Genomic DNA, 144,179 nt, shown 5'->3' with positions numbered 1-144,179 from the left:
ACGGGTTTTTCGAAATGAAAGTCTCGATCATGAGATTCGACATCACATAGTTTTTGTAATCTAATTCAAAGAAACGCGAAAGTTATTTCATTTTGAAAACTTGCCGAAAACATCGAAAATTACGTTTTGTTCTTGAAACCAAAATTCGGATTTTGATCCTTTGAGATTTGGATCTTAAAACCATTCCCATTGTTCCGAAATGGGGGGTAAAACCTTAATTTCATTAAAGAACTTAAAGTAAATGGAAAGTAAAAATTAAAGAGGACATTTACTTTAATGTTTTTAATGAAATGAAGGGTGGGAAATAGTGTATAAGGTGTGAGGAAGTCAAGCCAAGAGTCAGAACACTGTTCTGATCAAAACTGTGTCTGTCGGTGGCTGTCGGTGGCAGAACCAATATGCTGTCGGTGGAACCGACAGTTTACTCATCGACAGATGTCGGTGGGACCGACGGTCCTGCCGACAGAACAAAATTTTCGGCGACTTCTTGGTTTGGTCGGTGGCAGAAGCTCCATTCTGTCGGTGGGACCGACAGAATGCCTTCGGTAGGTGCCGGTGGAACCGACCCTACCCGCCTACAGCCTGAACCTCACTCGCGATTTTTGGGTTTTTCAATCCCTTTTTCGATTTCCTTTTTCATTCTTCGAACCATTCTACCTACCCACGATTTTGTTATCAAAATTCGATCAAACATAAGCAAAACACCTACTTCTACCATGAATTTGAAGTCGAACAACAACTTTCTACGATTTAAATGCAAACAATAAGTTTTGTTTTAAAACCCTAAATGCACATTTCGGAAATCTAAAGCTACCAATAAGAATTGGAAGTCCCTTACCTGGTTGTGGACGTCGAACGTGATAAACTCACACAATGATCAAGGTTGGTGGCTCGAGAGTCGAGGTTGGGCTGACTTGGATGCCAAATGAGCAAGGGTTCGCAAGGTATCCGATAATGACGTTCTCCTTTGCTTCTACAATGAAGTATAGACCTAACTCCTAACTCGATGAAGCCCTCGGACGGAAGATGTGGAGGTTTACTCGAGCTACCCGACTGGTTTTTGATGGAGGATGGAGAAAACGAACAAGAATGAACAACCAAATGTGGTGAAGTTGTAGCCCTCGTCGTGGCCGACAACTTTGCCTTCTTCGTCGAGGTTCAACTCGGCTTCGTTCGCTCACAAACTTTACGGAAATGGGTCGAAATCCTAGGGTGGAGAAGTGGCTGTCGTTTGGGATTTTCTTAGAGAAGAAGAGAAAAGAATGAAATAAAAGAAATCAGATTCCTTTTTATAATAAAGCTGAGGGGCATACTTGTAATTTCCCCCTTATTTCTAGTTTCGATCGTAACTTAACTATTCGGACTCGGAAAACGACAAACGAATATACCATTTCGAATAATTTTTCACTACGGATCTAATGGTATCATCAAATCTTTTCGATTCTCGCTCTAACAAAATTCCACTGTTTTTGGTCCCACTTAACACGAAATTCGAGGATTCTATAACTTTTCTATCCGAATTCGAATTCGGACTTGCTTACAGGCTAATGTATATATTTCGATCCTTTTGAATCTAATGGCGAAGTTGATTTCCTTCGAAATTAATCATAACAAGATCCGAGTATTTTACTCTAAGTCTCTCCTTCGATATTTTCTTCCAAGTCTCACCATTTAATTTCCTCGAGATATGAGTTGAAAATCCGGGGTGTTACAAAAATAATAAATATCTCATTATCATAATTTTTCAATGTCAAATTTCATTTTCATAATATATATATATATATATATATATATATATATATATATATAATGATTTTAAAAATAATGAATATCCTTAAAATATGATTTTTGATTGATTTATATCTTAATTTGCTCATGCTTGATCTTTGTTGAGTATCATGAGTTCCACTAGAAGACTGTGGTGTTGGATTGTTAATGTGATAAGCCATGTGGGCCCAAACGACCCTTAGAAAGATTTGAAATCTTACTAAATTGGTAAATAAAGTATTTCTTTAGAGTTATAAAGGTAAGGAAATTTTATCTAATAATTCCACAACTATCAAATCCCAGAAATTAAAGACATTTTTAAATTATATAAAAAATGGGGTGATTTGCTGTTGTTCACAATAAGAGGAAAATGCCCTTACATTTACAACTTACATGTTCTTTTCTCTCTTGAGTCTTTGTTCTCTCTCAAATCTTGTATGCCGCCCCAAAATCCAAATCTACGACCCAAACCATAATTCGTGAGTCAAGATGTAGATCTGAATATTGAAGATTAGAAAATTATAAATCCTTTACAATATAAAATATGTGTGTTTTTATTTGCTAAAATTATTTCATAGTTAACACTAAAAAAAAAAAACTCTCTATAATAGTTTGTTTTAGTAGTAAACATCGACAATATAAAATGTATGATTTTATTCAATCATTGAGATATATTTAAATGGTGCATTTACTAAACTGATAGATTTTCAATTCAATATATTTTTCATTAAAAATATAATTGTCATACGTTACAGGATAAAATATGAAAGAAAAATTTAGCAAATGTGTGTTATCCTATTGTGGACAAAACAAATACATTTTAAAGAAATGATTATTGCGGATTAAACGTTCAGTATTTTTGCGAACAGTCTGTAGGGCTAGAAAACTAATATATAAACTTAAAAATTTTGTGCTTTGACTATTTTCAGGAAAAACAATATTTCTAAAAGAAAAATGGGTTGAAACAGAACCCATTTGCAAAGACAACATAAATTTAGATTCTCATGGTTTACTTTAAAAAAACATGTAAAATTTAATACTCCTCCAATTTCGATGATTTTACCCATTTTGAAAAGATTTTTGTCCCTTATTTAATCCATACAGTAGAATATTCTAAAAATAATATTAGGCGAAACATAAATAAGATCTAATCTATCAAAATATTCAAAATAAAATAGTAATCAATCATCATTTTAATTCATTATTCAAAGAATTTAATAAACCAACCCAAACATTCTTCCAGGATAATCCATCATATTGAATTTAGAAAATAAAATAAAAATAAATAAACCCTTACGTGATTTATTGTTTAACATAATTTATTTTGAGACAAATCAAGACCAAAATAAGATAAAATATAAAAGGAATTTTTTGTTTAATTCAACTAAGATATCTCCTCAAGATGAGCATATAAAAATTTTGAATAAACAATGTGAGAAAAATCTTTATATGTATTATTATACTCGTCCATGATTTAATTGAGATAATAATAATATCGAGTAAATGAAGAATATTATAAATCTCTTGTTGTGTAATTGATATACAAATTAATTAAATAAAATACGTTATAGAATGATAATTCATGCAAAGGTCTCACCCACATAACATGGGGCATACATATGCAGTAGGTCATGCACCCACATAACATGGGATCTTTCGCAGGACGTTTGGGGCTTTCACCTTAGGGTATTCTGACTCCTTGCTCAATCAAGATTTTTACCAATCTTTTATGCTAATGCAAAAATATCATTTTTCAAACATCGTTATCATGATCTATTCACTTTTAACGAATTTTTTTGCCTATAAATGATCTATAAAAAAGAAACATACATGATTTTTCTCATACCAAGAAGAAAATATGTAAAAGAAATTGTAGAAAAATAAGAAAATATTATTATAACAAAAAGATCAAGAAAAATATAAATGTGTACCTACGTAATATTTTGGTTTGTAAATGAAGTATGTTTTAGATCTTTATTAGATGAAGAATTTCCATGTTTCGTCCGACAGCAAATAACTTTAATAGATAAAAATTCTATTGACTTCTCCGATGGTGTTTTTTCTAGTAAATAATGATATTTCTCTAAGATTTTAGAATGGAGTGAGGTGAGTACAAATTTGGGGAGACTTGTAGGATTTTTAAAACTTCAAAAGTTCATTTTTTTTTCTCCCTAAATAGTAGCCTAAGTTCCTAATAAATTGGTGTAGCCTTGATCCTACAGCTTACATCCATTTAAGTTAAAATACTTCTTATCTCATCATGACCATTGATTATTAATTTTTGAGTCACATGAAAATATGTTAGGGTTAAATATGATTAAACAATAGTATTAAAATACATGTAATAGATCAAAATAAACAAAGTTTGTTGCAATAGGAAAACGATACGTGGAATGAGAGAGTTTTATAAATTTATGAGATAAACAACAATTAACCACCCCATTTCTCTCACATAATTCAACAAAAAATTAAAATTCAAAAATAATATGTTGAGGTATCCTGTGACTTTTAAAATTTTGAGAAAATCTTTCCTCGTTAGATTTCTAGTAAAAAGATCAAAATACTATTTTTTTTTTTTAATTTCTCAACAAATTATTTTTAAAATTTTATCATATAATATATCATGATAAGATATAAGATTATTATAAAGTAAATTATATTTTAAAAAAATAATAAAAAATATGTGAATAGCAAAATAATTCAAAAATCTTCTATCTTCTAAAATTTAGGAAATCTAATATGTTTTGTAAAATTATGTTTTAAGTATCTTTGATATTTTTTCAAAATGATATTTTTACATTACGTCCTAATATAAATAAATTATTAATTTTCAATTAAATTATGATTTCTTAGATTCAAAGATTCATTAAACTCACATAAAATGATAAATATTTTTTTGATAATGATATTTTTAAAATAATTAAACTATCATGAGGTGAAGTGATATTTTTATTCTTAAAGAGAAAAAAAATATTATAAGTCCACAAAATGATAGAAATAAGTTATCAATTATATTTAACCAAACATACATGTATGTATATGCTATTATATTTATACATTAATTATTTTTCAAGATATTATATTTTGTTTCTCTCACTTCTCGTTTATATCTCATTGCAAAAATGAATGGAGTTCTCCAAATCATTATTATGTAGAGGTCATTATTAGTTCAATTAATTTTCTTGTATTAAGTAATTGGTAATGTTGCCTTCAGTAACAAATAACTAACAAGTCTGATATCTCGAATCTCTATTTTTTTCCATTTGAAAAATAAAAAATTTTAAATTCTACAAAAATATATCTTTCTTTCAAGTATGTAGCATATCCTCCAAAGTGTTAATCATCTCTCTGAATAGAAAATAAAGTGTATTGATCAGTTGTCAAAATTTATTTGTAAGTGCATAACATATGGATAGATCATATGTAACTATCTAATTTGATTACAAAATATGATTTACAAATGCTTCTTGTGCCTTAGTTAACGTCTACTTTCTAAAAAAATTCTTGTTATAGTGAGTTCGGAGATAAGTATAGTCAACTTACATAAATTCACGAGTTAGTATTATTTTAATAAAATAATTTTAAATTATATATATATATATATAATAAAATAAAATAATTTATCTACCCAACTAAGCCAAATATCATTGGAATTATGTTTTTGACAATCCAAGATAATTGACTCAATCATCGGTCCCCTAAAAATGCGTTAATCACTAATCGTCATATCTATTAATAAACAACAATTATAAAAGTTACATAAAAATTTATTATATAAGTATTGTATGATTACCACTAGCACTACTTATATAATAATAATGAAATATATTATAATAATATGGGGGAATGCTAATGTCTAATACATAATGGGGACATTAACATTCTCCAAAACATTCTTTTTTTAATAATACCCTTACTTATTTAATTTTTTAGTAAAAAATACAAAATTTTATTTATTTTTTATGTAATAAATGCTTATCTTTTATGTAATTAATTCTAAAAATATTTTAAATACTTTATTTATAATAAATACTTTGATAATCAATGCTAATATAATAAATGCATTTATTAAAGGCATAATAGCCTTGTAATTTTCACTAAAAAATAAAATAAATAAATGTATTGTTGACAATAGAATGTGTTGGAGAATACTAACGTCCCTTTGAGGTTTTGGACATTAGCATTCCCCAATAAATAATAATTTGAACACATTATAACAAAAAAAATTAGATATTATATGATTTATATTATTAAATAAACAAATAATTTCATTTTATAATTACAAATAAACAAAAATTTATAAGTAATTATTAAATAAATAATTTTTTTCTAAATAATAATTTTAATAAATTTCTAACAATATTATATAATTTATTATAATTATTTAATTATTAAAAATAATAGTTTATTAATAAATTTGATCTTTAATATTAGATAAAAACAATAATTTTATTTTCTATGTACATAATTATATAAATAAAATAAGTACAAATTTGTATTATTAAATAAAAAATTTATTATTATGTTTAGGGAAAATTATTTTCATGAAGGTATTTTCGTCAACTTCAAAATCAATGACCCAATTGTCAATTTTTTTTATAACTTAAAATTTTAATATTGTTTAATAATTATTCTCTAACAATATTAAAAATAAAAAATTAAAAGTTATTTATTATACTTATAGTTACATATTTATAAATTATAATTAATACTTATAAATATATAATCCTAAAACTATATTTATTTTTAAATAATTAATATAATAGTAATATTACAATTTTTATTTCTAATTTTTTGTGGTAAATATTACAATTTTTTAATTAATATAATAGTTATAATGTTTTAGTAATTAATACTTACAAATAATAAATATTGGTCGGTTAAATCCATTTGCCTTTTGGGCCAACTGATTTAATTGGTTTACAATGAACTGCATTTTTTTATACTAATTGAGTTGAATCGATATTGCAGGTTTAATTTGAGCGGTATGAACCGATCCACCCATTTATCTTTTGGATGGATTGAATAGAGCAATTTAGGAGCACCCATGGTAAGTTCAGTTCGTAATGTATAGAAAGATTTCTAGACTCTAGGTTTATTATGTGTAGTGCAATTTATCTGGTCATCTTTGCCTAAGTGCACTTATATACCTCTTAAGCGTATTTAATTAAACGGTACGTGATGACTTAATTTAATATACTGTATAGGTACGAGGTTAGGGTTAAAATTTTAATAAATGGTTTAGCATCTCACAAGGAGACCGACCACGTACTAGTACTACGTTGGTAATCGGGATATGTGACTTTACGACTTATAATAGGACAAATGCTCAGGTTGCTCTAATGTAGGTGTATCGATATACTTTTCAGGGTCACCTGATCAAACGGTACTGATGCCCCATAAAGGTACGTGACTGGAGTTGTGGTCTTTATGAATGATGTCGCATCTCACGGGAAGATTGAGCCACACATTAATACCACATTGGCTATAAAGGACATGCAAGCGTGCAATACATTATAAAATTAAACGTACTAGTGGTATGTGCCAATAGGGTGGGATGTGACCGGGGTGTTTTTCAAACAAATGGGCCTATGTTTTACATTACATCACCAAAATATTGAATTAAATAAATATTAATCATAAAACATAAAATTATCTATAACATCAAAATTAAGATTAATGTATGTATATTAAAAATGTATATCAATTAAGATCATGACATATCAAATAGCCAATCAATCGAGATAGCACAAAAATAACCAATCATTGAGATAGGTACAAAAAAATATTTTGTATTATTTATTTATTTTATTCTTTTTAAACTAAACAAAACGAAGACTTTTTTTTCTATACCAAACCCATTTCTTTATCAAATTTATATATAATCAGTATTGTATAAAATAAAAAAAATCCAAAAATATATCTTTTTAAAAATTGGCATTAAAACTAAAAAATTTAAACTAAAACTAAAAATTGACATCTAATTCATAAACCTGAGTAACAATATCATGAAACATATCTATAGAACCTACCCACAAATATCCATTAAATTCTACCACTTCACTAATAGATTCCATCAAACCATTATTAGGCATTATCTCCAATACCCTACCTTCATTATCTAATCTAAGAGCTATAGTTTCATAAGTATAAGATGAAGTTGTTCTTCCATTATTGAAAGTGACTCAGAATTCTCCTCTAAAGCTCCTTGTGATGTTATCTGGTGTATCGAGGACTTGTGCAAATAGTTCTATGATTCTCATTTTCGGACCTTTTATCTAATATCTTACAACTCGACTTCCACTAGTCTCCGTGAATAGAACAAAAGTGTTGTATTTCCTTAATACGACTTTATTAACGTATCGAACATGTCTAAGAAATATTGTTACTTGTCCGATTATTAAACTATATCTCATCAACCTTTATGTACTATTTTCAATTTGGACAACTCTTAAATTTTCTCATTTTTGGAATCGAAAACTAATATCCATGAAATACACATCACCATTCTCTAGATTGATGTCCAAAGAATTGGCGAATCTAAAGGGTGCACCTTTTACACTCAACACAAATGGTATTACCACCCCACCATTTCTTCCTACCATTACCAATCCTTTGTGCGTGTCTGCTATATATAAATCGAAGTCCCCTTATTAAATTTTATGTTTAATGTCTTCTCACATGCTAACTCCAATGCAGGATTAACATTACCATCATACATAGCCCTATTCTTGTTTGGTGAAGTGAAAACAAACTTGATCCAACCAATATTGGGACCTTCCCATTTCATAATACGTCCCTCAAAGATGCTAGTATATGGACCATGTCCATTGCAATCGAAAGTCAAATTCTTTGATATATTTTCATATTTCAATGTGACTAGAAGAAAATTTATTTGACCAAACGTAACTGAAGAAATCGACAACAAAACAATAACACAAAATACTACCAACAATTTAAACATCATCTTTTTTTTGCTTTTGAAATTAAAGCTAACCTTCATTTTTTTTTTCACGATTTTAACTTCTTTGTACTTTGGACTTGGCGTTCTTTCTTGTTCTTTATTTTTCTTCTCTTTCACTTTGGTCGACATTCTCTCTCCACATTAATCCTGCTATCCTAATTTCATTATTTTTTTGAGAATCTCGAATTATTTTAAGTCCAAAAGTGACCCTCAATTAGACAAAAAAAAACTAATTTCATTATTTTTTTGAAAATATCAAATTTTTTTGGGCCCAAAAGAAACACTCAATTGGTTAAATTTTTTTTTAAAAAAAAAGCCTAAAAACTATAAAATCAATCAAACAATCCACAAATGTGCGAAAAATAATAATAAAAAAGAAGAAAAACTAAGTCAATTTTAAGATGTACTAATATTTGGGAATTTCACGTTTGATCATTAAATTCTCCCCAATTGAGTTGTCATTGAAAGCGCCCTCTCGATCCGTATGTATGAATCTGATTTTTCTTTTTTTGAAAGTTGCCACTTAGTTTTATGATTTAAAAATCAAATATGACTTTAAATAGATAAAAAACACTAAGTTATGAATAAATTATAGGTATGGAGATCAGGTTAAGGGATTGAAAGGTATTAGACATCAATCTCGCCCCGACGAAAGCCAATTTTTACTCCTCTCAAATATTTACATTCCAAAAAATGTCCTAAATTTAAAATAGAAATAAAACAATTACCTTTTCTTTTACCTGAGTGATTATAATGATGATTCTCTCAGAAATTGATGGTAAACATTTATCGTGTGAATCTTCTCGTTTTATCTTTATTTTTAGATATGTCTTCGGTTTTTGAGATGAGACATTCTTCTTCTAAATCTGAATATTTTTATAATTTTTGTGATATTTTTTAGGATTTCTAGATGTTTTTAGGTTGAAAATTAGGACTTGGGGGTTAGGTATTGACTTGGACTTCAGATTTAAGATTTTAGGAAGGTTTTGGAGAATTTTTTAGGATTTCTCAAGACCTGTGAGATTAAGCGATAGACTTCTCTTTTTAAAGAACTTTATTGATTAGGATTTGATTATGTCTCTTAGAGATAAGGTTTATCTTTAATTAATCTGTTAAGTGGTTTAGATAAGATTTTAATTAATTTTTAATTAAGTTTTATTTTGATTTTTAAACTTACGTATAATGAATTTTTAAATTTTAGAAAACTCCCTGATTGATGGTTTTTTATTAAATTGTTTTCAATTCTTTGAGACCCCCAGTGGAGGGTTCTTTATTAAATATTAAGTGGGACCCACTTAAATAAATGGACCATCACTTGAAATTTGACACATGAGTTTAATTAATTGAATTTATTTGTTTGACGATTTTAATTTGATTTATTAATATTTCACTTGACATTAATTAATATTTAAATATATTAACTTTTTATTTTTAAATTTTAAGATTAAAAAATTATCGTTTTGTCCATTGGGACGTTATTTTTTTACGTTTTGAAATCAATTTTCGTAAGAAATTCAATGAGAATATTGATTTGTATCACTTTTTTTTACATGAAATGATCGTGAATCCTATGAGGGGTATTTTTATAATTTTATCAAAATTTGTAAAAATTGGCAACACAGATTATTTGATTTTAGTTTGTTATTTTATGTGTTCGAAATTTTTTTTTCTAAGTATAATGTAATCTCTAGAGATATTCTGGTGTTAGGAGTATTTTGGTAATTTAATCACTTTTTTATGATTTTTCTTGTAAAACTTCTTTTTGTCTCAAAATGATGATTTCTATGTTTTGGATCATATTTTCTTAATGTAACGCGATTTCTAAAGTTTGTTCACTAAAAATATTTTATTCAAGCTTTGAAAACACATCTAGTAACAAATAAAATTTTAGAATATTCATCCATCATTGAAAATCATCGTAATCGAATCGACGAATTGATTAATCAGACTAGTATAAAAAATGTGGTGTCTACACTAACATATGCGTTTTCTTTGTTAATTATTTTTTGACTATGGGAAGAGAAAAAAAGAAATGAATGTGTTTTACTTCTTTAAATGTAGAACATCACAGGTTTCTTCGATGACTTCTAAAAAGAGGTGTTTTGCACATATAGAAGAAGAATATGAAGCACATGAATAACATGACCATGAAAAGGAAAACAAAGATGAAGAATAGGAAGAAGAAAATAAATATAAAGAAAAGGGAACACATGAAAATGATTCATTTCCTAGAGATCTAGAAGATTTGTCATTACTCAAGAGTTACAAGAATCATATGGCTTTCTCTATTTGGAATAGTGAGGTATATATTTGTTATGTTTATTATATTTAAAAATGAGTGTTTATGTTTATTATAATTTTGATTATGTTAAGAATGCTCGATTCTATATTACTCAAATCATTCCCATAAGGAGTGTAGTGGAATTAGAACCCAAGTAAAAAATTCGGCCCCACACATCTTAGTCCTTTATAGATATTAGTTGATAAACAAAATGCTCGTGTCTGTCATAGTTGAGAGGTAGCATCTTGAGATAAATACCTTTCATATTTCATTTGGTGAAATAAGTATTACTTCAGACGATATTAAGTACCTTATCGACCTTTTTATAGAGAGTAAGATTGTTATTGGGTCTAATGTAAGGTCGGCGAAAGTGATATAATTGGTTGTATCAACATTATATATGCCACAAGATAAGGTGGTTGAGGAATTGTCAAAAAATAAAGGTTACATGATTGTAGGGTAATTTAAAAAACTGTCAAAAGAATGCAACTTCACATAAAAAAATTGTACTACCCGAAATTATTTGTTATACTTGCTAGGATGCATAATTTTTTCTGATAGTATAGGTGTATATACTTTAAAATTGCACAATCGTAGATCTGGGATGATAGAGGGATAAGAAAGAAATTTGATTTGATCTATTCATATCCAAAGCCAAAATCAAATCCAACCCTTAAACCCGATTCAATTACTTAAATCCAATGGTTCAATCTTAACTACCTCGCCCACGTCACTCATCCCCCCCTTCTTTGAATCAATCAACCTCCAATTTGTATCCATCCAGTCGCTACAACGGGTACAAAGGTACATGTATCATACCTTAGATTGTTGATGGACCTTAAAAAAGTTAGTACATATACTTGGGATGTAGCTACCCTTGAACATCTCTATTGACAACTTGGATACACATCAAGATCGAAAATGCATCAAATTACTAGGTATCTCCCTCTCTTAGAGGTATAAGTTGTAAATGGGTGTTTGTTGACACCGAAATTTCAAATACCAAAAATACTATTAACAATATTAGATAGTATTAGCACTCACTTTTAGATATTACACGCCAATTCAAAAAAGAGAGTAAACGATCTATTTTGCTAGATTTCTATTTTTTGCGTTTAAGATTTTACATGAGCCTAATCATAATTGTAACAATTATTGAAATTGTCGGAATGACTGTTATAATGTTTTGTAATGTTGAGATAATAATTTGAGCCAAACTATATTGCAATGTTAGAATGACAAGTTTTAATTTTTAATTGCGGTGTGTGATAAATAATATAAGAAATTAGGGTGCAATAAATAAAATTTGGGATGCCAATAACGGTTCTCTAATATTATGAGGATAATTTTTGTCAAACGCCAATAAAATTGTAAGCCAATGACCCTAGAATCACTTAGTTTTCTAAATTTACAAAAATATCCTTTTATTATGTCATCTTCCAAATCTCATTCATTAATATTTTAAATTACAAATAAGCCCTTATGATACTTATGCCTTTGCACATGCATAAAGACTTGATTGTTTTATGTTATGATCTTGAATTCCTCCTCCATGTGTTAGATATTTTATTAAGATGCTTTTACACGTTAAGCCTTTCTAATCTTCTCAGTACCTCCTTAGCCTTGAGAAGATGAGAGTGGGCTGCCCAATTTACCTTTGCTTTAATCTCTCTCTTAAGGTTTCTTCTAAGTTTTCTTATAGTTTTGCAAGTCCTCAAAGGTTGACTCTTAGCTCTCTCAAGAATCAATTACCTTCCTAACTTTGGTTTGTAAACTTTAATTTGTTGAGACTTAAAATAAGATAATTAACGCTTGAGACATTTTTCTTTTAGATTATTCTAGGCCATACACCAAGGTTTCAATGTAGTTTGACAACTTTTAAAGGGCATGGACATCCTGTCCCATAAAAAATAATTACCTAGAACTTAAGGAGCAATTACCTTCATAACCTTAGTTTTTTGAAACTCAAAAATAAGTAATTGATTTTTGAGACCCTTCTTTGAATGGATAATTGCTTGTCATTTTTTACAAAATTTATTATTTTTCAAGGGCAAAGACAAGTTTATTCCTAAAAGAATTCTCTAAAGATCTTGAGGAGAATTACATTCTTATCTTTTAACCATCTTAATTGGTAAGACTCATAAGGGTACAAATGACTACAATTTTTTTTTTTATGTTAGACAAACCAGATCATTCTATGTGGTTTTAGTGCAATTAAGTTTAGCTTGTGGTATATGGACTATTATATCCCCAAAGGCCTATAAATAGAGGACCATCCCAAGATAAATAATCGAGTTTTCCCTTACGAAATTTCTATCTAATTCTCTCATTAAGACCATCCCAAGTCTCAAAACTCTATCCAAACACCCTCTCAAGAACCTTTGAGAGGCTTAACCTTGAAGATTTAAGAAGAAGAAACAAAGGAAGAAGATAACCAATGTAGGATTTTAGTAGTTGTGTTATTTTCTTTACTTGCACCCCCCCAATCCCACTTCTACCCCTTAACTCTTCTTTTTTTCCTTTTACATGAGTTTTAATGGTCAAATCCCCTATTCCATCAAAGTAAATTGGTAAATCTTTTTGGGAATTGAAATAAATCATGTATAAGTATCCTTAGAAAAAATTATGGAATTCCAAAGTAGTTCCAAATTCATCATTAGAGTAGTATAAGCATTTGACAATGAAATTCAGATACATCAAATCTATGACTTAAAATGGGTCGGATTTTATCTGAAATTCAAATTTAATAGATTTGATTTTTCAAGTATGGGTGAATTAAAAAATGTCCCCGATATGGGTTGATGTCCCTTGACCCGAGTTAAATCCATATCAAATATGGATCCATTCTTATATTTGCCTAGATTCAAATGATATATTACTTTGTATGTTATATTTTTATATTTTTCAATATAACATTCTTCAACTAAAAAGTAACGGGTATAGTGAGTAAAGACTCTATAAAAAAAAGAGTTTTGAGTTTAAGTCCTCTTTTGACCACACATTTTACAAATTTTTCTTGAAATAACTTTGAACGATTCAATATTATCTGACCTGATCGACCAAAATCAATTAATCTAATAGGTCGGATCTCGACACGATTTAGTGAAAGTAAAATGGTTCGGATATGATTTTAGATAGTAGTATATGGATGAAAAATTCGGATACGGATATAAATATAAATATACTCATATCTAGTCCGAACTTGACCCATTTTAAGCCCTAATTAGATCTTTGTAAACCTTGAATTTTGACCAGGACTAAGAAATGAGTTTGAGGATAACTCATTTTTTATAGTTCTCAAATTCACAATGATCACTTTCTCTAGATTCAAAATTTTTCATCATGACAAGCTAGTCCCATTGGCACACGTGAGTATGTGTTGGCACATATTGGAGAGTCGTGCAAAAGATCATCTCAAATTTTTGCCACTAAATATGTGATTGGTCATATAATTTTGACCTTATTAAATGAAGTTCATGATGATCTTTCAATATGTATTTACATTGATTTTTTAACTTGAAAATCATATGAAATTCTATGAGCGTTAATTATCATCATTTGATTTATTAAAACCTTGAGATTTTTATTTACCAATAGTCTAGACGTTTTGGGAATCTAGTTGATCTCATGAGAATATCGTGATGATTTCAATATTAAATTCCATGGGATGGCATCACCATGACTTCCCACATTTTTGATCATTTTAATATTTGGATGAACAAATAAATATGTTGACCGACAAGATTTTGATCAAATGATTTTTGAACGATTTTTTATCGGTCAACATATTTATATATATATATATATAGGGTCAGGTTCAAAGGACAACCATTTCTACACACATATAGACAACGTGTTTTGTCTTATATATATTGAAAATAAATTTAAAATATTCTTTTGTCATCTATTATATATCAAATAGTTGAGATAGTGTGAGAACTCTTGATAATCCAGATGGTCTAGATGATCTAATAGGATACTTGAGTGATGTGGAAGGATCATAGTGTGGTTACATTTGTGAATTGATTTATTTTTCCAGTATACTGTGTATCAGTAATGGAACATAATACAATGACACGATAATGTTTGCGTGATAATATTGGTATATGTACATATCTTCAGATCATGAAGATTTCATTCCAGAATTTATATTTATTAATGCATGTGTGAGTTTTCCCATAAAGAAGAATAAGAGATTAATTTATTCCATTTAGCCTTATAGTCAATTAAAATTGAAACCTACTTGTAAATAAATAAATAATTTAAAAATAAATAAAAACCTCATGCATAACACTTGCATGTCTCTAATAAAACTCTAGTTAATTATTCTATGAAAAATAAATATCATTAATGTATTTATATGAGAATGTTTTAAAAAATAAATGTAATACCATGTCATTTAGTACATGAAATTTATTAGAGACATTTATTCAGTAAAAAAAATAATTTAAATATTGTTAATCATTTTTGCGCATGTATTTATTTTTAAAGTGTCTTATTAAATTTAACAACTTCAAATATTTATTATAAATATAAAACTTCAAGTTTGCATCGCAAGCATGAAGTTGACTCTCTTTTTAATGAAATTATATTTTACATGTGTATACATATAAGGGGTTTTGTCCAAAGTATTTATAAAAAGATAATTTAATTTTCAATCCCAACGTAATATAAATAGGGGATTTTCCTATTGGAAAAACACAAGTCGAGCAACAATAACTCATTTTCTACAATCTCTTATTATTCTTTACATGTTTTAATTGTTAAGTACACTGATAAGTGCCCGGTGCATTAAAATTTGGGATATCGAGGGTAAAGATCCAGGAGTCCAGAATTACGAAAGCGATTGTGATTTTTGAACTATTCTTCATAAGATTTAGATTTGATTTTTAACAGAGATAATTACAAGGTATGATTTATTTTTGTTTTATACAAACCTATATTGTGTAGATTAAGAATCTTTGACTCGATTCACGATGCATGTTGTATCACCTACAGGCAATTCCCAAACCCAAGTAGTATTAAGGTTTAGGACAACAAAACTTTACATATCTACGCTTATAAAATGGAAACATCTCATTTGAAAAGAACGTGATTGACTCAGTTAATCACTTTTGAATTCTCGGGATTCTCTCCTGGTCTCAGTCCAGAGAAGAATAAGACCAAATCCCAGAACCTACTATGATCTACCCTACTTTGCTCCGCACTTAAGTAGAGCAGGTGCTTAGCTCTACTCATGTTGGATTGTGCTAGGTGCAACTTTAGGTACCATTGACTTGAGTTAGACTCCTTTCTACTTAGTTTTCATTCCTTCCTAGATCTAGACACATGCAAGGTTCAAATTAAATTCTAATTTTACCCTATACACTATATAAATTTATTTTGATAGAGATGTTGATATAATCCACATAAATATAGATAGGGTTGCACTTTTGATTTATTTGATAAATTCATCTAGAGTAAATAAAACTATTTATTTTCTTCTAAATTATTCAAACAACAAAATATTAGAGAAAATCAAGTTACCAATCAATCTTGCTAAGAATAAGTGAATAATCTTGTCACCAAAATCAAGATTGAAGATGAAGGATCTTTTAGTGAAAATTTGAAGGTTTTGAGCAAGAGGTTGAATATGTGGTTATTCAAGTCATTATCTATCACTCTCTTGCCCAAGCCTCAGTCAAGGGAGTATGTCAATATTTTGAAAAATTATGGATATATCAAATATTCACCTAAATGAAGGATAAGTCCAAATTACCCTCAAAATAAAGATAATTCCCAAAACATGCGCACCTTTTAGTCTAATTCCCATTCCAGTACATTATTCATGTTAATTCCCAAAACATGAATAACAGGATCACAAGGTTTTTAAATGACGATCACCCTGATAATAATTAAAACATGAGGTATTGAGATCACAAGTATTTATTCTAAAAATGACAATCTCACTGATTACAAAAGTGACGATATCGTTGATACTTATATCATAACTTTTTAAAGTGATAATCAAGCTGAAAAATAATTTCCAAAAATTGCAAAGTATGATTTCAGAATTAAAATGAAGAGTGTCTTGGAAGGGGAATTTCCCCACATTCAGCACATGAAATGGTAATTTACCACTTTTTTATACACACCTTTAATAAAAAACTTTCTCCTACATTTATGTATTTTGTCAAACTGTTGAATTACTCTTTCTTTCTTTTTCTTTATTTTTTGGGTAAATTGCCATTATTGAGGTTTTCAAAAATATCGAAAGTGTTATAGGTATTAACAGAACTATCACGTAATGTTGACAAAATGTTATCAAATTGTCAACATTACGTGATGACTTTGTTAACATTAGAAACATTTCGGATATACCGAAAACTTTTGTAATTATTTGAGAATTTACCCTTGTCTTTTTAGTATTTATGAAAATGGTCGTGCACTCTATTCCATAATTATTATTTTTATTCTATAATTATTATTTTAAGAAAATGGTTATATGACGCGTCCTACCAAGAAGAAATCGACTCTCTTAACATGACAGGTTCGAAATTGTAGATATGTATGCCTCGGGATCACTTTCCCATAAAAATGTGTATCCCAAGGTGTACAGATCTATAGTTCTCAAACTTGTCACGTCAAGAGAATCGATTGAGTGTACCACATGGGGTAGTTAGATTATCACGACTATATGGTAAATTTACCGTTATACCATTGAGTGAAATGCAGGTTCATATAAAACTACATGTCATTGTACCTCAGATAGCCGTTTTGATAAAAATATAGTAGCAAAATCAAAATATAACCATTTTGGTAAATATTAAAAGCATGGCTGATTCTGTAATTTTGGCAAATTAAACACCATTTCCATAAAAAACCCATAACTATTTCTAGTTTACTGTAGGGGTTAAAAATACAAAATCATAGTGTCCAAACTAAAATATCTTCTCATAGCTTTGATCTGGTACATATTTTACCAATTCAGTTAACTACCCTGCAGTTCTTACGTATCTCCCCATCCGATCCTGTTAGAGGACTAATGTTACCCATTTTGATCATCGAGTTCGCAAAGTCCTTGAAGAAAAGATTAGAATCATTGCCGTAGCTCTGAACAAGATTTCTAGTTGTCGAATCATTTGAGAACAAAATCTGATCAGAAAGGAGAAGACCCTTTCCATCAATCAAATTTTTGAAGTAATGGTTATCAAATAAATCCGCTGAGTTACGATCGAGAAATGTGGTTTTATTGCCGTCTCCATTCTGTGGGCAAAGATTCTGTAAATCATTTACGAAATCAGTGTTCATGGTGATGTCGGGAGCGCCCGTTCCGCTGAAGTTGAACAATCTTTGGCTGAAAGTTGCACACCTTGCTAAACCTATAGAATGAGACCCTACACATGCACTCCAAGGACCAACATATAAATTGACCTTTTATGTGAAAAGATATAATGTAATAGAACATATGAACCATGCATATAGTATTTTAAAACTCGTCTGAGTCAACTCAAATTTATTCGTTTTTTAGATGACTCAAACTAAAAATCGATGGAACCAACTCACCGAGACCACTTTACAAATCTTCAAGTCAACTCAGTTGAGTCAGCTCAAAATGCACTTAGTGGGGTTATATATTCGACTTATTTATTATATTATACAGAGGTGAATAAAGAGTTTTTCCCGAGCCAATTTGGACAAGTTGATTTGGAGAGTTGGTTTCATTGAGTTTAGGGAATGAGTCACCTCAAAATTCAATCGAGTCAATTCGACTAGATTGAGTACCAACTATCAAGTAAACTCAACAATTTTTAAAACAATGGTCAATATTTTCTAATTACTCATACGGACACCTCAAAAAATACCTGATAGGGACACAACATCTGTGATATTGAGGCCTACAGCAACAAATTTAGCAGTTATTTGATCGACAGTCTCAAATGGAGAAGGAAGTGCTGAATTGGCTCCTGTCTGGTTGGCTACCTTCCCATCTCTTCTTCCCAAGACTACTTTCCATGTAGGTCCTCCGCTCTGTAAAATGATTGCGCGATTGTTTAGTTACAATTGCTATTATTTACCATTGTAAATATTTGTCATAGAAATATAATCAACTTGTATAAATTAGACCTAGTCCTGTTCAACATGCATATATATGCGCATGAATCATGCATGTATGTTGGAACAGATTGGATGATTGGCCGGGGGTAGTTAGATATGACTTAACGGAAAGAAAAAAATTATTCGGAGAAAAGTCTAACTGGACTTTCATATAATCCCGGATCAATCAATCACACGAACCCACATGTATTAAAGGTATCCCCAATTTACAACACTACCCCTGTGTGATATCCAGGATTCTATGAGATCCCGAATTAACTTTTCTGTGAGCAAAACATCTCTCTCATGCATGGTTTAACTAACAATCAAAGAGCTTATGAGACCTATAGCTCAGTCAGTTTAACACATTGCAAACAACTTTGAGGTTATGGATTCAAGTCCAGCATACCCCAACCCCACCCCCACGAAAACAAAAAAAATTCTAACGAACTCCACAACAGCTCAACAAGGGAGGCTGAGCGGGTCAAGGGAGTAAGATATGACTCAATTAACAATAGTAATCTGATACACTTCGGTCCAACAAGAGTAGGCATCCTCAAAAGTAGGGCCAATTGGGTCAAGGGGAACAAAATATGATTTGGTTAACAATAATAATTTGACATACTTGGCTCAACAAGGCTCTCCAAAAGGGAGGGTTGATCGGGTCAAGGGCAACAAGATACACATACTTCGGCCCAGCAATAGTAGGCTCTCCACAGGGCCGACCGGGTTGAGGGCAACGAGATATGATAATCAGTTAACAATAATAATTTTATGCCCAAGAGTAGGCCCAAAGGTGGAGTCGAAACCTAGACACACGCACGCACACATGCATGCATACATATACTCAAACACAAGTACTTGACTTACTAAGAGAACAACATCTCTAGCTGCAATGGCAAGTATATCAGCACATGATACGACTCCACTGCAAGAACTCTCAACAGAATTCTTGATAGTGTCCACACTTCAAATCCTCTAGCAGAGTTCACGTTCGGAAATGCAAATTTCTCTCCATCACTGCCATCCAGTAGGATTGATGCATCGCAGCCCTGCATACGTAGAAAAATAATAATTATGAAGTAAAATAATAGACATGATGATGAAATAAATAAATTAAAAACACGCCTCATATATATGTATATATGCATGCATGGATCGCCATTACTAGGCTACATAGTTTTATCAAAATTGATCGGTTAACTCAGTCGTGTTTTTTGGGGAAAAAAATGATTTTTCAATATTTCAGAGGAAATGATCTGGTTTTGGAGAAGTCCCTAGATTAATTTCTCAAGTCATAGGTCTCAAGATTTAAAACCATATATAAATAGGTGACATTATTAACCAATCTCTCAAAGTAAAATTCTGAAAAAAAAAAAGTGTTTATGAACCATGGGATATTCTAATTAAACTAACATTTACAAAGCAATCGTGGAAGTGTAGGCGAACTAAAGAAGCAGCCATTCGCATCTCACTCTTGAGAGCTGACTTCACCTCTCTTCGTACGATTTGCAATAAACTCGGGCATGTTGTTCCATAATAATCAGAAGTTAATTGTGATCTAACTGATGTGTTTAACCACAACATCAACAAAACTATAACCATAATTGTTGTCTTCATCCTCACTTTCGACCTTGCAACAAACACAAACACAAACACACAGACGAACTGAAGGAGTCTATGATGGAGAGACTAATCTTTGTTAAGTATGATATGTGATATTCCCACGAAAGATATATTTATAACATGCTTGACTTAGCATTTTTTTTTTTTAAAGTATGTAATTAAACTAACAGCATTTTTATTAATTTTTAAGCTTAGTGGTGTGAGGTATGGCAACCAAGGCGGTTTTGGGTTGTATACAAAGAACCAGCTTAGTGGCTGAAAGATAGTGAACTTGTCGAAATATTAGATCTCTTAATTAATCATACCGCATTAAGCGTAATGTTTGAATTAGTTTAATTGTATATAAAAAATTATCTCAAGGAGTTGGGGTTGTCAATAACGCGCGAATCTTGTTCCTCCATTTGACACAAATCAAAACAAACTCTTCTATTATTGAGAGTGACTTCTCTTAGTATTCGTCGTCTTTATCTACATTCTTTTGGATCTTTCTTTCACTCTTTTAGAACCTTCAACTTGAATATTTCTTTTAATTAGAATTATAATCAACCCTCGTTGAATATGCTCAATGGAGTTATTTCTACATTTTCCTAAATGCATCTGTTTTTAATTTTGTCTTTCCTACTCTTTCTATTCCTCCATCTCAACTTCTCTTAGTTGTGTACCCTTAAGATTATATAATAGAAAATTATATCACCACACCAACTTTTGTTTGCACCACACAAATTAATGGAATTTATAGATTACACACCAAACAACGAGAAAGTTCAAAGGAAAAATGAGAAAAGAGGAAAGAAAAAGGGAGCAGCTTCATAGCCAACTTTCGATTTCTTCGTCTCTCACTCATAATTTGTCCTTTTAGAAATCAAAGAACTTATCTCCCCTAATTAGCAAGCTAAGAAGAAGAGATGAAAAAAAATGGTGTTTTCATTAAGAGAATAAAATGACTACCTGCAACCCAAATATCATATTTAAGATTTCTTTTAATATTGCCGACGTTATAAGATGATTGATTAAGAGAGTTGGTGCTCCATACATTTGATGTAGGCATGCAATTAATTAAAATAACATTAGTGCTTTGACTAAAAAACCCCTTTGTTAATGTTACCACTTCCTTGCACGATTCATCCATTAAGGGCCTTTACATGTTTTTTTACGTTATCTTCTACTTGGCATTTGCAGTGGCAATGACAACAACGTTGGCTGCATGAAATGTTTTCAAACAAATTCATTTAAATAGTGTCAGTTGATGATATTTTATGCCTGAAACGACAAATGAAAATGAAAATTATATACTATAGTGGGTGGATGAGGTCTCAAATATATATGTGAGTGTACAGGTCAGTTGTCGTTGGCATGTGTGGATACACGTCGGATGATCAGATCAACCAGTCGGGGTGAAGTGGCTAGATTTATATGACTGTTTAGAAATCGCCGTTGTATCACATGGTACAAAGGATGAGAATGATTGGTGTAAATTTAATTATGATTGTACTTACAAAGTAAGCTGAGTATAACAAGAACAAAAAACATATCCAGCACCCAAATTAAACTAAAAGAGACAAGGTTCAACTGATCATGATTATATTCTTTTAAACAGATCAACAATCAGTGGTCAATACTTATATATTTCTTGGTATTTTACTATTTAAAAAATTAGACCAGAAATGAATCACTAATCAATGATCATTTGGTAAAGTTAGTAGCTAAACAATGTTAAAAACGTTCAACTAGGTTTAAAAATGTTTGGGGTGTTTCTTACAGGGATTTATATTAAGGCAGGGATATGATGGGAATTTCAGAAAAATAAGTTGAAAATATAAAATACAAACTTACGCTCGGCTCTACAACTCATTCCTTAAGAATGATCTTTTAAAAATACTTTTTTCATAGTAGAGTGGTATGATACCTACCAAAAACTCTCTGATACTTAAATTACCAATCTTAAAAAATTAATCAAAAGTCTATTACTATGGATCAAATCATTATTGGAATCCAAATACTCCAACCCATGCCCAAAGTTATTGGTTCAGAAAGTATTGGATTTTGGATCTGATCCGATCCATTGAGAGCCCTATTACTTATCTCAAAAATCAGGTTTAATATATAAACCGATTATTCTTTTAGATGTGTTAGTTGCATGGGCTGAGTCTTTTAAAACAAGCAATCTCATTGGGTTAAAGATACGTCTACTACTGAATTCTGCTTAAAATAGATGGATGAAACCCAAACTCAAGTACAACAGTCAAAATAAGCAATTATGGAGGGATGAAAGAAATGAAACGATGCATAGCAAATGAGATGATCAGATCCAAGGTTTGGGCGATCTGTTCTTCAATTTTTACCATTACTGCAAGCTAAGATGGATTTGGTCTATCTTTCCAATTGTAGAACAATGCAAGCTTGTCCCCCCACACCATGTTTGACATGTGTGCACGCACACACATCTTCCAACTCACAATCACATGCGACAGAGAGTCAAGATAAAACAACAAAAGAACCAAGAAAATGATTTTATTTCTTCATTTCATTATAGTAAACATGGACAAAATAATGTACCACCCATACAAACATCTACAAAGAACTCATGGCCCCATCCAGATCTTTTCATCACGATGGAAACCTTTGACTGTCATTTGATGATCTAAAAATAAATCGTTGTAGCATCAGAAGCCTATTGGTTTACAGAGCTAAAAAAAGAGAGGGGATTCTTGTGCCAATCATCAGTACTGTAGCTTAAAGAATTTTCTTTTGGTGTCTTACTTTACAATGGATGGCGGAAGAAGCCACCTCCTCTTCAGGACTGCAAATGGTCATCCAAAGTGTAATCGCGAATATCAGACGGACCGGTGCCAACTCTGTCAACCACAACAGAAGAAAATGCTCAGAACCCCAATTTTTCTAGAAGTATTAGCCATTCTTGTCATCGACATGTCTACTGTTGATAGGTGAGTAGGCACGTAAGAAACATTCACAAGGACTACATGTAGCAATCTAAAAATAAAGTAAAATTGAAATGCAAGTAATTTTAAAGGTATAAATGAATTTAAGGTGATTTAGATATACCAATCCACATTTTGGCGAATATTTGAGACCCTCCTATATTTTCAAGCTGGTGACATGTCTTTCCCTCGACCTCATTCTTCTCTTATAGACTAAAGAAAAATGACCTAAATGCCCTCATCTTCAACCTAGAGACAAAAACCCTTGATTTTTCAAAACAAAAAAAATCTGTCATCTTCAACCTCTATTGCAAATTATTTTTAATTTATTCAACCTCATTTTCAATCCATCCTTTTCAAACTCACCTTAACCCCCTGAAAAATACCCTAGACTTTTCTAACCCAAATTCCATTTGTCTTCTATTTCTGCTGAGATATTCGTGCTTGTAACGCCTTCTTCTCTGTTGAGATAGAAACACCTTACCTTTTTTGCTCAACAGAATACAGCTCATTTTCGATATTTCCTTCCGGGGCATTCAAAAATCTTATTTACATGCGCCAAATCCTCAGTTTGCAAATCTATCTTATCTTCAGGATTTATGACTGGCTTCACAGGCAGGAAAGACTATTTGCTTAACTCAATATAGGAGCACTACACATAATAGACACCTCTATCAATAAAAGATACATGATGAAACTCGACTACTCTTGCCTTCTCCTGCCTACTGTTGTGGTCATCGCTCATTGATGACCGCTCTAGTCTCGTCTTTCTAGTTGGGATTAAGTTCCCTCCTTTCCTTTGTTATTGAGCTTTGAAGGTTGATGTAGATAGAATCTTAAGGTTGAAGACAGGGATAAATTTTTTTGCCAAAGAGGTTGAAGATGACTGGTTTTGGAAGAAAAATCAAGGGGTTTTGGCTACATGTTGAAGATGAGGACATTTAGGCCATTTTCATTTAGTTCATTTGAGAAGACCGAGATCATGGGGATCATCTCAAATATTAACCAAAACATGGAGGGATATGAAAAATGAATTTATCATGCATGGATACTGCAAATACCTTTTATTTATGGTACAGTAGTGAAACTTCAGTTTTCCAGCCTTCAAGTCTTCAATGTACTGAAACCACAAAAAATAAGAGACATTAAGCTTAATACCGTTTAAGGCTGCCATGACAGCACATGTGTCTGGTAGTCAAGCAAAGAGAAAATAGGTTATCATCCAAGCCAGTACATACCAGGTTCAAGGTAACCAACATTGAAGAAAATGCTAAAGAATCAAATGGTATATCATCCAATGCAAAAAGCTGACAATCTAGAGACTCGGGCCCTGGAGAAAAGTGGGGCTTCTTTAGCCTCGCGCGGAAAATTATGTAAGTCTGTTACACAGAACCATAATTAAATAAACAAAAATATTTACCATGTCTACAGGAAGTCGAAATGAGGTAAACAAAGAGAATTTTCCCTCACTTGGCCAATGAGAGGGATATCCAGCTGAGCAAATGGAGACAACACTTCCACTTCTGCACATGCCTCTTCCCAGGTTTCCCTGGTTGCCCCTTCCACTGCTGACTCCCCAATTTCCATGTAACCAGCAGGAAGAGTCCTGTGTAAACATTGAATGATATTAACTAATTAGGACTAGATTTGATGTTTCAAAAAGAAAAAAACCCACCTTGTTTTAGTTCATTTTATTGTAGTTTTGAGTATATTTATGTTCTCTCCTATTTACTATATATAATGATATTGATGCTGGGCCCCCGGCGACGCTGTTTAAATCTTCTCATGAAAAACGATGAACTTACAAGATACAACACAAGGAAGAAACTTTAGATTATGTTAACCAACCAACTACTCCAAAAGACCGATCAAGTGGAGAGGAGAACTATGAATATAAGAGGGTCACGGGGCTTAATTGGGGTATGACATACCCAAGAGTGGAAAAAAACATATACTCACACTTCCCCTCACCCATAAGGGTGGAAAGAATCGAACCCATGACCTATATGAACCTAGCACTCTAATACCATGTTAACTAGCGGGTCACGGGGAGAAGTATGGATATAAGAGGGTCACAGGGCTTAATTGGGGTATGACATACCCGAGTGTGGAGGAAAATACACACTCAACAGATTAAACCTACTTTTGAGATTTTGTTGCTTACATATATAACTCTGAAGTAGTTTAGTTGAAACAGGAATCGATTATGTTAATTTGTTCGGAATAGGTAAGCTACAAAAGATAATTCTGTACAATGTAGGTGATATTGGAAGTACAGGTTGGGTTTGATGAACTGAAGTCGAGTTTACTGCTTGTCGAGATTTCTCTCTCATGGGTTAGTAGTACTTTCAGCCCTCCTGACTGCAGATAACATAGGCAACGACCATCAGCACAAACTTCAATTGATGAGTTATTTTTTTCCACTCTATTGTAGTTTCATCATTGGATTGTGAGCTGTGAGTCGCCTCATATCTACAGCTATAAATCACAGCTGGTTTTGTTGCCATGAATCATGTTTTGTTCATAGTTGCAATCTATTTAAGTTGTGATCACCTCTGTCAAACCTCCATTTTTTGTTTATGAGTGCAACTTGCTTAGGCTCAACCCAACCTCGGGTTGAGTTTGGGTTGAATTTTCAGTGTTCTTTTTGGGCTGAAATCCGACTTGAGTTCATGTTGGGCTCAGGCTGAACCATCAGGCCATATGATATACATTTTTATAGCCAGATTCCTTGTTAGTTGCTTCGTTTACTTTTTAAGGTCCAACTTGTTAGCTTCTATTACCTTCTTTTAGTTTCATATATATATAATCTTCTGCCTTTAAATTTTCTCCAAGATGTATGCTAATTCTTTGGTGATTTACATATGAATTGGGGTGGCGTTAGCAAAAGTTCGTGACTAGAATCTCTATAAAAAAAAGTCTTCTGCCTTTTTTCTCTTTTATTGTTATTTATTTTTTAAATCTAGTTAGAAAAGAAGAAAGAAAAAGCTTGTCAACTCCCCACTCATAAATACTAAATAGACATACCAAAGACCATAAGCTGGTTGAATATTCCGCTTGCAAAGTAGGACCTTATCATCATGCTCAACCAGGCAACCAACAACCTGTAGGAATCAGCACAAAAGAAATGGATAGTAGAATAATGTCTTCAAATAGAAAATGAAATGCTTGGTTTAAAATAATAATAAATTGGAAAAATTATGGTGAAAATTTGATTGGTAAGTCGTCTTCCAATAACTAATAAAAAACAAAAAACCCACTAACAAGTACACAGCAAGAACAATCCATTTTCTGAAAATTTAATCATGTTGGACACTATGCAGTACCCATGTTTCAGACACAACATACTTGTCAAACAAGTATTCAAAGATTTTCTGACTATTATGTTTTTTTTATTGAATATAGATGACTTTTATTAAAAAGGAGACAAGGATTGAGGTCTAACACTATCCAATAGAATTTACATGACGGGTTGATACACAAAGTCAACAACCATGTCCCATTCAAATCAAAATCTTCAAAAAACAAACCCCTAAACTCTTTGTGAATCTTGGACTAGAGAACATGTGATCTTTAACCTCCAGAATGATGCCATAGGAAGAAGATCCAGGATTTGAATTGATGGTGTCACTAACTTCTGCTTCACTAATTCCTCCCAAGGATTTCATTTCAATTGGAATTTGGTTATTTACGATGTATGATGATCCCTGTGCATCCATGGCAGAGTGGTTAACGCACCTAACTCATAATTCCTGCTAGATGCACACCAATTGTTACGTTCAATGAGTCTATTGGGATTTCTTCTTCCCCTCAAAGATTCTGATTCTAATTCCAACACATGCCAAACATGAGCATTCTCCATAAAATCCTACTTCAAGTGGAAAATGTCACATTATACCAATTACCAACTAAAGAGAACCAAAAGTACCAAAAAAGGGAGAATAAAAAAACTTGAGAAATCTTAAAGGACCCTCGCGGAAGGACTTCTTTCTAAATAGTCCCTAAGTTTTCATGGTTGCTTGGCAGGACATTTACTAAACTTTTTCTTTCTAAATGGTCCTTGGACCTCATCTCCCACATTTCTCTCGATTGAATTCCCTAACCATTTGAACTCATCGTTTTTATCTAAAAATTGGATTTTTGACATCTCAATCGAGTATCAAAGACTCCATTCCGTCAGAAATGATTTAAGAAAGAAGAAGAAATCATTTTCAAATTTTCAAACATTTTGAAGATGTATGTAAAAAACAAGGGTTTTCCACCTTTTTTTCTTAGTTTTTGGATGAAAATCGATCAATAATGGTTCTTTTGGGTTGAAATCAGTTAAACAAGTCGTTATCTCAAGTTTTTAGTTGATCTTTCCATGTATTTTAGTCAAAAAAACTCAAAAATTGAAAATGGGTGGGTTTAACCAGTGCCGACTTCACCACTTTTTATTTAAAAAAATGGTGAACTCTACAGTAAATAAAAAGGCGTCAAGTTCGACTAGTAAATAAAAAGTGGTGAACTCAACAGTAAATAGTGGTGAGTTCAACCCTAAATAAAAAAAGTGTCGAGTTCAATAGTAAAACTTATGAACTCGACAGGATGAGGGACTATTAAGAAAGAAAAAGTTTACTAAATGTCCTGTCAAGCTAACGCGCAAAACTTAGGGACTATTTAAAAAGAAACCCTTCCGCGAGGGTCCTTTAAGTAATTTTCCCAAAAAACTACTGAATGAAGAAAATAAGTAGGACCAAAGTGTCAAGGTGTCTATAGGTGTTTGGTACGCCAGCTTTTGAAAATTCGAATATGGCAACAATGCCATACAAAAAATATTAAAAAATAAAAATCAGATGAATACAATCAAAAAACTATATCAGACATAATGTTTACATGAGCACCTATTAATCCCTTTTAAAATTAGGAAAAGCATAATGTATGATGACCAAAAAAAGTTATGCAAATAGTTAGATATGTTGGATATGAAGCATATATGCATTAATGAAATAAAATTACATCAAAATATAGTCCTCCGCTGAATTGAAAACTTGACAAAAAGATGAAAAGTTATACCATGTATGTCACCACCTATCTTAAATTATTTAATATTTATTCAAATAGTTGTTTAGTGCCCAAGCGTTTTTATTTTTAAGTGCAGCTTTACACAATAATTTACCCAGTTGCTCCTAAAACTAAAAAAGAACACTACATTTTGTTGAGTGTATATTTTCCTCCACTCTCCGGTATGTCATACCCTAGTTAATCCCTGTGACCCTCTCATATTTATAGTTCTCCCCCTCTCCAATAGATCGGTCTTTTGGAGTAGTTGGTTGGTTAACATGGTATCAAAGCGCTAGGTTCGTAAATGTCACGGGTTAGATATTTCTACCCTTATGGGTGAGGGGGAGTGTTGAGTGTATATTTTCCTCCACTCTCGGGTGTGTCATACCCTAGTTAAGCCCCGTGACCCTCTTATATTCATAGTTCTCCCCCTCTCCAACAGATCGGTCTTTTGGAGGAGTTGGTTGGTTAAAACATTTTACTGTATCAAAATAAGACACACAATCTGATGATATCATATCACGTGGTTTCATACATGCCAGAAGTGCCAAGATGATATAGAATAGGACTACACCTTCCAAGCAGCATTACAATGAATCAAGAGATGATTGATGCCTTCACAGTTCTCTTCACACACGAAACAAAAATCGACCATAGCTATTAGGGATTTATTGTATACATGCTTTTATTGCATATCATACCTAATATATCCGTTCTTTTCATATATATATATATATATATATATATTTTGTGCTCATTATAGATGGAGTAACTACTCATATTCGAGAAAGGATCTCTTAGGTAAGTTATTTGCACATGATGTTTAGTTGATGAGGCCAGAAAGGGGGTCGACATAAAATTCAAAAATCTGAGGGCTGTTTAGAGTCCTACTGATTTAAGTATAGCTTAGTAAGGACACACGCATGGAGGATACAACAGTAAATATTTATAGCCAGAAAATACCACAAAATGACCATTTTGTAATCGTGGTTCCATTATCTATAAGGATGAGGAGATCAAAGATGTAGCTCATTGACCCCAGACATTTGAGATAAGGCCTTGATGATGATGTATATTACATTTTTTTTGTCCCCAAATATACTACAAGGACATGTCGGTGTACTGGGTTTGAGGAGGATCGGTGTGTCTAGCAATTTGGATCAATGCCTAACAGTAACATGTATTTCTATCTAAGAGACATCGAATAGAATCAGCAGAAGCAGAATGCCTTAATTATATAACTAGTAAATTACATATATATTTCTTATTAAAAAAATATAAAAAATATTGTTAATGGTAAACTGAACAAGTGGGTAAAGCTGTGTACCATCTTGGGGTTCTGATAAGCGATTTTGCCACAATGTGTGCAAACAGATCTTACTTTATCATCTCCATCAGGAATAATTTGTTGTGTTGCTGCTCCGCACCATTGACAGAAACTGATCTTCCGTGTATGGGCCTACGATTAAACAACAAAATAATTGCAACCCATATTTAAAGTAGCAACTAAATTTCAGACCCAAAAAGAGTTGTGAGAGCTTAATCAGCATCCTTTTACATTTCATGTAACCATAAAATATTGAAACCAAAGAGTAAACAGAGAAATCACAGGAAAGTAATATTTTTGAATCGAGAAAGAATAACTCAATTCCTTAAAAGCACCAGTCCATGGGCCTTGTATTATTACACTGACAACAATGGAAGTTCACTCAAAATCAGAAAGGACAATAGACCGAGAATGGAAAAATGGAAGGAACTCGTGTTGAAGAGTAGAAAGGAGGAATGATCATTTTCCTTTCAAAAAACCCAAATTTGCTATTATCAAAATATATAAAATCCTTGTTAGCATAAAACCACATTTACTCCCAGAATGATTAAAAAAAATATTTGGAAAGTTACACTAAAAAGAAAAGATAATATATCAAGAATAAAAGAAAGAAATTACCCTTCACTAAAATGTAGGCAAACCCACAAAATAAAATAACCTAAGAAAGAAATAAAATAAACTGTAACATCTTTGTTTTCTTTAGAAACATGTTCCAACCCATCACTACAATTTACCAGAAAGTACCTAATGTAGCATAGACATGCACTATATATTTGTGCCAGGTGACTAACATAAATGGCAGATACTCAAAAATTTAGAATTAACCTAAATGATAAGACAAGTACAAAAATAAGGAGGAGAAGATATGACAAGTCTCACTTGGCCTAGGATGTTTCTTACAAAGCTTACAACTAAAGGGGATGGTAACTCTCTCCCACCCAAAAATAAAGAAAGGAAACCTTGCTAAATAAGCCAACCACATGTAATCAACTACAATATCCTCCCACCTAAATACAAACTGAAAACTACGTAAATTGCTAAATTCCTGGATAAGTGTCCAGAAGTTACCATTTCCTCCCAGGATTTTAACTTGGCACTTGAAATATATATAGTTACTCTCACTCCAGAATCAGAATGTAACAGTAAGTTGTGAAATACAGAATTTACTGCCAAGTTCTTCCCCTAGAAGAGAAAGCATTCATATGCCACCCTTATACTAGATCGAGCACACTTCTTGGAATGATCCAACTGATCCTTTAAAGTAAAGAATAAGAAAAGACCCTCCACACCTCAACAGCCAAAAAAAAAAAAAAAACATATACGTAAACGATGACCTAAATGTTACAAAATTAGTGAACAGGATATATATTGATGACATAAATTGAAATTTCCCTCAAGAAAAGAAGAAATTAAACCATGATTACGAGAAAATGCATAAATATACTCCTGAAGTGGATATAGTAGGTCATCTATATATGTCTAAATATCCTTGTAATTCCTCCATTAGAAATTAGATTAGAAGTAAAGGCAGATTCAGTCACCCATGCACATGGAACACACACATCGAGAGTCCTCATTTTTCAATATACCATTTGATCAACCATAAGAATCTGGGCTAAAGTAGTTGACTACAAAAAGAATGCCACCATAGTAGGAAATGGGATTTTCCAAACCAGAGGGAGAAAGCTTAAGAGTAGAAATAACTCATAAAAAAGATACCCCTCGAGCTCCAAATCCACAATATATTGTCTTTCAAGAACTTGACTCCAAGGCACCTAAGAAGGTTCCCTAAGCAGTCCAACTACCAATAATTAGAATTTTGCCCATAGTTTTTTTTTCAAAATCAGTAAGCTAGGGCTATAAGGGACGCCACCCTTGCATTAAACCAAATGGAGAGCTACATCCAAGAATAATTACAAGTAAGATCATCAACTAAAATAGCAGATATTCTCTTGGAATTGATGGATGGTCTATAAAAAGTACAAAGTTTTGCTCCCTAGCACCTTACTTAGCTAAGAAATCTGCAGCTCTATTTGTTTCTCTCCTGACTGATTCACAATTGCAAAAGGAAGATGTTCTCTGGATCATATGAATTTGATGAACCCTCGCAAATTTGAGGGCTTATGTAATTGCCATAAGCTCAATCACTATTCTATCCTTCATTGCACATCCATGGTTGTTCTTCTAATGAATCCAATCCCATCTCCATCCAAAGAAAGCGAACCTTCAGTATTGATTTTAACTTCTTCATCACTTGGAGGAACCCCAAAAAAAGAAGACTTAAAAGGTCCAACTGCCCCCACACACTCTCATTTTTCCAAAACAGAGGATGTAATACCAGAATCTTCAATATATTCTGATTTATCAAAACACCTATACATCTGCAACAATCATCTCCATAATAATAGAGCTGTAATTCCTTTGATCTTCAAAAATTATTCTATTTCTTTCATGCCACGCATGATATATAGTTGCTGAAAATGGCACAGCCAAATAAACTTACATATATATATATATATATATAGAGAGAGAGAGAGAGAGAGAGATGTATATTTAATACAACACAACAGTCTCTTCCCAATGTTTATCTCCCACATAAGTAGGGGTTTGGATTTAATCTCCCACAAATCTCAAGGAACAATTTCAACTTTATTCTCCTCCCTTTCCAAGAATATCCCTTCAACTTTATTGCCTTTCCAATAATACCCCTCCAACTTTATTTTCATTCCTTATCTCTCCCTTTTCCAATAATACCCCTCCAACTTTTTTGCCTTTACCCTTCTACCCATTTTTCCAATAATACCCCTACAACTTTATTGTCTTTCCTCTTTTAACTCCTTAACCCCAAAGAGAATGATCATGCCTACAACATGGGCATCCTCTTGGGATTAAAAATGTTAAAAGAGAAAAGTAAAGTTGAAGGGGTATTGTAGAAAAAGGGGGAAAAGAGGAAAGACAAAAAAGTTCAAGGGCTATTAATGAAAAAAGGGGATAAAGTTGAAGGAATTTACTTGGAAGTGGGGGAAAAGAGGAAAGTCAATAAAGTTGGGATATCCTTGGAAAAGGAAAGAAGAAAAAAGGGGGAAAAGCAATCCTTGAGATATGTTCTGTGCGGAGAATATAGATTGAGACAAAGGAGAGGGATCCTTCGTTGTGTTATTATTATTATTATTATTATATATAATTAGAGTTTGCTCGTGCTGTAGGCACGAGCATTCTCTTTGGAGTAAGGGGTTCAAAAAGAAAACTAAGACAATAAAGTTGGAAGGGCATTATTGGAAAGTGGGTAGAAGAGGAAAGGAAATAAAATTAGAAGGGTATTCATGGAAAAAAAGATAAGAGGAAAAACAACAAAGGTAAAAGTTATCATCGAGATTCGTAATGAGATTAAATCCCAACCCCTCTTTATATAGGGGGATAAAGGGAGTGGGGTCCATTGTTGTCTTTTATTATATATATATTATGAATAAACAAATTTGGAATGTTTATCTTCCTTACAAACAAAACTTCATCAAGCATCAATCCTACTCTTCTTTTTCTTATACCAAACTTACCAAGCATCGTTTTCCACAACCAACATATGAAAGAGTATCTGAAAACTATGTCGTCATTTTCCTCAGAGTTATTCAAATATAACACACATCTTGAGCTATGCATAACCCTTCCTACAAGATTTTCCACAATCAAAAGACTATTACCAATGGCCAACCACGACATAAAAGAATGCCTCGGAATTTTGTTTTTTGCACCAGACTATCTTACTCCATGAAATGGCTACAAATTTCAAGCGCTTCTAAGAGTGAATCTTCCCCTCGTATTTAAATCCCAAACCAATTTATTCTCAAGGCGGATAAGGAGGAGGATGGGTATCAATGACATCGAACATCACTTATAGCACTTGGAGACATTAACACCCATACATTCTCATTTGAAATATCAATGAGATGAGCTTTGAGATGACTCCCAAATTGATAAATAACTCGACTTCCAAATTTTGAAACCTCCAGCCAAAGTCTTTCCACAAAAAGGTCAACCTTCCATTTCCAATGAGAATTCTAATATGATTTAAAGCCATTAATCTTACTCTAATCAAGCATCTCCATGCCCAAGAAGCATCCTAAGGACTATGGCTCATCCAAATATCTCCATTGCCAACATAACTCGCTCGAACCCGAATACTCCACAAAGATTTATTTTTCACCACTTGCAATAATAATTTAATAACCCCGATTATGTGCCAATCCTTGATTTTTCTAATGCCAAGTCCACCCTCTTCATTTGACAAGAGACCTTCCTTAATGTTTTCCCTATGAACCAATCCAAACGTGTTCAACTTTGCTACCTTTCACTCCAGATAGTATCATAGCAAAAGACAAATTATAAGATATAATTATAATCTATGTGTGGTTGTATTAGAGTTTTTTTAATCTTCCTTTCTTAATCTTAAATAATTCCTATTGGAAATGTAATACATAAGTCATTAAATACATAGTTTTGAATGTGGTCTATTCCCAAAAAAACAACAATGAGGATTGTCCACAATTAATTGGAAGTTCCTTGCTAAGTTTTCTATACACTTGATAGTCCACCTTTATAAATAGTTTCTTCATTTTTCTTTCAATACCTTCTTCAATATTTCTTAATTGATTACATCAAACATATGATACCCCAAACAATATCCCAATATTTAAAAAACATGTAAACCACCCAATCATTCATTACCTTTGTATCCCCTGTTGCCCCTCAACTTGCTCAAACTCTACATGCTGCAAAAACATAGTTGTTGAAGGAGTTTCAAAAGTAGCCCCATCTTCTACTTTGATCCACTGATAACATGGAGATAGAACATATTAGTTTGACAAATATTCCACCAAAGGACCTACTAGTAGATGTGTGTTACTAAACCACACGAACTGTTAAATTACTTCAAATTTGCCGTCTATCTCTTCACTTTCCATCACGGTATTAAATACAACATGTTTCTACAAAATATACAAAAAAATATTTCCATTCCACAAAGACCAAACAGAAACATCATCGGCACATGTCCATTTTCATCAAATATATTTTATACTTTATGTTTAAATCTATATAATAAAACATAACGATGGACCCCACTCCCTTTATCCCCCACATAAACAAGGGTTGGGATTTAGTCTACCTATGAATCTCGAGGACAATTTTTGACTTTTTTGTTATTCCTCTTCTCTTCCTCTCCAAGAATACCCTTCCAACTTTATTTTATTTCCTTTACTTCCCCTTTCCAAAACACCCCTCCAACTTTATTGTCTTTTCTCTCCTTCCCCCCTTTTCCAATAATGAACCTCCAACTTTAATGTGTTTCCTCTTTTACCCCCTTAACCCCAAAGAGGATACTCGTGCCTACAGCAAGAGCAAACCCTAGTTTATGTATAACACATAGAAAATGTAATTTAGAATTTTAATTTTTTTATAAGAGAAAGATCGTTATTAAAAAGTACGGTCGAGATGACCACATAAATAGTTACAAAAGCAAAAAAAAGAAGGCACCAAAACCAGAGTTACTCTTCTAAACTACATACCCAATTCCACTTTGTTACAAAATCTTCAAAGTAGACCCCCTTAGATTCCTTAAGGACCTTACTCTAAAGGCGGATCGAGAAGATGATTCCATAAACTTTCGTCTCCTTCCAAATCTCCTAACAAATCGCAAATGGAGTAATAAACCAAAATCTCCTTTTAAAAGTCAGAGAATCCCACACCGATAGCTAGTTATCCATCTACAAACTCTCGAAACATCCTTGGAGCACACCAAGCCAGCCAAAGAGCCCCAAGAAATAAGACCCAAATCATTTAGGCCAACTTGCAATGAAGAAGGATATGATCCACTCGCCATCCTCCTTACATAAGCCGCAAAAATTAACCGAAATGATCCCTCTTGTCATAACATTATCCAAGGTCACTATTTTCCCCAATGAAGCTACCCAAATGAAGAAGGTAACTTTAGAAAGGTCCTTAGGGCTCCACACCTCCACCAAGGAGAAAGACTGAGCATGTGAACCAATCAACCAATTGTAGAACGATTTGACAGAAAATATCCCATTTTTACCTAGGTCCCAAATGTGAGAATCCTCCTCAAGGAAAGAGATCACTACCAAATCTATTGCCAAGAAGAAACTAGCCAGCGAATCCACTTCCCAATCGTTGAAATCTCGTCTAAATCCAAAATCTCACGACTCTCCTATGAATGTATTAGACAAGAACGAGGAAATGAAAGCCCCTTTCTTCACAGACAACTCAAAAAGCCTTGGAAACTGCCCCCTTAAAGCACTCGACCCACACCAACGATCCTCCCAAAACCTTACTCTCAACTCATTCTCAACTTTAAAACTAACAAAATTCAAAAATAAGAGAAGAATCTTAAGGATGCCTTTCCAATCTCTGCAACCATAGGAAAACCGAGACGCATCACTGACCCACCCAAAAGACCCCTCTCCAAAATTTGCTGCAGTTACTATCCTCCAAAGAATATTTCGTTTAGTACCAGACCTCCAAAGCCACTTGCCTATGAGAGCTTGATTCATCTTCTTTAAATTCCTCACCCCAAGACTGCCTACCTTCTTTGGAAGACAAACCCACTTCCATTTAATTTAGAATTAAATAAGACATGTTGTGTGTGTGTGTGTGTGTGAACTCCAATGGGTTAATGACTTGCATAATATAACTATCATTGAAAAGTATTTCACCCATATTTTATAGGTTCATGTGGTCATGAACTCTTTCGTTCATTATAAAGTTGTTTTTTATTTTATCTACTCAAATGAAATGATTATGAACATTTAAATGAGTAAGTTTGACTATCAAGGGTCCAAGTCTCTAACAATTGTGTCAACACGTGCCAAACACTATTGATTTTAAATTTCTTACTCCAAGTGGTTCTTGACTATATCATGAATTGGGAGTGTGCTTTAGAGCTTGTTTTATCGTTTACCAAGATTTTAAGTGTATTTTCTATCTTATGTATAAACTGAATAATAATTTCATAATTTCTGAAATTCTACAATATTTATCGATAAAAAAAATTTCTACAATATTTCTACACAAATTGAAATATTTCCATTACCGAGTTGATAAAGTTTGTATAAATCTAATCAAATTTTACAAATACTTATACTTCTCCAAATTTATCAAAACGTCCAAAACACTTTTAATTGTCTTCAAGAATTTCATCCACCTAGTAAAACATAATTACTCGAAATACTAGGCTCAAATTTACCACAGCAACAAAGCATTATCACAACAATTTAGGGTCAGCTAAGCTAAAATTTACTAAATTTAGTATTAAAAAATTACTATGGAATAAAATTCCATTCTTTCTGACACAACCCAAATTTTGGAAATCATTAAAAATAAAAAAACAGACCCATTTACCTCATTTAATTTAATTTATACAAAACCTGTCATTGAGAACCCACAAGGAAAGAAAGAAAGAAAAGGAACTCAAACCAGAGATATGATTGATGTGTATTATAGAATCAAATCTTATATTCATGTTCTTATTTTCCTCTTTGTGAGGGATCTTTTGGAGTAAGGTAAGTTTGCTTTAAATTGTATAAATGGGATAAAAATATCTGTATGGTCTACAGAAGTATTCTTCAAAGATGTTTTATTTGATTGTATAATTCAGTTATAGAATCAATTCTTTTATTCATGTCCGTATTTTCCTCTTTGTGAGGAGGGGGGTGTATATTTTGGAGTAAGGTAAGCTTGCCTTAAATCATATAAATAGGGTAAAAAAAACTTTGCATGGTCTAGTAGAAGTATGTCCAGAGAGGTTTTATTTGTTTGTGTAATAGGGTTATCTCTACAAGCTTTCTTGTTCTTTGACTACCACTTCAAAACCCCTAGAGCCCAAGGTGTTGGGGATGCCATCACGCTATCGTTTTAGTTTTGTGAGAATGACATTGATAGTGTGGTTGCAGGGGCAGAGCCAGGATTTTGCCCATGTGAGGGAAGCCAAGAGCAGAAATTTTTTTGTGGGGGCAATAGCGGCAGATTTGGTTATCCACCATTGTCATCCGTCACAATAGCTCATAAATACTTATAGTCTCTGAAAATTCTTGTGGGGGCTAGTACCCCAATGTAAATCTGCCCTTGTGTGGTTGCACGTTAGAGCAACAGTGTTGGGGTTTGGGGTCAAATGAAAGTTGGGTTACAAGAATTTGGTGGATTTCACATGGTTTGGGATGCTAAACTTCAAATTCTTTTGTGAACCTTGGTTCTTTATTTGGTGGATTTAATGTCCTGCTGAATTGCCCATGGAAGTTTCCCCATTGTAGGTGAACTATGTACATCATTTTTGTTTTTATTTTGTGGTTGGTTTTATTTTATTTCCCCTGTATTTCTTCACACTAAGCTAAGGTAGTTCATATAGGTTAAACAGCTTATTGTGAAGTGAGCTACCATAGATGAAGCCAAGTAGACAAATGGATAGGGCAAAAAAACATGCTAAAAAAAAAGGAACTTTAACAGGGATTACCAAGAAAGGAGAAACAAGAAGAAATAAAAGTAAGAACTTTTTCAAAGAAACAATTTTCTCAGTAACTACAAAGCCAAATTCCATTTCTATTTCGAAGCCAAATCTTCCCAACTCATCAAATAAAAGGAACCCAATTATAAATATTCATTAAAAAAAAAACCCCAAATTCGTCCATTATTGTTTTTCAAACAAAACACGATCCAAAATCCAGTCACTTTCAACTAAAATAGAACCCACCAACATGTCCAAAACAGAAATTAAAAAAACTAGCACCATTCCTTAATCCAAAATTCAGAATAGCCAACAGAAGAACTCACCAAACCTTGAATTGTCGATGATGGAGAAGGAGAAGAAGAAGCTGGAGCCAAAAGATCATCTGATCTCGATTCAGAACGAATTGCAGACATTCGAAACGATCTGAAACAAGCGTTCCTGGGAGTAGAAACTAGAGGAAAAACCAGAGGAGTTGCTTCGATAGATAACGATGATGATTTGGTGCAGATTGAGAAGAACGAAATGCCATTGTTACTAAAGGGTTTCCATCTCTTCTGAAATGGAGATGAAATGAAACCAGGAGAAGAAACAAGAAATTGAAGGACTCTAAGCATGTTTGCCATTCAAACACAGAGTGAGATTAGACAAGTTCAGAGGCATTCCAACACCTAGAGAGAGATGAAAATTCAAGCTTTGCTGGACCGTTAGATCAAACTGATGATTGGTTCTCCTCTATGGCCATGGCCTCTCCTTTATCTGATATCTCACACATACTATCAGATCAGATCGGCTCTCTATCGAATTACTATTTACCTGGGGCATAAAATGGATCGGACTTATAACCAAATTTCCGAGTGATCCGAAAATTGAATTTAGCGGATATGGATCATTGGAGTAGATCGACGGCCTGTATAAGGCCGGTCCAATATGGATAGATCTATTTGGATCCGAATGTTCCATTTTAAATAATATATCATTCGGATCTGAGTGGCCCTATCCATATATGACCCGGACCCGATTCGGGTTGCTTTTGAATACCTTCAAAGAAGAGGATATATAGTTATGAAAATTATATTTATATTTTTCGATTTCTAAAAAAAAAAAAATTCTACTACTTTTTTTCGCAACATGAATTCTTATAAAATGAATAACTTATAATGATAAAATAAGAAGTAAAAAAGCCGAACGATAAAGAATTACTTGATCTGACATCAGGGATAATGACAAGATTTTGATCGAGTGGGGGGGCAATTAAATATTAAAAAAAAATTATGAGGGCAATAGTGATCGATGTTTTTATCCGTCGATATTATTTGTCACAATAGCTTAGAAATCATTATAGAGATTGAAAATTCTTGTGGGAGCTATTGCTCCCATTGTAAATCTGCCCTTGTTTGACATTAAGAGTTACTTTATCCAACTCAAATCAAGCAATTTGGATCGGATCAGATCAGATATAATTATGATCAGGCGGTGAAGTCAGCTAAGGACCAATGGGGCTATAGCTCCCGCTAAACTTTTTTTTTTTTTTTTCTCACAAACAACTTGTGATTTAGCCCCCCATTGTATTTCTTGATATTAAAGATAGCCCATGTGTTTTTCAAACTCACGAACATGCATCTTTGGCAGAGCAAACCCATCACCCACATGTGCATTAAACTACTTTAAATAAATTAATAATAATTTGTGACTTAATGCCTAGGTTTTAATCAATATTAGAGATACCCTTTGTTAATTAAATTGACCATATTTTCATATAAAAAAATAAGTTAGGTTAATCTCACTAACTTAGTCAAATTTAAAATCTTACTAAGGGTGGTCGTTAGACCCGCATCGATTACTAAATTTCCAACGAGCACCACAACATTGTAGATTTCATAGAAAAACTCAAATTCAAAATAGAAATTTTAAAATAAAGACTTTTGGGGGCTTGATCGAAGGTGTTGAAAATGGACGGCTGTGGAATTCCTAAATTTAAAATAAAAATAACTTTTTTTTTCAAAGTTCTTTGAATTTTTTGCTCTACAACCTTGTGGCATCAGATAATGTTTTCAGATGTCACAAGGTAATGCCATCAAGAAACTTTTCTTACTTAATAAAGAAATTGTTTATCTTCAAAATTTTGGAAAAACTTTCCTTTTTAAGTGATGCATTGTTTTTATATACGTGTTTTCAAAATAATGACATGCACTTCAATGTTGGATAATGATATTTTGATTGTTAGCACTTAGCCCTCATTGACTAAAAATCCTGACTTCACCTCTGATTATGAATACAAAATGGATCAATGCAGTCATAATAGGATCCTAGTTCAATCTAGATCCGATTAAGTATAAAAATATACACATCAGACTATGGATAGATTTAGATCTGTCATGGTTTAACACTTGGTACAAATGATATCTTTCAAGATCCACGTGCAACATGTCTAAATAAAATGACAATCAATTTCAACATGCTTAATGCAAGCATGGAGACGTGTCTAAACTATGTTTCAAGTTTACACCAATATCCAAGGTACCCTTGAGATGGCGAAGAATGCGTAGGTTAATGAATGAATTGAAAAACTTGATTAATTGCATAAGTTGTATTTGGACGACTCGTTGTTAAACACTTCTGCAAGTAATCTCCATGTCGAAGAAACAATGTAATTTTCAAATATCTTTCACATCACACCTAGTTCTAAGTCCAAGTTTTATCACCCTTCTTTCTTTATTTTTTTGTTGTACTACAGTAAAAGTTGTTGTCAATTTCAAGTAAGGTAAAGAAATTATGAAGATGCCAACTTAGCAAGTTGGTAAGATGTGTGGAAAGTGTTTTGACATATTAGATTCGACTCTCTTAAAATCCAACTTCACGATTACCTTCTAAAAAAAATAGTAAAGAAAATATTAGAAGACTTAAAAGGTTATACATATGTGAAGGGGTGAAAATGTTAACATTGATAGAAGATGTGCATCTAATACGATACCAAATGAAATTGATAATGAATTGATTATTAATATGAATATTGTACGAGATGAGATTGCTCAACAAATTTATAATGCCATACATACATGATGTACAATGTTATTTAATTACTTATTGTTTATTTGATTGACATTAAGTATGCTAATACAAAAAAAATAAAATTGAATTTTAATTTTTTAATATTAAATTTTATATTTATACTTATTGTTAACATATTAGTACTTATATCAGATAAATAATCTTTTTCTTAACATTATTTTTAATTTCATCCAACAATTTTTAAATAGTTAATTACCACATAGTTCAACATCTTAATATCACAATTAGACAGTATATTACCAAACAATATACTTAATTCAGCAAGTTGCTTCAGCAGCATCAACAACAACTTTCTTTCAATTTCAACAACTTAATTCAACATCATCAATCTTACGTACAGCTTTTCCAAAAAGAATCTAAAAGGTATAAGCTCTCCCCCCTTTAAATTTTACACTATTTTTATACTAAGTTTTAATTTGGACGTCGAAGAAGTGTTATTTTAAGCACACAAAGACATGAGGAGAGGAGATCACGAGTTATCATCACAAATCTCAAGGTAGTGCAAGTTTTTTGCATCTACAATTTGACGTCATCCGTGATAACTAATAAGGAACCACGAAAAATCACACAGTATGGTCGGGGTCTCAATGAGAAATAGGGAGCTATCATGAATATTGGCCTTCATGGATTTAAGGTTTTCGATCCAATTTATTTATGATCTGATCTAGGGTTTTCATGGATTTAGTATTCGAGTTTGTCAAGGGACAAACTACAAATTGTCCATCAGATCAGGTCTTTGTTCGGTGACGGAAGAAGATCAACGAAATCAATTTCACAAATCTTGGGCTTCGGTGTGGTTTCGCAATGGAGAATAAGAATGAAAGAAATAGAGGATAAAGGTGAATCATGTGTGTGTAGCGGGGTGCGTGTAACAATAGGTCATAGTCGTGTAGGGGACAGTAATATACACGTTTTTAGAAGAAAACAAACGAAAAGTCTGAGAAGAGTTTGAGGTGTGAATTGAATTTGAATATGTGAATTGAGTTTGAATAGGAAAGACACAAGGCGGCCATTAATGGCAGTTTTGGTTACACACGCGTGAGGGCATGTGTTGATTAAAGGCGTGAATGAGGTGCGTGTTGGAAAAAAATGTGCAGAGGAAGAATGCCTACAGAATAGACACATGCCAATATTTAAGGGTCAAATATTTAAGAGTGGTCAGTTTTGATGGATACCAACAGATTTAGTATATTAAGTTTTGCTTCAACGAATCAATTTATATATATATATATATATATATGGGTCAGGTTCAAAGGACAACCATTTCAACACACATATAGACAACGTGTTTTGTCTTATATGGGCAAAAATGTTTGGAATGGACTGATTTTTTGTGAGGATGATCTTTGTGATGAGGAGATCATCCTTGCCAAAAATCAGCTCATTATGAAACTTCTAGACCGTCCAATTTTGTTGAAAAATTATAGACCGTCCAATTTTTATAAATCAATTTTGATGGGGTTACAAGTTTTGGAATGGGATGATTTTTTGCCAGGATGATCCCCTCATCACAGAGATCATCCTCACAAAAAATCAGCTCATTCCAAATATTTTTGCCCATATAAGACAAAACGATGTGTCGCAATGTGAGTCTCAATATGAGTCTTAGGAACGTGACCCATATATATATATATATATATTATATATATATATATACACGGTCCCGTTCAATGGCCAACATTTTGGCAAACACTTTTTCAAAACATGGGTTAGAGGTCTTGGAATGGGCTGATTTTTGGTGAGGATGATCTCATCCTCACCAAAAATCAACTCATTCCAAAACTTCTAGCCCCAGTTTACAAGTTGAAAAATCGTGAACCGTCCATTTTTTGTAAACCATTTTTGATGGGGTTAGAAGTTTTGGAATGGGCTGATTTTTGGTGAGGATGATCTCCTCACCATAGAGATCATCCCCAAAAAAAATCAGCCCATTCCAAGACTTCTAACCCATGTTTTGAAAAATGTGTTTGCCAAACTGTTGGCCATTGAACGCTACCCTATATATATATATATCAGGTTCAAAGGACAACCATTTCTACACACATATAGACAATGTGTTTTGTCTTATATGAGCAAAAATATTAGGAATGGACTGATTTTTTGTGAGGATGATCTCTGTGATGAGGGGATCATCCTGGCAAAAAATCATCCCATTCCAAAACTTGTAATCCCATCAAAATTGATTTACAAAAATTGGACGGTCTATAATTTTTCAACAAAAATTGGACGGTCTAGAAGTTTCATAATGAGCTGATTTTTGGCAAGGATGATCTCCTCATCACAGAGATCATCCTCACAAAAAATCAGTCCATTCCAAACATTTTTGCCCATATAAGATAAAACACGTTGTCTATATGTGTGTAGAAATGGTTGTCCTTTGAACCTGACCCTCTATATATATATATATAGGGTCCCTTTCAGCAACAAAACATTTTGACAAACATTTTGGCAAAACATTTTTCAAAACATGGGTTAGAGGTTTTGGAATGGGCTGATTTTTGGTGAGGATGATCTCTACGGTGAGGAGATCATCCTCATAAAAAATCAGCCCATTCCAAAACTTCTAGCCCCATGTTAACAGGTCGAAAAATCGTGGACCGTCCATTTTTTGTAAACCATTTTTGATGGGTTAGAAGTTTTGGAATGGGCTGATTTTTGGTGATGATGATCTATTCCCTGTAGAGATCATCCTCACCAAAAATCAGCCCATTCCAAAACATGTAACCCATATTTTCAAAAATGTTTTGCCAAAATGTTTGTCAAAATGTTTGTTGCTGAACATTTCCCATATATATATATATATATGGGTCCCGTTCGCCACCCTTAGTTTTACCACACACTTTAACAAACGCGTTTTGTCTTACATGGGTTAGAAGTTTCGGAATGGGCTGATTTTTGGTGAGGATGATCTCTATGGTGAGGAGATCATCCTCACCAAAAATCAGCTCATTCCAAAACTTCTGACCCCATCAAAATTGATTTACAAAAAATGGACGGTCCACGATTTTTCAACGTGTAAACATGGGGCTAAACATTTCGGAATGGGCTGATTTTTGGGGAGGATGATCTTCTAATCATAGAGATCATCCTCACCAAAAATCAGCCCATTCCAAAACTTCTAACCCATGTAGGACAAAAAACGTTTGTTAAAGTGTGTGGTAAAACTTAGGGTGCTGAACAAACGTTTAGCCCCATGTTTACACGTTGAAAAATCGTGGACCGTCAATTTTTTGTAAATTAATTTTGATGGGGTTAGAAGTTTTGGAATGAGCTGATTTTTGGTGAGGATGATCTCCTCACCATAGAGATCATCCTCACCAAAAATCAGCTCATTCCGAAACTTCTAACCCATGTAAGACAAAACGCGTTTGTTAAAGTGTGTGGTAAAACTAAGGGTGGCGAACGGGACCCATATATATATATATATATATATAGGGAAATGTTCAGCACCCTAAGTTTTACCACACACTTTAACAAACGTTTTTTGTCCTACATGGGTTAGAAGTTTTGGAATGGGCTGATTTTTGGTGAGGATGATCTCTATGATTAGAAGATCATCCTCCCCAAAAATCAGCCCATTCCGAAATGTTTAGCCCCATGTTTACACGTTGAAAAATCGTGGACCGTCAATTTTTTGTAAATCATTTTTGATGGGGTCAGAAGTTTTGGAATGAGCTGATTTTTGGTGAGGATGATCTCCTCACCATAGAGATCATCCTCACCAAAAATCAGCCCATTCCAAAACTTATAACCCATGTAGGACAAAACGCGTTTGTTAAAGTGTGTGGTAAAACTAAGGGTGGCGAACGGGACCCATATATATATATTATATATATATAGGGAAATGTTCAGCACCCTAAGTTTTACCACACACTTTAACAAACGTTTTTTGTCCTACATGGGTTAGAAGTTTTGGAATGGGCTGATTTTTGGTGAGGATGATCTCTATGATAGAAGATCATCCTCCCCAAAAATCAGCCCATTCCGAAATGTTTAGCCCCATGTTTACAAGTTGAAAAATCGTGGACCGTCCATTTTTTGTAAATCATTTTTGATGGGGTCAGAAGTTTTGGAATGAGCTGATTTTTGGTGAGGATGATCTCCTCACCATAGAGATCATCCTCACCAAAAATCAGCCCATTCCAAAACTTCTAACCCATGTAGGACAAAACGCGTTTGTTAAAGTGTGTGGTAAAACTTAGGGTGCCGAACGGGACCCATATATATATATTATTACTTCGTTTACAAGGTTGACCACGGGTCAAAAAACTTACCTACAAATACAATGTAAAAAAATGGTAAACTTAACTTAGCAATGGTCCCTGCGATACCAACTTGCAACTAGCAAGGTCACAAAGAACTGCACGCTATGGAAACCTTAGAGCGATTATGGCCACAATGATGAATGTGTTTTAAATAAAAGGCAAAAGGTGGGGGGGTGTATTCGTGAGCATCAAATTCGATGTTTAACTCGACTCAATTTGATTAGTTGGTGAATTGACCAAGTTGAGGGATTCCCCCCAGTCTAATGTTGTAACTATGAGGAACTCAACTGAGTCAAGGGACTCGGTGGTTTCATGTGGTATAGATTATTCCTCGAGAACTTGATCAAGTAGGGGGATTCCACCAAGTCGGATAATTCAATTTGTAACCCAAAAATTCGATCGAGACAAGGGGCTTATGATTAAAATGGTAAATTTACATAAGTTTCAATTCAAATTCTACTCGCCAAGTCATACAATATAAATAGGAGTCCAATTTGGAGGACTAATTTGTTAATAAGCAACATACCCCAACTCACTGATCTCGACTCAATGAGTCGAATGGGTTTGACCTAGGAAATTGATTTGTAAATTGGATTTGATCAAATTACAATATTTTAAGCAAAGACACAAATCAATAACACTAGATTGAGAATACATTATTTTTTTGTTCAATTGTTATTATTTATATTGCTTAAAGACATGCAGGTTGCAAAGGAACTTAGCGCAAAAGCCTTTTTATGAAGTATAGGTTTAATAATTATGTTCATAGCTTCAATTATGTCCAAAGCAATCCCTCCCTTGTATTATTGTAGGACATTAAACATGCAAGATCCTTTCAAGAGAAGACTTTAGGAATTTATTAACAAGAACATAAAATAAAATGATATTTGATGCCCTTTTAACAACATTAAAACTTCTTCCAAAATCCAAATGATCAACGGTCTATATGAGTGAGATTATAGTGAGCTTAGGACAAGTTGTTGCGAAATTGTCCATGAATAAAGGAATAAAATGGATTTTCGAGATTGAAAACCATCCATTATAGGAGCCCCATCATCCCTAGCCATGAAAGATTGATCATGCAAGAGCAACTCGAGAGAATTCAATCTTTTCTTCCTTGATAATCCATCCACATTTGATAAATTCTCTCCACCACTCTTGATTTTGGAGCCATGGATTCCTCTCTGTTTTTTCCAATTATAAAAGGTGAGAGATGATACGATGGTGACACACACTTACCACTCACTTTTCCTGCCCATACTCCAGAGTCCAAACTGGTTATTATAGAATTCTCAAAGCAAATTGGCTTCATGCCGACAATAACTAAATCCATAATGAATGGAAAGTTGGACTCTCTCTCTCTCTCTCATCCAAAACTAAAACACCATTCATTTGAATGATAATTCCAAGATTTCACAAACAAAATAAAAAGAGTCATGCTGGGGTGATACAAAGGTGACAAAAACTTGTGGTGGCGTGCACATTACTATAGATGCTTTTCCGTGAGATATGAGTAAAAATCATCTATAGTTATGTGCATGTCACCACATCATTTTTGTCACCTTTGTGTCATTCCAATATTTTTCAATAAAAAATATTCTAAACCCAATACCTAATTGAACTAATTATTCAAAGAAGACACGAAGACCATGTATATACTAGAAAAGCTGTGCATAAGATTATTAAGCAAAGAGTCGTGCTGGCGTAACATTGAAATGTACATCATAGGAGACATTTCTGATATGGATATGTGTCACAACCATAAATGTTTTTCCTCAAGATATAACTTCAAAACAATAAATATTTATGACAAACCTCTTTTGATTTGAAATTATTAGACAAGTAATTATGTCAAGTTCTTAGTCGATCTTTCTCATGTATTTTAGTTGAAAAAATTTTAAGAAAAAAAAAAAAGGTGGATTTTACAATGTCAAGTTCGACAATTTTCGTGATCAAAACAATAAAAAGCAATGACCTTAGAAAATAAATAAAAAGTGGTTAGCTCAACAATAACGAGGGATCATTAAGGAAATTTTTTTTACTAATTGGACTATCAAGGTACCGTCCAAAATTCAAGACCTATTAAAAAAGAAAACCCTCTGCCAGGGAGCTTTAAGTAATTTTTCCTAATTTCTATTATTTTACTTTCACTTTTACTAAGAAAACGGGTGCGAGGTTTAAATTTTACTAAAAGGTCTACATGTAGCGAGTTCAATTGGACACACTATTTTAAAGTCTCTTGGAAATGCTAAAGGGCGTTTTCACTCATTAAAATGTTTCCCAGGAGGCGCTAAGGGGTATTTTTTTCTCTCTTTTCTATAACATAATTATCATCCAATCTTTATTCCAAAATTTTAAAAGACTCGTTCAAATCTATCTAGAATTACTTCTTTTATAATTGAATATAAATGGCCTTCGCTGAACATGTGTGTAAAAATTGGTATTTTACATGTCTATAGGAAAAGCTCGTAATTTTATGGTCTAGGACAATTTTAAAATAGTAAAAAATTCTTTTAAAGATGATAGTTTTTTATGAAATCAGTTCCTTACTATCATAGTAAGATTTGGAAGCTTAACAAGGCTCTTTTCGCTCAAATGGATTATAACATCAGAGATCCAACACCACAGCTCTACAGTTTCATTCAAAACTCACATTCAAAAATAATAATATAATAATTCAAAAACTAATTTCTTTTCAAGTAGATCCAAGGTTTTGAAAATGGACAACTACTGAACTTCTATAAAACTCCCAAATTTCAAAATAAAATAAAACAGTGAAAAATTAAAATTCAAAATTCATAAAATTCCATCCTCTATAACCTTGAAGCATCGGATCACATTTTTAGATGCCAAGAGGTAAGCCCAAGGACCATTGGTAAGGGTGAATTCCTTACTAACTTGGTAAGGCTAAGGGGTACTCTTATTTTTCAGAAAAGGAATTTCGAGGAAGAACTTATTAAAAGAGCTTTTATAAAAATAATTTTTTTAGGAAAATATTTTATTAAGCTCCAAAGGCCGTCAATACAATAAAGATAGGTTTAATATATTAAAAAAATTCCCAGGGAACTTGAGTAAGAAGAAAAGGAAGTCTTTGCAGATGGGATGGTTGACATGCGCCCAAAAGAAGGTTTGAGCATACGAAGCAACCTCTATTACTTGGCCTAAGTATGTTCATATCTACAATTTTGTCCAAAGCTCCCTTCTATTACTGTAGGACATTCAACACCCAAGTTCCTTTTAAGGAAGGCTTTAGTAATTTAAAAAAGACGTTAAATAAAATGATAACTGATGCGCTTTAAGAACATTAAAATTTATTATATTTTCAACCTTTCCCCTTTCTCTTTCCAAAATCCAAATGTCCATCAGCTCAATGGCAATTCGAATCCAATAAGTGGTGAAAGTCCGTAGGTTGTGTGTTTGATACCCAGTATGAGCAATATATCCTCGGGCCCACCCGCGAGGGTGTTCCCTCTCACTTACCTTGTGCGTGTGATGTGCGAGCATTGCCTGGGGGAGGGTCCCATATGCCTTGTTTCCGGCCCTGACTCATCTGGTCCTCTTAGTTAGATGTAAGTCCGGACACCCCATTATCCAAAAACACAAAAAATAGGGTCCATCGGAACCATGGTTTAGTCATGAACGAGAAAAGAAAGATCGAGATACCCTTTTCCTCCTAATCTTCCAGATAATGAGATGACTCAGACAAGTCATCACAGTATTGTTCATGAACAAAATATAAAGGGTTTTAGAGATTGAAAACCATTATAGGAACCCATCCCTAGCCATGTACAAAGGGCTCTTCGTTGTTCCATCCACATCCGGTAAATTCTCTCCACCATTCTTGGGTTTGGAGCCATGGATTCCTCTTTTTTCCATTATAAAAGGTGAGAGACGATGATGGTGAGACACACGCACCACTCACCATTCCTGCTCGCACTGAAGCTCTCCAGAGTCCAAACTGACTATAAATTTCTCAAACAATACAAAGCAAATCAGTCATGCAAACAATAATTAAATCCACAATGAATGGGAAAACCCAGAGAAGGTCGAATGTCTCACCCCCAATTACTTCCAGATTCCAGATTAACAATTACTTCCAGATTCCACAATCAAAATAAAAAAGAAGAAAATCTTCTAAATCCAACACCCAATATCAAAACTTAACTAATTCTTCAAAGAAGACACAACGACCACAGATATACTAGAAAGCTGTGCACAAGATTATTAAGCAAACAACATGCTAAACACTATTAATTAAATCCAAAGGCCAAACAGTATATAATTGTGCATGAGATTATCAGGCAAATGAAGCACTAAACATTACATATTCATTAAATTCTCAGTTTTCAGCTAAAACCCATCTCCCAAAACAAATCTTTAACACAAAAGAGGAGCAAATTAAGTCTAGAAAATGGGCTCACCCTTTTTTCTCTGCTGCTTAATTACAAGCCCCAAGAACCCTATCAGATTATCAGAAACAAAAAAGAAAAAAGAAAAAAAGGAGAAAAAAAAAAAAAGCACTAAAATAGAAGGAACCTACCATCAAACGACCTATATATACAGAAATTTGCACATATGAAGGGAATATCAAGATAGATTTGTAAGCGAAGAGACTTACATCGACAAGGACACGATGGCGACATTATTCACTCACCATCACCATCGCCGACACTCTTGTCCGAACAGATATCCCCCCCACCACCTTCATTATCCTTCTCTGAGCAGATATCCCCACCACCTTCATTATCCGACGCCTCATCATTGTCATCCTCCTTTCCCTTTCTCTGCGTCTCCAAGCACTGAAGCCTCATCTTTAGATCCCCCAACTCTCTTTCCATCAAGAAAAGTTTCTCCTTTAGTGTCAAATTCTCCTCTTCAAGCTGTGCAATGTGGGCATCCTGATCGTCCACTCGATTCTCTAACATATTAGCTTGTTCATCACCACAATTAGGGTAAATCATCTCAAATCGACTCAAATCATGATCCAATCTCCTCTCAACCTCGACGTGTTCTTCAACATCACTCTCACTCGATCCTCCTTCATCGTCTTCCTCATCATCATGAATCTCGTGCCCTGGTGATCGAAGCCGAATCAAACCATTCATCGATCCGTACCCATCAAGTCCCCACTCTTCCTTCGCAGTGTCTACCAGATCTTCCCTTGAAGGGGAAAATTTTGGAGTTGGGAGGATCGCTGGTGTTACAGGGCACGGCGAAACTAGGGACGCTATCCCTCCTGATTTCTTTGCTCGGATTATAAACGATGTGGTGTTTCTCGGAGCAAAAGGGGCAAATCGATTGAATTTCTTTTTCGGATAAAATCTTCGGGCCTTCATTCGATTTTTAGATTGCAATTCGTGTAATGTTGGAGGAATATAACCTCCAATTCCAACATTTTCGATCCTCCGATTCTCTTTACGCTTATCGGCACTCTTCTTTCCCTTCCAATTGTTCCTCCCAGGCTTCATTCCAACGAAACCAGGCCGAGATCGGTTCTGAAATTTTAACGGATCTTCAGGAGGTGGAGGGAGAGGAACTGGAGGAGGCCAAACTCCATAACTTCGATTCAACATCTGAGACTGATTCATCGATCGAGACTGATCGTTCATCTTATATAAAGATTCCAAATTTGTAACCCTAATTTCCACCTAAACTAAACAAATTAGAACGAAATCAAGCACTAGAAACCCTAAATGCTAGATGTGATTATTAGATTTCAGATTCACAAGAGATCGGTTAATCTGATTAAGAATCCAAACGTTTTTAAGATCAACAAATATGTAATCCTTATAAGGAATATTAAAAGATTTGCAGCTACAGAAACCCTAGATAAAATTTTCAGATTAAAGATTAAAAAAAAAAAAAAAAAAAACAAAGAAACAGTTTTTAAGATCGATAGATCTGTAATTCTTCCAACAAAGAAGAAAGAATTCAAGTTAAAGAAACCCTAGAAATTTCTTTTTCTTAGGGAAAAACGACAGAACAACACATCAAGACAAGACTATTTATAAAAGCGAGAGACAAGTTTCGACGATGTAATAAATCTCTCTTTCTCTAATGGCGATCGAATCGAAATATCGAATTAGAAAGGATGGAAACGGTTTTGTGACTTGTGAGGCCTAAAAAAAAACTGAAGAGGAATTTTTATAGAGGAAGAAAATGGGATGAACAGTTGGATTTACTGTTTAGAGATTGGACGGATGAGATTAAGAGTTCGTACTTAGACTCTTAGAGTCGGTGTTTGAGTCTTCGCGGAGAAGTAACTCGGTTGAGAAGTTCTTCGTACTTAAGTTCGAGAACGTGTTGTCTCATGGGTTTATGAGTGGATAAATACCCCTACAGTTGTATTTAATTACAAAAAAAAACACAATACGGGACGAAATCATTTTGGGTGATTTAGAAATTTCCTTACACGTTGTGTGGTCAATATTATCGATACCCTATGCGTTCAAAACTGATGACATGCCCGTCTTGACCTAGGTTTTCTATGAGAGACTAATAACAATAACTTAAATGGCCTTTTCTCTTACTTATTCAACCTCATCTTCATCGATGTATTGTAGAAAATCCACCAATTCTCCTCCAAAAATCTCATCTTGTCTTTATATTTAAAAGTTGAAAGAGATAGAATCTTAAGATTGAAGATGAAATTAAACTATTAAACTCTGAGCTAAACTATTTTTAATATCTTCAATGCTCCAAGGGATCTCTTGATATTTCAATCAAAATTCCATTAGTCTTCTAGTTCTCTAAAATTCCTATCTTGTTTTTGTGGTTTGAAGGTTGAGAATATAAGATTTTATATACTTGAAAAAAGAGGTAAAAAACTTTACCATAAGTTTGAATATGACAGATTTAGGAAAGAAAATCAGCTAGAAGTTGAATATGAGGGTACTTAGGTCATTTATGATAGACTCTTAGAGAAGACTTAGGTCAAAGGAGCATGTCAAATGTGTTGCTCTTGGCCTCGTCTTCTCTATATTTCCTTATGTTCGTGTTCTCTCTAGTTCTATCAGAGCATTCTCATGTTTGATTTAATCATTCTTTCCATTGTCGAAGAAGTACGAGGAAAGATAATGCATGCATTGAAATTTTAAATTGATAGATATGCAAATGCCTTGTAGAGAGCGACATCGTTTGCACCTCATCTTAGTCATCTTTACTTAAGGTTTCAAGATTTTCGAGAAGCACACATAAAAGAATTTGGGAAAGTGATCGAAGGAAGGTATTCATATTGATTATATTTGAATTTTATTTCCATAACCTAAATTATCATTTTTGCAATTTTTAAATTGAAAAAAAAAAACCCTATGTACATTCCTTTCAATTCTATTTATTTAAGGAGAGTAAGATGATTGCTCTTTCATCAAACATATTAAAAATAATTGCGTATTTTAGTAACACCCCTGAAAAATAGACGAAATTAGGATTACCCCACCCGCCCCCCTCCATAAATGCAAAATGAGGTCTACCCCGTGAACTTTTGTTGACTTGGTTAAACCATTACTAACGTTTATTCTGTTGACAATCTACGATTTGAATACCCAAACTACCCTTGTAGTATTTAAATTATCAAAATACCATTGTTTTAGTTATAAAAAAAAAATTCAAATCAAATCTCAACAATTGGATTGAAATATTTCACACACATTGGATTAAAAGAAAACCTAGATGAAATTAGGATTTTACCATATCTCACTAATTACTATTTAGATCGATAAAAGATTGGTTGAAAAATAATTAGAATTCTCAAGATTATTGTCTTTAGAATGATTAGATCAAGCATACTTGAGTTGCTTTAATTGAAAGATACTTTCGCAATTTCAATGCATAAAGGTATATTTGACATTTGATCATCTCTATTATCTGATTTTTTTTATATTAACGATTTGACCGGGTCAACAAAAGTCAAGAGTAGTCCTCATCTTGCATTTCACATGATAAATCACCAAACAAACGATATTATGCATTTGCATTTTGGTTGTAGGAATGTAAATTATTTTTTCGGACAAATCCATTTCCCAATAAAACGAATAAAAAAAATTTCCTTAGAAAAATGACAACAGGTTTATTTTCTGTCTCAAGTTTAAATATTGTATCGTTCATTTTCACGTTACTTGACCATTTTCCGTGGAAGAAATCTTTTAAAAGCATAATGATTTTCTGACGCACCATCTGACATACGCCCTCTTCATAGAACCATAGATCATTTGCCTCGGGATACGTATAATCTTTTTTTTTTTTAATGCTCTCAAGGCAAATGATCTGTGATGATGGGGATAACGGACGTCTGGTTATCACGACTCTTTCCCTTTTACCAAAGGGGAGAAAACCAGATTTGAATTTGAAGATGAGATAAACGTTGGACGCGTCGTTCCGATTGACTCTAAACTGGCGGCATAATTTCCTTAGGTATTTCGCACGTGGGATTAAATTATGGATTTGTTTCCTTGTCCCATTATTTAGAGAACTTCTATTGCCACCCAACTTTTACTTACAACCAATTCTTTAATTAGATTTTTTTTTTTTTTTTTAAATTTAATTCAGAGATTAACTTTCAATGAAATTAGAAATATTAAAATTAGTTGATCTTTTTAGAGGATTACATGTACAATATGAAGATTATTGTATAATTGGAATCATTCTAGATGAATATGTTAGGTGAGTTTTGGTTTGATTTGATTCGTAAAGAAATTGGAATAGGAATAGTTAAATTTTAAACATGATCTTTGTCACACAAAAAATCAGTCAATTGGATGAAGTTGGCTTTTCAACCTACTCCTTTATAGTGTAGTTCCGTCATGACCGCACCGTCAAGTGTAGTTCGTCAAGGTAGACATTCAACTATTCCCTTATCGGCTTGGACTCTCTCTTCTTGGCAAACGAAGGGAAGTGTGCCCCCTAACATATTGATAAGGGCGATTCGAGTCATCGATTCAATCCCCACCCATCAATCTCCTATCCAGGAGCGGAGCTAGGATTTTCTTGTAGTGGGGGCAAACCACCGTTGGTAACAAGCTTAAGTATATATTACAATGATTTGATCTTTTTAAAGGATGAAACATAAAAGGAGAACCACAATTGTATTTTATTATATAAATTTTTTTTTAAATTCAAGGTAACTTTTAACAAGCTTAAGTATATATTACAATGATTTGATCTTTTTAAAGGATGATCAACAACTTATGGACAGTTCATTATACAATTGGACTGAACTAACATAATATTTTACATGCAACTATTTACACCCACGGTTTGTGCTCAATGCACCACCTTCAGACCAAATTAAAAAAATGGTGACACGACCCAATTAACCTTAATAAAAAATATTCTTTACATCCAAATAAATAATGTCGATTTTTTATTTGGTAGGAAGTTATCAAAAAATTTCATTGTGATTTAGTAAAAAAAACTACAAATTGAAAAATCGTGCGAACCTACGAAGTCCTTTTAGGTAGATTCAATAAATTTCCAAAATGAAATAATATTTGATTTTTTTTTTTTCTTTTTTGCTACCCAGATTTTCCAACCACCTCCAGACTAAGAGTAGAGGTTTCCATGATCATTTTTAACCTATTTTGCAACCTCAAAGGGTATTACTTCTTGTGTCACGAAATCCTCATTGAAACCCTTCTTGAAACTTCCGAAAATACAAAGAAGAAGAATGTGTGTGTGTGTGTGTGTGTGTGTGTGTGTGTGAGAGAGAGAGAGGACCAAGACAAAATTAGATTCAGTTGGGATTGTAGGGGCACAGAGCACAGCAACAAAACATAAAAAGTGGGTGAAAAGAGTATTTCAAAATTTGGGGTAGGTACAAGGAGTAAATGGGTGAAGAGATGGGGGATCAAATAGCCCAGCCCAATGACTTAATTCATATAAAAAATTGAAAATTATGTTAAATAATACTATTTATTATAGATTTTTACAAATGTAAATGTATTTAGTATTTTTTTTCTTGATCACGGGAGTAAATGTATGTAGTTAAGAACCCAACATTTCTACAATTATATTAGAACATGGAATCCACCCTAAATGACAAAATGGATACATTTGGTTCAAATTTTAGACTCCGATTCTAGTCCACAAGATTACAATTGATTGATAGAGATAATAAAAGTGATTCTCGCATAACCAAAACAAAATAATAATAATAATGGATTTTTGAATCTGTTCTTTCTTTTTTTTCTTTTTTCTAATATTTCATATCAGAATTGGTAGAAATTGGGATAGTGAAAGGGGATTCTGATTCAAGATTCCAAATCAGTTCCCCAAAACAATTTTTAGCCAAAGATTCTAGATTCAAGCAATCAGTTTCCATAATCAGAATCTAACATTCCAAGCCTAAGGCCCAAGAAATACTCACAGTGCACACACTCCAACCCTATTTTTGTAGAATTTCCTCCAAAAAGTTTTGACTTGGATGGAGAGCCGCTCACAAATCTATCTACTTCAATTGGGCGATAATCCAATCATCGGTGACTTGGAATGTAGCTAGCAAAACCCAACCACCATTTAGTATACGTGTCCATCCGCAAATATTTGAAACAAAAACAAAATTCATACTGAACCAAATGTTGGGTGATTGATCCAAACCTTTGGGTAGGGCTCCTCCAAGGTTCATCCTCACAACAATCCCTTAGATATCAAGTTCTTGTAGATTTTGAACATGAAAATCTACTTTAACCCTCCCTCATCCTGACAAAGTTTGAATGATCCTCGGTCCAACAACCTGCATGATTTTTAAAAAAGATTCAAAAACCATCCATGTAAGCTAATGACTATCAAAGTAGTAGAATGTGGAACATCACTTCACTTGTAAATTGTAATCATCATCACAGCCTTGTAATCTATTCAAGGAGCCAAATAATAGATTTTTTTTTTAAAAATCCTTTCATTGCTGAATATTGTGTTGATCCTCTCCTTACTATGGCCATAAATGTCATGGGAGGACTCGTTGTCAACTTTCACTATGAACAGAGCCTTCCTTCTTCAACTAAACCAGCTAAGCTCACACACACACACACACAAAAGAGAACACTCCACACCAGAAAGGTGTAAGAAAATCACTGTACATCTCTAAGGGTAGACCAGTGAACAAAGAACACAAAGCAACTCCATTTGGCAACAAAGTATAAGTTCTTTTGAAGGTACCAGCTAGCTTAGTTGGTAAAGTCTATGGAGTGATGATAACATAGACCTCGGTTCAATTCCCGCCATCACCGAGTTATTGATCTCATTAAAAACAGGCTTACCAATCACCAAAAAACAAAAATAAAAGCAAAAAGTAGAAGAAAGAAGGCGGGTGGCAATTTAGCTAGGGCACCCACACCATAGCCAAAGTTTTTTGTCCTACCTATATGGGTTAGAAGTTTTGGAATGAGCTGATTTTTGGTGAGGATGGTCTCCAGGGAGAGGAGATCATCCTTACCAAAAATTAGCCCATTCTGAAACTTCTAACCCCATCAAAAGTGGTTTACAAAAAAATGAATGGTCCATGATTCTTCAACTTGTTTTGATGGGGTTAGAAGTTTCAGAATGGGTTGATTTTTGGTGAGGATGATCTCCTCACCATAAAGATCATCCTCACCAAAATCAGGTCATTCGGAAACTTCTAATCCATGTAGGACAAAAATCTTTGGCTATGGCATGTGTTCCCTAGCTAAATTGCTAGGCACCTTTAATACTCGCCAAAAAAGAAAAAGAAAAGTATAAGTTCTTTTGATACCAGAAGGAGACATTTTGACTATTTGTGAAAACTGAAATATAGGATGATAGGACGATCCAGAGTGTGCTGGCAGCTTGGAGCTTCAACGCCTGATGTAGGACATACAGGGAAGAAGATGAATTACAGGGTAGGGAATCTGATTTGGGATTTGGCCTACAATAGGATTACCGTAAAAGTTTAGGGCATACTTAAAACGGGTTTGGGCTGCAACATTTAATTACAACGTTTTGCAATTATGGTAAGGGATTTAGGTTTATATGGTAAACCTATCCGCAGGGATTAGTCCCACTTCCAAAGAGGGTGGGGATACCGTCACATAAAAAATGACAAGAAACAGGAACTTGTACAATATAATACTCAAAAGAAAAAAAAGAAAAAAAAACTTTAGTTGAGAAATATATATTTTAGGAGGTATATGAACACCTCACATCAACAATTAGAAGGAGCTCAAGTAAAGAACATTTGACCATTCTGCCATTCATGTGAACTCAAGCTTAAGCTTCATGACACATTAGGAGGGACCTTTCATTTCTATATAAGCTTTCCTCTATCAATGCTGTCATGTTTTATGGGATATAGTAATACATGCTTTCTATAAAAACAAATAAATAAATAAATAGTGCCAAAGATCATGTTGATTCTCTTCTTCCAATGGGCCATAGATTTCGTGGACTCCTTAAATTACACACTCTCCCTATGAATGGGCCCAGAATGCTTCAACTAAATCGGCACTCCACAAAAAGCCACTCTACACCAGAGAGGTTTTAAATATATATATATATATATATATAAAGAGAACTATAAGAAACTCCATTGTAAACAACAAGATGTATATTAGGTTCTTTTGACACCAGAGGTGCCTCTTTGAATATTTGAGAAAACCACAATATCAGAGGATTAGAAGATCTGGAACATAGTGGAGGTTGAGAGCTTCAATGCCACTGAAGAATTTTGGCACATAAATGGTTCGACTTCCATATTGAAGTGAGAACAATAGGTAATAGATAGAAAACAAAAATCAATATAAAAGAAATGGGAAAGTCATCATCTTTGACATTTAGGGCCTCAACATGTACAAAGTCCCACTTTTGAGACCATTCTTTGGTTGTGGTACACCCTTTTAGCAAAAGATGAATATATTAGTTTTTGTGTGAACAAGAGACTTACCACACATAAAGCGCGCTTGCTTTGATTGAAAATTCAGAATGCATGAGAAAGCTCCATAGAGCCCATGCAAAGACTGCCTGCAACATTACAATGAAATCTAAATTGAGTGATAAATAATGTCCAATGGATTGCGCAGTAATTTGTATGGGCCCATAAAATAGGTTACAAATTGCAAGTTTTTGGGACAAAAGGAAAATAATTAAGAATTTGAACAATATAGTGTTTGGGCCAAAAACAAAAAAAATATGACCTAAAAAATTAGGAACAAACCCAAAAACTTGGAGTTCGACATTCGTATTTTCAAGAGAAACTTTTCACATCATTTCTTCTAGTCCTCAAATCTGCTGAGAATCCACAACACGTTGCACAAGTTAACGGAGCACATTCTCAACAACTTGGTGCTTTTTTCAGTTTCCTAAACCATGAAGAATACAAAGATATCAAATAACTTGGAAAACATATTTAAAAATCTTTATCTACTTGGGTATATTTTGCACAGAATCTACCAACAGAGTTAATTTATCTGATACAGACTATACAGTACATAATATAAAGGGTAAATTACATTTTGACCCCTTATGGTTTGGTGTAATTCCATGTTGACCCCTTAACATTTTGACAATTGCACTTATCTCCACTAAAGTTATGAAAGAGGTTCACTTAGACCCCTTCTATCAATAAAACTGTTTAAAAATGCCTTTTTCACTTTTTATAAATACTATTTTACCCTTTTTAATAGTTGAGAAAGGAGGAATCAGCAAAATTTCATTAGGAGTAGAGAACGGGGGAATCACCAAAATGTAATTTTATTCAACTTGAGATTTTGTGTCGTTTTAAAATTTATTTTTTTACGATAAAAAAATTAGAGGAACAGTAACACAATCTCTGGTAAGGGAGATGAGTGAAATTATCAAAAGGTTAAGGGGTTAACATGAAATTATGCTAAGCCATAGGGGTCAAACTGTAATATACCCTATTGTAGATTATTACCCATATGAAGTATGCAGATTAAAGCTCCATGGATCAATGATACTACAAAAAAAAAAAAGATCATATAACTAAAAGAGGTACATTGTTTTTCCTTTTCTTCTAGAAAACTCCTTCCTACCTTTGCAAATATCTGACTCCAATATTTCTCTACCGTGAACCTTCCCTTTCTTACATGCCTGCAGGAAGATTCATGAGTAACAAATTACCATCAGAAACACAAAAAGACATATAATATTCTCCAAACGGACCAACTAAGATGATAATAAAAACGTTAATGTTCTTTCTTCCCTTACCGCTGAACATAAGTTGAGTACTTTAAGCAGCTTGAATCTGCTAGGCCATGGGAGTCACCAAAGCATTTATCGCAGAAATTTTACCTTCCTAGCCTTCACAATCCCATTCTCTAATGCAGATATCGTATGAGTGTTTGGCATTATCCCTTTAAATGTCATTTCATCAACAAGGTTTACAGCCTTGTCCACATCTCCCCGACTACAATACCCAGACACTAAAGCTGTGTAGGTGACGGCATCAGGAACCAAACCTCTATTCATCATTTCTTCAAAAAGATTAATGGCATCTTGAACGTTATCTGTCTTGCAATGTCCATCAATCAAAACAGTGTAGAAAACAACATCGGGTCCGATCTCCATGTCTTTCATCTCACCCTGCAATGCAGAAGAATCAAATGCCTTGCTCTTTGTCCCCCTTTTTCTTAATTTTTTTTTCTGGAGACCATCAATCAACACCGTATAAGTAATTACATCGGGTTTAATTCCCTTTTCTTTCATATTATTGAGTAAATCACAAGCCTCCTTCAAGCAATTCACCTTGCAGTATCCATTCATCATTGTAGTGTAAGTGATGACATCTGGGGTCAACCCACTCTGAACCAAAATATCAAATACATATCGAGCCTTAACCATATTTCTGGTTCGACAAAAAGCAGCTATAAGTTTGCTATAAGTAATCTCATTTATACCCACACCAAAAGCCAACATTGACTCAAAAACTACAAGAGCACTCTCCACTTCTTCCTCCTCACATAAGCTACAATGGAGTTTTGAGCAAGCACTTTTGTTCACGAGAATCCCACACTTAGTCAACCGGACAAAAAGTTCGTATGCTTCTCCTATATGGTTTGCTTCACAGTAACCATTAACCATAGCACTGTAAATAACCGCACACTTCTCTGTCAACCCATTAAAGAAATTTTTTGCCTCCTTCACCTTGCCTCCTCTACAGAGGCCATCGATGATAGAGCAGTATGTATGCGTGTTGGGCTTCAAACCTTCTGCCTCCATATAACCCAGAAGCCCAATTGCCTCCATTGCAAGTCCATTTCTAGAGAACCCACCAGCAACTATATTGTAGGTAACAATGTCAGGCTTGACACCCATTTCCTTCATTTCCTCAAAAACATTCAAGGCATCTTCAAGTTTTCCAATGAGGCAATACCCATTTATCAAAATTGTATAATGTATAGCATCCGGAACCATCTTCTTACCCTTCATTTCATTAAGCAACTCCACGGCTTCTTCCATTTTACCTAGCTTGCAGAGAGCATCAATCACAATATTATACGAGACCTCGTCAAGGAAAAGTCCTGAGTCCTTAAAACTGTTGAAATGATCCACCACTTCGGAAGTCAGGCCCGTTCTACATAAACATTGGAGAATCGAGCTTACTATAACACAATTAGTCCTAATACCCTTTGACATCATCTCATTGTGGAGAGACAAAGCTTTTAGTATAGAACCAATCTTGCAGTACCCATTAATCAGGCTACCATAACTATATGCGTCAGGCGCCACCCCGTGCTTGCCCATGTCGTGTAAGACATCCTCGGCTTCTTGCATCCTAGTTTCCCCGCAGAACCCACGGATTACAACATTGTAGCCAAAGGCATCATTCTGGACTCCTTCACCCCTCCTTGCTTGAAGTACTTTGTAGCCCAAATCTGATTTCCCATGCAAACATAATCCATCAATCAAAGTCGTGTAAGTGAAGGCATCGGGTGTAATCCTGGCTTCCTCCATTTCTTTGAACACATCAATGGCTTCCTCCAGATTGCCTCCTCTGCATAATGCCTTGATCACAATTGCATAAGAGTAGACATTTGGACTTAATCCTAGCCTCTTCAACTGCTGATAGACAGCGATTGCCATATTGGATTTACCCCGTTCGATCAAACAATTCATTAAGAAATTGCAGGACCATACATGGGGGACAAATCCCCGCCTTTTCGATTGAAACAACACATCAACGGCCTCGTCAAACATGCCAAGGTCGATGTAGACCTTGACCAATACATCAAATGCCCGGACCAATGGACTCGATCTCTCATTCTCACGTTCCTCTGAGAGAGTTTCAAAGAGAGCTGAAACTTCAAAAGGAGGATGGTCATGGTCCCTTTTGGACCCAATGAGCTCCAAAAACAGAGAACCCAACTTCCTCTCCAAACCCGAAACACACAGAATCCTAACGATTGTCGAATAAGTTTCGAGATCATGATAAAACCCACGATCCTTCGCTTGCCGAAAAAAAGATAGGGCAAGATTGGGGTCTTTTTTCAAATTGTTCAAGATTTCAACAACCTTAACAGTATCTAACTCGATCAAGTATTGGTGTGAAGCTTCCTTGTTTGAACCAGAAATAGGTTGTTCTTCAATGATTGGGGTTAATTGAACAGCAGTAGATATTGAAGAAAAGCGAGAGAATTTACAAAGGGTTATTGATTTTCGATACGAAAACAACCTGAATGTTGAAACCCACATAGGAATTTACACTAATTGGAGAGAATATCGATTACAGAGAAAATTTTGCAGCATTTTAGTGATGTATCATACAATGGAACAACAATAAGTTCATCAGAGTCTCAGAAACCTTAGAACTCCAAAAACCCAAAGAGAGAGATGGAGAAAGAGAGGTTACCTTGTTCTCTGTGGAAATAGAGAACCACTGAAGCTGATGAAGAGATAAAACTGAAAATCTACTTCGCCAGACACAGCGTACGATTCTTTCTTAAACCCTACTAATAGTTCCATGGGTTTTGAAGGGATGTGATATTACCACACCATTAAAATATCATTACACCCCCACATGCAATGATACATGGGTGGATCTATTTGCACACATCAAAATGGCTCATTTTACGTAAGGGTGTGAATGGATAACCATTTAACCAAAATTGAACTGGAACCAAAATTGAAAATCTCAATTCTAGTGCCCTTTTTATTGGAATTGATTAGAGTCGAATCTAAAATGGAACTAAATCGATAAGAATCAAAACCGTTAAGTTCTATTTAATGGGTGGGCGAGTACCCAAGATCGATTTATATTGTCATTTCTTTTTATAGTTTATATGATTTAAGATATTCTCTTATATCAAAATTAATGCACGTTATATAAAATTCTTCAATTTTTCATATAAATTATCAATTGGGGCTTAAAATAAGCTATCTCTTCTAAAAATTTATTACTTTTAATTAAAAGAATTTTTTTTTGTTGAGAAAAATCATTAATTTGTATCTTTTAGAATAACAAATTATTTCTAAGGTAATCATTTTGTAGATAGAATGTTAATTTTTTGAAAGGAAAAAAGTTTTATAATGATTTGAAATACATTTTTTCTCATTTGATTCTTTAGAATCAGAACCGATAGGTACCAGTATTTTTTGGTGGTTCTGGTTTCGGTTCCATTTATTTTGGAACCGGATCTGGAACTAACAAGAATCAAAATCTAAAATAAATATTAATTAAAGAGTGATTTTGAAGATTACATAGTAAAATAATATTTTTATGATTTTGAAAACTAAGCAATGGTTGCAATTTTCTTATTTTCTTTTATCAAAATGACTCTATATTAAATTTAAATATAAAAGTGAAGGCATTTATGGGCACTCAAATTTTGGTAACGAACCACTTCTACTCCACCAACCTTTTTTCATTATAATAGCAAAGATAATACCTATATTTATTAAAAATGAAATTTCAAACTTTAAACAAGGTTTGATTTTGAGTACCTTACAAACCAAGTGAGATATAAAGAAAAACACAATTATTCTAAATATCAATCAGAATAATAAGAATAATAATAAATTGACTCAAAATAATAAAAAGCTACTCAATATCATTCGGGTCGGGTTGTCAATCGGATCAAACATAACTAGGCTCTATAAAGCCCAACAGTCTGATGTGGCAAGAGCATAGAATCACAGATCTTTTTCTTATGTATCCCGATGAAAATCATCTATGATTTTGTGCTCTTGCCACGTCAGCTACGTATCAAGATCATGTACATTCATCACGACTCTTCTAAAAATTGTATAAAAGATTACGAGTCTCGTTAGCCTTACCAAAATAAGGGGGAAAAAAAGCCTTACTAAGCATCATCCTCCATCAGAAAGACCCCGAGATTCGTAACAAATCTTGATGTCTTATTTATGCATCACGAGAACTTTTGACTTTGGATTTATGACTAACCCGAACCGCTCCATTTGACAGACCGATTCATTGGAGGATAAGTTGACCGTTTCATTGGGTCAACGATCGTGTTTAATGGAAGCTCAAAAGCGGAATCTGACGCACGTGTCTTAACGACAATCCTCGCACGTCTAGAAAGATTGAAAGAACATGCGGACATCATCTTAACGGATATGGAAGTTTGGGATTCCAACCATTTTTTATCCAAACCTAAAATTACGAAAAAGGACTTTAAGATTTGAATAATTAACTGAATTGGTATTACCTTGTTAAAAGACTAATTTACCCTCTTACCCATAAAATGAGACCAACTCATCCTTCGAATAAATAAATCTCCATCAATGATATTTTTGAAATAACCTTGTCACGCTGGAAATGCAGTATTTCAAACATGGTATGAGCTTCTCCATCCAACTAACATGATATTGGGAAGAAAATGGATCTCGAGAAATTTGTTGTAATCCCTTAGAAACTATTACTACTCTATAAGAAAACTATGTTTTTACTCTTATTTCAACTATAGATTGGAAGATCTTAAACGTTATTATTAACTTCTTAGATGTGGCATCATGAATTGGTGTCACTTGTATGTCGATGAAAACATCTATGGTTCTGTACACATGACCAATCAACACAATGTTAAACACAGTATCATAGGAAGTTCGTTTTAACATTTTTCCCTTCTTTAATTAATTATTTAATTATTTAAAAAAAATGATTTTTCATGTATTTTGTCCCACATGTTAGTAGGTGGTTGGACACTGAACAACAGATGCATGAGTCAACTTGATGATTTATGAGTCAATTAAGGAGTTTCAAATTAATGCATATTAAATATTATAAATGTTATTGGAAAATGTTGGAATGACACAGGGTATGTACTGTCATTCTCACAAGTTTGACGTGGGATGTGCACATAACCATAGATATATTTCCTCGTGATACGAGTAAAAATCATCTACGGTTATGTATGCATGTCCATGTCAGAAGTATGAGAATCACAGTAAATCCTGTGTCACCCCAACACGACTCAATTTTATTTTCAAAATAAATAATCAAAATACATCTCCATAAGTCATGGGTTTGTAATTGACTCAGTATATTTTTGAGTTGACTCATCAAATTAGTCCAAACAAGTTTTGAGTCAACTCGATTTCTTATAATTCTCTCTGGGTGGGTACGTGTGACCATGTCATTGATGGGTTGAACCATAATATAAAAAAATAGGTAAAAAAATGGGGATTAATCCATAATTCTGCAAAATGACAAGGGTAAAACTGTCCTTAAAATGTTAAATTAAAGCTAAATGGAACAAATGATCTGTATGCAATGTGCATCTTTGTTATTTGTGGTTCATTTAAAACGAATTTCATTTGTGGTTTTGGACAAGTTTCCTTTTTAAACACAAGGGCGGGCACGTACGAGCAGCTCTCATATAGAGAGAGAGAGAGAGAGACTCTGCAACGCGAAGTCTAGGGTTTCAGAGGTATTCTGTGCTTCAACCATATTTTTCATAGTAGGTTTCTGTAGATTCTATATAGATCGATCGATGGATGACCAATCGCCATTTCGGCATCTAATTTGTTGTAGATAATCTTCGTCCATTGTTTAAAAATCGAGTCTTTTTTTAACGATTTGGTTGTTGAGATTGATAATGTGTTTGGAATTGGATGTACAATCTGATTTTGATCGATCTGTGGAGAATGTTTGGATGGTTTTTGTTGTTTTTGTAATGGATCTGTACTTGTTGGTTTTATTGTTCGAAAGTAGTAAAATTGAGTGTTTAGATTGATCATAAAACGTTGCTGATTTTGTTGATGATCTGTTTTGTTGATTTTTTTTATATGGAAATTTGAGAAAAAAAATGATTGATTTTTTGTTTAGTTTTATGAAATCAAAAGGATTTCTCATTTTTTTCATGATCCGAGAGCACTTCTCATGATGAGAAGAAAAATCTACCCTAGTTAAATGCAAATATTTTTTTTTGCTAAATTTAATGATTTTTTGCTCAAAATCAAAATGATACCATGAAAGTCATTATTTTTGCTGTAATTTTGAACATCTCCTTATATTATATAAAAATTAATTTTAAAAGGTGCTTGATTGCTTCTTATAGTCCTTTTCATTTTTTCATAATCTAATCTCTCAGTGTCTACCTGATTCAGTTTATTTTTCAATTAATTTCAATCATCTTGTTTTGTATGTAGACTTATCTAATTTTAGGCACCCATTTCACTTTTAATTGAATTATGGTCTTTTTGTTTTCCTCTTGCCATTCTGTTGTAGTCTTTAAGTTTTCAATTGACAACATTAAAATGTGTGGATCGAACTAAATTGTTGGCAATGGGCTTATCAAATGTCTAGGAGCCTAAATTAGGATTTAAAACTGGTTTGAGGAATTCGGTTCAAGATCTATCCAAAAAAAAAAAAATTATAAAATTTATACGGTGCTTTACACTTTAATGAAACCCATGATGGAATTTCTTGTCACTGTATACTGGATTCTTCTAGTTTTATGTTTTAGAATGGTTCTCCTCATTGTTGTTTCCAAATTCTTTTTGGTTATCCCTTGATATTATCACACGCACCAGATAAGTGATGGTGGCCCCTAAGGAATCAATGCTCATACTAGGTATTGAACTCATGACCTATAGGCATTAACCGCTTATCGGTTCGAATTTGCCGTTGAGCCAACCCCTCGGGGTTGCCATATCCTCTTTCTGTTTGAGCTTGTGAACTATATACACCAATTCAAAGTAAATAGGCATGGAAGCCTATTGAATTTTGTTTACATCATGGGCTCTTATCAATGTTTACAAAATATTATGGGTTTCAATCTCACTAGCACACTATCCATCTAGAATAAAGGGAAATGGACCGGACACTAATTCATAGTAATAAAGCTGATGTACCAAGATAGTGGTAGATGATAATGGTTGTGTTATGTGTTTAAGGGATGTGGAGTCGGCTGATCACGTTTTGTTACATTGTTCGGTGGCTCACAAGGTCTGGTCACATTTTCTTGAGTTGTTTGGAGTCCCAAGTTGTCTCCATGGCTCTACTCGGGTCTTATTTGAATCTTGGCTAGCCGTTTGGTTTTATTTCCCCGGAATGAAGTGGGTGCTTTGGAGTGTTACCCAATTTGCAATTTGTTGGGGTTTGTGGAAGGAGCATAATTCTAGGATCTTTAACGACAAGTCCTCAACCGTACCAATCTTATTTTGTCGGTCCTAGGTCTGTTGCTTTTGTGGTCTAACACTTATAAGGAGTTTAGAGGGGTTTTATTTGAGGACTTTGTAGGGAGTTGGGAGTGGGTGTGTAGTATTGTGAGAGATTCACTTTGCGTACTTGTTGTTTGCTTGGCTGGCCACCTCGACCGACCTTGCTTTCCTTTATTAATGAAATTTTGCTTATCAAAAAAAAATTGTATGTGATATACATTTGTGGGACAATCTGGTACCGTTTTCTCATGATTTTTCTGATTGTTTCAATTTAAACATGTTTGCCCTTTCTTCAGGAGGCAATAGAAGATGGCGGACAGTGAAGACATTCAGCCCCTTGTGTGTGACAATGGAACAGGAATGGTCAAGGTATACGACCAGGCTTTGTTATCTTGAAAAAAAGGATTTTTAAAGCATTTTACTAATTTTATTGAGTTATCTATAACCACTTAGGATGATGTATTTCATAATGTTGCTCTTTATCGCACAAACTGCTGGAACCTACATTTTGTTTCTTCTGATTGATCTTCAATTATCAGGCCGGATTTGCTGGAGATGATGCTCCTAGGGCTGTGTTCCCTAGCATTGTGGGTCGCCCTCGCCACACTGGTGTGATGGTTGGTATGGGACAGAAAGATGCATATGTTGGAGATGAGGCACAATCTAAGCGTGGTATTTTAACTCTGAAATACCCTATTGAGCACGGTATTGTGAGCAACTGGGATGACATGGAGAAGATTTGGCATCACACCTTCTATAATGAGCTTCGTGTGGCCCCAGAAGAGCACCCGGTTCTCCTCACTGAAGCACCTCTTAACCCGAAGGCTAACCGTGAAAAGATGACTCAAATCATGTTTGAGACCTTCAACGCTCCTGCTATGTATGTCGCTATCCAGGCTGTTCTTTCTCTTTATGCCAGTGGTCGAACAACTGGTAAGCAATCTCACTGTTTCCTTTTCTCAAGCACTATGGATTTGTGATCCATTGTGATCTATTTTAGAGAAAAACAAATGTTTTAAGGTTAGAGACTGTTCAATGGGTTGGTTAACCAAGATTTCTGTCCGTAGATTTTGCAAAAGAAAAACACTTTCCTTACTAACATAGTAAGATTTTAACTCTTACTAAGGTCCCTTGAGCTCAAATGGATTACTAAATTGGCAATCCAACACCACTGCCCTCTAGATTTCATGGGAAAACTCAGATTCAAAAATAATAAAAAAAATTGGTTTTGGGCTTGATCCAAGGTTTTGAAAATGGACGGTTACCGAACTTCCAAATTTAAAATTAAAATTCAATGGTGAAAAATAACATTTTTTTGAATTTTTTTTTTTTTTCAAAATTCATAGAATTTAGTCTTCTAAAACATGTGGCATTGGGTCATGTTTTTGGATGCCTTGAAGTGAGCTCAAGGACTTGGTAAGAGTTGAAATCTTACTAAGTAAGGCGAGTCGGACTCTTTGCAAAATAAGTATAATTTAATTTCTGTCTTGTTTTTTGAATGTCTGTAGTGAATGTTTAGACTGTAAGATGTGATGTGTATTCTTTTTTTTGGGTGCTAGATTTGATGTGTATTTGTTTTGTAGGTATTGTTCTGGATTCTGGGGATGGTGTCAGCCACACGGTTCCTATCTACGAAGGCTATGCCCTCCCACATGCCATACTTCGTCTTGACCTGGCAGGCCGCGATCTCACAGACGCCCTAATGAAAATCCTGACCGAGCGTGGATACTCCTTTACCACAACCGCCGAACGTGAAATTGTAAGGGATGTGAAGGAAAAACTGGCATACATCGCTCTCGACTACGAGCAAGAACTAGAGACAGCCAAGACCAGCTCATCTGTAGAGAAGAGCTATGAATTGCCTGATGGGCAGATCATCACCATTGGAGCTGAGCGATTCCGATGCCCAGAGGTACTCTTCCAGCCATCAATGATTGGTATGGAAGCTGCCGGCATACACGAGACCACGTACAACTCTATTATGAAGTGTGATGTCGACATCAGGAAGGATTTGTACGGAAATATTGTCCTCAGTGGTGGGTCCACCATGTTCCCTGGCATTGCAGATAGAATGAGCAAGGAGATCACAGCACTAGCACCAAGCAGCATGAAGATCAAGGTCGTGGCTCCTCCTGAGAGGAAATACAGTGTGTGGATTGGAGGATCCATCTTGGCATCCCTCAGCACTTTCCAACAGGTATTGTATCTTTTTTTCTTTTTTTTTTTTTTTGCTCTTTTATCGTACTTAAATTTTTTTATACCCAGTTAGAAGATTTCTGATTGGAGAATATTATTTTTGTTACCGAGTGCAGATGTGGATTGCAAAGGCAGAGTATGATGAATCTGGACCATCAATTGTTCATAGGAAATGTTTCTGATCCTTCTTACTGATGATGTTGTGGATGAAGAGAAGTACCATTTTTTTTTTTTTTTTTTTTTGAATTTCTAGAAATATTGAAGCATTTTCCGTTTCATTTCTTTCTTTCTTCTCCATTTCTATGTGGTTCTTCCTCTCATTTCTATGTATGGACAATGATGTTGAATGAAGGCAGGGAATTTATCATCCAATTTCTTCATTATCATTTGTACTTACAAATTGTGTTTATTATTACTCTACTCCAGTTTGGTTTGAATTGACAGATTCTCTGATTACTTATTTAGAATTATTTAAACGTATCTCTTCAAGATGAACAGAACAGCTGCCCGTTGTCCTCCATAATAAATACCAGAGGACGAGATTATGTTTCTTATGGAAGTGTGGCATTTCATTAGAGACGTAGGATTCTGCATCTTATTTCTCTATTGTCATTTTTCTTGGGGGCAGTTAGTAATTAGTAAACTCAACTCATGGTATCTACAGTCTATGGGTTCTACTAATTTGAACTTATAAATTTACTAGAATTAGCCTGTGGTGTGGAGGGATGATAATAAAGTTGTAAAGGTATTTTTTTGAAAAGAATAGAAGAGAAGAAATAAAATCAGAAGTTGTCCTTGTGCTGCGTCGTCTAAGATTGAATCTGAAAATCTCTTTTTCAAAGGGTATTTTCAAAAAAGATATATTTCACTGTTGAATTTTAATTTTAAATTTTGGAGTTAAAGTGAAAGTTCAATAACCATCTACTTTCAAAACCTTGGGATCAATTATAAATTATAAATTTTGAAAATTTCTTTTTCTTAGATATGAGTTTTTCAATGAAATTTAAAGGGTTGTGGTGTTGGATTGCTGATGTGGTAATCCATTTAAGCAAAACAACTCTTAGTAAGGCCTAAAATCATTACTAAGTAAGAAAAATGTCTCAGAGAACAAGATGATTTCTCGTGTTGACTCACAAAAAATGCCTCAATAGATATCTTTCTTTTTTCCAAAAGTAGTACCACATTTGGTTCAAATCAACCAACTTTTAACAAAATTCATGTTCCAATATGTGATTTAAGTAAAATCACTTTTACCAAAAGCAAGAAAGTTTATTCATCATATAAAGCATAAGAATGGGAACTGTATTGTTCAAAAATACATGCATCTATCTATCCCCCCCCCCCCCCCCCCCCCCCACCCCCCAAAAAAAAAAAACAAAAAACAAAAAAAAAAAAAGAAAGATCTGGTTGAGCAATATAAGAAAATAACCATCAATTGTTAGACTTCTGGATGCGAGAAAAAAAAATATGTAGGATTAAAAGAAAGCCAAGATGAACCAGGGGATCAAAGGTGTGTATGTGCCTGATTCAAGTCACATTGATCGCTTCCTCCAGAACAGAAAATGTGGAGGTAAAAAAAAAAAAATGTAGGTTTTAGGGTATGTATGTGCCTCTACTGATTCAAGTCGCATTGGCCCCTTGTTCCAAAACAGAAAAATTAGATGGTCCAACTGTGTCGATGAACCCTTTAACTGATATTTCAGGTACAGATGTCCGTTTCCCTAGCATTTCGTGGTCAATGAAGACGACAACAATTGTAATATCATCGTGGTACACCCTCCGTCTCCCTCTTCCAACCTTCTTAATAGCATTGTACTTCATATGACTCTTACGAGCTGCCTCACTTACTGCTTTTTTAATGAGTCTTCTTGCTATTCCCTTCAGTTATTATTATTATTAAAGAGATCAGAATAAGAATCCCCCTAGAAGAAGAAACACAATAGATTAAAAACAATACTTACAGGTCGTGGGTACTTATGAACGAGGTCAACAGCTTCCTGATTCGTCATGTGCTCCCAAAGCCCATCAGATGCAAATATCAAAAATCTATCTTGTGGTTGTAAGACTCTTGTATATATGGAAGGTTCTGCCGATAGAACAGGCCGGCCAAGTGGTTCTGCCAGATGGAAACGTGGGAAAGATGGACCAAGGGCAAATTCTGGCTCCTTCAAGTAGGCGTCCCCTATAGATCTTGATACCTGAAAATGAACCAAAACCACAATATAGACTAATCATAACTATAGATTTCTTCTTCCCTTTAAGTATGCCTTTGCGGAAGCATCGGTCAATGGTCAGTAGTGTTCAAAGTTGTGAACAAAACCACTACATAGGTTAGAATAGTTCAAGGGAGTGTTTTTTTATTCTTAAAAGTATTGAAAGACTACCATCATAAAGCTTAGAGAATGATTCACGGTAATATATTCATACCAAAAAGGACACAACATGCATCCTCATAATCTGATTTATACCATCAGCAAAAACTTAGGAGGGTGATTGAATGTGTTTTGGATTAATCGATACAACTTTTTAGGGCATGCAGTACTAATCTCAAAACTTATGATCTTTTCTAACGAGGGCTCCTCCCCTTCAAATTTCAGGTGTAAAAATATTAGATGTTAGTGAAAATATTTTGATCAACTGCAAAATTCAACTAAAATATTCTTATTTGAAAAATGCACTCTAAAAATAATGACAAAAATTTATAAAAATAACAAAAAATAATAAATTGGTTTTAAAAAGGAAATGTAAATTACATATAATATTATATGTATATACTTTTATGTATCTTTATTCTAATGTATTCTTTGCATATAGCATATCCTTATGTTATACTTAGTTAATGTGACATTTGTACTCTCATTTTCCATGCAAGTCCACTTATTTGCATGAAACAAATGTCAACTATCATGGCAGGCGGATATCATCCTGTCCCTAGATGAGAATTTCAGTTGATTCTGAAATCGTTGGTTGAGGAACGTCAGCACAACTCTAATAAGCCCTTCTTGACAAAGCTCATCATCTGGAGCATCAAAACCTTTTGGTGTTTCTAAGATCTCGAGGGAAGAAAAGAAATTATAAGTACCTATCAAACCACCTGTTAATGGAGTGTTTAATGAGTGGAATCTGAAGGTCTATTGGGCATCAGATGAAACACTGGTATGGGAGGATTTTGAACTCTACATCACAGCCTTATATTTAACACTAATGCATCATTTTATTTTGGGTTTTTGTGTGAATCTTTCTGTATTATGCTTCTTTTTTTATTTCGTATAAGAGACCCCCTCATCCTCTGTTCATTCTTTATCTCTGATATTTAATTCACTCCGTCATTAAGATTTTTTTTTTAATTTTTATTTTTATTTAAAAAAAAAAACACTATCACAGGCCACCACATGATATGCCAATATTTCAACTTGAGAAACTAAGAAAGTAAAACTTACTAATAAAAGTAATTAAAGACGAGGGATGAACCTGAATGATGCCTTTGACACGCCATACCCCATCCCTTAGAAATACAATGCGTGAATCATCCGGATGTTGCGACCTCAATTCTTGTCTAATCTCCTCCCTATTTGCATTATGATCCATAGTAATTTGTTCTGCAACAATGTTATTTGACCTACCTAAACAGCCTATAATAGCACGAGAATCGCCCAAGTTAGCAACATACAGTGTGTTGTTCCAGATAACCCCAACCAAACAACAAGATCCAACAGCAGCAATTAATGGTCTTATTTCAAATGTTCTACGCACGAAAACAAGAAAGTCCTCCTCCGTTGCAGAAAAGGCATTCTTAACAACATCTTCAGATATAGTTCCATTTTCCCGGGCAAGCCCTGCAAATTAGGGAAAGAAGGGAACACAATATAGAACTTTAGAACCACGATGTTTAAAGAGAATTTGCAGAACTTTAGAGGAAATTATGTACTGCACTTCAATGCTGATTAAGATCTCAAAATATTTGAATAGTCCAAAATAGAAATAAAATCTTGTGAATTTCAAGTTTCATCAAACTTTAGCACAAACCCAGTTGTACACAGAATGGCTCGCATTATCACTTAAAAATTTGCTTGTGAGTGCATAAAGAATTTGATATAGACCTAACATATGGACTTATCGACAGTGATGATGTGGTGAAAACAGGACCACAACAAAGATAAATTAATCGATAGATTTCCTTATTGTATGGGAAAAAAAACAAATTCTTTCAATTTCCACACCAAACAGGTGATCCAAATAGACACAAAATCTTGCCAGACTTCATCAAGGGCGATAAAGGTTTCCAAATATTGGAATTGTCTGTAACAGAATCAAAATCCTGAGATTTTCAGTTCCAAAAAAAATCCTGAGAGTTTTGAATTTCAAATTCTGTATGATGAATGGTTCGCATTATCAATTAAAAATTTGCACATAACTAACATATCGATTGATTGACAGTGACAATTTGGTGAAAAACAGAAACACATCAAAGATAAATAAATTGATTGATTTCCTTTTTTGTGCCAAAAAATAAACGATTTGCACCAAATACATAGGCGATCCAAATAGACTCTTAATCTGCTTTAAAATTCAGCTACAGTAACTGGTACAAAGATAAAGAAAATAATCAAGAAACACAAGAACTTGAGATTATACATAGAACTTGAGAAAGAACTAATACATCAATTGATTGGCCATCACAATTTGGCAAAAAACAAGAACACATAAAAGATAAATTAATCGATCAATTTCCATTTTGTGCCTAACATAAATGATTTTCAACAAAAAGACAATCCAAATAGAAACTTAATCAATTAAAGATTTGCGCATAACTAACATATTGATTGATTGATAGTGACAATTCAGTATAAAAAAAAAAAACACATCAAAGATAAATTAATTGATTAAATTCCATTTTGTGCTAAAAAATAAATGATTTTCAACAAACAGACAATCCAGATAGACACTTAATCTGCTTTAAAATTCTTAATCATCAGAATTCACCTACAATAACTGGTACAAAAATAAAGCAAATAATCAAGAAACACAAGAACTCGCTCAAAAGATAAATCAATTCATCGATTTCCATTTTGTGCCAAAAAATAAATGATTTACACCAAATAAATAGGCGATCTAAATAGATCCTTAATCTGCTTTAAAATTCAACTACAGTAACTGGTACAAGGATTAAGAAAATATTCCAGAAACACAATAATTCACAAATAACTTCAGACCGAACTAACATATGGATTGATTAACCATCACAATTTGGCGAGAAAAACAAAAAACACAAAAGATAAACTAATTGATCCATCAATTTCCATTTCGTACCAAAAAACAAATGAATTTCAACAAACAGAAGATCTAAATAAACACTGAACTAACATATCGATTGATTAACCATCACAATTTGGCAAAAAACAAAAACACATAAAGGATAACTGATAGAAAGATCTTCAACAAACAGAAGATCCAAATAGACACTTAATCTAATTTAACATTCTTAATCTTCAAAGTTCAACTACAATAACTGATACAAAGATTAAGAAAATAATCAAGAAACACAAGAACTCACTCAAACATAAATTAATTGATCGATTTACTTTTATGCCAAAAAATAAATAATATGACCGAATAAATAGGCGATCCAAATAAACACTTAATGTGCTTTAAAATTCAACTACAGTAACTGGAACAAAGATTAAGAAAATAATCAAGAAACACAAGAACTCACTCAAAAGATAAATAAGTTGATCGATTTCTTTTTTGTGCAGAAAATAAATGATTTGCAACAAATACATTGGCGATCCAAATAGAAACTAAATCTGCTTTAAAATTAAACTCCAATAACTGATACAAAAATTAAGAAAATAATCAAGAAACGCAAGAACTCACTCATTAGATGAGGAAAGAGATGATCACGGACATAGTGAGAAGCTTCAGGACCGCCATGACCATCATAAACACCAACAAAGGTGCCATCTCGTCCAGTCTCGACTTGGCTGTGATCCTCCAGGATATGATTGGCTTGGACAACAGAAATGGAGAACTCGCCCATGAAATGTGGATCAAGATCTCTTCCCCAGTGAAGTCTGTCGTCCAATCCATCTCCTTCATCATCCCTGCTCATACGGGCGTACTGCCGTACCGGGCGCCAACATGAGGAAGCACTTCTTCCCAACCACGAAAACATCCCACATTTCCTCTAAAAAAACCCCTAAAAAGCTTGAAAAGATCGCAGAAACCTTAGAAAGAATAACAATTCTTGAATCTCTCTATCTAGTTTTTTTCTCTTTCGATCGAAACAAAAAAAAAATCGATTAGAAACAACGATTTAGACTTGAGAGAGTTCTCTCGAGAAAGAAAAAAAAAATCAGAGAGAATTGTTAGGGTTTGAAAAGGAGAAGAAAATTAGGGTTTTATAGAATGAGAAAGAGAAAGATTTGGTTAAAGAGCGAAAGAGCGCGAGCGAGAGAGTTGAAGAGGTTTTGCAAATGAACTGCCAAAACGGGAAAGTTGACGAGAGGCTTGTGTGAACTGTGAAACGTGAGAAGAGATTTTACACTTTACAGCTTATAAGCCTCAATTTATCTGACGGAAATTACAGAAATGCTGACTTGTTTGAATGATATTTACGAGATTGCCATTCATTCTCTCCGCCGTGTCTGTTGGTTTAGGATGAAATTGACCTTCCTTGTTGAAAATGGGTTTATATATGTTGTTGGAGTTGTTAGTTATGTGCTTTTCAAATAAGACAAATCCCTCGTTATTTTAAAAGGGTAAAATTACTTAAAAGTACCGAGGAGGGATTTTTTTAACGTATTTTAGAAACACCCCATTTTAAAATTGGTGATATTAGATTTACCCCTTTCAAACTGCAAGATTAGTTTTACTCCCTCCCCCTCCCTTAAACTTGTGGTCAACGTTATTTTTTCTTAATGATTTAATGGTGAAATTTTGATTAAGTAATTTAAGTATGAGAAATTCTTACGTTAAAGATATCAAGGGGATATTAGCATTGTCTAACATTTTTTTATTCCAATAATAACCCATTTAATTTTATCTTTTAGTGAGAAAATAAAGATATGCTAGTCTTTTATATAATAAATACATTTATTATGTTATTACTAAATGCATTGATTATATGGGTATTGATTTTCAAAATATTTACCACAAATATATATATATATATAGGGTCACGTTCCTAAGACTCATATTGAGACTCACATTGCGACACACCGTTTTGTCTTATATGGGCAAAAATGTTTGGAATGAGCTGATTTTTTATGAGGATGATCTCTGTGATGAGGGGATCATCCTAGCAAAAAATCATCCCATTCCAAAACTTCTAACCCCATCAAAATTGATTTACAAAAATAGGACGGTCTATAATTTTTCAACAAAATTGGACGGTCTAGAAGTTTCATAATGAGCTGATTTTGGCAAAGATGATCTCCTCACCATAGAGATCATCCTCACAAAAAATCAGCCCATTCCAAATATTTTTGCCCATATAAGACAAAACGGTGTGTCGCAATGTGAGTCCCAATATGAGTCTTAGGAACGCTGTTCATATATATATATATATATATATATTCAATTTAAAAGACACAAATGCTCTTAGCATTTATTATATAAACAAATATTTATAATATAAAAAATCAATACACCATTATCTTTTCACTAAAAGACAAAACGATGAAGAGTATTATTGAAAAAAAAAAATATTGAAAAAATATTGACCTGCTTTCCTCATAATAAATATATTAAAATAAATTACAATATTATCGATCTAAAATAAAGATTTGCTAGAAGAAGAATTTGATAAATGAAATATACAATTCAAAAATTTTTATTATGATTATGATTAAAAAAATTAGAATATTTAGTCAAAGTAGATAAAACTCAAAATTTTATAAGAACTTTTTTTTTGTCAAATGGACATTATCGTTGAGTTCAAAAACATCAAAAAACATAATTTAAACTGTAAGTATACTTAAATTTGAATTTAATATAATAATTTATAAAAATATTAATTTTATCAAGAGAACTTAGGGCGTAAGGGATATTTTGGCCAATAAAGAAAAATTAGTGAGAAATTTCAAAAATCTAAGATCGACAATTCAAATTGATTTAATGTAATAAACATAATGGAGAAAAAAAATATATAAAAATATATTATTATTTAATTATTTTTGTATATTATTAAAATATAAAAAATAATTTATTTTTATAAAATTTAATTTAAGTGTACTTATTTATATAAAAGGGATTGATTTAAAATTATTGAAATGTTAAAGGGTGCGATGTAATTAATATAAATATAAATATTATTATATTATTATATTATTATATAATATAATATTATAATATATTATAAGTTATAAATGTGTTAACCGTTTAGATTACCAGGTGTTTATTTTATATATTATAATATAATATATAATGTATTATTATATTTTATGTATTATAATCTTACTTGATGTTCATTTATATTTACAAGAAGAAACAAAAATAAAGATAAGTAGGTTTTGATAATGGGTTGTGTACATTACTTTCAATTAAGATTTAAACATATTTCAAACATGAATTAAGATTAGACACTGAAGAATAAAATATTCATAACGTTGAGATTTATTTAGTCACTGGAATGTTTTGTCAAATTATTAAGAAAATTAGTTTAAAAAATCATTTTAATGTTATAGGGACGCGTAAAACCTAACTATGAAGGTATGAAACTTATAATTTCAATTTATAATATAATTTTTAATGAAATATATTTTATTTTAATTTTAAAAGTTAATTTCAAATTTATTATTATTTAAATTCAAAATTCATACATCGAATTGTAGAATAATTTATTTTATATCTTTTCTCTGATATTTTAATATTGTTAAATAAAAATAAATGAATTTAGGTGAAGGTAACTAAAAAATTACTTTATTTAACAAATTTATTTTCATAGTAATTTTAGTAAAGTGCTCATTTTAAAAATTGTTAAGACACCTTGTTTTGAAAGTGTATTTTCGTTGGGTATTAATCTTAAAAAAATAATAAAATATTTACGTTTAAATTTGAAATTGAGAATGAGAGTTTCGATTATTTATAATTAAGAATGATATTCTCAATTGGTTGGAATCAATAATGAGAATCTCGATCATTTGTGCTTGTATTGAGAAATTTTTAGGTTGATAATGCTTTTGAATATTGTGTAATAGATACGTGATGCAATTATGATGATAACCATGAGATGATATACTTGCATGTTTATTACTTTATGATTTACTAATTTCAATATACTATTGCATATTTATAATTCTAAAATACCTGGAAATGTTATCATATTTGTACATTTATTACTATATATATTATTTTTGTTATCCATTAAAGGATAATGAATGCCTATATAATTAATATATAGCTCTTCTTCGAAGCAATCAATTAATTTAAAACAATAAAGGTTTGATATTCTCTCCGATAGTATGGGATACCATTTAAGAATATCATTATATATACTATTTGAAATATTCTTATCTTTTTATATATTGAAAAATAACAAATTATATTGTAAAAATGATTTGTAAATGATTAGATTGATTGATGACACATGCATATCGTAATGGAATGATAAAACTAATTTATTGAATAATCATTTACAATTTTTAGTAGTAAAACGATTAATCTCCATTAGTAATCAACGACCTACCTGAACCGAAAAATATGATTAACCAATTATGGTAAATTGTCAGACCAATTATAAAATCAAGAATTAACAATGAGTTACACACTGGTTAAATACCGAAGCATCGATATACAGGTTAATTGTAACACCCCGGATTTTCAACTCATATCTCGAGGAAATTAAATGGTGAGATTGGGAGGAAAATGTCGAATGAGAGATTTAGAGTAAAATACTCGAATATTGCTATGATTAATTTTGAGAAAAATCGACTTCGCCATTAGATTCAAAAGGATCGAAATATATATATTAGCCTGTAAGCAAGTTTGAATTCGAGTTCGGAGGAAAAAGTTATAAAATCCTCGAATTTCGCGTTAAGTGGGACCTAAAATAGTAAAATTTTGTTAGAGCGAGAATCGGAAAGATTTGATGGTACCATTAGGTCCGTAGCGAAAAATTATTCGAAATGGTATATTCACTTGTCAATTTCCGAGTCCGAATGGTTAAGTTACGAACGAAGTTAGAAATGATGGGAAAATTACAAGTATGCCATCAGCTTTATTATAAAAGAAATCTTATTTCTTTTATTTCATTTCATTTCTCTTCTTTTCCAAGGAAACCAAACGGTAGCCACGTCTCAACCCAAGGGTTTCAACCCATTCCCATCAAGTTCTAGTCCGAACGAAGCCGAGTTGAACTTCGACGAAGAAGGCAAAGTCGTCGGCGTTGTCGAGCTCTACGTCCTCACCCCATCCAACCTCCATTTCCTCTTCTTTTCTCTTGGTCTCCCACAGAATCAGCAAGTGGGTTTTTTTTATAATCACTTGGAACCCATCCATATCATAGGAGAGTCGTTGTTGGTATTAGGAAGCGGGGAGAACACCTTCAAAGAGGGTTTCACAACCAACCACTCCGTTGGCACCCGAGTTCAACCACTTTCGGAACTTCGAGCCGCCTAACATTGATCCTTAGTGTTGATTCATCACCATTGGCGTCCACAAACAAGTAAGGGACTTCCAATTCTTATTGGTAACTTTAGATTTTTCAAATGTGCATTTAGGGTTTTAAAACAAAACTTATTGTTTGCATTTAAATCGTAGAAGTTGTTGTTCGATTTCAAATTCATGGTAGAAGTAGGTGTTTTGCTTATGTTTGATCGAATTTTGATAACAAAATCGTGGTGGGTAGGATGGTTCGAGAATGAAAAAGGAAATCGAAAAAGGGATCGAAAAACCCAAAAATCGCGAGTGAGGTTCAGGCTGTAGGTGGGAGGGTCGGTGCCACCGGCACCTACCGAAGGTATTCTGTCGGTCCCACCGACAGAATGAAGCTTCTGCCACCGACGAAACGCGATGAAATTTTATGCTGTCGGCAGGACCGTCGGTCCCACCGACATCTGCCGAAGACCAATCTGTCGGTTCCACCGACAGAATCCTGATTCTGCCACCGACAGACACAGTTTTGATCAGAACAGTGTTCTGACTCTTGGCTTGACCTCATCACACCTTATACACTATTTCTCACCCTTTATTTCATTAAAAACATTTAAGTAAATGTCCTCTTTAATTTTTACTTTCCATTTACTTTAAGTTCTTTAATGAAATTAAGGTTTTTTACCCCCCCCATTTCGGAACAATGAGAATGGTTTTAAGATCCAATCTCAAAGGATCAAAATCCGAATTTTGGTTTTAAAGAACAAAACGTAATTTTCGACGTTTTCGGCAAGTTTTCAAAATGAAATAACTTTCACGTTTCTTTGAATTAGATTACAAAATTATATGGTGTCGAATCTCATGATCGAGACTTTCATTTCGAAAAACCCGTTTTCAATTTCGAGAACTTTGAAAAATTGAGTTTCCGACACTTAGCCAAATTTCACCAGCTTTCATTATTTTTAACAGCTTTTGCCCCGTGCATCATCGGGACCTTGTTTTTGAATAAACTTCGGTGATTTTCAATGGAAAGACCAAAAGAATGACTTTGAAAGATTGAAAATGAATGGTTGATTTGAAAAGACGAAAAATGAGAATGTTGAAAGAATGGGAAAGGGATGAAACGGTAAATTGTCAGAATCACACCCGAGGGGTGATGTCTGCCTTTTACATTGTATGTTGTGTGTAGGTTGGTGAAAGGATATCTAGATTATTAATGAAAGGGTTGCATGTTTATTTCCGATTATGTTAGCGCGTGCGCTGAGTACTGTTATTTATTTTAGGCCGGTTGGCCACGGTTGCATGGTAGGAACTGGATATCCGTTCTCAACCCTGTTCTGTTAATTTCTCTTTTGTTTTAAATGAAAAATCATATATGTACGTAGTTATTTTGTGAGCTGTTAAAGGGTTTGTGAATGCCTGAAGGGATAGTGTGTCACATCATCCGGAGGGGTACACTATCCTGGGATGTACGGTAGGGACCACCAAACTCATACGTGGTATGGGACGCGTATGAGAGTGGAGTCACAACTGGAATCCGGGTCCATTCCTTTCTTATATTTACCAGTGAACGTGTATTGTAAAGGTGGTCGTATACGAGTGGAGTGTCATTTTGGGAATCACATGCACGCCTGATAGGCATAGACGAAGTTGATTAGTCAGTGATCACTAACAATCTAGTAGTAGTCGAACGTTCTGACACATCGAAAAGAGACCCATTGCTTACGGTCACGTCAAACGGCCAGCCTGAGCCGGATAAATGGTTCCAAAAGGGTGGTAGACACGACCAGCCACAAAATCAGGAACTACGATGTTATTGGGGAATATCATGTCCTGACTGGGAGCGATCCAGTCGTGAATCCCAACTCTTTAATTCCAATACTCCACCATTTGTATTATGTATCTGTTGTTATATTTCGAATTATAAATGAGAAGCATGTCTATTATTTCAATGTTGGCAATCTTATTTGCATAAAATGAAAAATGTATGATGAGTATGGATGATTGATGCTATGTGTAATTTTTAAAACTGTTTAGTTGCTCATCCCTAGCTATATGTACCAGTTGATCGTATTTTATCTTGTAAAACCTTGCATGTATTAAAAATACTCAGTATGCTTTATTCGATCATGCTAAGGAAGGGTTATTGATAGGAATTGGCTGTGGACTTGCTGGGTAACTTTCGTTACTCACCCTTTCCTTCCTATTTTTTTTAGTTTCAGCATTTGCAGCTACTGAGGCAGGCGTAGAGTCAATAATGGAGGAGTATCTGGTCGATCAGATCGACGATCAGAGTTTATTGCCTGGTGAACACTAGGGCCACATCCCTTAGTGTTGTCGGTTTCACCCAGGATGTATTTAGTTTTTGAATTGAGAGTTTAGGCCTATGTTAGAGTGAGAGTGTTTTGGTAAGCCTGTATATTGATAAATCTTCCGCACTCTGATCTACTTACATGTTAGATGTAATTAGTCTTCCGTTGTTATTTTCCTGTATCTACATTTTTATATACAGGTTTTGTTATAAATTGGTTTATCAGGTTTGAGTTCCGTGAAACGCTAACATAAACAGATGAGACCATGCCGAAATTTCGAGGTGCCACCTAGTACCTTGGGATTTGGCCTTGGGATTTGTGTTAGCGTTTGGCGGGGCGTCACATTAATACTTTTGTATTGATTGTGTACTTCATCATTTTTATCAAATACACTACCAGGATTAATATTCTTATAATATGTTTATGTTATTTTGTTTTATTATGAGATGAAGATATTTTGTTATTATTTTATTAAAGATTAGTCTATTTCGAGTGTTATTTATTTTATTTACTTATTTAATATGGCGTCCTGCCAAACGTTAACACAAATCCTTATGTCAGATCTCGAGGTACTAGATGGCACCTCAAAATTTCGGCATGGTCTCATTTGTTTATGTTAACTTTCCAAAGTGATTCAACCTGCACTTAATAAATAATATACAATCCTGCATATATACATACAAAATATAATACTAGTGGAAGCCTATATACATCTAATAATGTACGATAGATCAGAGTGCGGAAGAAGAAATTTATACACGGGATTATATTAAAATTTCTCACTCTAACAAAAGTCCTAACGCTCATAATAAAATTTATAATACTTTTTGACAAATCGACACTACTAAGGGGTGTGACACCAATACTCACCAAGTGACAGATTTTGATTGTCTATCTGACCCACCAGATGATTTTTACTCCTATTTTACACCTGTCTTGCTAAGTTTCGGATCTGAAACTAAAAAAATGGAGAAAGAAAGGGTGAGTAACAATAATTACCCAGTAAGGAAGTAAATAATTTCTACCAATAACCTCTCCTAACATGAACGAATAAATATACTGAATTATTTAAAAATATGCAAAATTTTACAGAAGAAACTACGATTAACTGGTATATATAGCCAATGATAAATAACTAAACATTTTAAACCTAACATTATATCGATCAGCAATACTTATTATAACATTATCTTTTTATACAAATTTAATTAATCAAATAGAAACATTAAACATGCATTTCATTTTATATATTAAAATAAGACAACAGATACATAATATACAATGGTGGAGTACTGGAATTAGAGTGTTGGGATTCACGACTGGATCGCTCCCAATCGGGACATAATGTTTCAATTCTTCTCTGGCTTTTAGTTCTTTATTTTGTGATCGATCACTGCACTTACCACACTTGGTTGACCATTTATCCAACTCAGGCTGACCGTTTGATGTGACCGTAAGTAATGAGTTTCTTTTCGATGTGTCAAAACGTTCGACTACTATAGATTGTTAGTGATCACTGAATAATCATCTTCGTTAATGCCTATTAGGTGTGCATGTGATTCCCAAATATACAAATCATTCGTATATGACCACCTTTACATTACAAGTTCATTGGTAAAGATAGAAAGGAATAACCCGGATTCAATTGTGACTTCATTCTCATACGTGTCCCATACCACGTATGAGCTTGGTGGTCTCTACCGTACATCCTACGATAGTACCCTACTCCGGATGATATGACGCACTATCCCTTCAGACATTAATAAACTCTTTAATAGCTCACAATATATATATATATATATATATATAATATATATATATATATATATATATATATTATTTTCCTTTGAAAGCAAAAAAAAGAAATTAACAGTACAAAGTTGAGAATGGATATTCAGTTTTCTACCATGCAACTGTGGCTAGCCGGCCTAAAATAAATAACGGAACAGAAACGTAAATAGCGCATCACGCTAACAGAAAGTAAATAAACATGTAACCAGTAATATTATCCCTGGATATCCGTTCACCAACCTACACACAACACAACAACGTAAAATGCAGTCATCACCCCTCGAGTGTGACTCTGACATTTTACCGTTTCATACCCTTTTTTCGATTTTTATAATTTTCAATTTCTCAAATAAAATATTCATCAATTCAATATGAGTTCATTGAATATTAAATCATATTTTTCAATTATAAAATTTATTTTCATCAATAATATTGAAAAAGTACAATACTTAGATCAAAACGGAGTCCGAATGGTGCACATGACCCAACTGACAGAATAACCCATTGAAATATCCCACCCACGTATAATTTGTTAAAAAATACAATTAAACATATCAAATATGCAAGTTCTGGCGTGAATTTGAAATAATCGATTAAATTCTATATTTTTGGAAACTCACCACAAATTTTTAATAAAATCCTAAATGCAATTTTCACAATCTACGATTACTAATAGAAATTGAGAGTTCCTTATTATTTATCTAGGAAATAATCGAAGCACGTATGCAGAAATCGAGGCAAACGACATGAAAATCGAGATGGATCAAATTTTGAAGCGATTGATTTTTGAATCTGACCCGGTGGTTTCGAATATCTCGATGCCGTTGTCTTTTCTCCCTTCTACGGCGAATGGCGATTTGGCCTCGAAACTAATGAAATCTGAGGTCGAAGTTTCAAAATCCCCATATATATATATAGGGTCGCGTTCCTAAGACTCATATTGCGACTCACATCGCGACTCACCATTTCAGCCGTTCGATATTCGTTAAATCTACGGTCCTGATCGCGACCCATTTTTAAAATGATGAAATTTCATTATTTACAACTACTCCCCGATAACAAAATAAAAAATAAAAAATAAAAACTAAAAACGAAATTTCAGCCTCAGCCGAAACTTCGTCTTCTTCGCAAATTTCAAACGAAATTTCAGCCAAAATCTGAGAGAAATCTTCTTGTGTTCATCGCGATTGAACGAAATTTCAGATCGACCGACTTGCTTGCTAAACAAAATCGAAAGAAACGAAGACGAAAGAAAATCAAAACGAACGAAAACTCGTCTTCTTCGTTTCTGCCCTCTCTTCTCTTTCTCTTTACATCGCTTCTTCCTCATCTCTATTCCCTCTCTCTCTCTCTCTCTCTAGAACAGACGACGACTCACACAAACGAAGAGCTCGACAGAAACCCTAAGGTAACAAATCACAAACCCTTGTTTTTTAATTTTTTTTGCACTTTTATTTGTTTTTAATATTTTTCTTTTTAATTTTTTTGCTGAGTATCTCCATCTCCATCTTCGTCTTCTTCTTCTTCGATTTTTAGTGTGTTGTTGGGTGGTGACTTAGGGCTTTCAATTTTTTCACTTTCTTGTTGACAGTGTAAGCAGTGCAGCTCCGAGTGGTGTGACATATGTTTCTAATAGAGGAAAAGAAAATCTCCCATTCATAGCTCCGAAGGTTGGTTCTGCACCTGGGATGACAAATGGTCCCAAGGCTCCACCTTCATCACAGAAGAAGCTGGACAATTTGGCCAACTTTCATAATTGGATAATGCAGAAACAACTTCTAAGCATGATCAAGGTTGCTCAAATTGCTCTTTGGGCTCTCTTTTCAACTTGGTAGATTATGTTCTTCTAATGTTGTACCTTGCCAAAAAATAAAATAACAAAATGCAGTTTTTTTATTTTTTTGGTTAGTTATTAGTCATGTATGGTGTTTAGTTTATACTTAAAGCATATGGATGGATGCATCTCACACTAAGACCAATCTCCTGCATGAGAATTAGAAATACCTAATTATGTTTCTGTTTTCTGTTACTTCTGCTTCCAAATCAATGTTGTTCAATACACTAATTCTTTAAGTACTACAGCCCTAGTGACTGGACATATGCAGAAGCAGAATTGAAAAGGAGACTAGGAAGCAAATTTTTAATCTACGGTATGGCCATATGGAATGTTGGCAATGCTTTTTTATACATTTTTAAATCAACTTTTAAGTTTTCATTTTTTATTTGGGATTAAGCTATTCCTCCACGGTCTTAAAAATTGTCTTTCAAATGTATAAATTTCGGTGATGTGATATGTCAAGTTGGTTGCAATCCATTGAGAAGTTACCTATTTCTAATGATACACTGCCAAGAAATTTTCTTCATTATAATTTTTAAGACTTTGTCACTTTGTACAGCAAGTTCTTCTAATACCTACACTAAAACCTTCAGTGGCATTGATGGAGCTGGGAGACGATTAGCAGATGAAGTGAGTCTTGATAAATGTGTTGTTTCCAAGTTCTCTAAGTATTTGATGTAGGTTCTTTCAAAAAGAAAAAAGATGATGACTTGATCTGTTGAAATGGGTAATTCTTTTCTTTCGTTTTTTAAATAAAAAATGATTACATTTGTTCGAAACAGGTGAAGCAAGTTGTACGAAAGACAGAGAGCTTGAAAAGAATCTCTTTCTTGGCCCATTCCCTTGGTGGTTTGTTTGCAAGATATGCAATTGCTGTTCTTTATTCTCCAAATGCCTTGATTGGCAATCAGCACGATGACATCCCTGGTTCTAGAAATAAAAATTCTTCATGCTCTTCAAAATGGGGTACAATTGCTGGATTGGAGCCAACCAATTTTATTACCTTGGCAACTCCACATCTCGGAGTGAGAGGGAGAAAGCAGGTGCATTCCTGACACACATAATTGTCGGTTCTATTGCCATCATAGAATCCTGTATTCCGTCGACTTTGTCTCCATTGCTGCATTTGATTTCTCTGAGTTATCTTACCATTATGATATATTTTTAGCTGTTCAATTTGGAAATATTATTTCTTATGGAAGAAAACAAGGGTATGAGTATTTAAAAAACTCACTGCATGCAGCATAATTTTTCTGATAAGTTGGTTCTTGCATATCTTCTATTCAATTTATTTTCTTGTTAATTAATTTCATGTTACATGTGTAACACTTGATTCTCTTTCAGAATCTATTCTTTTTCAAAGTTGTTAAGTCCTGCATTTAACCAACAGTAAGATTTTAGGAAAACATTGAAATGGCCAAGTGGAAAGACTAGAAGGGAAAAATAAGAAAAGAGCACATCCAAGGGATCTAGGAGTAGGACCAGTAGGGGACAAAACAGGAAAGTTGATTGAGAAGGTTTAGGTATGCAATGACAGAACCATTGGAGGCAATCTTTGGTGCATGTTGTGTGCTACAAAAGGATGGGAAGAACGCTGAAATGATTTGCATTGAGTTGGAAAGAAAACATTTGAAGACACACGCCTTAACATGAGTTATTAGTTCTGGATAGGATTGAATGGGGAAACAGGATTCATGTCCCGACCCAAAATAGTTGGGTTAGTGAATTATAAATCATCACCATGAATCCTTATCAGACATTTACCTTTTGAATTTCAATGCAAATATGTAGGTCTTAATGAAGAATTTATGAAAGATTAGTCATCAATGCACCATAAACCATGATCTGATGGTGTATTTTATTACTGTGATTCTCCTAAATTGCCAAACAACTGACTGCTCTAATATAATATGTTATGTTTCAGCTTCCGTTTCTCTTGGGGGTCCCCATCTTGGAAAAACTTGTTGCACCTTTAGCTCCAATTTTTGTTGGCCGAACTGGTCGTCAACTGTTCCTTACAGATGGTAAACCTAGCAAACCACCCCTTCTTCTGAGAATGGCATCTGATTTGTTTTAGATAATTTTAGTCATTGTCAAACACCATAGAAGGAGGAACCAGATGGCTGGTTAATAAATTCAAAGGTGACCTTTTCTTTGTAGTTCATTTACTAAAATTAATTCCTTGTAAGTTATAAGAAGCTATAGCTGCACGAATTGAACCACAATACACTAAAGGCATGCCAATATAATACCAAGTTCAATGCACTTTAGCCTTTATGACACAGTTGTGAGATGGTATGGAGATTAGGTGTTCTTTTACTTGAATAGTTTTATTTATGCTGTTTTGGTAGTTTAATGGAATTGAATTGAGAATGTGAGTCATGTTTCCGAGTAGGATGGCATTGACATGTAACTTTTTTTCTTCTTCTTCTCTGAATAGGATTCTTCAACTTTTTAATGAAATGGAGATTTGGTTTTTACAGGGAAATTGCAAAAGCCACTGCCGGAGTTATGAAAGGAATATGACATGGTAGTAAGCATCTTTCCTCGAGATGCCACCAACTACGAGTTCAATAAAGAGACAAAGAAGCTAACTGTATTCATACCTTCTGTATGTGAAGTCGGGTACAAGGATTCATCTGTCTTGCGTTTCTTTACCACTGTGACTGGGTATCTGGAGAAAGAAAAGCTAGCTGATATCTAGAGAGGCTTATGAGGTCCTAAAAGATGGCGTGTGTGTGGATAAGTTTTAGGAGGGTCTCTTTTAAATGGGTATCGATCTGTTGGAAAAATCTCTATTTTTGTGATGGTTGTAAAGTGTCCATCTATTGAGATTATATCTATTTGTTTTTGTAATGTCTCCTAACAACAAATTGGATACTTATTAAGCCAATTGTCTGAAACTTATGAAATGCTTGTTTTTAAGGCTCATGATGGAGTTGGTCTATACATACTTAACTCCACCTTGTGGAGTGTATTATCTATATGGGTGACTCTAACTTGATTTCTCAAAATGCTTGTTTGTTGTTACGCGTGTTTGAAGTCTGGATCAAACCAAACCAAATAATTTGCCATGTCCTATGGGATAGGTTTGTTTGTTGAGAAAGTGAAGCAATGTGTGGCATCAGGTTTGGACCCTTTCAATAACATACAAAACCTTGTGATGGATATGTATAACAAACCTATCATAGCCCAACCTTTGAACATGGGTGGTGGTTCTATGGGATAGGTTTGTTTGTTGAGAAAGTGAAGCAATGTGTGGCATCAGGTTTGGACCCTTTCAATAACATACAAAACCTTGTGATGGATATGTATAACAAACCTATCATAGCCCAACCTTTGAACATGGGTGGTGGTTGCCTGTGTTTTTATCCAGACCTAGGAATTAGAGACCTGGATTATGTGTCATATGGGGGAGTTAGCTTCTAGTCATTTTTTCTGCCCCTTATTAGCTTGTATTGTATTTCGGCTTTTAATACACAACAAAAGTTTAATTAAAGAACACAATTTACAACTTATCCTTCACAATAGACTGATTTTTTTTGCCTTTAAAAAAAAAAATCATAAAGTCGATACTTTGCCTAACTGTATATCGACCGAGTGAAACTGATTTTGTTACAAAATCCAGTCAAACTTTAGTCAGTCCTCCTCAGTTTGGGAGGAGCAGAACCCTTCCCTTTTCACAGCGTGTTTGGACCACATTTTGGTGAATATTTGTGGTACCTCCATTTGTGGAATGGAAGAACTGTAAGTATATTTTTTGTTCTTGGTGTTGCTCACACACTCTTGGCCCTCTCCCTCCATTTATAAATATATGCACTATCTAATGATCAAGAACTGATCAAAAAGTATTTGACAAGTGTAAAAGGTGACAAATTTGTCAACGTGAAAACTGTTTGATATCGCGTTAGGGACTATTTTGGGGTGGAAGGAATTAAATTAGACCTTAACCTTAAACATTTTTGGAACATGGGTCAAGACGAGAGGTTCATGCAATCAATATCTATATATTGTGTTCTTTCTCAGTTATTCCAAACTGAAATGTATATGATGATACCCTTCATTGGTAGAAAATAAGTTTGCTATCTGAAAAGACCAATGAGTTGCCTTTAGTAACCTTTGTTGCCTTTTGTTCATGATATTAGAAAACAAAGAAAATAATACAACTCATACATGTATATATGCATGAATTAGATTTGTAAAGTTGCAACCAACAGTCTGCCTGACTCCATTGCTGAGCGTGTTTCCGAAGGAGCTCAACCAATAGTTCCCCTGCACCTTCCCATGGAACATCAACCAATGTTGGGCATCCTTGTACTCCTTTCTTTCGAGCATCACACAACCTAAATGGACAAAACAGGTTGATGCTAAAGCACTCATTCCTTAGAAGAATAAACCCTGAAAAGAAAAAAGAAGTTCAACATACTAGTACTGTGTTGATTTGATTACTACTGTATGTGTTGGTAAGTTGATTCCATGTGCAAGAGTATTAGTAGTGCATAGAATTTGAACATCTCCCCTAAGGAAAAGACCTTCAATGAGGTTTTGATCCTTCATACAAAGCCCACCATTGTGATAACCAACTGCAAATAACACAAGCTTATCATTGAAGACATAACTTGAAATAAAGTACAACAATACTCATTTCCTAGGGCAAGAGTTATCAGTATCAACTAAAGGGTTAAGAGACACCCCTAATCAAACAAGGAAAACAAGAGGCATGGATGATAGGAGGAAGGAAACTCAATAATCATTTAGTATGTACCAGCTAAAAGAACACATGATTGCATTTGTTTATCGCTGAATGACAGTGAAACTTCCTTTAGCCTTTCTTGTTGTTCCTTGCATTTTATGAATGGATTCAAATGGCCAAAGGTCATTGCTGTCCGAGAGAGCTGTAGTGCTGCTTCTTGTGCTCCTTTTCTGGTGGAACAGAAAACCAAGGCAGATTTTCCTCTTGAGTGTTGCATAAGAATATCTGCAACCAAGTTTTTGCACATAATTCAATGGAAGTGAAAAAGATGAGAAGATGCAAAAAAAGAAAATCAACATAACTGTCTCTTAAACCCTGCTTACCAAAAACATAGTTTTGGAGGTGCTGGATAATAAAACAAGATATTAAAATAGTCAGACGAAAGTGACAAAGGTATAAGAGGACATTTCCAGAATTCTAATTTTCAACTACAATTACCAAAGATATCGACAGGTTTAAGCAATTACCCTTTCAAATAAGAAGTCATTTTTTGCTGGAGCATAGCCTGCAGAGAAGGAAATTGTGAGAACAAATGAAACAATAGGATTGAGACTTAAGATATTATCTATTCACTAGATATTGCTTGAATCCTCATGAAACAAAGAATTAAATAAAATGAAGTCTTGATGCTACAATTTATATCTTAGTAAGAAAGTTCCTTTTCTAATTTTATGAGGACAAATGGAGGAACTCCACTTTAAATGAAACCATAATCTAAAAGGGAAACACGAAAATGATTGATGTATACCAAATACTCGGGTGGTCAATTTTACAGGACTCATTTCTTCTCCAAATCTGCATAACAAACATTAAAAGGCGAAACAAAATTAACTTGCTGCTGCATTTGCATTGAAGAAAACAAGAGCTTGTTTATATCAGTCATATAAAGAGGGACCTTTTAATTCCTTGGACCAGAACCAGAAGCCATTCCGCTGCTGAGACTAATAAAAATACAGTGAAGTCTGCATGAGGGGATTAAAATCTGCCTAAATCAATTGGGCAAACCAATTGGGGATTAAAGTAACAAGCTAACCAATCCCTTATAAAATTCTGAACATGAAATTAAAAAAAAATTAAAAAACTAATTAAGGGTTTCTGATTTCTTACCTTTGAGAGAGATCGAATTTGTGATTTCTTTGGAACGAATTAGAGAGAGAAAGAGTGTGACGAAGTTTTGCAAATCTACAGAGAATCGAAAATGCCCAAATCTACAGAGAATCGAAAATGTCCAAATCGATGAGGAAGAAGATGTCTTCGTCTTCGTCGTAAACTGACGGTTTCAAAAGTCGTAAACCGATGTTGCAGAGAAACGAAGAACGAAGTTGAGATCTGTTTTTGTTTTTATGGGGAGGTGAGTCTAATCGATCTCAATGAGGAAGAAGAAGTCTTCGTCTTCGTCGTAGTCGTAAATCGCTGTAAATGACGAGAGAGAGAGAGTTGTCTTCGTCTTCGTCGTAAATCGAAGAAGATCTCTGCAATCTGTCGAGAAGAGGAACGAGGAAGAAGACGATCTCTGCGATCTGTCGATTTGTTTTTGTCGAAGAGGATGTTGTAGAGAGGGCTTCGAACGCAGAGATCAAAGCGAAGAAGATGAAGTCGAAGAACTTGTTTTCTGTTCGATCTGTGTTACGGGGAGGTAGCTGTAAATATAGAAACTTCATCGTTTTAAAAATGGGTCGCGATCTGGACCGTAGATTTAACGAATATCGAACGGCTGAAATGGTGAGTCGCGATGTGAGTCACAATATGAGTCTTAGGAATGCGACCCATATATATATATATATATATATATATAATATATATATATATATATAATATATATATATATATTATATATATATATATATATATATAATATACGACTGATTTTTGACGATATAAGGTGAAAGAGGAGATGAGATGAAGAGATCTTTGGTAGGTTTTTGTAGATGTCGAGGCTACAGACCTTTCTCCCTTCTGCGTCGGAAGTTGACAGCGAGCGATTTGCGACGAATTCGAGATTAAAAATCGAAGAAAAAAAATGGGTTGGCTGGTTTTGGACGGGTTGGAGAAAACGAAGAATACAATTTTTTATTTATATAAAATTTTGGATGAAATCGATATTTTACATATTGTTTTGATCGACGATAACTTGACCGTCCAGACTCCAAAAATAACAAATGAATATTCTATTTCGTTTAATTTTTCGTTCTGGATCTAATGATATGGTCAATTTTTACAAATTCTATCTCTAACAAAAATTTATATTTTTGACATGAGGTGACCCATAAAATTGACGTCGTTTTTATTTTTGACTATAATTCGACTTCCTGATCTCCAAAAATGACAAATAAATAGTCTATGTTCAATAATTTTTCATTACGAACCCAATGGTATAATAAAATCTTAATAATTCTTAGTCTAACAAAAAGTTACTATTTTAGTTTGGTCCAACTTGATAATCGAGGATTTTGCAATTTCTATATTCGGACTCGCATTTGAGCGTGCTTGCAAGCTAAAATATGTTTTTCGATCATTTTAAATCTAATGGTGAGGTTAGATTCTATTAAAATGATCGAAAATATCTTAAGATTTTACCCCTAAGTCCCACTTTTAAGATTTTATCAAAATTTTACTATTTATTTTTTCTTGAGATGCGAATTGAAAACTCGAGATTTTACATTTAAAAATTTGTATTATTTATAATATATTAGTTTGTTTATCTATTCATATTAGGATTATTAATTTGAAATATGAGTTTACTATTGAATAACTTTAATATATTTACCCTACTAACAAAATATTATAGATGTCCCAACTACTGAGATGTCTATACTTAATTGAGAACATTATATAGAGGGATTGTAAGATTAGGATGATGAACATTATTTCATTATATGTGAGAGATTAGAGCTTAGTGGAAATATTTTATATAGTTTTGAATTTCTTTGTATATATTAGAATCAAGTGTATTGTATTTATTTATATGTATATGTTTAGAGTATGAGAGTTAATGCTATGACATGAATAGTTGTTGATCAATATGAGATGTGTAGTTGATCTATATATATTTTTTCAGCCTGTCAATAGATATCTGAAAATTAAAATTCGATTAAAAAAATCGGATATTATTCAAAATTTTTGGATATTGAATTCGAATGTTATTTTAATATTCGAATGAGTTTCGGATGCAAATTCAGATGTTGCAATATCTGATTCGATAATATCCGTTATGATTTAAATATATATGTTATATATTCATGTTATACCACAAAACTTATATATATATAATCTTGTGTATTCGTGTTTTACAACGAAATTTAATTTTAAAACTTTATATTCTTAAAACTTCAAATGCAAGAACCAGTTGGCAATTGACAAAAATGGTGAGGGTGGGTTTTGACTGGACGATCTCCATAACCACCGTTTTCTCCGGTCGGCGAGCATTAGGTAATACTTCCCCCACCCCTCTCCCTCTCTCTCAAAGCAAAATGGTTTTTGCCAAAACCTTTTTATTTTTTTTTTCAGCGAGCTCCATGACCATCATCTTCTCTGGTTGGTGAGCATCCACGCTTCCAGGTAGATACTTCATCTCCCTTCCCCCCCACCTCTCTCTCTCTCTCAAAGTAAAACCTTATTTTTTTTCCTTTAAAAATCGATCGGCTTCAACCTCAAACCTAAATAGGAAAATCAATTGGATTTTTTTATAGATTGAAGAGGATGGTAGAGATTGAATCTAATTTTTGTAGGATTTTTATCGGATCAGATATTCGATATGCTTTTCAAATTCGAATTCGAATCTTGATCAGTAATATCCGATCGAATTCAAATTCGAATTCGAATATTACTATTTTTTTCAATTCGAATTCGGATATAGTACTATCTGATGGGATACTTATTCGTTGACAACCCTACATTTTTTTATATTATAACTATAGTTATGTTTTTTTTTTAAAGTAATTTATTCGTTATGATATGATGGTTATAATGTAGTGGATATATGAATTTTGATTATACAAGTATATTTCTACAGGTGAAAATTTTTCATAAGTCTAATTTTTAGGAAAAATTATGTGAAAATTATTTTGAAGAAATTCATATCGTATTTAAGATTTGAAGATATTGATTTTGATTTTTTTATTTTTCACTCTATCTTCGAGATTTGGGAAAATCTAGGTCCTAAATCAAGGGTTTAGCAGCTAACGTCCCCTTGAGGTCTTGGACGTTAGCATTCCCTTTTAAATATTTGAAGAGTAAATAAAAAGTGGTGAACTCGACAGTAAATAAAAAAAATAGTGAGTTCGCCAATAATAAGGGACCATTTAGAAAAAAAAAAGTTTACGAAATGTCATGCCAAACTATCGTTGAAAATTTAGGGACTATTTAAAAAGAATTCCCTCCGCAAGGGTCATTTAAGTAATTTTCTTTTAAAAAGTGAGAGTCGCCATCATTCATTAGTTTACACTAAATGATCATCAAAAATTGTTTTATTTATTTATTAAAAGAAAAGTGACTTTTAATCAAATTATGGAGGTTTGGGTAAGGGAATTTGATTGAAGAGTTGGGTAGGTGTTTTAGATTCTACTCTCCTCAATCACTAAGATGATTTACCTAGTGAACTTGAAATTTTAAGATAGTGCATGAAAGTAGAATTAGATAAAATGAAAATTTTAAATAAAAAACATTCTCGACCTTGGACCCAAACTTTAGGTTAATCTCTTTACTTTGGGGAAAGCTTAAGCAAGTCCATTTTATTCTAAACTAAACATAAAAATGCATAGAGAGTGATTTAAGATGTAAATGCAAAATTTGTTATGCTAGAATCTTCATGGAATAAAATTTCAATAATCTAAGGTGGTGTTTGTTTGCGCTATTTTTCAGCGCTTATTGCTGAAAAAAATTAAATTCAGCACTTTTGTCAAAATAGCGCGTTTGTTTACTCGTGCTTATTGCTGAAAATAAGTGAAAAAAATTCAGCACTATTTTGATGCTGAAAAAAAGTGCTAAAGCGGTAAGCACTTCGCTTTTTTCAGCACGGACAAGTATGCCCTTTGTTTTTTTGAGCATGGACAAGTATGCCATTATTCTTAAAAGGATATTACCTCTTATATCCCATGGATAAGTATATAAACACCCACAAATTAATAAACCCACACCATAGCTAAATTATTTTGTCTTATATGGGTTAAAATTTTTGGAATGAGTTGATTTTTGGTGAAGATGATCTCTACAATGAGGAGATCATCCTCACAAAAAATCAGCACATCTTGAAACTTCTAACCCTATCAAAAAAAGTTCAAGAACCGTAAATTGTCCTTTTTTTTTTTTTTGAAATCTATTTTTAACGAGTTTGGTGAGGATGATCTCTAGACCATATAAACCATCCTCACTAAAAATTTGCTCATTCCAAAAACTTTAATCCATATAAAACAAAACAAAAAATGGCTATAGTGTGGGTTGCCCTTATTAATTCATAGGGTGCTTTTATAATTACACATCCTTCATTTCCATCGAAAATTATTCATCCAAAATAAGTTCTTTTTAAATTTGATTTCAAATTTTGATGACATGTATGACATTATTATTTTTAATTTGAAATTTGTGGGCTTTTATAAATAGAAATTATTATTTATAAATTGAAGATTTGAGTATTATTTATTATTTAAAAATAAATTGTATTTTAATTTCATAAGAAATAATATATTTTATTGTGTTTGATAATAAATAAGCATTTGAAACATGCAAACAATGTATAATATGATTATAAGGGTAACAAAGACAATTTATCAGTTTCAGCAATGTGTAACAAACATAATTTAGCATCTAAACAAACAACTTTTTCAACACTTAAATTCAGCGCTTATAAGTTTCAGCGCTTAATGCTATTCAACACTTATTTTTTTCAATTTAACAAACAGCACCTAAAATTCGGACCTTTGGGTAAAAGTCACCATCAAACCCCTATCAAATCAATGCCTATTTTTTTATAGGCAACAGGAAGACTTCGTGATAGTTCTACACGAAAAAAAAATCATATTTAGAGTTTTAATTTGAAAGTTATAGTCTTGGAAAGTTGTGGTCCCCAACTTACCCTCAAGACTGATTTTTGTTACTTCTGTGAGCTATATATAACTCTCAAACTACTCATTACATAGATGGGCTTCTTGGTGGGTCTGAAGTTGATTTAAAGATGATTATTTGCAAAGTGCTAACATCTAAAAATTCCTTTTTATTAGGGGAGAATCATTTGTTGTAAATCAACTCAATTTTTTTAGTTCTATCCACTGCTTTTTAGTAAAATTGCTTTATTTGTGTGGGAATATGACTTTGATTTTGCTCAAATAAAATGGAAAGAGGACTTATAAGAGAATCTTCCCATAGTTTGATCTTAATTGTGATTGTACTGCATGAGTGCAAGTTTTATTTAGAATTAGATTTTGATTTTGGCTGGGACAAAGATGTTTATCACTAAAAAAGGACCTCCAATCTGTTCATCTCACCATTTATGCATGATTTGATAAAAGATAGGTTTTAGAATTAGGATTCTCCTCCTCCAATCCACTTTTGTGTCCCTATCTAGGGGTATTCCCCGAGTAAGATTTTATTGATTGTTTCAAATGGAGTTTTTTTTTTTTTTGTTTTTGTTTGAGGGGGGGGGAGAGTTTGGGTTTACACATAAAGGATTTTAAATTACAAAAAGAGATGATTATAAGGAGAATGACATAAGAAAATGATGATAGAATTCTTTGCTCTCCTATCTTTATTCCCTTCTTGAAAGTTAAGCTCATTTTGGTCTTCAAGAATGAAAGAAATAATGGATTAAGAATGAGTTGAAACTTTTGCAGAGTTCCAAGGCTAAATTGTTGGAAGCCTTTAGACCCCCTTCTATTTATGGGCTTCTTGGGAGCATATGTGGCCTGTGGGGCCAAGTACGTACGGATTTTCTTGAAAAAAGAAACATGGGAGACATGGAAATTTGATAATTTTCTATTAGCCTCTCATAAAAGACCAAAATCAAGGGAGCATGCAACCAATTTGGAAGCCTTAGAATATCAAAACCTGGAAGGATATCCATCATCATACGTACTTTTAAATATGGGTCAGGATCAAGGGACATGAAAAAATAAGGTAATATTAATAAATTTTTAAAATATGGGTTAGAATCTTCGGATTAAGCTGATTTTTTGTGAGAATGATCTCTACAATGGGAAGATCATCTGAAAAAAAAAATCAGTCCAATCTGAAACTTCTAACTCCATTAAAAGTGATTTAGAATGTGGATCCTTAACTTTTTGAATAATTTGTAAATCACTTTTGATGGATTTAGAAGTTTTTGATTGAGCTGATTTTTTTTGTAAGGATGATATTCTCATCATAATGACCATCATCGCAAAAAATCACCTCAATCCAAAACCTCAACCCCATCCATGGAAGGATGCACGAGGAGGTTGTTTTGATGCTTGACGTTGAAGAACTGCTTTACCTTCACTTCTGATCCACCAGGCCCACCCTTGCATTGATAGGGGCGAGGCAGGACCATTTCCTATCCGAATTTCACGTACCCACCCGGCCTCACACAGGCACACAAACGACTATATCCAGCGAGCGCGATTAGTCTCACCAAAGGTAAGGATATTCTTTGGTGTACCAAAAACAAAAAAGATAAAAAAGAAAAACCCAGTTGGCGGTCGAGTTTTGATCAACTCGGCTGACGTTGTGAAAACATTGGGGGGCGAGTCATCTCGGTCTACCATAGTCAAGATTCGAAGGCGGCACTCCCATGCTTAGCTGGCGCATTCGCGGTCTTTATCAGAACAAAACATAGAGAAGAAAACCAGATTCATTTTGATCTTTCTTTCATCCTCTTAATTATAACAAGAGAGTTTTCTTCTAGATTTAGAGGTAATTCTGCTAAATATCCCTAACATTGGTTTGATTTCACAATAATTGTACATTTTTATAATTTTTGATCTTTTATTACTCTTTGGGGCTTCAGCGATGCAACGGCAGGGATTGAATATTTTCGTGTGGAGATTAGGGCTTGGAAGATTGAATTTTTCTTCGGTAAGTTTGAAAATTTTAATTCTTGAAATTTTAATGAAATTGTATGGTTTTGTTCATGTACTGGTTATGATTGATTTTTATTTATTTTTAAATGATTATGATGGAATGAGTGTTGGTACTGTTTTATCTCTAAAGATCATAACTGTGATTCATTCATAATTTAATTACATACATTTTGATACAATTAATTGCCAATTTAATCACATAACTGTGATTGAATTTTCTATAATTTCATGGTTTTTTTTGAATGATTATGATGGAATCGAAGTTGGGTACTGTCCTATCTCTAAAGAGCATAATTGTGATTCATATTATTAATTTAATTTCATAACTATCTATATTTTGATACAATTAATCGCTAACTATTCAAATTTTTTTATTCAATCAGACAACTAAGGTCCAAAATAAATTTTCATTCAAATTTTTAGTTTTTATGATTTTTAATATAAAATTTCAATTTATATTAGCTGAATATTGATGGACCATAACGTTCTTACATAACTCATAAAGACAAATAAGTAAATAAGCAACATGAAAAGACACAAATCGGAAAAAAAATACCATTACCATACATGGCACTGTTCACACTTTGCAGTTACTGTTCACAAGAAATGGTCACTGAATTTGGCCTTGATGTAGTCTTGATCAAGTTGAGTTAGTTTTGCTAGTTTATTGATTTTTGATCATTTTTTTAATTAAAAACTTTCACATTATAGTTAGCATTCAGAATCCTTGTTACTCTTGGGTTGTAACAAGCTAACAAAATCTCAACTGCATTACCAGGTTAGTGCATGTGGATTAAAACCCAGTTTCGAAAATAGTTCTGAAAGTGGTAATGGCCAAGCTTTAATTAGTGAAGATTTGGACAAATCCAAGTCAAATACACGTACAACTTCTTGTGTGAAGTTGTCAGAAGATCCACCGAAAGATGGTCAAGTTTCTGATATGTTAGTTGATTCGTTTGGAAGGCTACACACTTATTTGAGAATCTCATTGACGGAGCGTTGCAATCTCCGATGCAAGTACTGTATGCCATCTGAGGGTGTGGACCTTACTCCTGGCCCTCTACTTATGTCACAAAATGAGATTGTTCGCTTGGCAAATCTCTTTGTAAGCTCAGGAGTGAGTAAGATTCGTCTGACGGGTGGGGAGCCAACAATTAGGAAAGATATCGAAGACATATGCTTACGGTTGTCGAATTTGAAAGGGTTGAAAACATTGGCAATTACTACAAATGGAATTGTTCTTGCCCGAAAGCTTCCCAAGTTGAAGGAATGTGGGCTGAATTCAGTTAATATAAGCTTGGATACATTAGTTCCTGAAAAATTTGAATTCATGACAAGGCGTCAAGGGCATGGAAGGGTTATGGAATCAATTAATGCTGCTATAAACCTCGGGTATGATCCTGTTAAGGTGCGTTTCTTCTTTGAGATTCCCCTCCCGTCCTTTGAATTCTATCTTGATCAATGAAGTATTCATGGTTTAAAATTTCGTGTCGATTGAATGTTTCCATTAATGAAAAAACCGATACGGTTTCGGTCAATTTATTAGATACAAACCGATACATACCCGATGCATTCTCGGAACATTCAATGTTTCATATCAGTTTTGGCCATTACTGATACGTATTACCGATACACTCCGATATTTTAAACCACGGATGTATCATGCTTTACATTTTTTTGGTTTGTTGCCATCATAATCAGAAAATTCTGAGTTTTTCCAAAAGTTTGTAAAATTCTTCAAATAAGGGACCAGCCGAATAATTCGGCGAGTGGACGAATTAGTCGATGACTTATCTATTGATTGCAAAATATGGTAAACTTTTACACTTCAACCTCAATTTTTTTTTGTGTAATGATTTTGTAACTCAACCTGACTGGGTAACTCAAAAACTCAACTGATGTGTACCCTGCAAGAACCATAGATTTCCCCCCTCGGCATACACAACTGCACATATTTTATAGGGATGTGCATTGTGTATCCCGAGGGAAAAATCTACGGCCGCCACGTCAGTCAGTTTTTTAGTTACCCTGTCATGTTAGTTACAAAATCAGCACTCTTTTTTTTTCTTCAACATTCAAATCTCAAGTACAAGAAAGGGTTTTATGGAGGAGTCAAGAATTTGAATTTTGGTAAGAAATCTAAAAACATTGTTTTATATTTCCCGATTTTTTGACGAAATATTTATGAATTCATCCGAATTAACTGAATTGAAACCTCGCCAAATAATTACTGAATTCAAACTTTGTTACTATGGTTATCATCATTATTTTGGTTGAATTTTCCTATGAAGTGAATATGGAAGATTCTTTGCTATTTGTGTTTTATGTCAGGTGAACTGTGTTATAATGCGTGGGTTTAATGACGATGAGATCTGTGATTTTGTGGAGTTAACACGCGACAAACCGATCAATGTTCGGTTCATTGAGTTCATGCCTTTTGATGGAAATGTGTGGAATGTCAAGAAACTTGTTTCGTATTCGGAAATGTTGGATAGAGTGGTAAGGTAGAAACCTGACAGATGATCCAGTGTTTAAAGATTCTTTCATAGATATATATATATATATATATATATATATATATATATATATATATAGTCTGGATTAAAGTGTTTGTGATAACTGAGCAGGCACAACAGTTTCAAGGCTTACATAGGCTTCAGGATCACCCCACAGATACAGCCAAGAATTTCAGGATAGATGGGTATTGTGGTACCGTATCTTTTATCACATCAATGACAGAGCATTTCTGTGCTGGTTGCAATAGATTGCGACTTTTAGCTGATGGGAACTTCAAAGTATGCCTATTTGGTCCCTCAGAGGTATAAAATCTTCACTTGTTTTACGTCCATCCATCCATGCTTGCATTTGTTATGATCTTTCACTCTCGTTCAATATTGAATTTACTATGATAAAAGAAATGAAAAAATATTTACTATCCTGTTTTGATGTTAGCTTTTTTACTTATACTGCTAATATTATTACTTCAACTAAGGTTTGGGTATATTGATGCTTATCTCGATATATTTCCATGGTTAAATGGCTGGTGTGTCACCCAATTACTTCATTCCATTGGTATTGCATGGAACATCATATACATGACTTTCATGTTTGAACCTCCCGATATGGGCAAGATACCCATTCTTGAGTATTCTGATAATGCAAATATATAACTGCGAGCCAATTCCCCCCCCCCCCCCCCCTTAATATTGGAAGGGAAACAAGACAGATCATGAGGGATGACAGAAGTGAGCAAGACACTCCCCTACCATTTACCTTGTGAGTTAAATACATGAACAACAAAACAACAACAACGAAGACAACAACGGAAACAACAAAGCCTTATCCAACCAAAAGAACCATGTTCCTTCATTCCACTTTGTTTAGAGCCAACAAGGCTTCTATTATTAAATGTTGGTTCATATTTCCTTTCACTATCTCCATCCATGTTCTTTTGGGTCTTCCTCTAGCCTTTTTAGGACCATCAGCTTGAATATTTCTTTTAATTTGCTTGTGATGAATCTTCATTGAACATACCCAAATGATATTAGTTTATCGCTTATTGGAGCTACTCTTACATTTTTCCAAATGCATACGTTTCTAATTTTATCTTTCCTAGTCTTTCCAGTTATCTGTCTCAATATCCTTATCTCTACTACATTCAATTTATTGACATGATACTTCTTGACTGGCCAACATTTTGTTCCATAAAGCATAGCTGGTTTTACTACCATCTTAAAAATGAAATAGAAGGCCAACACAACGGGAAATATAGAGCTCTTGCAAATTGGAATAATAGAAGAGCAATACAACACCAAAGCTTTGATTGTGAGAATCAACTCTTCAATGGAGTTTGACTTTTCATTTCAGATACACATATTCCTTAGCTTCCACATTATCTGTCATGCCACAAAAGGGAACAACTTGATAACCTCCAACCCCTCGATTAAAAGATGCAGTACCAACCTTTTAGCAAATCAATTAGACTTCTTGAGAAAGTCTAAGATAGACCGAAGACTGGAGACAACCCGCCCCTCACAAATCTGCAATGTATAGAGAAGTGATCTATTGAATCCATAATATTATCTATAAAAAAGGCACATGGAACACTTTTTTGGGATCAATCTCTCTTACTGATGATTTACCTTGACGATCATACCAAAAGCTGCAATCCACATAAAGAAGGCCATCTTGGATATAACAGAGGCACCCTTGTTAAGAAACAGGAAACCCACTTTGGACCAAAGAAAATATTTTGGAGTAAAATGATTTTGATAGTAACACCTCCTTTAGGGTCCATTTCTTTTTTCTATTTTCTATTTTCTTAATTGGTGGGTGGTGGACTTGAGCCCACAACCTCAAAGTTACTTTTCAATGTGTTAACCAACTAAGCTATGGATCTAAGTCCACAAATTTATGTACTTGATAAACCCATCTTCTTCTTTTGCCACCATAATATTCTCAAACATACCCATGAGTTTTGCCAAGTCCTCCGATCCAATTGGTGATGTTTGTTATAGAGTCTCACATTCCATAAGCTCCTGCCTCCTTCAATATCCTAACAATCTTTCACAAGGGCCTTCATTCCAGACAAAACCTAGAAAGAATAGAGTTTTCTTGAATGCTTCATCTCCAACATTATACTTCTTTCCAAAATCTAACTCTTTTGCCGTACTCACCTCCAAACCTATTCAAAATGTATTTTTTAAAATTTCTGTTGATTTTTTTGATCCTTTTCTAGATGTATGACCCAAATGAAAAAAAAGGATATTGCAATCCCATCTCCTCATATTTGGCTCGCATATCTACTACCAACCATTCATTTCCACATGAATTTTTATTCCACTTTGAATTTTCAAAGCTATTCCTCTTCAGAGCCTAGTTGACATATCTAACCCAAAACAAGACCTCCCTCTTCTTATGCGTACAAATTAGTATTTGTTATACAAGATGTTACTATAATTTTCCTCCTTATCTTTCCATAAGTAATCCTTGATGATCCTCTCCTCCTTCAATGCTATACATACAAGCAACATCATACTCATAAAATGCAAGGCTCGATGATGCACTTTTAATTAGGAGTCCATCTTGGGCAGGCCTCAATGGGACTAATCTACCTTGTTCCGTGCTTAGGCATGATGTTTTGAAGTTCGGGTTGGGCCTGAGTTTGGGTCGATTAGAAACTAGGTCGGGCTTAGTCTGGGATTTTGGATAATAGATTAACACAAGTTCAACCTCAAATTCACATGCATCATTATAAGCAATGAGAAAAGAGTTAGGGGGAACTTATTTTCCCGGTTTATCAATATTTGTTCCTTATTTCTTTGGTCAAAATGATCAATTTTTTCCTCTTCATCCTCTTTTCGGTCTCCTTTTCCATCTCTCTTATTTGTGTCATTTATCTTCTTTCCTTTCTCTTATGGCCTCTCTTCCCATTTTCTCTTTCTCACCTTCTTTCCTTTTTTCACTTCATCATAATTTTTTTTGGTCTATTTCTATGTTTTGGGCATTATTTCTCTAAATCTGAAACAACTCTAATGACCCAAACCAACTGGCTCAAACTTGGGTCAAACTATGTTCACTTATAATTGGGCTTGGGCTAAGTATCATAAGGCCAAGGTTGGGTTTGGCTTCGGGCTTGAGTTGAATGTCTGATGTCTGAGTTGCTTGGGTTGGCATCTGGTTCAATCCACTCGTACAAGTTACACCCCTACTTCTAATTAGTGTGATCTTCCCACCTTTATTATCATTGGATCCCAAATCATCTTTTACTTATAAGGTGTTTCCAAGAGTGGATCCAAATATGAAGTCGGAATATTCCCCTTTTTGCAACCCGAATTCTTTACTATCAACTCCAAGTTAGCCACTTCCTCCACACCAAAGATTTAGTTTTTAATAGATTAACATGAAGATTTGATGCCACCTCAAAACATTTAAGCACACACTCAAATGCCTTATTTGACTAATTGAAGCCTTCATGAAAATGATTTTATTAGTAGACAAGAGGTGAGAAATACTTGGTCCTTTAAGGAAAACTAAAGCCTTCTATCACCCTTTTTCTATCGCTTTGATAATAAAATGACTTAGACCTCCGCTAAAATGAAGAACAAGAATGGATGATCTTCTCGTATCAAACTTGTCGAACTCTTGAAGACACCAGATGGAGAGCTAATGGTTAACATTGAGAAGGAAGCCAAATAAATGCAATTTTATATTCACTTCCTCTTATCAATTCAAAGCCCGATCTTGCAAATACGTAATCCAAAAAGCCACAAGGTTGTATATTCTTCTCAATGTCTACTATGCAAGGGTTCCATGGATCACCTGCCATAACCGTTGAGTTTATATACTCTTGGCTAGTAGAACCCATCCAATACCTTTCTCTTTAAGAAAGACACCTTGAATGGAGGAAATAATTACCCCAAACCTCTTTTATCCTTGAAGTTAGAACCTTGGGTTGAATCTTATAAACACTACCTGCCAAACGAATATAAAGACTCTTTTACCACGCTCGTAAAGTTTGTTCTTATTATCTACTATAAAAGAAGTATAAAGAGCCAATTCAAAGCTATTGAAACTTAGGATCTTTTTTCTCTTCATCTCCCTTATCACCTTCTTCACCCTCACCTCCTGGTAGTCTGTTTCTCCAATTTCTCATTCTGAGAGGAACGAATGTTGTCGTACTCTGAAAATTCTTGGCTTCGTACCATGTCTAGTCCTAGAGGGGGTGGGGGGGGGTGAATAAGATAATTAAAAATTTCTTTCGATTATCCAATTTTAACTTAGATTAATAATGTGACTGTTTGTTTTAAGTCATTCACCTATCCTCGATTTTGCGCTTATGTCTCTAAGTTGCATTTAATGAAAATACATTTAGAATTTGAACATTTATTTTGTCATGTCATTCAATGACTCATTCATATAAAATTTACCTATTTGGCATTCATGACATCTCATGACATTCAAAGCATTCAAGTGTAAATTGTGGAATCATAAAACAATCACGAGATATAAGACTTATGATGGTTTGGCGATGTGCCTATATCCATTCTCACAACATGTCTCTAGTTTGGAATGCAATTGATGGTCACTTAAAATCTAAACATTGATGGCATGTCATGCATAGCATAATATTCATTTATGGCATGCATTCATCTAAGTGTAAATTGATAGAGGCATTTTCACAACACGAGACAAGCAATTTATGGTGGTTCAGCAACGTGCATACATTCACTTCCAAGGTCACCTTTACATAGGTCTTGGTGTTCACTAATCAATGAGGTTTATGGTTCACCTCGAACCGTACAAAGAATTTTTATACATAGGTTAAATTCTAAAACCTTAATATCGAGATAATCACATCCTCTCAAAATTTGTGAATTTTGTTCCTCGGAAATTTACGAACCTCTACTTTTGTCAAGAGTCATCGATTCTAACAAGAGCTTGATTTTTGAGGGTTGAACCAAGTAACCACAGACATAGATTTTGAAATAAAAACAAAATCACAAGGACTCACTCAACACTTAAGGTTTGCCAATGGCGATCTTGAATTCTTTGAGTCCTTCAGCTCACAAGTACGTCTCGATGGTTGAATCTTCCAATCAAGCTTTCGAGTTCGTTGGCTCTTTGTGATCACTCCTTCCATCTTCTCTTTTTTGCTCTTTGCTCCATGAATGTATCAATGTGTATGCAAGGTGAGGTTTGATGGTGGGAGTGGGATCAAATGAGAGGTTGAAAATTCTCTCAAAGTGTAGAGAGGGGAGAGCATAAGTTCTTTTGCAATTGATCCAACCCACGAATGAACTCAAGAATGAGTTTTATACACATTTAAGGGTTTTTTCGAAAGCTATCGGTGGCACCAGAGGCTCAATGGTAAAAAATGTAACCGTTAGAGGGTTTTGCTGGTGGCATTGTGAGCCAGATGGCCACCGTTGGAACTAGGCAGCTTGCCGCTAGTGGCCTTGGTGAGTGTCATTTCGGGTCCAATAACAGTTACGAAAATGCCATTTCGAGCTCCCGGAAGCTCTGATGATCAAAACATTCAAGTATTTTGTAGATATTATTAATATAAGATCTCCAAACTTTCACCAAGGGGTGGACCATGACCTAAGGGTGGTAAAATTATCAGAATACCCTTTGTGCCATTTCGGGCCAGATTGAACTTTTAGGAAGTCCGGTGATTAAACGCTTTGGGATTTTAATAGATGTTACCTATATAGGCTCCCCAAACTCTCACCAAGGTATGGGACATGGTCTAAGGGTGGTCAAATTACCAAAATACCCTTTATGACCATTATGACTTTCGACAAGCCATTTTTAGCTCTCAAAAGTTCTGATGAATGAATGGGTTGAGGAATAAGTTTTCCTAACCAATATGGGTCGACCTAACAATCATCTAAGGGTTGGGGAATGGTCTAGGTGGTCTCATTATTTTTTAAGTTTTGTGCACACGCATTTGGAGCTTTTTGTTGATGTGCTTGAAGTTGAGCGGTTTTACCTAAGTCTCATGCGTCTTCCAATGCAAACCGATCTGACACAAAACTTACGTCCCGGTATTGACAAAATATGGAACTAACATACTCAAGTCTATCTAGCGTGGATCTAAAAGTGGTAGGAACTATATACAAACAAGAAAAATGATTTATCACCTCCACCTGACCCTCTTTTATTCAATACTGATTCTTTCTGGAATAGAAATACTGTAACCGAGGGGTTTCTTCTATGGTAGGCCAAGGAAGGGCCATTAGGCTGAAATCAGAATATAAAGCCTCCAAAGAAACATAAAGCAAAAAATCTATTAAGTCTGCATAAATGGGTGTCTTTTGATTATTAGACCATGTATAGAAAGCACGTAATAGAGAAAAGTCAATCAAGCATTCCTACTTTCAAACTTTGCAGACTTTTTTTCATGCTTATGGTTATTCTAGTTCTACCGTTCTTCTGGTGACAAAACCTGTTTATGTTGAAATCACCTCCTTCCCATCCACTCTTGATCAAACAAGAAATGATGCTAATCTATGTTTTAGTAATCAAGAAAAGTTATAGAGGATGAACATTTTTCTGAGTTTGAAACCTATATTTTCATACGTGAAAGGTTGAGATAAGGGGTTCTTAAGATTCTAGTCTAGAGACGTGTCCTATGGCTCGAGTACAACAATGAGTAAAGGATCCCTTGATGCAAATTTCAATGAAAATGGGGGGATTCTTTACATTCTTAATGAAACATAAAGGTATTATCTGTGGATGATCCTATTAGTTAATTCACAATACCATGTGAATCATGGTTTTGCTGGTCACATCCAACTTGCTATCGTCCAAGACCTAACACCATGATGTTAAGAGGACTCTAATGGTACTGTTAAACCATATGGTTCAATTTCATCTAATTAGATTGTGTTTCTGTTAGGGGAAAAGATTTGGTTAAGTGTATCTTTCCTCCTACACCTCAATTGGTTTATAATATGCTCTTTCCTATACTAGCTGGATCCTTGGGTGTGGAGTGCAATAATATGTAACATCAACAAGGATAGATCAACCATTCCTTGGTTTTTTCCCCCCAAATTCCAGATTCCATTTGAACGATTGATTTGATTGTCAGTTGTGGGCTGTTGCCAACTTGTCATTTACTGCCTCATGATATGCTTAATGGGACACATTTACAGTTGAAATACTTTGGTTAATTTCGGTACCCATGCTTTTATTGTTTAATTTCACATAAGGTTCCTACCAAGCCCCAGCTTATCTACTGAAATTGAGCCAAAATGAAGAAATGACAACTGTCCCTAGAGCCATCCCATTGTAAACTATTTCATTTGGTGGAAATTCCACGGGATTCTTCCTAATTCCGTAGAATATCTAGACAAGGTGAGAGTAAGAATGTCAGATGCGTAAACATGCTAATGGAAGTAGGTTTTTCCATGGGACTCTTCTTAATTCCCTAGAATATTGGGCCAAGGTGAGAGTAAGCTTATCAGATACGTAAACATGCTAATGAAAGTAGGTATTTGAGCTCTGGAGGATGGAGTTACCTATGTCATTGATCATATAAAATGCCTTTGCCTTTTGGTTCTCATCAGTGTTGTCAAATGCGATCGCACATGATTCTGAAACATTATGCCATGGCATACAAACGTATGCGATGGCATATTACTCCAATGGTTAAAAATTTGATTATTGGAGCATTAAATTTAACTTTTTTTTAAATCTATCTTCTCCTACAAATACCCTATTTTTGCATCATTCTAAGCTATTTCTTTTACTCTTTAATTCACATGTATTCTCTTTAAATCCTATTTTTACATATATTTTTCAAAATATTGAATTTATGCATTCTAATATAAGATCATATTATCTTGTGATTAAACTATTAAAGTGAAGTCCATTTTAAGTTTCCAAAACTAGAACTTGATAATTGAAGGAAAGCCACATTTCTATCATGGAAAATTTTATACATTATTGTCTATTTGACTATTTGACTTCTTTTATTCTTGTTACTAAATGACTAAACATAATCAATTTTATTCAATTTTGAAAATGAAAGCTATCCAAATGTATTGTTTTAGGTTTGTTTTTATTTTCTAATATTTTTCTGACTTTTTAAAACATTTTTTTCTTATTTTTATTTATTTTTTTGAAATTAGAAAATAGTTTGTGCAATATGCTACCGCATATGCCATATACGATTTCGCATATGCACATTGCATATGCTATTTGATAACATTGGTTCTCGTTAGAGTTTATTTCTGACATATAAATGTTACTATTACAGGTTAGCTTAAGAGATCCCATTCGTCGTGGTGTTGATGATCAGGGGCTGAAAGAAATAATTGGAGCAGCGGTATGCGTAACAAATTTCTCATGATGTTTTTAGTTTAAAGAAAAAAATTCATCTTATCTTTAATTTGTTTTATTCTTGTTCTTAATGATACGTCAATCTAGGAAACGACAACTTGCTGATCTCAAGTTATCGGTCTTGTACCCCAACCTGAAAAGAATACCTATTTTCTTATGTTTTTTAAATGTTTAGCTTGACCCTACTAGTTGCACCTCACGGAAGTAGTCTTTGCGATCTCCTTCAATCCACAACATCCTTTTTGACTCCTATTCTCTTGACATTGCTGTCAATTGCAATCACATTCCCTTGTTGCCGCAGTCATATGTATGGATGCCTTCCGTTGTTGTCGTAGTCATACATATGGAATGCAATCGGTGGAAAAAGAAGAAGACAATGATGACGAAAAAATGAAAAAGGAGATGATGTCACGTCCCAATATTTGGAATTCTGATTATCTTAAATTTTTAGATCACAAGGAGTGACCTTTGACAACTCCTTAAATAGTGTATTAATTATTAGAAAATTCGATAGAGTTTCCTCGTTATTTCTGTACTTAATTTTTTTTCTTACTTGTAATTACCACGTTTTTTTAGCTCTTCAATAATCACAATCAAAATTACAACTTCAAAGTAACCAAAGTCACATTAACATCTAGTTCCAATTACATGATCCTAATCATAATTGACTTTTTACAACTTATATGCAAGTTACACAAGTACTTACACCAAAAGAACATCTGTCCTACCAAAAATCAAATGTCTTTCTGGTCCTACAATCTCAACTAAGGGTGTCAATGGGTACCCAATTACCCGATGTACCCAAAATTGATTAGTTGGTTTTGGGTCTACCAATATGGATCCAATCATTCTCAGGTTTGGTTCTGGGTAGCTATCTTAAGGACCCAATAAGAATCGGGTATCCTTCTGGTACCTAATAAATTTATAACATTATAATAAAACTAGTAGTCTAATTAAATGCTTACAAAGAAATATCTTGAAGTAAATATAGTTGAAGTAAGATTAGAATATAAAGAAAATGTGAATTCTTTACTTTTTACATTTTCTCTACATGAACTTCCATTCATTTTTCATATTTTTATACAATTTCAATGACGAATGGTTCATACTATAATTTTGTATGATTTTATTCTCAAAAGTTTGATTTGCTTGAAGAATTTATTGTTGTTCTTAACTTTCAATTAAGGAGTTACAAGTTAAATTGTTACATCTGTAAAATAATTGTCTATTTCATTGATTCTCATAATTTTCGCTCATTAAAAAAAAAAATTATCTATCCCAATGGCTATTTGATGGGTATCGATTATTTGTAGGGTCGGTTATGGGTCCAAGGATCTCATGCCCGAAATCGAAATCAATAAGAATCAGAACTGAGATTTATTTAGATTCTGGTTCTAGGTATATGTGGAATCAACTCATTGATACTCATATTCTCAACTTACTCTTCAATGGGGTATGAGGGAAGGTTGAGCTTTGGGGAAAGCCCAACAAGTAAATCTAACTTATGCATATAGTTTTAAGTAGAAATCAGAGGTTGGTTACTTCAAAACACAATTTCAAGAAAGTTACGAGGAATACATTTTTAACATAAACAATGAAACCAATAATGTAAATATTGATTACCTTCAAATCGCATTTATGTAAACTTTTTCAATGATATTGAAAAGAAGAACGTCATGAAAAGAAACCATGATATTAATATAGAAATCTGACGATACACTAATGATTCATGATCATTGAAAATCTCTTTATATTCATTTTCACTTATATTCACGATCGAATGCAATAGTTTTAGAATCTCATTAGTCTTACAATTTTTTTAATGTATAATCTTGCCAATTGATCTAAGGAGTAAGTAGCCTTTGTAACTAGAAAGTGAACTGATTTGGTAAGCGGATCAACTATCATCTAGATAATTTCATAACCATTTCTTGTCCTAGACAATCTTCATTCAAAATCCATTGTGACTCTGGACTTTGATAACTCGAAAAAGTTGTATATGAAAACCTACCACATTTCAAAGATAAGTATTCAAAGTGGTTCAAAATGAATAAGAAAATATGAAGGAATATAGAACTATTTCAAAAGTTAAGAATTTTGAAGGAATATAGAACATATGAAGGAATATAGAACTAGTAGGACTTAATTAACCTCCTCTAGCCAAACATAAGGAAGATGAATTCAAAGAATAAGAAGATGAAGATTTCGGTTATTCTATCTTTATAAGGAACGATATATAGAAAGTTCTAATTACAAAAATATCAAATGAACCTTTTAGAACCCCCCTCATTGTTCCAAAAAGAAGATATATAAATCCTGATTATGTAGAAAGAAAAACAAACCTTGAAGAGGTTACTAGTAAATACCGTGAGATTTTAGTATTGGAGTTGGAATTAGAATAACTAGAAGAAGAAGATCCATATAAAACATGGTGGGAACTAAATTGAGTGATGTTATCATTCATTAATAAAGGAAGTAGCCCCTACTTATAGAAATAAAGAATGACAAGAACCAGTAATTAAAAGATCAATATTTTAGGATAAATCAGTAACTTGAATGCGGAATGAAGTAAGTAAATGTTTGCATTGTGGTTGAAACCATGGAAAAAAACTGTGCATTATGATGGGAGTTTATTTTCAATGTGATCAGTCAAATCACGGTAGAAGAGACTATTCAATGATAAGAAAGCAACACATGCAAGTACATCCAAAGCAATGACAAAACGTACTCTTTATATTTTTCATCAGTTAGCAAGAATGTTTATAGATCCTGGCTCTACGCATTTTATTGTTTCTCCATGTTTTGCTAATTATCTTGAAGTAGAAGTTTATGAATTAGATCATACACTGTCAATAGCCACAATAGTAGGTGATACTGTGTTGACTGATTTGGTATATAGTGTTAGTATTATATGGGTTGATCGTCAAAAATTGGTGATAGACTTTATTTTGCTAGACATGCAGGACTTTGATGTTATTTTAGGCATGAATTGACTAAATGTAAATTGTTTTAGTGTTGATTGTTTTAGAAAGATAGTAACTATTTAGATGCTGGATAGGATGGTGTTTTAGTGTATATGTTCTAAAGGAAATTATTCTCTCCAAATGACCAAGTATTTATGAGCAGAGTTGTTGCTTAAGAGAAGATGCAAGTGATACTTAATATGTGTTATTAAGGCACCAAAGGAGAAAATATTGCTAAAGGATATCCTGGTTGTTCGTGAGTGCGTTGATATGTCTTTAGAAGAGTTGTTTGGATTACTTCCACATAAGGAAATTGAGTTTACCATTAAGTTGATTCCGGAAATTAGTCCAACATCTAGAGCACCACTTCAGATGACACTTGTCTGGCTTAAATAACTAAAGAGCAATTTTAGGATTAATTTGATAAAGGTTTTAATAATCCAGTGTTTCGCCTTGAGGTGCTTCAATATTGTTTGTTACGAGAAAAGATGGGACAATGAGGTTGTGTATCGATTGTCAATTGTTGAATAAGGTAACAATAAAGAATTAGTATTCTTTGTCTAGGATTGGTGATTTATTTGATTAGTGAGAAAAGTCCAGTGTTTTTAAAAAAAATTACCTTGAGGTCAGGTTATCATCAGCTTAGAGTATGGGATGAGTATATTCTCAAGTTTTCGTTAAGAACTTGTTGTGGACACTATTAGTTTTTGGTTAATGTCGTTTAGATTAACAAATGTTTCGCTGCATTTATGGAATTAATAAATAGAATTTTTCAGCTATACTAGGATTAGTAGGATCAAATTGTTGTGGTTTTATTGACAATATTTGATTTATTTTTTCAAGTTAAGAATTTTATGAAGACTATTTGAGATTAGCTCTTCAAGTTTGAAGACACAATCATTTATTTGGAAATTGAGGAAGTGTAAATTTTGCTTTAGGAAGTGAAATTTTAGGGGTATGTCTTTAAATGAGTATCACTACGTCTTGTAATGGTTGAAGCAACACTCAGATAAGAACGTTCTTCAACTATATCAAAGATTAGGAGTTTTCTAAAATTAGCTGGATATTAATGTCCCCAGACTTATAGCTCCATTGACTCAATTAACTCGGAAGAAGTTATGTTTTTGTGGATTGATGGATGTGAATGAAGTTTTCAAGGGTTGAGAACTTGTTTCACATCGGCCTTATTATAATTATTCCTTCTAGTAGTAGAGGTTTGGTGATTTATACTGATACTTTTCATATGGGTTTGGGGTGTATCTTAATGCAACTGGGAAAAGTAGTCACTCATACTACAAGGTAGTTGAAGAACTACGAAAAGAATTATTCCATCCATAATTAGGAGTTAGCTGCAGTAGTCTTTGCTTTAAAAGTTTGGAGACACTTCTTGTATGGTGAGAAGCTTGAAATTTTTACTAGGCATAGATGTCTGAAATATCTTTTTCTTATAAGGCATTGAAAATGAAAAAAGAAGGTATAGGAATTTTTTTTGGTTAAAGATTATAAATTTATTACCTAGTATCCTTTGTTGTTGATACTTTGAGTCGCAAGAGTACAAGAATAATAGCTTATTAATAATTTGGGAGTGATGGTTAATAATAGTTTGTGATTGGGATTTAGAGTATAGTTAGAGCAGACTCGAGCATTTTAACTAATTGGAGGATGCAACTGACATTTGAGTTAAAAAAAAAAGAAGGAAGAAGAGGTCATGCAATTTGGGAAGAAGGGTAAGTTAGCTTCAAATTGTATTGGTCTATTCGAGAATTAGATAAGGGAAAAGTTGTTTATTCCCACGTCGGACACTCATTGCCTTGTCTCTCTCCTTATAACCTCCTGGGCCTCTCCACTCCTTGCCTATTGATTTTGAGTTGGACCCCCAAACTTACCAAAAGTAACTTGCAAGTGAGCTCTTCCACCTTAGTTGTCAGTTGTTCACAATGTATTTCATGTACCAATGTTCTATAGATTTTCTTCTTCTTCTTCTAGTTCTTTTAATATTGCAAAATTGTCTCCTACGCTTTCTTCTCATTTCAACTCCACCATTAAAAATTCGTCATATTTACTAGAGACCTCAGCAGGGTCTATTCTTTTGTTTACATGTCCGGGGTCTGTATATCTTCTTTTCGGACCAATGAAGAGAGTTTTACATGTTCTAGTTCAAAATTCCTAACTCTTGAAATAGTTCTTTATTCCCCAATATTTTCTGATTCATTTGGAACCACTTTGAATATTTGTCTTTGACATGTGGTAGGTTTTTGTATATAATTTTTTCGAGTTGTTCAAGTCCAAAGTGACAGTGGAATTTATGTTAGGATTGTTTAGGACAAGAAATGATTATGATATTATCTGGATAATTATTGATCCGCTTATTAAGTCGGTTCACTTTTTAGTTATCATAGCTACTTACTCCTTAGATCAATTGACAAGACTATACATTAAGGAGATTGTAAGATTGCATGGGAGACGACTGTTGAAATTTCAAGTTGGAGATCGTGTATTCTTAAAAGTTTCTTCGATAAAAGGAGTAACACTATTTGAGATGAAGGGAATGCTCCAAGATATATAGGTTCATTCTAAATTTTAGATAGAATTGGAGAAGTAGAATCCAAGTTAGCTCTTCCAACTCAATTGTCAGGTGTTCACAAAGTATTCCGTGTATCAATGCTCAAATGATATGAGCTAGATCCTTCTTATATATTGGAGTACGAGCAAATGCAGTTAAAGGAAGATTTAACTTATGTCGAGCAACCAGTTCAAATTCTAGACAATAAAAAACAAGTTCTCAGATCTAGACCGATATCTGTGATAAAGGTTTATTGGCAATATTGTACTGCTAAGGAATCCACTTGGGTATGAGAAAATAAAAATCCAGGAAACGTATTCATATTTATTTCAAAAATATGTTCATAAATTTAGTGGACTATTTTTTTAAAATGAGGGTAGAATGTAATGATCTGATTTTTTAAAATTTAGAAGAGTTAAATGTGTTTATATAACTTATTTAAAGAAAATAAATAAATAATTTATCCTTGATTTGAAGAACTTGAAAAAGGTTGGTTTTTAAGAAGAAGAATCAAAAGTTTAGGTTAGAGGTTGAATATGAGGGCATTTGCGTCATTTTTATTAGTGCATAAGAAAAGACTAAGATCAAGGGGTTTACGGCATTAAAGTGAAAACCCGAACGGTGTATGGTAACACTTTGGATGCTTAACAGTTATTTTAGGTTGAATGACCATAAAACGTACTATAATAGCCCAATAAGATTGATGATCATGTGAATATGTGATTTATAGATGATTTGATCTCTTAAGTAGTTCTTCTTGTTTTAGGTGAAGAGGAAGAAAGCTGCTCATGCTGGCATGTTTGACATTGCAAAGACGGCAAATAGACCTATGATACATATAGGTGGCTGAGGCTTGGTATGCCGTTTTTCTTTGTTCCTTTCTATTGCTTCTATCAATCTATTTGATATCAAATATGTTGATTCCTTCTTATTTCATCCTGGTAGAATAGAAAAATTATATACTTTTTTCATTGGATTTTTGTCAAAACTAAAATCATTTTGATGTGCTTTGCTATGTTTGAGATGAAACTAACATTGTAATTAATATTATTTGCCTAGTCAATTATTTTGACTTCATTGTGGAGTGTGCCAATTCACGAGTAGATGCATCAAGAATTGGTGTAAATCTTTGTAGCTAACTACCTTCACAACACTCAAAGGCTACCTAACATACATGGTTTGGTAATTTGATGTGTCTTGCTCTTTAAGAGGATTTCCCAGTAATGAAAATGTGAAGCATGTTTTAAGGACTCAAGCATGAGATAATAAAATGCCAACAGGAAGGTCAAAATGACATATTGAGGTTGTAAAAAACTAAGAAAAAACCTATCTTTCTTTATCCATTTAGTTGGTTTCCTCCCAAGTTTCTTAGCTTGTCCTCTTGGTTGTGTTTGTTTCACAGGTTCTTTTGTTTCATAATAAGTTGGAAACTGAAATCCTTGTTCGTCTAGTTTGTCTCCCTATGAAATAAGCAGGAACTGTTTGAACTACAAAATAGCAAAACAATGGTTAAAAATGACTGCTCTCCAAAGTTCTGTTGGACAAAACTCAATATCTCCAACGTATAAATTCTGTGAGTCTCCAATTTTTTTATAACTTAAATGTCTTTTTAGAGATAGGGTTTCACTTTTTTTATTAGTAAGCACTGTTTGGTGGTGTTTCCTTCATCTTGTTTCGTGCAAGATAGTTGTCAAGTTGCTTTGATTTGATCATCACTACCCATATAAATATATAGATTAGAGGTATTGAGCACTGGAGATATATCAAGCTTTTAGAGTTCTACCTGGTTGGTTGTTTCCTTCATCTCTCATGGGACCTCTCTTTATGTAAATCATCTCTCAATCACCTTGAAAGATTTGATTGCGTCATTCCTATAAAAAGCTTTCAGAAAAAGATTCAACTTTGTAAGTCTCGCTCTCCATATCTTTGGCTGGCACCTTGTAGGGATCCTACCTATGGTTCAAACTTCAATGTTCCGTTCCAATTTGGAATGTTATAGTGAAGCATTTCAGTTTTTGCCAAGACTCAAACAAGTATTGATCCCGAAACATCAATGTTTCAGATTGTCTTGAAATGTTTTAGAATGCTTTGCTCGAGACCATCTCGATTTTTCTCTTGATTGAAATGAGATTTTAAAGTTTGATCCTACCCTAGACAATCTCGAAAGGGGACTTCCTTCTAGCTTGTTTTACTGAACAGTTTACCTTTGTTAAGCACCAAGTTTAAAACTGAACCATAGATCAATATCTATACTTTGAGAAAAGGGCATTCACGTGACTATTTCTAAATGTTACTCTTTTAACATTCCTGACTAAGTTGCTATTTGAATTGGAAAACTTCTAGTGGATTTCTAATGGGATTGAAAAGGCTAGTACCAATTAAAAACATAAATAGAAAAGGCTGGCAGAAGATTTGTCTGGTTAATTGGAAGCTTGTGTAATTTAAAAAGTATAGAGGTGTCATATGGTTAGAAAAGCGAAGACTTAGCAAAAGTATATATATGTGTGATAAGAAAAGCGAAGTTGTTGAATACATCCTTCTTCTTCATAAATGGCCTTGGAGACATTGGGTAAAGAGAACGGCTCATTGGTGTAGATTTGTTAATTAATGATTAATTTGTAAGAAAATAGGGATGAGAATCTTATGAAGCATTCTTGGCATAAGGCCAAAGAGAAACCATGTAGGAAGTAGGGAAGAAACAAAAGGGTTTCACTTGGCATGTAAATGAATCTGAATATACTATCATCATCCTGAGTACACATTTACCCTCTTTAGAAAGTTGTCAGGGGAATTCAAGAATCTTTAGTAAGCAAAAAAGTGCTAAAACGGTTATAGCCCACGTGACAAATAGATAAGTCCAAATCTCATCAAAATTTAGAAGTGTAATCAACAAGGAAACTGTCAATGACATAAAGTCCGGATTAGAAGGGAATAACAAAGAAAATTTATAATCTATAAATAAGAGGATCAATATCGGAAACTAAGATACACATTTTTTTGCAAAATTATGTTGTTATTTTGTCGAATTGGTTACTAACTTGAGCATTGAAGTATATCCATAAGAAATTGATGGAGTATTATCAAAAAGTTACTCAAAGACAAGGTAGAATGTTAAAAAAAAAAACCCCCCCCCACAGGGCTTCTTTTATAGTTTCCTCAACTTGTTGATGTGCTCAATTTTCTTGCAAGAGTTTTTCGATCAACTCCTTTTGTTCCCTTTTTCATCTTCTACCTCCATTCTCATCGCATCCCACTACTGTAGAAGCAGTTGAATCTCTATCAGTGGGGTGGCGGTTGATTCTCTATTGGTAGGGGACCTCCATTTGTTGTTCCCCTACTTGGGTCCTGTAGATGTTGCTGTTGTAGACTCTGAACGTGATGGTCTACCTCTCCTTCTCGACATTTTTTTGGTCTCAAAGTTGCTTGTGAAGGTACTTCGTCAAAAAATTTGAGGGGAGAAGGTTCTCACAGACAATGCTAAAGTTATGGGGGATTTATTCTTGGGAATCTTCTCCCTTGTCTTTGAGTAACTTCTTCAGGATATTCTATCAATTTTCTATTGGTATACTCCAATACTCAATTCAGTAATCAATTCAATAGAATAATAATATAAGTTTGTAAAAAATTGTGTACTTTAGTTCGTATTGGTTGTCCCAGTTATAGATTTTCTTTGTTCTTCCTTTCTAATGCGGATTTCTATGTTATTGACTGTTTTCTTGTTGACCACACTTTCCTATTTCGGTGCGATTTGGACTTGTCTTTTTGCCACATGGGTTGTAATTATTTTGGCATGTTTCTAATCTACGAAAGATTCTATAAGATTATCAAATATCCTCACATGACTTTCTAAAGAGGGTGAGTGTGTGCTTGTGATTATGACAGTGCATTTGGGTTCATTTACTAGCTAAGTCATCCTTTTGGTTTCCTCTTCGACTCCCATCTGGTTTCTTTCCTTGGCCTTATGAGTCGGGATCTTCTCACATACATTACATGATTTTGTATCTTTCCCTATAGATTCCATAACTTGTGGTTTGCAAAAAGTGGTGAGGTTTCCATAGTTATTCATTAGATTGGTTCGATTTGCAAAGTCGGGGCAAGAATAGCCTAAATTTATTGATTTGGACATTGATTGGTTGGGATTCAGGCATGAAACAATGATGATGGGACTATGTTACATCTAATCTTAGCACATTGACTGTAGTTAAATTAGGTTGAACGTCCATGGATCATAGTAGAGAGCGACTTTGAGTTGGGTGAGTTTGGTGCCTCTCACTTTTTGATTTTTGTAACCTGACTCCTTGCCTACTACCTGTATTGCAAACCGATCAAATCTAATTTGAGGTCATGTTGGTTCCAAGACCTATGACTAGGTGACGACTCCATTGCACCCAAAGGGTGCCAAAAGCGGATCCGCATTCCACGGGTCAAGGCACTTTCACATAGTCATTACAACCTAGTCTTAGACCTCCGGGTTTCGATAAAATTTTGACTATATTTTCAAGCTTATGACTAGTGAGACACCTCTTGGCTTCTAGTCTTACATAACAAGACTAATGATGCCTCCAAGACCCATTGTCTCAACCTTTAAGATAACCTCTTCAAAACTTGTCTTCAACATCTTGGCAATTACCCTATTTTTCTTCCCTAAAATCTATTGAAGGCCTTCAACATCCCCTAAATCCTGATATTGTTCTTGAGGTTTGTTGGTTGAAGGAGATAGAAAAAGGTATGCATTTTAACCTTATAAGTTAGAAGACAGTAGGTTTTTTTTTTTTTCTCGTATTTTGTCAAAGGTTGAACAAAAAGGCATTTCAAACATTTTATGTTAAATATATAGGTAGCGTTCGATGAAAACGTTGGGAGACAAAAATTTTCCTATATGGCTTAAAAGTTTTGAATTTGGCTGATTTTTGTGAGGATGATCTCTATAGTGAGGAGATCCCCTTCACAAAAAGTTAGCCCAATCCGAGACTTCGAACTTCATCAAAAATGATTTATAAATTGATGGTAAAAGATCAACGGTCTACAATTCTAAACCACTTTTGATGGAGTTACAAGTTTCAAATTAGGCTGATTTTTGTGAGGATGATCTCCTCACCATAGAGATCATCCTCACAAAGAAAAAAAAAATGGCCCATTGTGAAATTTCTAACTTATATAGGACAAATGTGTTGGCTTCCTTATGTTGTCTGTTGAACGAGACCTTTCTCTCTCTCTATATATATAGGGAGGCGTTCAGTGCCTTCTATTTTATCAGTCGTTTTAACAAAAGAAACTCAACCGTCGAATATAGATGAATTGGACGGTCAAGATTGCATCTGCGTTAAGTTATAGACTTATGGGCTTTTTACAGCGCCATCCCTCAATTTTACATTATTTAGTGCCACCTCCCTGGCACAATTACTGAAAAAGAACAAAGAGTTCGTCTGTTCTCTCTAAACCCTCGAACTTGTGTCGAATCTCTGATTGTTCATCAAGTGCCGCCATCGGAACTCAAGGTGGAATGATCAATTGAGTTTTAAGCTTTCTTTTTTTAAGATAATCTCTTCCAAGTTCTTTTGTTTGTCCAGGCGACGACAATAGAAATAGTAAATAGGCCTCTCAAATTCACAACACAAAATCCCATTTCTCGTTACCTATGTGGTTTCACTTCTGTTTTTCAAAATTTTTTTAAAATTTTTTTTTTAATTTGGTGATGGTAAGTTGGATTTGGACTCACAACGTCAAGGTTGCTTTGCAATGTGTCAAACCAACTGAGATATGGGTCTAAGCCCCAGTTTCGCTTCTTTCTCAGGGTTTCAGCAGAGTGAGCGAGAGAGAGAGAGAGGGTTTCAGCGGAGCAAGCGAGAGAGAGAGAGAGAGGTTCGAGGGTTTAGAGAGAACAGACGAACTCTCTGTTCTTTTTCAGTGATTGTGCCAGGGAGGTGGTACTAAATAATGTAAAATTGAGGGATGGCGTAGTAAAAAGCCCATAAGTCTATAACTTAACGCAGATGCAATCTTGACCGTCCAATTCATCTATATCCGACGGTTGAGTTTCTTTTGTTAAAACGACTGATAAAATAGAAAGCGCTGAACGCCTCCCATATATATATATATATATGGGAAATTTTCAGCAACAAACATTTTGGCAAAACATTTTTCAAAACATGGGTTAGAGGTTTTGGAATGGGCTGATTTTTGGTGAGGATGATCTCTACGGTGAGGAGATCATCATCACCAAAAATCAGCCCATTCCAAAACTTCTAACCCCATCAAAAATGGTTTACAAAAAATGACGGTCCACGATTTTTCAACTTGTAAACTGGGGCTAGAAGTTTTGGAATGAGCTGATTTTTGGTGAGGATGATCTCACCGTAGAGATCAGTCTCACCAAAAATCAGCCCATTCCAAAACCTCTAACCCATATTTTGAAAAATGTTTTGCCAAAATGTTTGTTGTTGAACGGGACCCATATATATATAAGTCAGGATCCCTTGACTCCTAAGAATGACTTAGGAAAGAAACACATGAGCCCAACCCTTTAAATGCAAAATCCAATGGTTGAGATTTATCTTTGGGATAAGTATATTTGAGATTTATGTTATCAAGATACTCATAAATCTTAATTATTGGATTTTGTGTTTAAAGGGTTGGGATCATGTGTTTTTTTCATGAGTTATTCTCAGAAATCAATGGATCCTAACCATATATATATAAGAGAATGTTAAAGTCTCCAACACTTTCTTTTTCCAATAATAATCCTATTTATTTTGTCTTTTGGTGAAAATAAACATGATTATATTGGTATTTTAAACAATAAATGTTTGTTTGCATTGATTGTCGAATCATTTATTGCAATAAGACATTTAATTATAAAGATTAAATACTCTTAGCATTTATTATGAAAGAGACAAGTGTTAATTACATAAATAAATATTTATTATGTAAAAAGACTAATATACCCTTATTATTGAAAAAAATTGTGTTGGAGAATACTGATGCCCATGAGGTCTTCGACGTTAACATTCCCTATATATATAAATAGGGTCCCGTTCAATGGTTAACTTTTTGGCAAAACATTTTTTCAAAACATGAGTTAGAAGTTTTGGAATGGGCTGATTTTTGGTGAGGATCATCTCTACGGTAAGGAGATCATCATCACCAAAAATCAGCCCATTCCAAAACTTCTAACTCATGTTTTGAAAAATGTTTTGCCAAAAAGTTAGCCATTGAATGCTACCCATATATATATATATATATATATGGGGCACGTTTAGAGGCCCTAAAGAGAGCTAAACATTGTGCCAAACATTTTTCAAAACATAGGTTAGAAGTTTCGGAATGGGCTGATTTTTTGTGAGGATGATCTCTATGATGAAATGATCATCTTCCCCAAAATTCAGCTCATTTCAAAACTTCTAACCCTAGTTTACAAATTGAAACATCATGAATCGTCTGATTTTTGTAAACCACCTTTGATGGGGTTAGAAGTTTCAAAACTGACTGATTTTTTGTGAGGATAATCTCTATGATGAGGAGATCATCCTCATTAAAAATCTAGAGATCATTCTCACCAAAAATCAGCTCAATCTGAAACTTTCACCCTCGTCAAAAGTGGTTTACAAAAAAAAGATGGTCCACAATTCTTCAACTCATAAATATGGGGTTAGAAATTTTAGAATTAGCTGATTTTTGGTGAGGATGATCTCTATGAAGAAGAGGAGATCATCTTCACCAAAAATCAACTCCATCCAAAACTTTTGGCCCACATAAGACAAAACACGTTGCAGATATCAGGATCTGTGTACACATATATCTACAACGTGTTTTGTCCTATGTGGGCTAAAAGTTTTGGATTGAGTTGATTTTTTTATTTTTGTTGAGGATGAATCCTCTTAATAGAGATCATCCTTACCAAAAATCAGTTCAATCCAAAACTTTTAGCCCACATAAGACAAAACACATTGTAAATATCAAGATCCGTGTGCACATATATCTCCTCATATCTACAATGTGTTTTGGATTGAGCTGATTTTTGTCAAGTTGATTCTGTACTGAACCCATTTGATGACTCAAGTCCCTTAGCCCAGTTTCCAATTTTAAATTGAGAAATTTACCAACTCATGGATGATAGATCTTGAAACTATGCGACAGTACAAATTCAAAAATATTTACCAATTCAATTTTTATTTTATTTTTACTGTTGTAGTAAATTTCCTAGTTTTTGGACAAGATAACATGGGCAAAATTATATTCCACAAAATTAATGTGGAAAATGATTTCAAAGACCCGTTCTTTGAAAATATGTACCAAAAAATGTTCCCCAATAAATGGTAGGACCATTTAACATTCACTTTATGAAATATCAATTTTGGGAGAGTGCTTTTCAGCAATTTTAAAGTGCTGTTTGATAGAAAATAACTCCACAAAAAGTTGTTGACTGGTGGTAAACATTCCATAACATCTATAAAATCACGAACAACTTTTTATTCTTTTTTACTATTGAGGTAATTACTTAGTTCTTATGTTGATGATGATGATGATGATGATGACTGGCAGTATACATTCCAAAACATCAACCAAATCAAAAGCATTTTTTTTTTAAATTCCTATTTTGGTAATTATTTAGTTTTTCTAAAACAATAAGATAACAAGGGTAAAATCGTATTTCACCAACTATTGTCAAGGATATTTATGGTATTTACTAAAGCCTTTTTATGGTTTAATTTTTTTTCTTTTCTTTTGGACTTATTTTGTAAATAAGATGATTTCCTTATTAATAATAAATGCTCAACTAAGGTGGCGTGTGAAAATCATCATACTATTATAATAGGAAAATGTTCAGCAACAAACATTTTGGCAAAACATTTTTCAAAACATGGGTTAGAGGTTTTGGAATGAGCTGATTTTTGGTGAGGATGATCATCATCACCAAAAATCAGCCCATTCCAAAACTTTTGACCCCATCAAAAATGATTTATAAAAAATGTACGATTCACGATTTTTCAACTTGTAAATTGGGGTTAGAAGTTTTGGAATAGGCTGATTTTTGGTGAGGATGATCTCCTCACACTAGAAATCATCCTCACCAAAAATCAATCCATTCCAAAACCTCTAGCCCATGTTTTGAAAAATGTTTTGTCAAAATGTTTGTTGTTGAACAGGACCCATTATAATAAATGTTGCATTAGTCTTCTAAAGATACATAGCCACTATTTACCTAAAAATTTAGGGGTCCCGTTCTGCACCAACCATTTTTGTCCTACATGGGTTAGAGTTTTGGAATGGCTGATTTTTGGTGAGGATGATCTCTACGGTGAGGAGATCATCATCACCTCACCAAAAATCAGCCCATTCCAAAACTTCTAACCCATGTAGGACAAAAATGGTTGGCTAAAATGTTGGCTAAATGTTTGGTGTTGAACATTTCCCAAAATTCAGATAGTTGCTATTGCCACTCTAATTTTTACTAAGGCCACACCAATTGTCTACAATTCTTTTGTAGTAATGTAAAGGAATTGGTGTGGCAATGTTAAGTTTCAAAATTTAATAGAAAAGAAACACGTGGATTTTCCTTTAAACATGAATTATTGTGTGTGTGCAGTTAAGTAAAGTCTCTTCGTTATCGTGTTTGACGTATAAAGAGGTATTTGAGCATTTCCAATAGACAGGCGGAACCAAGATTTTCTTTTAGTGGGGGCAAACTTATAGTTAATTGGAGGTGGAGTGGGAGGGGGCAAAAATTAAAGGTATATGAGGGAGTGGGGGCAACAAGGTCAAACGGAACATATCAGTAGTTCAAAATGTAAGGGTATCTCAAATTTAAGCATAAATTCAAGGATATCTAAAATGTCCAAAACAGTTGAGTAGGGCAAATGCCCCCAATGTCTCCTTACTAGCTCTGCCCTGCCAATAGACTTTTTAAAGAGTAAACTATTGACTCTTTATTTCAGAGAGTATCCAAGAGACTCTTTAAATGAAAAAGTTATAATAGAGAGGGGTGTTTCACTCATCACATGCAGTGAGTCTCCAAAACTTGTTAGAAATAATAAATATAATATAATATATGACAAAATTTAAAGTTGAAAAACGAAAAAAATACTTTCCTTATTAACTTAATAAGATTTAAAATTTTATTAAAGGACATTGAGCTCACGTGGATTATCACATCGACAATCCAACACATTCTTTTAGATTTTATGAAAAAGAAAAATTATATTTTAAAAAATAGAAAAATTGAACTTGATGCAAGGTGTAGAAAATGGATGTCTACTGAACTCTTAAAACTTAAAATTAAATTTTAATGATTAAAATTATTATTTTTCAAAATTCTTAGAATTTTGTTCTCTATAAACCTATTGCATCAAAGCATGTTTTTGGATGCCAAGATGTGAGCTCATGTCCCTTAATAAGATTAAAAATCTAATGATTAGTCAGTTAAAACGACTTTAATATAAAATATTATAAATAAAGAAAATTTTGTTTAATTTCTTGAAATTGAAACAAAATTTTTGACTAGTTAAAATAATGTTTTGTCACTTTTTGAGAAAATATGTTCTCTATTTTAACTAGCATTGTTGGAGATGCTTTTACAGGTCCCACTCATATTAAGTGAAATGTATTACTCTTGCATCATATTTAAAGATTTTGTTGATTTACTTCTACAAAATAAAATAATTTACCCATTAAAAGGTTGAGTACTTAGAAATATCCACTCACATAAAATAAATAAAAAAATTGTCATTTCAATTTCGTTTTTAGAGCTGTTAATTGCACCTCCAACTTTTATTGACTACATCCCAATTAAAAATAAAGAAAATAAGTGAATGGCTAAGAATAAGTAAAAGTTGGGGTGCCAATAGAAGTGCTTGTATTTAATTTTATTTTATTGCTTGATTTCTACTTTTTGGGTTTTGGATTTTATATGAACCTAATTGTAATTGTAAACAACCATTGAAATTGATTCAACGAGTGTCATACTATTTTGTGAGGTTGAGATTAGAATTTAAGCCAAATCTTTGAAATTTGAAGAGTGTGCTCTTAAGCTTAAATGGGGTGTAATAAATATTTTATAAAATTAACGTGCAATAAGTAAAAGTTGGGGGTGCCAATATCAGCTCTCTCTCTTTTTTCAAGGAAGAAAATATAATAAGAAAACCAAGAAAAGCTAATATACTTTTTGTTAATTGGGGATCAAGGCGCCACTCACACTTACTTATGCTTATAAAAAGAAAAAAAATTTTAAAAACAAAATAAAATAAATTTTTTAAAGAGTTGTGATTTTCTGATGCACCCCACGCCAACCACGCCCCTTGGCGTGGCATGGGCTAGAATCATAGATTTTTTTTCCGTCAAGATACACAATTGTACATCCTCATAAATATGTGCAGTTGTGTATCTTGAGGGGTAGAATCTACGATTCTAGCCCATGTCACGTCTGAGGAAGTTAGAAAATCATTAGTTTATTTTTAGTGAGGATATAAATAATATACGTATAAGAGGATTAAAATAAAGGAAATTTTTTTAATAAATAATAAATTAATTAATAATTATTAAAAATAATATACTTTTTAAAAATTTATCAAAAAAGTAATAAACCATCCATTTTTCAGTGTATATTTTTAAAATAATCAATCATGAAACCTAGCAATTTAATCGTTGGTTTTCATACTAACATCCTCCCCAATGATTTTTGTTCGGTACATAGGGGTTAGTAGTTCCCCACTCACTCACTCTTATTTCAACTATTGGTTCCATTCTCACACTTATGTCGATAAAATTGGGTGAGAAATTCTTATGTTTTTTATTTTTTTTATTTCGTTATATTATTATAAATTCGTTTAATAGGGTGAGATGGTGATGGTGATGTGTGTATTGGTGTCAATTTTTCATTGATCTTATAAGGGAAGATCAAGGTCAAGGGTGACAAATAATTAGCTTGAAAGCAAAACAAATGGATCTTAAATAAGGGGTAGGATCATGATCCAACGTGTTTTATAAATTGATGTTAGAAGTTTTGGAATGGGCTGATTTTAGGTGAGGGTGATCGCTATGGTGAGGAGATCATCCTCACCAAAAACAAATCCATTCTAAAACTTCTGATCACATCAAAAGTTATTTAGAAAAAATGGATGGTCCACGATTTTTCAACTTGTAAACTAGAGTTAAAAATTTCAGAATAGACTGGTATTTGGTGAGGATGATCTCCTCACCGAAACTTCTCAAATATTGGATCTTGATCACAAACCCCTTAAATAATCATAGAAACATAGAGCAAGATTTTAAAACTATAAATCACAATCATAGTTTAAATCTCGTCCGAGATCGAGACGACTCATTCGATACGTCTCGTTTTCGTCCATCAACAAGACGGATAGACAAGTCAAACGTATGGGACGAGATTTAAATTCATTTTTTTAATTATTGAACGAGATGACTCAAATGTATTGAAAAATTTATCCGAGATGACTCGATCTCCATCATGGACAAGACGAGACACAAAGTCGGACTGATGTTGGGGACATGGGCTAGGAGGAAGATAGTGATTGCAATGTCTCTTTTCCACACAAAAGAATATTCACCAACTAAAAGTAGGGGCCTCCATAGAGGAACAAATTAGAGGGGACCACATTTCATTTAAGTTTTATCATCGAGTGCTGATTTCCTAACTAGAAAATCATTATATATATATATATATATATATATGGCCAGTGTACCTAAACCATTATAAAGAGAAATGACCTAATGTTGGGTGCTTGTTGACTCAAAATTTTAAATGACCACATTGCTAAAAGTTAAGTACCCCACATAGATTAAATGATACAACATATTAGAAAGTAAGATCACACATTTGATATTTCTAAACCCCAATAGGTGTTTGATTGGATCAAACTTTAATTTCTTAAAATATCCCCCCCACCACACAATATTATATAATGTTCACAAGAAAACTAAAAAATGTAAACCACAAATGTGACCTAACAGTGAGTTCCCATTTTCGTGAAGATAAATATCAAAGTGGGTACGTGATTGGACATATTATATTAAAAAAATTGGTCCCCAATTTTGACCCCATACATGTGCGTTTTGATACTTTTTTTCCTTTTTTAAATAATCTCTTAAAATTTTATTTTTATTTTTTATGACTCTTCTCTTAGAGCACCATATCTCCGCCCAAATCTCCGAGGTACAAGCAAGACCCTACAAATAATAGGAGAATATTATATTTATTTTTTGAATTATAACACCATTACTAACTATCTCGACTTTTAAACTTGAACTCCTTGGCATGTTAATGTGTTTGAAGATTGTTCATGGATCTGGAGGATAATCACATAATACATACCAATGCAACAGTTCACATGAAACTGAGTTCTTCTCCTCACATTCTAACACACACACACAATCGTGCATGTACACGCGTGTGCACACACACACACACACAAACACACCTACTTCTCAGTTTTAAAATTTATTCCGATACCAGAAGACTCCATTATCATGAGCATCCTCATCTGGCTCAACATAGAGGCATTCCCTTGCTTCCCTCCACATCGCCTTATAAAATGGTGTCTCATCAAACTGGTAGTACTCCCCGAGAATTGGTTTGATTGCCTTCGTCGCCTCCATTGCATTGTAATGTGGCATCGTAGAAAATAAGTGATGGGCCACATGTGTATCAGTGATGTTATGGAAAACTTTGTTTAACACCCCATAATCCCTATCCACTGTTGCCAATGCTCCCTTCAACCAATCCCATTCTGATGAATCATAATGTGGCAATGACGGATGAGTGTGTTGCAGAAATGTGATCAATACGAGAAACCCATTAACGATCAGCAGTGGAACTCCATAAACACAGAAAACCCAACTTAGCCCTTTCGCCGCACAAAGCCGAATTAGCCCATATGTGACTGCAACGATACCAGCATCTGATAGGTATATCTGTTTACGTTCGCGGTCATTGTAAATTGGGCCGTAAGGATCAAAGTGGCAGGCGAAACGGTCATATGGACGACCTGAGACATTGAAGGCCAAGTACAATGGCCAGCCTAGAAGGAGTGTGATTGCAAGTGTGAGGACTCGGCCAGGTGGGTTATTGAGGTACTTGGAGAACCAAGAAACCTTGGATTTCGGTTTTGGGACAAAGACCTCATCACGCTCAAGTGATCCAGTATTTGAGTGGTGGCGACGATGACTGTACTTCCAAGAGAAGTACGGAACAAGGAGGCATGAGTGGAGGACGAGTCCAACTGTGTCGTCGAGCCATTGATAGTCACTAAAGGCGTGGTGTCCACACTCGTGAGCTATGACCCAGACACCAGTGAGGACACTACCTTGGCAGGCCCAGTAGATGGGCCAAGCAATGAATGAGACAGGCTGAGGTAAGACGGGAAAGAAAGTTGTGGCTATGTAATAGAAGAGAAAGACGATGACTAGGTCAATGACGACGTATGAGAATGAGCGGAGCACAGAGCGTTCAAAACAGCGAGGGGGGATGGCTTTCTTGAGTTGGCTTAGAGTGAATGGAGGCTTTGAGGTTGGCACTCGACCAAGGACTTTTTGTTTTTCCTTGGTAGAGGGGACAGACATTCGGCCACCAGCACCCATTGTTATTGCCTATGTGAGATTTCAGGACCTGAAAAGCAAAACATAATACATAAACAAAAATAATATCCCGAGATCAATCAGTTAGCCTCTAATTTTTAGACTTTCCTAAAACTATTCCCCAATAAAAATCAGTTATACTATTTTTATTTTTATTTTTATTTTTATAAGCAAACAAGCAGGTTAGTGATTCGTAATTAGTAGGTGTGTGTGAAAGCAGTTTTTGAATCCAGGATGTATCAACACTCAAGAGATTTTAGACGACTTAGCAAACTGCATTAAACATAAAAGGAATAAAGTCTCAAGATTGAAAATGCAGTTGAAAGTATTGTTCATACAAATCTTTAATTATTTCCAATATCTAGAAAATATGCATATTTTTTTATTGTTTCAACCAAATCTTTAATTAAGTGCCTCAAACGTCGTTTGACTTTTGAAAAAGCCTTTAATTATCTTAAAATCAAATATTTCTCTCACAGTTAGCCGCCTTAAAGTATACATAACGTCCAAAACCACCTGCGTGGACCATAGGCTATGCTTAATTATTTATCAGCTTTGACAGACACCAAAATAGAACAATTTAACAAGACTAATGATAAACAACATGCTAAAATCTACGCAGTCTGTATGGGGCAAAGACACAGAACCTTAGATCTTTTTCCTTGTGTATCCCAAAGAAAAAGATCTATGGTTCTGTGCCATTGCCACGTCAGCCACGATCACGTATGTTTTCACGCGCTGCTTTAACACGACTCATTTAACAAATATTGACTTCGCAATCAATTGAAGTTTTCAACACCTCATGAAACAGATCTTATGTTTAATAAGACACTTTATTGGTGTGAACCATTCATAAAGAACGTTACTAACAATAGAGAAATACAAAATGGCACAAAAGGTTAAAACAGATCACATCAGAACGTAAGAGTGATTTAAACATATTTCGGTGAATATTTGAGATACCCTTAATTTTCAAACAGATGACATGTCACTTGAACCTCAATAACAAATGAGAAAATGACCTAAATACCCTCATCTTCAACCTCTAACAATTAACAAAAATCCATTGATTTTTCTACTCAAATCTCTAGTAAATTATTTTTAAATCTATTGAACCTTTCTTGAATTTATCATACTCAAATTCACTTTTAATAATCTCTAATAGCAAATCCTTGATATTTACCTTCAAATTCCATCAACTTCTACTTCAAATTTTGAATCTTATAACTCAAATTTGAAGATTGAATCTTAAGGTTGAAGAGGAGCACAATTTTTATTTTTTCCTTATTAAGTCAAAGCAGATATAATCTTGAAAGTAAGGTAAATAATTTTAACCAGAACTTTGAGACGATCGGTTTTAGGAAGAAAAATTAAAGATTTTCTTTACTATAAATTAAAAATAATAATATTTTGATCATTTACATCTACGATGTAACAAGATCAAGGAAAGGGGGGCATGTCATCTTTGATCACACCAAGGGCATCAAATATTATATTATATATATATTTTAAAGAAAAAAGAAAAACTGTCTCATCCATCTAACGTGTGGAGTGTAGGTCCGCACAAGCCACATCGTCCTGTCAGCGAAGCGTGGCAATTTCTTCACTTAGCGTTTACCGAAAGAGGACGTTGGACAGAGAACCGAATTGAATGAAATAGGTTTTAAGAATTAGACACCTACCAAACATCCCAGAATGTGAAAAGACATATCTGCCCTGGACTCTACCAAACTTTTCATAAAGGGATTTTTTGGTTAATAAAAACACTTTGAAAATTAGAATCGGAGGGTATTTTAATAAAATTGATTTTTAAGGGCATTTTCGGTACAGAATCCAATTTTCAAAGTGTATTTATTGCACTTTAACGTGCGCCCTAACAACACTCGTCGTGAAGTAGTCCATTTTCTATAAATAAAAAAAAAGAGAAAAGCAGCCGTGCACTGATGTGACATGAAATCTATTGAAAAAAACATAAAAAATATACAACCTCTCAAACATCGTTTGACGCTCAGCATTTAAAACACATATTTCTTAAAGATCTAATCATGGTGAATCTTGAGGACAATCCTATCATCTCAACCGTTCGTTTGACGAAGAGCCTCAAATCTCGTCCGGCGCTATAATTCTGCTAAAATTTAGAAGGAAAATGCTTAGAATGCCTGCGATGGACACTGTCTTCAAAATTCCACTGACGTGGCAGTGCATAAAGAACCGTTCAATTTCTGACTTGTATCTCGAGGCAATAAATCTATGATTATCTGTGCGCTACCACGTCAGCGAACTGTTTAACGCAGTCTCCAACGAAGCAGTGAATCGGGACTCTATTTAGAAAGGGCAATAGAAATTTCCAAAATTTCAGAAGAAATTAAAAAAAAAAAAAAAAAAAAAACTTTCTAAACTCAAACGCGATTTTCCTGGAGATTGAAACTTTTTTTTTTCAGAGATCTATCCCTTTGTGATATCAAGCAATACCATCTCATCTTAGCCTTTCGTTTGAAGGAGAACTTCAAATCTTTTTTACCAGATTCCAAAGAAATGTCAGAAGCGAGCATATTTTTCTTAAGATTTGGCCTTTTCTAATCTCAAAACAACTTTTCCAAAAACACAGGTTTCCTAGAGATGGAACTTGTTTCTTAGAGATCTATCAAGTTTGGAAGTCTTAAGGTCCATAATCTCTTCTCAGCCGTCCGTTCGATCAAGATTCTTAAACCTCAAAAGCAATTTCCACAGTTTCCGACGAAATATCATCTAAAGCTTATCAAAACAGATCTCTAGAAATAAAATAATGATTTTATAATTCAATCGATCTAAATGTACGGATCGAACAGAGAGATGGGACACAGAACGTAGAACACAGATCTTCAGATGAATCAAGGAAGAACATCAAATCAACACTTTTGATCTGAAATACAAGCCCTAGATCAAACATGCAAGAGAAGGGAAGAAAACTGAAACCGCCTCAAATCAGACTTGAATCCAACAGCAGAAGAGCTAAAAATCTGAATCTTATAAAAAATAAAAGAAAAAAAGATATATTATCTGTTAAAATAATCTAGATCTCCCAATCTGTGTCTCTGCAACCAGAAAAATTCAAATCTGAGCACGAATGGGGGGACACTCTTAATAGACTAACAAAAACGCAGGAACAGAGTAACATATATCAAATTCAAGAAATTTAAACCGAGAACATGTTCTACATCTTAGATCTAACATGAAAAAATCGCCTAGAAAGCAGTTTCAGGGCTTTGTATCTCTAAACGTTAAAAAATGTAGAAATTACGAATCAAATTCAAAATGCCAACCAAAAATCAAACGAAAAAACAATTTTTTTTAACAAAAGTAAATGGAATTAGAGAAGGAACACGAACCTGATGAGAAGCGCTACGCCTCTCTCGATCTCTATCTCTCTCTCTCTCCCTCCCTCTACCTCTCTCTCTCTCTCTCTCTCTCTCTCACCGTTCGTTCTTCCCTTTTATTCTCTTGGCCTCTATAGCCTCTGTCGTCAAGTATTTAAGCTTTTCTTTCCCTCCTCACCATTAGCCCTAATGTGGGCCTCACCTTCTATCACCAACACGCACTGGGCTTAGTCAATCTGCTATTGGAAACGTGTCAAATTCTAATTGGCAAATGACATCCGTCTATGAGATTCGATGACAGATGCTAAGTTATCTTGGAAATCGTCACCCAATCCTGACCGTCAGATTTTTTTACTGAAAAATCAAATGTACCGTCAAGATTGCACTCTTAGCTGTAAAAATATTGGCTTGGTGTAATTAATTCGAGTCCTGACAATTTTCTAAAAATGGCTGAAGCAGCAGCACTCTACTCGTGACAACTTGCACATATTATTTGTCTAAAAGTTGTCCGAGTTCGAATTGGCTGAGTTCAAGGTCTCGAAAGAAGCGACCGAGATTCAACTCGAACGAGTTAGAGTAGATTATGATTATATAAGCCAATTTTTAGAGGTATAGTGACGGAAGACACATATATATAAGTAAGTTTTTTTTATATTAGATTAGAGTTAGATTAGGTCTTTTTTACATAAAGTCTATCTTTAACTAATTTTTAAGTTATTTTATATAAGATTTAAAGAATTTTTATTTGAATTCAATTTAATTAATTTAAGTATAATTAATTTTAAATTTTTTACAGAATTCATTAATAGAGGGTTTATTTAATTATTTTAAATTCTTTGAGACTCCCAATGAAGGATTTTTTTAATTAAATGTCAAGTAAGTCCCACTTGAATAAATGGGTCGTCATTTGAAATTGACCCATAGACTTAGTTAATTGTATTTATTTATTTAAAATTTTAAATTTAGTTTATTAAGATTTCATTTTACATTAGTTAAGATTCTTAATTATTGATTTTAAATTTTCGAATTTTAATGTTGAAAAATTATCATGTTCAATACACATGGGTGCATGTGAACGGTGGTGGATTCCAGATTTTTGTGAGCGATTTTTTTTTTGCCTTCCTTCCAACATACCATATGCGACCTCACCCCACCCCACGTACTCTCTCTCCTCTCGTTGTCCTCTCTCTCTCTCTCTCTCTCTCCATATATATATATATCAGAGAGCGTTCGGAGGCCTTAAAGAGAGCCAAATATTGTGCCAAACATTTTTCAAAACATAGGTTAAAAGTTTCGGAATGATTTGATTTTTGATGAGGATGATCTCTTCATGAGTTGAAGAATCGTGGACTGTCCAATTTTTGTAAATCACTTTTGATAGGGTTAGAAGTTTTGGAATGGGCTGATTTTTGGTGAGGATGATCTCCTCATCATAGAGATCATCCTCATAAAAAATCAGCCTATTCTTAACCCAATGTTTAGCAAAATGTTTGGCTCACTTTAAGGCCTCCAAACGCCACCCATATATCTATCTATATATATATATATATATGGATAGCGTTCTTTTGACAAAATCCTAGATAATATTCTAGATAAAATTTTTGTCTTATATGACTAAAAAGTTTTGGAATTGACTGATTTTTTGTGAGGATGATCTCTATAGTCAGTAGATCATCCTCACAAAAAATTAGCCAATTCTGAAACTTCTAACCCCATGAAAAGTGGTTACAAACTAACAGTAAAAATTGACAGATTATGATTCTTCATCTTATAAATTAGGGTTAAAAATTTTAGAATTGGCTGATTTTCTGTGAGGATGATTTTCTCATCATAGAGATCATTCTCACAAAAATCAGTCCATTATGAAACTTTTAGCTCATATAAAACAAAATGCTTTGTTTAGAATGTTGTCTAGGATTTTTGTCAAAAGAACGCTACCTTATATATATATATATATATATATATATATATATATATATATATATGGGGGGCGTTCAATGGCCAACTTTTTGGCAAAACATTTTTCAAAACATGAGTTAGATGTTTTGGAATGGGCTGATTTTTGGTGAGGATGATCTCTACAGTGAGGAGATCATCCTCACCAAAAATCAGCCCATTCCAAAACTTCTAACCCATATTTACAAGCTAAAAAATTGTGGACTGTCCATTTTTTGTAAACTGTTTTTGATGGGGTTAGAAGTTTTGGAATGGGCTGATTTTTGGTGAGGATGATCTCCTCACTGTAGAGATCATCCTCACCAAAAATCAGCCCATTCCAAAACCTCTAACCTATGTTTTGAAAAATGTTTTGCCAAAAAGTTTGCTAAAAAGTTTGCCCTTGATCGCTACCCTATATATATATATATATATATATATATATATATATATATATATATATATATAGGGTCGAGTTATTTTGACAAAATCCTAGACAAAATTTTGTCTTATATGACTAAAAAGTTTCGAAATGGACTGATTTTTTTGTGAGGATGTTCTCTATAATCAATAGATCATCCTCATAAAAAGTCAGCCAATTCTTAACTTGTAACCCCATGAAAAGTGGTTACAAACTAACGGAAAAATTTACGATTCACGATTCTTCAATTTATAAACTAGGGTTAGAAATTTCAGAATTGGCTGATTTTTTGTGATGATGATTTTCTCACCATAGAGATCATCCTCACAAAAAAAAAATCAGCCCATTCCAAAACTTTTAGCTCATATAGACAAAATGCTTTGTTTAAAATGTTGTCTAACATTTTGTCAAAAGAACACCACTTATATATATATATATATATATATATATATATATATATATATATATATGAGGACGGTTCATGGGACATAAGTAAAATCATATGTAAAATGAATCATTTTTCAAAATATGGGTTAGAAGTTTTGGATTGAGCTAATTTTTTTGTGAGGATGATCTCTATGGTGAGAAGATCATCCTCACAAAAAATCAACCTAATCTGAAACTTCAAAATCCATCAAAAGTGGTTACTAATTATTGGTAAAAAATCGATGGTTCACATTCTAAATCATTTCTGATGGGGTTAGAAGGTTTAGATTGGGTTGATTTTTTGTGAGGATGATCTTCTCATCATAGAGATCATCCTCACAAAAAATCAACTCAATCCGAAACTTCTAACCCATATTTTGAAAACCATCGTGTTTTACATATGTTTTTACTTGTGTCCCATGAACTGTCCCATATATAGATATTTTCATTCGTTGAGTAATAAAATCTCAAACCCTCTTTAACTTCTTTTTTTTTTTTGAATTTCACTCCTTCAACCGAATGGACATTTCCAATATTTTCTTTTAATCTCAATAGCCACAATTTTATCCTCCTTTTCATTTTTTTAAAACCTTAAATCTTGGATTGTTTTGGGTCACCAAAGCTAACCCTCGACTCAAACAATAGAAAAATCACGAAAAAAAACTATGCAATATTTTGGATTTTCAAATTTGGTCTTCGATATCCCTAGTGGAGTTTCCATTGAGAGTGCCATCAATTTGCGGGTGTGGATTCGATTTTAAGAATCGTCACTTAATTTTACGGTTTAGAAACAAAAAATTGACTCTAAACAAGATAAAACAAAATCTACAAAGAAATCACGGGTATGGTGATCAAATTACGAGATTGGAAGGTGTTAAGCTCTAATCTTGCTAGGCGAAAATCGAACTCTATTATTCTAAAAAATTTACATTGTGAAAATGACCTAAATCTATAATATAAAAAAAATATATTAAATATTTTACTTGGGTAATTGCGGCGATTGGTTCTTCATAAATTGATGGTAGCGTTCCTCATGCGAATTTTATCGATCTATATCCACTTTGAGATATACTCCCGAACTCGAAAATGAGAATTTTTTTCTAGATCTGAATGTTTTCTAATTTTTTTTTAATGTTTTTTAAGATTTTTAAGTTAAAAATCAAGGCCCGAGGGTTAGGTATTAAATTGAGTTTCAGATTTAGGATTTTGGGAGACTTCAAAGGAGTTTCTGACCTATTTTCTCTAGGATTTTTGAAAACTTATGAGATTTGGGGGTAGAAATGCCTTTTTATAAAAGTTTTTGATAGGGTTAGAGATAGATTAAGTCTCTTTTGGATGGAGTTCATTTTTAACTAATCTTCAAGTTGTTTTGGATAAGATTTAAAGGATTTTTATTTGGATTCAATTTAATTGACTTATGTAGAATTAAGTTTTAATTTTTTAAAGAACCTCCCAGTAGAGGGTTTATTTAATTATTTTAATTTCTTTTAGATCTTCGATGGAGGGTTTTTTAATTAAATGTTAGGTGGGTCCCACTTGAATAAATGAGGCGTCACTTGAAATTGACCCATGGGATCAATTAAGTGTATTTATTTATTTAAAATTTTTAATTTTATTTATTAAGATTTCACTTTACATTAATTAAAATTCTTAATTATTGATTTAAAATTTTTGAATTTTAGAATTGAAAAATTATCATTTTTTTCCTTTAAAGAGAGTTTTTGCGTTAGGATGTTATTTTCCAACATTTTGGGATGTTTCATAATAGATTTTTTTGTAAGGAATTCATTGAGAATATTGATTTTGTCATTTATGAATTTTTGCAGGAAATGGATGCGGCCCCACGAGGGGCATTTTGATAATTTTGTCAAATTTTGTAAAAATTAACGAAATAATTTATTTATTTTCAAGTTGTTATTTTATGTATTCAAAAATGTTTTTCTAAGCGTAATGTAGTCTATAGTAGTGTTTTGGCATCAAAGGTATGATAATTTGGTTAATTTTTCTTGTAAAATTTCTTTTGGTCCCAAAATGATAATTTATTTATTTCAGATCCCATTTTCTTAACGTAATGTGGTTTCTAAGGTTTATTTGCGTTGAATATCTCATCTGAATTTTGGAAACATGTTTAGTAACTAATTAAAAATCTTTAGAATATTCATACATCATCAGAAACCACCGCAATCAGATTGATGACTTGATTAACCAAGCGAATGCAAAATAGGGTGTCCACAATATCAATTCAATTTTTTTTTTTTAATTACTTTTTAACTTTATGTTTTATTTTCTTTCAAACTATTGCTTATTTTTTAATTGAATTTATTGATTTAAATTGATTTCATGTGTTCTATTAAACACAATATCTTAATTCATATCGAATCTATTGATTCACACGTTTCCACTACGTCATGTTTAAAATAAGTAATTATATAAAAAATTGCATATTTAAGATGATGGGTGTCTTGATTGACTCAAGTCATTTATTGGTTGGTTGGGCGGTGTTTTACTTGTCACATGATTTGTTGAAAATCATAATGTTTATTTTAACTTAATACTCGACATATTCTTGACTCTTAACAAGAGACTTAGGATTGGATAGCCATCGGACTTGTCACATCATTTGATACTAGAAATTTTTTTAAAAAGAAAAATACTTTTCTAACTACACCGATCAGTTAGAAAAGTTTCTCAATTGCATCATCTTGTGATATCCACAAAATTTATAGACACTATAAAGTTATTGATCCCATTTAATAAGATTTCAAGTCTTACTTAGATTCATGGGGCCAACATGAATTATCAAATTGGCAATCCAACACTACACTCTTCTAGATTTCATGGAAAAATATTAGTTGGATCTGCCGAATCTCTCTACTTTTTAAGATTGCACATCACGTGGTGCAATATAACAATGTTGCTAGTCTTTCATATTTAAGATTGTAATGATTTAGATGCTCCCTTCCACGTTTAAATCAATATTTTAGATATCGTCATGTTTTAAAACTGATGACATGCAGCCTCTGCCACTCCCTTGACTTTGGTATTTTTCAAATAATTTAATAAAATGACTTAAATACCCTCATAATCAAATTGGAATAAAAAACCTGTGATTTTTCTTTCCAAAATCAGTCATATTGGGTAATTTTTCTTTTTTAACTATACTCCTCAACCTTAAAATTTAATTTGCTTCAACCTTTAAAATAATTTTAGAGAGATTCTATTGTCATTCCAACTTTCGCTAATGCCACCCCAACTCATATGTAAATTACCAAAGCATTAGCCCACATCCTAAGGTGGCATAAGCAAAAGTTAGGATTTGTTTGTTAGAGGTTTTTTGGGCTTTGAGTTGGAAAAGTCTACGAAGCTTGCTTTTTAAGGACGGTTACCTTTTTTTTTACTTCAATGACTTCTACGTGAAGTCAAATTTCACATTTTTCAAAAAAAATATCCTCTACTTCATCTCTCTTCAATTTCTTTTAATTGTAGAAGTTTGATTTGCGATTTGTGGGTTAGGGAACGAATTGAACTCAACAAGCAACTCTTTGTTTTGAAATTCGATAGTTCTTTGTTCAAATACTCTTAAGCCTAACATGTTATATCTATTTGCTACTTTGTTTTTGCGATTTGTTACTCAAATGTGTTCGATGGATCTTCAACCAGAACCAAATCCAAGATTAGTTAGATCTATTTATGATTTGCTACTCTGTCAACCTTAGATTCTTTATGCATGGATGCTTGATTCACCTCAATTTAATGTGGTGTAAAGGACCTTTTTTTCATCAAGTTTTTTTTTATCTAAGTATTTTTGGATCAATTTATAGGCAACATAACCTTAACATTTTATCTTCCTCAACCTTCAAATCTCAATAATTACATATTTAATGACTCACCAAGAATTACTCATGAGAAAATAGATCATCTCAAACACAAAATCCCATGTTGAGATTTAACTTTGGAATAAACATCTTTGAGATGTGTTTTATATATATATATATATATAAATCTTTCATATTGATTCATGTTTATATAATTTAAATAATATTTTTTGTCAAATGATGAGTAAATCAAGACCTAGAGAAAGAGAAGAATATTAGATATGCATTAAACTAAAACATGTTGATGACATAATTATATTATATATGTGTCCCGTTCACCACCCTACGCTTTACCAAACGTGTTTTGTCCTACATGGGTTAAAAGTTTTGGAATAGGCTGATTTTTAGTGAGGATGATCTCTATGGTGAGGAGATCATTCTCACCAAAAATCAGCCCATTTCAAAACTTCTAACACCATAAAAATGATTTACAAAAAATGGACGGTTCACGATTTTTCAACTTGTAAATATGAGGCTAGAAATTTCGGAATGGGCTGATTTTTGGTGAGGATGATCTTCTAATTGTAGAGATCATTCTCATAAAAAATTAGTCCATTCCAAAACTTCTAACCCATGTAGGACAAAACACGTTTTGTAAAGCGTAAGGTAAAGTATAGATGTTGAACATTTCCCGTTATATATTAGTATGGATAGTTATCAAGGTTGTAGTCAAAATTTATCATTCGACTATTTTTTTTTTACATGTAAGAGAATTGTAGCCATTTTTCTAGAATCCACCAACTAAAAATAGTTAAATAAACAAGATTTTTAAGTTTTTGTGTGAAGCCCAATACTTTAACAGCTTTTATAACAGACAAGATTCTCCCAGACGCTAGATTTCTGCTTCTCTTAGACATAAAAGTCTAAAGTAGAAGTCGTAATCTGTTATAGACAAACCCTTTATAAGGCAATAAAAACTCTCCAATTTTATCGTGCTCTTCAATGTTAAGATTTTATCTACTTCAACCATTGAACCTCAAGATCAAGGAAGGATTTTCGAAGTAGAAGATAATGAAATTTTGGATAGAATATCAAGAGTTTTCTACAAGATTCAAAATAATGGATCGAATATTAGGTCAAATAGATTAAACATGGAGGGATATGTTTGAATCACCCTATTTATTGAACAACACATTTGATTACAGGTTGAAGACTAGGGTGTTTAAGTCATTTTTCTTTAGTTTATAAGATAAGGCCAATGTAAATGAGCATGTCATGAGTTTAAAAACATGGGCAATGTCAAATATTCCTCAAAACGTGAAGGAAATATCAAAATCACCTTATTTATAAATATGGTGAGCTTCACATGTTAATATCGCTTTTGATTTGACTTAGATCGCGTTGGAGTGTTTTCATTCAAAAGTTGAAATCCATCATTCAAAAATACACTTGAAAAAGGAGTTTAACTAACACCAATATATCAGATTTAATTTCATTGTTGGAATCCCACTCTAGCCCATCTCATAAATGGGACCGACTGGGCGTTTTATTGAATGAGATGCTCTTTTCAACGTCGCACACAAATATACCATTGGGTGCCACATTTATATAGAGCATAAAATTTTATAAATTCTTAAAAAAATAAAATTGAAAAAGACGATTTTTTTCACTGTTGGATTTAAATTTTAAATGTAAGAATTAAATGACCATCCATTTTTAAATTCTAGATTTTGACTCTAGAAAATGCTTTTTTTTTTCTTTTAAAGTCAATCTAAACCACAACCAAGAGGATTGAGTTGTCATTCGAACCGATAGAGGCAGGGGTGGAGTTGGTGAGGGCAATTGCCCCCACAGAACTTTGAAACACCCCTATATTTTCAACTAATTACATGCCCCATTTGCCCCTACACCCTCATCTCCCTCCAATTTTTGCCCCCACACCCTCACCTCCCTCCATTCAAGTTCTTCAACTATACAACTAATTATAGTTTGCCCTCACTACAAGAAAATCCTGACTTCGCCCCTGAATAGAGTTATTCACATGGCCAAAATGTGGACCTCGATCCATGTTGTACATGGTCCCTTGGTCCATGCAACCTTTCTCTTATATGATAATAATTAATATGAAAATAACAAGAGAGATTCTATTGGCACACCAAATTTTATTTACAATACATCATTCTTTTGAAATTAAACAATTATTTACATATAAATTGATGTGTTATAAGTAAAAGTTAGTGTGAAGGGAAATGACAAAGTCACCTCATTTATAATGATGGCCGGTGAGCATAACACGTTTATATAGTTTTCATCTCACAACTTCTTTTTTTGTGGACCAAGTTGAAATCCATCATTCAAAAGTACACTTGAAAAAGTTGGCTTAACCAACACCAATCCCATTTAATTTCGTTGTTCGAAGCTGACTTTGGCCTAGCTCAGGGGTTTATACCAACGAGTCATGTTGGAGTGACATTAATATCGACATTGATTCCCACATTGCTGATGTGGAGGTGCACCCAAAGCAAATAATCTATGGCTCCCTGTACAACAATTTGTGAATCGATGTAAAGTTTAATGTCACTTCTGCATTTTTCTATACCAAGCTATCCATGCCTTGGATAAGTTGATCTTGCGATATATGAACTTATTCCATGCTTGAGGGTAAGATGTTATTATACAAACCTATCCCATGTGTCGACACCCCAAATTGCTTTATAAAGTGTGATTGTTAAAATTTTAAACAACAAAAAATCCAAAGAAAGTGAAGAAGAAAGTAAGGTAGGTTGAGAGGTTTCCTTGTAAAATGAGTCGTGTTAAGAGTGACCTCAGCGGGGGACACCTTGACGTAGTGGCACGCGCATGTCTGTAGATACATTTTATTTGTATATCGGAAAAAACACATCTATAAGCATGTGTAGGCCATCACATCAAGATGTCCCCCAATTGAGATCACTTCAACATTAATCTTGTAGAATAAGTAGGTTTGATCCATTTTATGAGAAATGACCTATGTTGTATATTTTTATGGAAGGCTCAATCTGTTTTTAAAGAAAGTATATTGTTGCAAAATACTAGTCTTCGACCCAAAAACCCTTGAAAGTTGAAAAAAAAAAAGGAATTACTCACATATAAATTGGTGTGTTATAAGTAAAAGTTGGTGTGTTAATAGAAGTACCTAACTACCGACATCCCTCCATTATGGTTGATCATGTGCATCCTTTTTTTTCGTATAGTTCTTTGTAGTCATTTTCAACGGTTGAGAGTGTGCCACATCATCGTGACAATTACATCTACTCATTTAAATTCAGGAATTCAATGATCTCCCACCCATTTGAAATCTTTCCAAAAAAAATAAAAATTTACAAAGAAAAAAATAAACAATCCCACAAGTTTGGGATTCTCAAACAAATATTAAAAAAAAAAAAAAAAAACAACATTTCTCAAACAAATCCATCCGTTTGAGATTATTTTTAAACAAATAAAAACAAAAAATTCTCAAACAAACAATACTAAAAAATTCGAAATCAAAATTTCCCAAACAAACGCCTTGTCATGGCATTCCAAAAATAGGAAAAGAAGAAAAATACGCTCCCATGGGTGGATTTGTTATCCATAACCTTATCCATTGTTCAAAATTTCTATTGTAAATTGACCTGTATTTTGGATTGATCGTCATCATGATTTCTTAACTTAAATTAGATGACAACTCCCAACCAAATTCAAAAGTCTGAAAACCTATCCCGTAAGTTAAAGTGGATGGAATCAACCTTAACCAGATCCATTGATTTTTAGCAAGAAAATCTTAAATTAAAGTTTAATAAATAATTTTTTCAAAATATCATTTTGCTCCTTAATAGTCATTTCTCAATAAATTATCCCTTTCTCTCATGTATTTTGAAGGAGTCCTAATAAGATGAAACTCTAAAACATACGTGATTGACATGGCAAATACATAGAACAATAGATTTTTTTCTTCAAGATACACAAGGAAAAAGATCTACAATTTTGTGCACTTGTCACGTTAGCCATGTACGTTTTAACACGTCAATTTATCATTAGTCATTTTGAAGGAGTCATGCTGGAGTGACCTCAATTCACACTTTGCTGATGTGGAAGTGCCCACACAACCATAAATGCTTTTCACTCCTATTCTGATGAAAAGCATCTATGGTTCCATATACACCTCAACGTTAGCAAAGTATGAGTTAAAGTCAATCCAGCATTCAGGGGCGACAAAGGACGGTCGTGACCCCCAGTTTTTTTTTTACAGAGTATTATT

General features: G+C 33.5%; 10 protein-coding genes across 23 annotated transcripts; 3 read left to right on the top strand and 7 right to left on the bottom strand.

Annotated features, from left to right (window-relative positions):
* Positions 1-17,833: 17,833 nt before the first annotated feature.
* On the bottom strand, positions 17,834-20,823 carry LOC147381598 (peroxidase N-like). The gene is given in 5 exon segments (XM_086430182.1): positions 17,834-18,388; positions 18,857-19,022; positions 19,959-20,053; positions 20,056-20,140; positions 20,505-20,823. Coding segments are annotated over 5 exon segments (960 nt in total). The 5' UTR covers positions 20,709-20,823; the 3' UTR covers positions 17,834-17,978.
* Positions 20,824-23,197: 2,374 nt separating this feature from the next.
* Positions 23,198-39,314, bottom strand: LOC147381597 (nudix hydrolase 23, chloroplastic-like). The gene is made up of 7 exons (XM_086430183.1): positions 38,859-39,314; positions 30,024-30,155; positions 26,681-26,757; positions 25,124-25,259; positions 24,892-25,032; positions 24,715-24,773; positions 23,198-23,569 (listed from the first exon to the last, which is right to left on the bottom strand). Exons 1-7 carry the CDS (start codon positions 39,156-39,158, stop codon positions 23,509-23,511), a joined length of 906 nt encoding a protein of 301 aa, XP_086286309.1. The 5' UTR covers positions 39,159-39,314; the 3' UTR covers positions 23,198-23,508.
* Positions 39,315-49,155: 9,841 nt separating this feature from the next.
* Positions 49,156-51,983, bottom strand: LOC147381596 (uncharacterized). 2 transcript variants are annotated; one of them, XM_086430206.1, is made up of 2 exons: positions 50,488-51,983; positions 49,156-49,831 (listed from the first exon to the last, which is right to left on the bottom strand). In XM_086430206.1, the coding sequence occupies exon 1, from the start codon at positions 51,476-51,478 to the stop codon at positions 50,516-50,518; it is 963 nt and encodes a 320-aa protein (XP_086286332.1). In that variant the 5' UTR covers positions 51,479-51,983; the 3' UTR covers positions 49,156-49,831; positions 50,488-50,515. The 2 variants fall into 2 exon arrangements, with proteins under 2 accessions (XP_086286332.1, XP_086286333.1); XM_086430207.1 differs by having other exon boundaries at positions 49,156-49,827.
* Positions 51,984-55,997: 4,014 nt separating this feature from the next.
* On the bottom strand, positions 55,998-62,791 carry LOC147381595 (uncharacterized). 10 transcript variants are annotated; one of them, XM_086430209.1, is made up of 6 exons: positions 60,045-62,791; positions 59,870-59,927; positions 59,012-59,176; positions 58,762-58,838; positions 56,463-56,598; positions 55,998-56,360 (listed from the first exon to the last, which is right to left on the bottom strand). In XM_086430209.1, the coding sequence occupies exon 1, from the start codon at positions 62,526-62,528 to the stop codon at positions 60,111-60,113; it is 2,418 nt and encodes an 805-aa protein (XP_086286335.1). In that variant the 5' UTR covers positions 62,529-62,791; the 3' UTR covers positions 55,998-56,360; positions 56,463-56,598; positions 58,762-58,838; positions 59,012-59,176; positions 59,870-59,927; positions 60,045-60,110. The 10 variants fall into 10 exon arrangements, with proteins under 10 accessions (XP_086286335.1, XP_086286337.1, XP_086286334.1 ...); XM_086430211.1 differs by having other exon boundaries at positions 58,762-58,858; positions 59,032-59,176; XM_086430208.1 differs by having other exon boundaries at positions 59,032-59,176.
* Positions 62,792-65,578: 2,787 nt separating this feature from the next.
* LOC147381594 (actin-like) lies at positions 65,579-70,033 on the top strand. 2 transcript variants are annotated; one of them, XM_086430190.1, is made up of 5 exons: positions 65,579-65,722; positions 67,754-67,826; positions 67,997-68,390; positions 69,041-69,654; positions 69,770-70,033. In XM_086430190.1, exons 2-5 carry the CDS (start codon positions 67,767-67,769, stop codon positions 69,833-69,835), a joined length of 1,134 nt encoding a protein of 377 aa, XP_086286316.1. In that variant the 5' UTR covers positions 65,579-65,722; positions 67,754-67,766; the 3' UTR covers positions 69,836-70,033. The 2 variants fall into 2 exon arrangements, with proteins under 2 accessions (XP_086286316.1, XP_086286317.1); XM_086430191.1 differs by lacking the exon at positions 65,579-65,722 and adding an exon at positions 65,730-65,752.
* Positions 70,034-71,045: 1,012 nt separating this feature from the next.
* Positions 71,046-76,186, bottom strand: LOC147381593 (putative protein phosphatase 2C 43). The gene is made up of 4 exons (XM_086430224.1): positions 75,528-76,186; positions 73,125-73,489; positions 71,615-71,851; positions 71,046-71,531 (listed from the first exon to the last, which is right to left on the bottom strand). The coding sequence occupies exons 1-4, from the start codon at positions 75,823-75,825 to the stop codon at positions 71,274-71,276; spliced, it is 1,158 nt and encodes a 385-aa protein (XP_086286350.1). The 5' UTR covers positions 75,826-76,186; the 3' UTR covers positions 71,046-71,273.
* A 9,848-nt stretch (positions 76,187-86,034) lies between these two features.
* On the top strand, positions 86,035-89,114 carry LOC147381592 (lipid droplet phospholipase 1-like). Its single transcript, XM_086430225.1, has 6 exons — positions 86,035-86,177; positions 86,414-86,496; positions 86,743-86,813; positions 86,966-87,226; positions 88,108-88,325; positions 88,667-89,114. The coding sequence occupies exons 1-5, from the start codon at positions 86,035-86,037 to the stop codon at positions 88,258-88,260; spliced, it is 711 nt and encodes a 236-aa protein (XP_086286351.1). The 3' UTR covers positions 88,261-88,325; positions 88,667-89,114.
* A 1,073-nt stretch (positions 89,115-90,187) lies between these two features.
* On the bottom strand, positions 90,188-92,201 carry LOC147381591 (ATP-dependent DNA helicase homolog MER3-like). The gene is made up of 8 exons (XM_086430181.1): positions 92,044-92,201; positions 91,832-91,898; positions 91,685-91,731; positions 91,404-91,441; positions 91,260-91,281; positions 90,949-91,161; positions 90,610-90,766; positions 90,188-90,526 (listed from the first exon to the last, which is right to left on the bottom strand). Coding segments are annotated over exons 3-8 (465 nt in total). The 5' UTR covers positions 91,719-91,731; positions 91,832-91,898; positions 92,044-92,201; the 3' UTR covers positions 90,188-90,525.
* Positions 92,202-98,590: 6,389 nt separating this feature from the next.
* LOC147381590 (GTP 3',8-cyclase-like) lies at positions 98,591-125,047 on the top strand. 3 transcript variants are annotated; one of them, XM_086430204.1, is made up of 8 exons: positions 98,591-98,817; positions 98,912-98,979; positions 99,763-100,392; positions 101,316-101,483; positions 101,612-101,803; positions 109,750-109,818; positions 116,125-116,214; positions 124,945-125,047. In XM_086430204.1, exons 2-7 carry the CDS (start codon positions 98,914-98,916, stop codon positions 116,206-116,208), a joined length of 1,209 nt encoding a protein of 402 aa, XP_086286330.1. In that variant the 5' UTR covers positions 98,591-98,817; positions 98,912-98,913; the 3' UTR covers positions 116,209-116,214; positions 124,945-125,047. The 3 variants fall into 3 exon arrangements, with proteins under 3 accessions (XP_086286330.1, XP_086286331.1, XP_086286329.1); XM_086430205.1 differs by lacking the exon at positions 124,945-125,047 and adding an exon at positions 116,761-119,541; XM_086430203.1 differs by lacking the exon at positions 124,945-125,047 and having other exon boundaries at positions 98,592-98,817; positions 116,125-116,435.
* Positions 125,048-128,541: 3,494 nt separating this feature from the next.
* On the bottom strand, positions 128,542-133,466 carry LOC147381589 (delta(12)-fatty-acid desaturase FAD2-like). The gene is made up of 2 exons (XM_086430185.1): positions 133,316-133,466; positions 128,542-129,978 (listed from the first exon to the last, which is right to left on the bottom strand). Exon 2 carries the CDS (start codon positions 129,948-129,950, stop codon positions 128,805-128,807), a length of 1,146 nt encoding a protein of 381 aa, XP_086286311.1. The 5' UTR covers positions 129,951-129,978; positions 133,316-133,466; the 3' UTR covers positions 128,542-128,804.
* Positions 133,467-144,179: the final 10,713 nt, after the last annotated feature.

Source organism: Akebia trifoliata, unplaced genomic scaffold (genome assembly GCF_017979445.1).
Source record: "Akebia trifoliata isolate Shusen 1 unplaced genomic scaffold, ASM1797944v1 Contig00341_ERROPOS679206+, whole genome shotgun sequence".
NCBI lineage: Eukaryota > Viridiplantae > Streptophyta > Magnoliopsida > Ranunculales > Lardizabalaceae > Akebia > Akebia trifoliata.
The sequence above is the reverse complement of the archived record's forward strand: the minus strand, read 5'-3'. Positions and strand labels throughout refer to the sequence as shown.

What these genes read in the sequence shown, in the direction of transcription:
- LOC147381597 (XM_086430183.1), bottom strand. Translation starts at nt 39,158, where the DNA reads ATGGCAAACATGCTTAGAGTCCTTCAATTTCTTGTTTCTTCTCCTGGT. An exon ending in CATCGACAATTCAAGGTTTG is followed by an intron (nt 30,156 to 38,858) that starts GTGAGTTCTTCT and finishes GTTTAATCGTAG; the next exon opens with GCCCATACACGGAAGATCAG. An exon ending in ATATCCCTCTCATTGGCCAA is followed by an intron (nt 25,033 to 25,123) that starts GTGAGGGAAAAT and finishes TCTGTGTAACAG; the next exon opens with ACTTACATAATTTTCCGCGC.
- LOC147381596 (XM_086430206.1), bottom strand. Translation starts at nt 51,478, where the DNA reads ATGAACGATCAGTCTCGATCGATGAATCAGTCTCAGATGTTGAATCGA.
- LOC147381595 (XM_086430209.1), bottom strand. Translation starts at nt 62,528, where the DNA reads ATGTGGGTTTCAACATTCAGGTTGTTTTCGTATCGAAAATCAATAACC.
- LOC147381594 (XM_086430190.1), top strand. Translation starts at nt 67,767, where the DNA reads ATGGCGGACAGTGAAGACATTCAGCCCCTTGTGTGTGACAATGGAACA. An exon ending in ATGGAACAGGAATGGTCAAG is followed by an intron (nt 67,827 to 67,996) that starts GTATACGACCAG and finishes TTCAATTATCAG; the next exon opens with GCCGGATTTGCTGGAGATGA. An exon ending in CCCTCAGCACTTTCCAACAG is followed by an intron (nt 69,655 to 69,769) that starts GTATTGTATCTT and finishes TACCGAGTGCAG; the next exon opens with ATGTGGATTGCAAAGGCAGA.
- LOC147381593 (XM_086430224.1), bottom strand. Translation starts at nt 75,825, where the DNA reads ATGTTTTCGTGGTTGGGAAGAAGTGCTTCCTCATGTTGGCGCCCGGTA. An exon ending in TCTCTTTCCTCATCTAATGA is followed by an intron (nt 73,490 to 75,527) that starts GTGAGTTCTTGC and finishes CCTAATTTGCAG; the next exon opens with GGCTTGCCCGGGAAAATGGA. An exon ending in GTGTCAAAGGCATCATTCAG is followed by an intron (nt 71,852 to 73,124) that starts GTTCATCCCTCG and finishes GTTCATTTTCAG; the next exon opens with GTATCAAGATCTATAGGGGA.
- LOC147381592 (XM_086430225.1), top strand. Translation starts at nt 86,035, where the DNA reads ATGACAAATGGTCCCAAGGCTCCACCTTCATCACAGAAGAAGCTGGAC. An exon ending in TGGGCTCTCTTTTCAACTTG is followed by an intron (nt 86,178 to 86,413) that starts GTAGATTATGTT and finishes AATACACTAATT; the next exon opens with CTTTAAGTACTACAGCCCTA. An exon ending in GGAGACGATTAGCAGATGAA is followed by an intron (nt 86,814 to 86,965) that starts GTGAGTCTTGAT and finishes TGTTCGAAACAG; the next exon opens with GTGAAGCAAGTTGTACGAAA.
- LOC147381591 (XM_086430181.1), bottom strand. Translation starts at nt 91,718, where the DNA reads ATGAGTCCTGTAAAATTGACCACCCGAGTATTTG. An exon ending in ATGACTTCTTATTTGAAAGG is followed by an intron (nt 91,282 to 91,403) that starts GTAATTGCTTAA and finishes TTTATTATCCAG; the next exon opens with CACCTCCAAAACTATGTTTT. An exon ending in ATCATGTGTTCTTTTAGCTG is followed by an intron (nt 90,767 to 90,948) that starts GTACATACTAAA and finishes TGTTATTTGCAG; the next exon opens with TTGGTTATCACAATGGTGGG.
- LOC147381590 (XM_086430204.1), top strand. Translation starts at nt 98,914, where the DNA reads ATGCAACGGCAGGGATTGAATATTTTCGTGTGGAGATTAGGGCTTGGA. An exon ending in TCGGGTATGATCCTGTTAAG is followed by an intron (nt 100,393 to 101,315) that starts GTGCGTTTCTTC and finishes GTTTTATGTCAG; the next exon opens with GTGAACTGTGTTATAATGCG. An exon ending in GCCTATTTGGTCCCTCAGAG is followed by an intron (nt 101,804 to 109,749) that starts GTATAAAATCTT and finishes TTACTATTACAG; the next exon opens with GTTAGCTTAAGAGATCCCAT.
- LOC147381589 (XM_086430185.1), bottom strand. Translation starts at nt 129,950, where the DNA reads ATGGGTGCTGGTGGCCGAATGTCTGTCCCCTCTACCAAGGAAAAACAA.